The following is a 135015-nucleotide window of genomic DNA, read 5'->3' as shown; positions in this document are numbered from 1 at the left end:
GGGGAGGGTCAGGGTCAGGAGTCTGACCACTGCAATGTGGGGGTCCCTCCCTACAACTTGAGGGACCAGCCCCTTCAAGGGTTCGTGGGCATGACCTGAGTCCATCCCATTGTCTGCCTGGGGGACGAGGCGTAGGGAGAAGGGCCAGCCTAGGGCCCAAGACCTTTGCTTGGGAGGCCGTGCTTCCTGTGGCCAGTGGTTAGGAGCTGATTGCTAGTTCAGCCGGATGCCAAGCAGGCGGTTCCAATGTTTCTGCTGGAAGCACAGGCTGGGCTGACCAACTTGTCTGCCTAGGAGCAGGGCCTCTAAGCTGAAAGGACGGCACAGCCAGCCTTGCAGGGCACTGGTTTCTGCCCCTCTCCCTGCAAAGTCACCCTGAGGGGGTGACTGGCTCCTCCAGGTCAGGTGTCCAGAGCATGGCAGTCCTGGCTCAGGCACGAAGCTGAACAAGTCAGGCCTGCTCGACTTAGGACACTTCCTGTGCCCGAGCCGTGGTCTCTGCTTGAGTGATCTGTGCCCTCATTCAGACTTCACTCAGGGGATGGGGTGTGGAAGCAAGGCCCCCATGGTGCTCTCTGCCGTCTCCTCCTTGCCTGACCTGTTCTGCTCTCTTTCTGCTCTGGACTTTGATGAGGCTTCAGGGACATTTAAGGGCATAGCACTCGCCTCCTACGGGCTGCTGTTACAGCCCCAGCCTTTGGGAAGGTTCAGTGAAATGCCCAAGACCTCCCAGTATGAACCTGGGGGCAGGATGGGGGCTGGGCAGGGGCTGACTGAGTCGAGGGGTTTGTGGGCCTGCCCTTTTGGTGGGTGGTCTTCCCCATGACCTTCCCTTACTGACCTAGAGCCTGGCATGTCTCATGGACCAGAGCCCCGGGGGAGGAGGGTTAGTCTCCTGTCTCGGGGCCTCCTGGGGCTCTCTGCACACAGGGGCCTGTAAGGGTCCCAGCTCTCTGGATGCTCGGAGCTCCTGCCCAGCTCCCTTCTCAGTTGTCTTCCCATCTGTCTGTGCATCAGGGTGGCTCTGAGCACAGGCACGTTAGGCCTCTAAAGGCAGTTGGAAAAGCACTCCCTGAGCTCCTGAGAAAGGGGATATGGAGCCATGTGTGCCCTGGTTCTCCAGAACTTTCTGTGGAGCTGGGGCACTACTCAAGACTCAGGTCCCAGTTGTAGCCTTGGCCACAAGGGGCAGGACCTCCTCAGGCTCACTTCAGCCTCTGCTGGTCTTGCTGGGCCTTCCCTCTCCTCTCTGGGGTGATTCCCTCTGGGTGCTGATGGCCCCGCGCTTCTGCTGAGACTTCTCTCCTGCTTCCCTGGGAGCACCTTGAGTCCCCAAGTTCTACATTTCTCAAGTTGGGGGAATTATACCCCCTAGGGCTCCTCACCCTCACCCTGGGCATCCTTGTGAATCAGTGGTTAAAAGTTAGATTCTGTTACACTCCCCGCCCCAAATCCTGTGGGATAGAGCCCCAAGCCTTCAGTGTACGAGGCGCGTCGATGGTGGGTGACATGGACCCCCGAGCCTGTCCTGAGCAGCCCTGCCTGCCTGGGAACTGCTGCAGGCCCCTGGTGCAGAGGCTCTGGGCTGATACTTCCAGACTTGACTCCCTTCAGCAGCGTGGAGGAGGGGCAGGCAGGAAATGCCAGATCCTCAGGGCCCTGCAGCCACTCCCAGCCGTGGGCTGGGGGCGCTGACCAGACAACCCTGGTTAACAGACCAGCATCACCACCCCCGCCCCCCCCACCCCGCACTTCCTGAAGTTAACGCCTGCCGCCAACCCCTGGCTGCCCCTTCTCACCATCATCTTTGGGGGTGTCTCCTCCCTGGTTCTGGGCTCACCCAGGACTGCCTGCTAGTGCCCCTCAGTGCAGCCCCACGGGGCTTCCACCCTGGGCTTCAGGAAGTGCCTCAGGCAGGGGACTTAGAGGGGAAAGGTTCTGTGGCAGAGGAGAGCCAGCACTGCCTCCGTCATGACCCTACCCCTTCTCGGGCCCTGTCTGAGGCCCAGCTCCTCAGAGGAGAGGGGCTGGGAAAGGCCGTGTCGGGTGGGTGGGCAGAGGGGGTAGGCTTGAGTGCAGGGGCGAAGCGGAGGAGGGGGAAACAGCGCCAGGACAGAGGTCAGGACGCAGGGGGCTGGGGGCGGGGAGGCGGCGGAAAGCAGCGGCTGGGCCTCCAAGCCTGGCTGGTGCCCACTCTGGGACGGGAGAGGGCAGCTGAGTACCCAGGCTGCACCCAGACGATGTGTGTCCTCTGTAAGGTAGTGTGGGGACGGCAGGGAGGGCATGGTGCCACACGGGGGGCGGGGGGGTCGGATGTTGATCTGCCTTCTTTTCATAGAGGGGCTTTCCTGGTGGCTCAGATGGGAAAGAATCCTCCCGCAATGCAGGCCTGGGTTCGATTCCTGGGTCAGGAAGATACCGTGGAGAAGGGAACGGCAACCCACTCCAGCATTCTTGCCTGGAGAATCCCACGGACAGAGGAGCCTGGCAGGGTCGCAAAGAGTCAGACGTGACTGAGCGACTAACACACTTCTTTGCATAGAGATCAAACAATGGAAAACAGATGAACAAGGTGACATTCATTAAAAAGCACACTTTCACAGGGGCTCGTGGAGGCTCTGCCCCTCAGTAGGTCAGACCAGGAACCCAAGAATCCTAGGGTCCTCCCATGGAGGGGCTGCCCACCTCTGCACCTAGCCAGGGTGCAGACTGGCAGTACACATGCCTCGAGGGCCTGCCCTCTGCTCCTCTTGGCAGGGGGACGCTGTGACTGAAGCAACGCTCTTCCTGTCCATAGAAATGTGCCCCTTGGGAGGGCTGCCAATTGGCCCCAAGCACAGTAGCTGCAGGTCTTATTCCAGGCCCCAGGAGATGACCCTGAGGACCCTGTGGGCTACTTTGGGAACCCCTCCCAATCTCCTCACTCCTTGTCCAGGACAGACATGCACTGCAGGGCAGGCACACAGCACTCAGGGCTGGGAGTGAGCTTTGCACAGACCTACTGTGTGCCCAGTAGTTGCCCACAGCTTCTCTGTTGCTCCCTGTCTGATTTCAGCTCAACTGGGGGGCTTGAGGCTGGCGAGGAGGCCAGGAAGCCTCTCCAGGGGCCTGGGCCCCAGAACAACTGACCATGTGAACACAAGCATGGCATGTGCCAAGTGCTGCCCTGGTGCCAGGCCCAGCTCTTAGCGAAGCTTCCTGGACACACATCCACCTCATGCCCGGGCCCTGCATAAGGGGCCCCGGCCTGACACAGAGGTGGTGCAGCTGGGCTGAGAGCAAAAGGCCAGGATGTCAACCTGCAGCCTCTGGGCTGGAGGTGAGAACGCAGCTCTTGCCCCTCTGTCAGGCCTTGCTCAGGCACTGCCAAGAGCAGGGCTCCCGTGGAGCTCTGAACGCCTGACCTGCGTCCCCAGCCCTGAATCGGGTGCTCCTTCTGTGGATGGCTGGCTTTTCTGCCCACCTACAGGGTTCCCTCAGTCCCCACGTGGACCAGAGAAGGCTCAGCCCTGGTCGCAGAGTGAATCCTGAAACCCGCGTGTTGGTAGCAGGGTCTGCGCAAAGTTGAACAGAATTTTCTGCTACGAGATCTCTTGCTCACTCGTCTGTGACATCTGTAGTTCAGGACTGTAACTGGGTTTCTATTTTAAACTCAGATATAAACGGAGTAGTGTGTGTGATGGTACCAAAAGCACTCACGGTCGAACCTTTGAAACACAAGAAACCAGGCCATGAGAGCCACATATGCAAAGCCCTGGAAATCTTTTACTGTCCTTCCCAAGTTCAAAGAAGAATTTGGGATTCGGTGGTCAGTCTGTGAGGTGCCTTAGTAGTTCACCACCCCCACTGTACACACACACACACACACACACACACACACACACACACACACACGCGCGCGCGCACAGCCCTGACATGGAGACAAAAGCACCGAGGAGGAGGATGGGAAGAAGGACTGACACATTGGATGGAAGGGAGCAGGAGGGGAAAGGGGAAGGCGGGAGGGTGGGGGAGGAGAAAGGAAGGGATCAGAACAGGGAGGGGGAGGAGTGGGGTGGGTCAGTCCTTGGAGTTGTAGTTCCGAATCTTGGGGGGCCGCTGGCAGCCTTTATGTTTTGGAGGATGAGCCCTGGGGTGTCTAGTAGGCTTGCCCCTTGTCTGGGCTTCCATCTTCATCCCTTCAACGCCAAAGGCTGCCCACGTCACAGTGGGGCTCCCCTCAGGGTGCTGGAGGCTACAGGCTGTCGGTGCTGGGTGCTCTAGCAGGTGAAGAGAAAAGAGAAAGGAGGGTGAGTCATCACGGGGCAGGAGGATGCGGTGCACATGGAGAGCTGGGTTCAGTGAGTGCTGGCCGAGCTTCTCTCCAGCAGGAACCAGAGATCCCACGTCAGCTTCCTTGTGGGAGCCCACGAAGGCCAGTGTCCTCCAGGGCAATGGCTGTATCTGGAGGTCCTGGCCCTGGTGTCCCGCACAGCGGGTCTGTGTGGACATGTGCTCTCCAGGTGTTCTGGGGGCCTGGACCTGCCCCTCCACTGGGCACACAGGATACTTGGCTGTGAAAACATCTCCTGTCCTGATCATTTCATAATGGGTCCCTCGGAGGTTCCGAGGTTAATGGTTGACTCACGGCACTTCCCAGGCTGTCATCTATCCTGTGCCCTCTGGCCATGCTTGCGAGCATCTCCAGCGGCACAGCAGCCCTGATGCGCGTGGCCAGGCCCAGGCCAAGGACCCTGGAGCTATAGCACATGCTCTAAGTGTGGGCAGCCCTCCCTAAATACTGGCAACAACTGTCTTTGCACGAGGGCACTCTAGGTGATGTTTGAAAAGTCCCTTGAGCTTTTCACTGTTTTCCTAGCTTTTAAAACTAAAAATGTATTTCTTTAAAAAAAAAAATGTACCAGGAAGATGTTATTAAAAAGCAACTGTGAGGCTACAAGACTGTATTGTACAACATGTGGAATGTGGACGGTATTTTGTAATAACTGTAAATGGAGCACAACCTTTTAAAACTGTATACAAATAAATAAAAAATGAAAAAAATAAAAAGCAGTGGTGAGATGATGCAAGCTCAGCGGCTGCTCTCCTTCCTGGGCTGGCCCAGCATGCAGGGTTAAGACGCTGTGCTTCCAATGCAAGGGGCATGAGTTCGATCCCTGGTCGGGGTTGCGATCCTGCATGCCATGTGGCTCAGCCAAAAAAATAAAATATAAAAAATAAAAGAACGCTGACACAGGGCGTCAAGTCAGGATAGGTGGGGCCTGGCTGCCTGGTGCTGGCGTCTCACACATGTGAGACACACTTCAGGGATGCACACCGTCTGCCCAGTGTCACCGAGCCCACCACTGTGGGCCTGGTGGTGTGACACGGAGCAGTCTGGAGGGGTCCGCCCAGCACATGGCCACATGCTGCACAGGTGGACGACAGGGACCAAACTGGCTCAGACTCCAATCTGGGGAAAGGCCAGCAGAGCAGCCGCACAGCCTCTGGAGGGAAAGAACAGGGTTGGCATGGAGATGGGTGACAGGAAAGGCCGGGACTTGGAAAGCACACACAGGGCTGTGAGCCAGGCTTCTTGCAGTGACTCCAGCACCATAAGCTGGGCGCTGGCCAGGCGTACCCAGGCCCTGGTCCCCTCTCTCCTTTTGTGCCCTTTCTACTCCTCTGGCCTCTGGAGATGTCTGGAGCTGCTTCTCCTTTCCTGGGGGCTTCGGGGGTCACACCCAGTGGCCTCTCCTTGTGCCCTCAGACCCAAAGCTGAGCCAGGTCCTGCTCTCCCCTGCCCCCTGCCTGCCAGCGCCAGGTCCTGGAGTAGGGTGAGGATGTGGGTCCCTGGATATCCCCAGGTTTCCCTTTACTTCCTGTGGCCATGGCTGCTCCTCCCTCATTGAGAAAGCGCCCATGTCTTTGGTTCTTCAACCCTGGGTGAATTCTTCCTCTCTACACAGAGACCTTCTCACCCTAGACGTCTTTACAACTGCTTGTAAAGGGATCTCTGGTCAGCCCTGTCCTGCTAACTCGGTTTCCTTCTGGAAGGCCATTGCCATTGGGGAGGGTCAGGGTCAGGAGTCTGACCACTGCAATGTGGGGGTCCCTCCCTACAACTTGAGGGACCAGCCCCTTCAAGGGTTCGTGGGCATGACCTGAGTCCATCCCATTGTCTGCCTGGGGGACGAGGCGTAGGGAGAAGGGCCAGCCTAGGGCCCAAGACCTTTGCTTGGGAGGCCGTGCTTCCTGTGGCCAGTGGTTAGGAGCTGATTGCTAGTTCAGCCGGATGCCAAGCAGGCGGTTCCAATGTTTCTGCTGGAAGCACAGGCTGGGCTGACCAACTTGTCTGCCTAGGAGCAGGGCCTCTAAGCTGAAAGGACGGCACAGCCAGCCTTGCAGGGCACTGGTTTCTGCCCCTCTCCCTGCAAAGTCACCCTGAGGGGGTGACTGGCTCCTCCAGGTCAGGTGTCCAGAGCATGGCAGTCCTGGCTCAGGCACGAAGCTGAACAAGTCAGGCCTGCTCGACTTAGGACACTTCCTGTGCCCGAGCCGTGGTCTCTGCTTGAGTGATCTGTGCCCTCATTCAGACTTCACTCAGGGGATGGGGTGTGGAAGCAAGGCCCCCATGGTGCTCTCTGCCGTCTCCTCCTTGCCTGACCTGTTCTGCTCTCTTTCTGCTCTGGACTTTGATGAGGCTTCAGGGACATTTAAGGGCATAGCACTCGCCTCCTACGGGCTGCTGTTACAGCCCCAGCCTTTGGGAAGGTTCAGTGAAATGCCCAAGACCTCCCAGTATGAACCTGGGGGCAGGATGGGGGCTGGGCAGGGGCTGACTGAGTCGAGGGGTTTGTGGGCCTGCCCTTTTGGTGGGTGGTCTTCCCCATGACCTTCCCTTACTGACCTAGAGCCTGGCATGTCTCATGGACCAGAGCCCCGGGGGAGGAGGGTTAGTCTCCTGTCTCGGGGCCTCCTGGGGCTCTCTGCACACAGGGGCCTGTAAGGGTCCCAGCTCTCTGGATGCTCGGAGCTCCTGCCCAGCTCCCTTCTCAGTTGTCTTCCCATCTGTCTGTGCATCAGGGTGGCTCTGAGCACAGGCACGTTAGGCCTCTAAAGGCAGTTGGAAAAGCACTCCCTGAGCTCCTGAGAAAGGGGATATGGAGCCATGTGTGCCCTGGTTCTCCAGAACTTTCTGTGGAGCTGGGGCACTACTCAAGACTCAGGTCCCAGTTGTAGCCTTGGCCACAAGGGGCAGGACCTCCTCAGGCTCACTTCAGCCTCTGCTGGTCTTGCTGGGCCTTCCCTCTCCTCTCTGGGGTGATTCCCTCTGGGTGCTGATGGCCCCGCGCTTCTGCTGAGACTTCTCTCCTGCTTCCCTGGGAGCACCTTGAGTCCCCAAGTTCTACATTTCTCAAGTTGGGGGAATTATACCCCCTAGGGCTCCTCACCCTCACCCTGGGCATCCTTGTGAATCAGTGGTTAAAAGTTAGATTCTGTTACACTCCCCGCCCCAAATCCTGTGGGATAGAGCCCCAAGCCTTCAGTGTACGAGGCGCGTCGATGGTGGGTGACATGGACCCCCGAGCCTGTCCTGAGCAGCCCTGCCTGCCTGGGAACTGCTGCAGGCCCCTGGTGCAGAGGCTCTGGGCTGATACTTCCAGACTTGACTCCCTTCAGCAGCGTGGAGGAGGGGCAGGCAGGAAATGCCAGATCCTCAGGGCCCTGCAGCCACTCCCAGCCGTGGGCTGGGGGCGCTGACCAGACAACCCTGGTTAACAGACCAGCATCACCACCCCCGCCCCCCCCACCCCGCACTTCCTGAAGTTAACGCCTGCCGCCAACCCCTGGCTGCCCCTTCTCACCATCATCTTTGGGGGTGTCTCCTCCCTGGTTCTGGGCTCACCCAGGACTGCCTGCTAGTGCCCCTCAGTGCAGCCCCACGGGGCTTCCACCCTGGGCTTCAGGAAGTGCCTCAGGCAGGGGACTTAGAGGGGAAAGGTTCTGTGGCAGAGGAGAGCCAGCACTGCCTCCGTCATGACCCTACCCCTTCTCGGGCCCTGTCTGAGGCCCAGCTCCTCAGAGGAGAGGGGCTGGGAAAGGCCGTGTCGGGTGGGTGGGCAGAGGGGGTAGGCTTGAGTGCAGGGGCGAAGCGGAGGAGGGGGAAACAGCGCCAGGACAGAGGTCAGGACGCAGGGGGCTGGGGGCGGGGAGGCGGCGGAAAGCAGCGGCTGGGCCTCCAAGCCTGGCTGGTGCCCACTCTGGGACGGGAGAGGGCAGCTGAGTACCCAGGCTGCACCCAGACGATGTGTGTCCTCTGTAAGGTAGTGTGGGGACGGCAGGGAGGGCATGGTGCCACACGGGGGGCGGGGGGTCGGATGTTGATCTGCCTTCTTTTCATAGAGGGGCTTTCCTGGTGGCTCAGATGGGAAAGAATCCTCCCGCAATGCAGGCCTGGGTTCGATTCCTGGGTCAGGAAGATACCGTGGAGAAGGGAACGGCAACCCACTCCAGCATTCTTGCCTGGAGAATCCCACGGACAGAGGAGCCTGGCAGGGTCGCAAAGAGTCAGACGTGACTGAGCGACTAACACACTTCTTTGCATAGAGATCAAACAATGGAAAACAGATGAACAAGGTGACATTCATTAAAAAGCACACTTTCACAGGGGCTCGTGGAGGCTCTGCCCCTCAGTAGGTCAGACCAGGAACCCAAGAATCCTAGGGTCCTCCCATGGAGGGGCTGCCCACCTCTGCACCTAGCCAGGGTGCAGACTGGCAGTACACATGCCTCGAGGGCCTGCCCTCTGCTCCTCTTGGCAGGGGGGACGCTGTGACTGAAGCAACGCTCTTCCTGTCCATAGAAATGTGCCCCTTGGGAGGGCTGCCAATTGGCCCCAAGCACAGTAGCTGCAGGTCTTATTCCAGGCCCCAGGAGATGACCCTGAGGACCCTGTGGGCTACTTTGGGAACCCCCTCCCAATCTCCTCACTCCTTGTCCAGGACAGACATGCACTGCAGGGCAGGCACACAGCACTCAGGGCTGGGAGTGAGCTTTGCACAGACCTACTGTGTGCCCAGTAGTTGCCCACAGCTTCTCTGTTGCTCCCTGTCTGATTTCAGCTCAACTGGGGGGCTTGAGGCTGGCGAGGAGGCCAGGAAGCCTCTCCAGGGGCCTGGGCCCCAGAACAACTGACCATGTGAACACAAGCATGGCATGTGCCAAGTGCTGCCCTGGTGCCAGGCCCAGCTCTTAGCGAAGCTTCCTGGACACACATCCACCTCATGCCCGGGCCCTGCATAAGGGGCCCCGGCCTGACACAGAGGTGGTGCAGCTGGGCTGAGAGCAAAAGGCCAGGATGTCAACCTGCAGCCTCTGGGCTGGAGGTGAGAACGCAGCTCTTGCCCCTCTGTCAGGCCTTGCTCAGGCACTGCCAAGAGCAGGGCTCCCGTGGAGCTCTGAACGCCTGACCTGCGTCCCCAGCCCTGAATCGGGTGCTCCTTCTGTGGATGGCTGGCTTTTCTGCCCACCTACAGGGTTCCCTCAGTCCCCACGTGGACCAGAGAAGGCTCAGCCCTGGTTGCAGAGTGAATCCTGAAACCCGCGTGTTGGTAGCAGGGTCTGCGCAAAGTTGAACAGAATTTTCTGCTACGAGATCTCTTGCTCACTCGTCTGTGACATCTGTAGTTCAGGACTGTAACTGGGTTTCTATTTTAAACTCAGATATAAACGGAGTAGTGTGTGTGATGGTACCAAAAGCACTCACGGTCGAACCTTTGAAACACAAGAAACCAGGCCATGAGAGCCACATATGCAAAGCCCTGGAAATCTTTTACTGTCCTTCCCAAGTTCAAAGAAGAATTTGGGATTCGGTGGTCAGTCTGTGAGGTGCCTTAGTAGTTCACCACCCCCACTGTACACACACACACACACACACACACACACACACACACACACACACGCGCGCGCGCACAGCCCTGACATGGAGACAAAAGCACCGAGGAGGAGGATGGGAAGAAGGACTGACACATTGGATGGAAGGGAGCAGGAGGGGAAAGGGGAAGGCGGGAGGGTGGGGGAGGAGAAAGGAAGGGATCAGAACAGGGAGGGGGAGGAGTGGGGTGGGTCAGTCCTTGGAGTTGTAGTTCCGAATCTTGGGGGGCCGCTGGCAGCCTTTATGTTTTGGAGGATGAGCCCTGGGGTGTCTAGTAGGCTTGCCCCTTGTCTGGGCTTCCATCTTCATCCCTTCAACGCCAAAGGCTGCCCACGTCACAGTGGGGCTCCCCTCAGGGTGCTGGAGGCTACAGGCTGTCGGTGCTGGGTGCTCTAGCAGGTGAAGAGAAAAGAGAAAGGAGGGTGAGTCATCACGGGGCAGGAGGATGCGGTGCACATGGAGAGCTGGGTTCAGTGAGTGCTGGCCGAGCTTCTCTCCAGCAGGAACCAGAGATCCCACGTCAGCTTCCTTGTGGGAGCCCACGAAGGCCAGTGTCCTCCAGGGCAATGGCTGTATCTGGAGGTCCTGGCCCTGGTGTCCCGCACAGCGGGTCTGTGTGGACATGTGCTCTCCAGGTGTTCTGGGGGCCTGGACCTGCCCCTCCACTGGGCACACAGGATACTTGGCTGTGAAAACATCTCCTGTCCTGATCATTTCATAATGGGTCCCTCGGAGGTTCCGAGGTTAATGGTTGACTCACGGCACTTCCCAGGCTGTCATCTATCCTGTGCCCTCTGGCCATGCTTGCGAGCATCTCCAGCGGCACAGCAGCCCTGATGCGCGTGGCCAGGCCCAGGCCAAGGACCCTGGAGCTATAGCACATGCTCTAAGTGTGGGCAGCCCTCCCTAAATACTGGCAACAACTGTCTTTGCACGAGGGCACTCTAGGTGATGTTTGAAAAGTCCCTTGAGCTTTTCACTGTTTTCCTAGCTTTTAAAACTAAAAATGTATTTCTTTAAAAAAAAAATGTACCAGGAAGATGTTATTAAAAAGCAACTGTGAGGCTACAAGACTGTATTGTACAACATGTGGAATGTGGACGGTATTTTGTAATAACTGTAAATGGAGCACAACCTTTTAAAACTGTATACAAATAAATAAAAAATGAAAAAAATAAAAAGCAGTGGTGAGATGATGCAAGCTCAGCGGCTGCTCTCCTTCCTGGGCTGGCCCAGCATGCAGGGTTAAGACGCTGTGCTTCCAATGCAAGGGGCATGAGTTCGATCCCTGGTCGGGGTTGCGATCCTGCATGCCATGTGGCTCAGCCAAAAAAATAAAATATAAAAAATAAAAGAACGCTGACACAGGGCGTCAAGTCAGGATAGGTGGGGCCTGGCTGCCTGGTGCTGGCGTCTCACACATGTGAGACACACTTCAGGGATGCACACCGTCTGCCCAGTGTCACCGAGCCCACCACTGTGGGCCTGGTGGTGTGACACGGAGCAGTCTGGAGGGGTCCGCCCAGCACATGGCCACATGCTGCACAGGTGGACGACAGGGACCAAACTGGCTCAGACTCCAATCTGGGGAAAGGCCAGCAGAGCAGCCGCACAGCCTCTGGAGGGAAAGAACAGGGTTGGCATGGAGATGGGTGACAGGAAAGGCCGGGACTTGGAAAGCACACACAGGGCTGTGAGCCAGGCTTCTTGCAGTGACTCCAGCACCATAAGCTGGGCGCTGGCCAGGCGTACCCAGGCCCTGGTCCCCTCTCTCCTTTTGTGCCCTTTCTACTCCTCTGGCCTCTGGAGATGTCTGGAGCTGCTTCTCCTTTCCTGGGGGCTTCGGGGGTCACACCCAGTGGCCTCTCCTTGTGCCCTCAGACCCAAAGCTGAGCCAGGTCCTGCTCTCCCCCTGCCCCCTGCCTGCCAGCGCCAGGTCCTGGAGTAGGGTGAGGATGTGGGTCCCTGGATATCCCCAGGTTTCCCTTTACTTCCTGTGGCCATGGCTGCTCCTCCCTCATTGAGAAAGCGCCCATGTCTTTGGTTCTTCAACCCTGGGTGAATTCTTCCTCTCTACACAGAGACCTTCTCACCCTAGACGTCTTTACAACTGCTTGTAAAGGGATCTCTGGTCAGCCCTGTCCTGCTAACTCGGTTTCCTTCTGGAAGGCCATTGCCATTGGGGAGGGTCAGGGTCAGGAGTCTGACCACTGCAATGTGGGGGTCCCTCCCTACAACTTGAGGGACCAGCCCCTTCAAGGGTTCGTGGGCATGACCTGAGTCCATCCCATTGTCTGCCTGGGGGACGAGGCGTAGGGAGAAGGGCCAGCCTAGGGCCCAAGACCTTTGCTTGGGAGGCCGTGCTTCCTGTGGCCAGTGGTTAGGAGCTGATTGCTAGTTCAGCCGGATGCCAAGCAGGCGGTTCCAATGTTTCTGCTGGAAGCACAGGCTGGGCTGACCAACTTGTCTGCCTAGGAGCAGGGCCTCTAAGCTGAAAGGACGGCACAGCCAGCCTTGCAGGGCACTGGTTTCTGCCCCTCTCCCTGCAAAGTCACCCTGAGGGGGTGACTGGCTCCTCCAGGTCAGGTGTCCAGAGCATGGCAGTCCTGGCTCAGGCACGAAGCTGAACAAGTCAGGCCTGCTCGACTTAGGACACTTCCTGTGCCCGAGCCGTGGTCTCTGCTTGAGTGATCTGTGCCCTCATTCAGACTTCACTCAGGGGATGGGGTGTGGAAGCAAGGCCCCCATGGTGCTCTCTGCCGTCTCCTCCTTGCCTGACCTGTTCTGCTCTCTTTCTGCTCTGGACTTTGATGAGGCTTCAGGGACATTTAAGGGCATAGCACTCGCCTCCTACGGGCTGCTGTTACAGCCCCAGCCTTTGGGAAGGTTCAGTGAAATGCCCAAGACCTCCCAGTATGAACCTGGGGGCAGGATGGGGGCTGGGCAGGGGCTGACTGAGTCGAGGGGTTTGTGGGCCTGCCCTTTTGGTGGGTGGTCTTCCCCATGACCTTCCCTTACTGACCTAGAGCCTGGCATGTCTCATGGACCAGAGCCCCGGGGGAGGAGGGTTAGTCTCCTGTCTCGGGGCCTCCTGGGGCTCTCTGCACACAGGGGCCTGTAAGGGTCCCAGCTCTCTGGATGCTCGGAGCTCCTGCCCAGCTCCCTTCTCAGTTGTCTTCCCATCTGTCTGTGCATCAGGGTGGCTCTGAGCACAGGCACGTTAGGCCTCTAAAGGCAGTTGGAAAAGCACTCCCTGAGCTCCTGAGAAAGGGGATATGGAGCCATGTGTGCCCTGGTTCTCCAGAACTTTCTGTGGAGCTGGGGCACTACTCAAGACTCAGGTCCCAGTTGTAGCCTTGGCCACAAGGGGCAGGACCTCCTCAGGCTCACTTCAGCCTCTGCTGGTCTTGCTGGGCCTTCCCTCTCCTCTCTGGGGTGATTCCCTCTGGGTGCTGATGGCCCCGCGCTTCTGCTGAGACTTCTCTCCTGCTTCCCTGGGAGCACCTTGAGTCCCCAAGTTCTACATTTCTCAAGTTGGGGGAATTATACCCCCTAGGGCTCCTCACCCTCACCCTGGGCATCCTTGTGAATCAGTGGTTAAAAGTTAGATTCTGTTACACTCCCCGCCCCAAATCCTGTGGGATAGAGCCCCAAGCCTTCAGTGTACGAGGCGCGTCGATGGTGGGTGACATGGACCCCCGAGCCTGTCCTGAGCAGCCCTGCCTGCCTGGGAACTGCTGCAGGCCCCTGGTGCAGAGGCTCTGGGCTGATACTTCCAGACTTGACTCCCTTCAGCAGCGTGGAGGAGGGGCAGGCAGGAAATGCCAGATCCTCAGGGCCCTGCAGCCACTCCCAGCCGTGGGCTGGGGGCGCTGACCAGACAACCCTGGTTAACAGACCAGCATCACCACCCCCGCCCCCCCCACCCCGCACTTCCTGAAGTTAACGCCTGCCGCCAACCCCTGGCTGCCCCTTCTCACCATCATCTTTGGGGGTGTCTCCTCCCTGGTTCTGGGCTCACCCAGGACTGCCTGCTAGTGCCCCTCAGTGCAGCCCCACGGGGCTTCCACCCTGGGCTTCAGGAAGTGCCTCAGGCAGGGGACTTAGAGGGGAAAGGTTCTGTGGCAGAGGAGAGCCAGCACTGCCTCCGTCATGACCCTACCCCTTCTCGGGCCCTGTCTGAGGCCCAGCTCCTCAGAGGAGAGGGGCTGGGAAAGGCCGTGTCGGGTGGGTGGGCAGAGGGGGTAGGCTTGAGTGCAGGGGCGAAGCGGAGGAGGGGGAAACAGCGCCAGGACAGAGGTCAGGACGCAGGGGGCTGGGGGCGGGGAGGCGGCGGAAAGCAGCGGCTGGGCCTCCAAGCCTGGCTGGTGCCCACTCTGGGACGGGAGAGGGCAGCTGAGTACCCAGGCTGCACCCAGACGATGTGTGTCCTCTGTAAGGTAGTGTGGGGACGGCAGGGAGGGCATGGTGCCACACGGGGGGCGGGGGGGTCGGATGTTGATCTGCCTTCTTTTCATAGAGGGGCTTTCCTGGTGGCTCAGATGGGAAAGAATCCTCCCGCAATGCAGGCCTGGGTTCGATTCCTGGGTCAGGAAGATACCGTGGAGAAGGGAACGGCAACCCACTCCAGCATTCTTGCCTGGAGAATCCCACGGACAGAGGAGCCTGGCAGGGTCGCAAAGAGTCAGACGTGACTGAGCGACTAACACACTTCTTTGCATAGAGATCAAACAATGGAAAACAGATGAACAAGGTGACATTCATTAAAAAGCACACTTTCACAGGGGCTCGTGGAGGCTCTGCCCCTCAGTAGGTCAGACCAGGAACCCAAGAATCCTAGGGTCCTCCCATGGAGGGGCTGCCCACCTCTGCACCTAGCCAGGGTGCAGACTGGCAGTACACATGCCTCGAGGGCCTGCCCTCTGCTCCTCTTGGCAGGGGGGACGCTGTGACTGAAGCAACGCTCTTCCTGTCCATAGAAATGTGCCCCTTGGGAGGGCTGCCAATTGGCCCCAAGCACAGTAGCTGCAGGTCTTATTCCAGGCCCCAGGAGATGACCCTGAGGACCCTGTGGGCTACTTTGGGAACCCCCTCCCAATCTCCTCACTCCTTGTCCAGGACAGACATGCACTGCAGGGCAGGCACACAGCACTCAGGGCTGGGAGTGAGCTTTGCACAGACCTACTGTGTGCCCAGTAGTTGCCCACAGCTTCTCTGTTGCTCCCTGTCTGATTTCAGCTCAACTGGGGGGCTTGAGGCTGGCGAGGAGGCCAGGAAGCCTCTCCAGGGGCCTGGGCCCCAGAACAACTGACCATGTGAACACAAGCATGGCATGTGCCAAGTGCTGCCCTGGTGCCAGGCCCAGCTCTTAGCGAAGCTTCCTGGACACACATCCACCTCATGCCCGGGCCCTGCATAAGGGGCCCCGGCCTGACACAGAGGTGGTGCAGCTGGGCTGAGAGCAAAAGGCCAGGATGTCAACCTGCAGCCTCTGGGCTGGAGGTGAGAACGCAGCTCTTGCCCCTCTGTCAGGCCTTGCTCAGGCACTGCCAAGAGCAGGGCTCCCGTGGAGCTCTGAACGCCTGACCTGCGTCCCCAGCCCTGAATCGGGTGCTCCTTCTGTGGATGGCTGGCTTTTCTGCCCACCTACAGGGTTCCCTCAGTCCCCACGTGGACCAGAGAAGGCTCAGCCCTGGTTGCAGAGTGAATCCTGAAACCCGCGTGTTGGTAGCAGGGTCTGCGCAAAGTTGAACAGAATTTTCTGCTACGAGATCTCTTGCTCACTCGTCTGTGACATCTGTAGTTCAGGACTGTAACTGGGTTTCTATTTTAAACTCAGATATAAACGGAGTAGTGTGTGTGATGGTACCAAAAGCACTCACGGTCGAACCTTTGAAACACAAGAAACCAGGCCATGAGAGCCACATATGCAAAGCCCTGGAAATCTTTTACTGTCCTTCCCAAGTTCAAAGAAGAATTTGGGATTCGGTGGTCAGTCTGTGAGGTGCCTTAGTAGTTCACCACCCCCACTGTACACACACACACACACACACACACACACACACACACACACACACGCGCGCGCGCACAGCCCTGACATGGAGACAAAAGCACCGAGGAGGAGGATGGGAAGAAGGACTGACACATTGGATGGAAGGGAGCAGGAGGGGAAAGGGGAAGGCGGGAGGGTGGGGGAGGAGAAAGGAAGGGATCAGAACAGGGAGGGGGAGGAGTGGGGTGGGTCAGTCCTTGGAGTTGTAGTTCCGAATCTTGGGGGCCGCTGGCAGCCTTTATGTTTTGGAGGATGAGCCCTGGGGTGTCTAGTAGGCTTGCCCCTTGTCTGGGCTTCCATCTTCATCCCTTCAACGCCAAAGGCTGCCCACGTCACAGTGGGGCTCCCCTCAGGGTGCTGGAGGCTACAGGCTGTCGGTGCTGGGTGCTCTAGCAGGTGAAGAGAAAAGAGAAAGGAGGGTGAGTCATCACGGGGCAGGAGGATGCGGTGCACATGGAGAGCTGGGTTCAGTGAGTGCTGGCCGAGCTTCTCTCCAGCAGGAACCAGAGATCCCACGTCAGCTTCCTTGTGGGAGCCCACGAAGGCCAGTGTCCTCCAGGGCAATGGCTGTATCTGGAGGTCCTGGCCCTGGTGTCCCGCACAGCGGGTCTGTGTGGACATGTGCTCTCCAGGTGTTCTGGGGGCCTGGACCTGCCCCTCCACTGGGCACACAGGATACTTGGCTGTGAAAACATCTCCTGTCCTGATCATTTCATAATGGGTCCCTCGGAGGTTCCGAGGTTAATGGTTGACTCACGGCACTTCCCAGGCTGTCATCTATCCTGTGCCCTCTGGCCATGCTTGCGAGCATCTCCAGCGGCACAGCAGCCCTGATGCGCGTGGCCAGGCCCAGGCCAAGGACCCTGGAGCTATAGCACATGCTCTAAGTGTGGGCAGCCCTCCCTAAATACTGGCAACAACTGTCTTTGCACGAGGGCACTCTAGGTGATGTTTGAAAAGTCCCTTGAGCTTTTCACTGTTTTCCTAGCTTTTAAAACTAAAAATGTATTTCTTTAAAAAAAAAAATGTACCAGGAAGATGTTATTAAAAAGCAACTGTGAGGCTACAAGACTGTATTGTACAACATGTGGAATGTGGACGGTATTTTGTAATAACTGTAAATGGAGCACAACCTTTTAAAACTGTATACAAATAAATAAAAAATGAAAAAAATAAAAAGCAGTGGTGAGATGATGCAAGCTCAGCGGCTGCTCTCCTTCCTGGGCTGGCCCAGCATGCAGGGTTAAGACGCTGTGCTTCCAATGCAAGGGGCATGAGTTCGATCCCTGGTCGGGGTTGCGATCCTGCATGCCATGTGGCTCAGCCAAAAAAATAAAATATAAAAAATAAAAGAACGCTGACACAGGGCGTCAAGTCAGGATAGGTGGGGCCTGGCTGCCTGGTGCTGGCGTCTCACACATGTGAGACACACTTCAGGGATGCACACCGTCTGCCCAGTGTCACCGAGCCCACCACTGTGGGCCTGGTGGTGTGACACGGAGCAGTCTGGAGGGGTCCGCCCAGCACATGGCCACATGCTGCACAGGTGGACGACAGGGACCAAACTGGCTCAGACTCCAATCTGGGGAAAGGCCAGCAGAGCAGCCGCACAGCCTCTGGAGGGAAAGAACAGGGTTGGCATGGAGATGGGTGACAGGAAAGGCCGGGACTTGGAAAGCACACACAGGGCTGTGAGCCAGGCTTCTTGCAGTGACTCCAGCACCATAAGCTGGGCGCTGGCCAGGCGTACCCAGGCCCTGGTCCCCTCTCTCCTTTTGTGCCCTTTCTACTCCTCTGGCCTCTGGAGATGTCTGGAGCTGCTTCTCCTTTCCTGGGGGCTTCGGGGGTCACACCCAGTGGCCTCTCCTTGTGCCCTCAGACCCAAAGCTGAGCCAGGTCCTGCTCTCCCCCTGCCCCCTGCCTGCCAGCGCCAGGTCCTGGAGTAGGGTGAGGATGTGGGTCCCTGGATATCCCCAGGTTTCCCTTTACTTCCTGTGGCCATGGCTGCTCCTCCCTCATTGAGAAAGCGCCCATGTCTTTGGTTCTTCAACCCTGGGTGAATTCTTCCTCTCTACACAGAGACCTTCTCACCCTAGACGTCTTTACAACTGCTTGTAAAGGGATCTCTGGTCAGCCCTGTCCTGCTAACTCGGTTTCCTTCTGGAAGGCCATTGCCATTGGGGAGGGTCAGGGTCAGGAGTCTGACCACTGCAATGTGGGGGTCCCTCCCTACAACTTGAGGGACCAGCCCCTTCAAGGGTTCGTGGGCATGACCTGAGTCCATCCCATTGTCTGCCTGGGGGACGAGGCGTAGGGAGAAGGGCCAGCCTAGGGCCCAAGACCTTTGCTTGGGAGGCCGTGCTTCCTGTGGCCAGTGGTTAGGAGCTGATTGCTAGTTCAGCCGGATGCCAAGCAGGCGGTTCCAATGTTTCTGCTGGAAGCACAGGCTGGGCTGACCAACTTGTCTGCCTAGGAGCAGGGCCTCTAAGCTGAAAGGACGGCACAGCCAGCCTTGCAGGGCACTGGTTTCTGCCCCTCTCCCTGCAAAGTCACCCTGAGGGGGTGACTGGCTCCTCCAGGTCAGGTGTCCAGAGCATGGCAGTCCTGGCTCAGGCACGAAGCTGAACAAGTCAGGCCTGCTCGACTTAGGACACTTCCTGTGCCCGAGCCGTGGTCTCTGCTTGAGTGATCTGTGCCCTCATTCAGACTTCACTCAGGGGATGGGGTGTGGAAGCAAGGCCCCCATGGTGCTCTCTGCCGTCTCCTCCTTGCCTGACCTGTTCTGCTCTCTTTCTGCTCTGGACTTTGATGAGGCTTCAGGGACATTTAAGGGCATAGCACTCGCCTCCTACGGGCTGCTGTTACAGCCCCAGCCTTTGGGAAGGTTCAGTGAAATGCCCAAGACCTCCCAGTATGAACCTGGGGGCAGGATGGGGGCTGGGCAGGGGCTGACTGAGTCGAGGGGTTTGTGGGCCTGCCCTTTTGGTGGGTGGTCTTCCCCATGACCTTCCCTTACTGACCTAGAGCCTGGCATGTCTCATGGACCAGAGCCCCGGGGGAGGAGGGTTAGTCTCCTGTCTCGGGGCCTCCTGGGGCTCTCTGCACACAGGGGCCTGTAAGGGTCCCAGCTCTCTGGATGCTCGGAGCTCCTGCCCAGCTCCCTTCTCAGTTGTCTTCCCATCTGTCTGTGCATCAGGGTGGCTCTGAGCACAGGCACGTTAGGCCTCTAAAGGCAGTTGGAAAAGCACTCCCTGAGCTCCTGAGAAAGGGGATATGGAGCCATGTGTGCCCTGGTTCTCCAGAACTTTCTGTGGAGCTGGGGCACTACTCAAGACTCAGGTCCCAGTTGTAGCCTTGGCCACAAGGGGCAGGACCTCCTCAGGCTCACTTCAGCCTCTGCTGGTCTTGCTGGGCCTTCCCTCTCCTCTCTGGGGTGATTCCCTCTGGGTGCTGATGGCCCCGCGCTTCTGCTGAGACTTCTCTCCTGCTTCCCTGGGAGCACCTTGAGTCCCCAAGTTCTACATTTCTCAAGTTGGGGGAATTATACCCCCTAGGGCTCCTCACCCTCACCCTGGGCATCCTTGTGAATCAGTGGTTAAAAGTTAGATTCTGTTACACTCCCCGCCCCAAATCCTGTGGGATAGAGCCCCAAGCCTTCAGTGTACGAGGCGCGTCGATGGTGGGTGACATGGACCCCCGAGCCTGTCCTGAGCAGCCCTGCCTGCCTGGGAACTGCTGCAGGCCCCTGGTGCAGAGGCTCTGGGCTGATACTTCCAGACTTGACTCCCTTCAGCAGCGTGGAGGAGGGGCAGGCAGGAAATGCCAGATCCTCAGGGCCCTGCAGCCACTCCCAGCCGTGGGCTGGGGGCGCTGACCAGACAACCCTGGTTAACAGACCAGCATCACCACCCCCGCCCCCCACCCCGCACTTCCTGAAGTTAACGCCTGCCGCCAACCCCTGGCTGCCCCTTCTCACCATCATCTTTGGGGGTGTCTCCTCCCTGGTTCTGGGCTCACCCAGGACTGCCTGCTAGTGCCCCTCAGTGCAGCCCCACGGGGCTTCCACCCTGGGCTTCAGGAAGTGCCTCAGGCAGGGGACTTAGAGGGGAAAGGTTCTGTGGCAGAGGAGAGCCAGCACTGCCTCCGTCATGACCCTACCCCTTCTCGGGCCCTGTCTGAGGCCCAGCTCCTCAGAGGAGAGGGGCTGGGAAAGGCCGTGTCGGGTGGGTGGGCAGAGGGGGTAGGCTTGAGTGCAGGGGCGAAGCGGAGGAGGGGGAAACAGCGCCAGGACAGAGGTCAGGACGCAGGGGGCTGGGGGCGGGGAGGCGGCGGAAAGCAGCGGCTGGGCCTCCAAGCCTGGCTGGTGCCCACTCTGGGACGGGAGAGGGCAGCTGAGTACCCAGGCTGCACCCAGACGATGTGTGTCCTCTGTAAGGTAGTGTGGGGACGGCAGGGAGGGCATGGTGCCACACGGGGGCGGGGGGGTCGGATGTTGATCTGCCTTCTTTTCATAGAGGGGCTTTCCTGGTGGCTCAGATGGGAAAGAATCCTCCCGCAATGCAGGCCTGGGTTCGATTCCTGGGTCAGGAAGATACCGTGGAGAAGGGAACGGCAACCCACTCCAGCATTCTTGCCTGGAGAATCCCACGGACAGAGGAGCCTGGCAGGGTCGCAAAGAGTCAGACGTGACTGAGCGACTAACACACTTCTTTGCATAGAGATCAAACAATGGAAAACAGATGAACAAGGTGACATTCATTAAAAAGCACACTTTCACAGGGGCTCGTGGAGGCTCTGCCCCTCAGTAGGTCAGACCAGGAACCCAAGAATCCTAGGGTCCTCCCATGGAGGGGCTGCCCACCTCTGCACCTAGCCAGGGTGCAGACTGGCAGTACACATGCCTCGAGGGCCTGCCCTCTGCTCCTCTTGGCAGGGGGGACGCTGTGACTGAAGCAACGCTCTTCCTGTCCATAGAAATGTGCCCCTTGGGAGGGCTGCCAATTGGCCCCAAGCACAGTAGCTGCAGGTCTTATTCCAGGCCCCAGGAGATGACCCTGAGGACCCTGTGGGCTACTTTGGGAACCCCCTCCCAATCTCCTCACTCCTTGTCCAGGACAGACATGCACTGCAGGGCAGGCACACAGCACTCAGGGCTGGGAGTGAGCTTTGCACAGACCTACTGTGTGCCCAGTAGTTGCCCACAGCTTCTCTGTTGCTCCCTGTCTGATTTCAGCTCAAGTCGGGGGCCTGAGGCTGGCGAGGAGGCCAGGAGCCTCTCCAGGGGCCTGGGCCCCAGAACAACTGACCACGTGAACACAAGCATGGCATGTGCCAAGTGCTGCCCTGGTGCCAGGCCCAGCTCTTAGCGAAGCTTCCTGGACACACATCCACCTCATGCCCGGGCCCTGCATAAGGGGCCCCGGCCTGACACAGAGGTGGTGCAGCTGGGCTGAGAGCAAAAGGCCAGGATGTCAACCTGCAGCCTCTGGGCTGGAGGTGAGAACGCAGCTCTTGCCCCTCTGTCAGGCCTTGCTCAGGCACTGCCAAGAGCAGGGCTCCCGTGGAGCTCTGAACACCCGACCTGCGTCCCCAGCCCTGAATTGGGTGCTCCTTCTGTGGTTGGCTGGCTTTTCTGCCCACCTACAGGGTTCCCTCAGTCCCCACGTGGACCAGAGAAGGCTCAGCCCTGGTCGCAGAGTGAATCCTGAAACCCGCATGTTGGTAGCAGGGTCTGCGCAAAGTTGAACAGAATTTTCTGCTACGAGATCTCTTGCTCACTCGTCTGTGACATCTGTAGTTCAGGACTGTAACTGGGTTTCTATTTTAAACTCAGATATAAACGGAGTAGTGTGTGTGATGGTACTAAAAGCACTCACGGTCGAACCTTTGAAACAAGAAACCAGGCCAATGAGAGCCACATATGCAAAGCACAGACAATCTTTCACCATCTTTCCCAAGTTAAAAAGCAAATGCCGGGCTTCCCTGGTGGTCCAGTGGTTAAGAACCTGCCTTGTAATGAAAGGAACACCAGTTCGACCCCTGGTCAGGGAAGATCCCACACACCTCGGGGCAATTAACCTGATACACCACCACAACTGCGGCCTGTGCACCTTCGAGCCCGTGCTCCACAACAAGAGAAGCCACTGCAAAGAGAAGCCCACACTCCGCAACGAGAGAGCAGCGCCCGGTCACCGAGCTGGAGAACGCCCATGCGCAGCAACAAAGACCCAGAAGCCCCAGCGCAGCCAAAGAGAAGAACAGATAAGTAAAACAAATCCCTCATTTCCCAGCATGTTTCACTGTTACTGTGCTTACTTGAAGAATGAATGGTATTCTTATAGGATGTTAATGGAGGACATAATTTGGATCTGCTAAACTTATACATAAACTTCTACATCTTTGTACTGAACTCTGTTAAACACAAAGTTTAAAATCCCTACAGGGATGCAGGCAGGAGGGTTTCTCAAACAAGTGGGATAAAAATTCTGGTTCCGTCTAAGGAGCCACATTGAGAATACTCTTGGGAGAAGTGCTTACATATGGAGAAAAACAAATATAGAAGAAGCTGCCAGACACTTGAGAAATAGGGAAATCAAACCTATACAAACCCACAACAACCCAAAATGAGAATTCCAGACATTGTGGCTGTGATGGGGGTGGGATGGCCAGATGTGGGGAGAAAGGGAGCGAGTAAAGAACATGCCTATGGAGGGGAAACGCAGAAGTGGTAACAAGTGTGAGAAATCAATAGGGCTGTGTAAACACGTGTGAGTGAGTGAGATTATCCTTGGGCAAAAGTAGACTGTGTAACTTATAATGCAGCAGAAGGAAACTTGAATTCTCCGATGAAAGGTAGGAATGTAGAAAAAATAAACAGGAATAAAGTAAACAGATGAGAAATAAATAACATGGAGAATTAAGCCCAATAGATAAATGAGTTAAATTCATCAATGAAGAAAAATTCTCAAGTTGGATTTATTCAAAACAAACAAACAAGATTCAACAAGATGTGTACAGATGTTTTAAACCTATTTAAAACAAAAGACAAGGAGTCCCCTGGTGGTCTAATGGTTAGGAGTCTGTTTGCACTGCAGGGGGCCTCGTCAGGGAATAAGATCTCACATGACTTGTGGTGGTGTGGCCAAAAACAAAACCAAAAAAGATACATAAAAATTGAAAGCAAACAAAAAATAAAATTAGGCACAAACTGTCATAAGGTGTAAAGAAGAACTCTGAGTCCTGGTGAAGGGACAACTTCAAAACACACCAAATAACATCTGAAAGAGAGCTGCAAGGCAAAGTAGATAATCCAAAAACAGGTAGGTGGAGGTTTTAATCACCCCTATTGATCATAAACCCATACAGAGACGGCAAAGACTTAGTCAACGGAATTAATTAGTTTGAGTTATTAGACACAGAGATGTCTAAACTAGTAGGCAGATAGTACACTTTCTTTTTTTTGCCAAACACAGACCATACACAGAATCAGACCACATATACTCTTTGCAGCCCCATGGACTGTAGCCCACCAGGTTCTTCTGTCCATGGGATTCTCCAGGCAAGAATACTGGAGTGGGTTGCCATTTCCTTCTCCAGGGGATCTTTCTGACCCGGGGATCGAACCTCGTCTCTTATGTCTCCTGCACTGGCAGGCAGGTTCTTTATCTCTACTGCCACCTGGAAAGCCCCTCAGGCCACAGGGCAAGTCTCCATTCATTCCAAATAGAATATGAATACAATAAAGTTAGAAACCAACATCAAAATCTCCCCAAATCCCTTCTGCTTGCACACTAACTTATTACTGAATAATCCTTGAGTTATGTAGGAAACCATATGGTGAATTCAAAAAATATTTAGAATTGAATCTCACAATTTGTAGGACATAGCTCAAGCGGCTGCCAATACACTTATCTGGAAATACTAACATCTCATCTACCAGGAGATGAACTAGCCTTCAGGGGGAGAAACTGGAGAGAAAGGAACAGAACGAACTTGGGAACAAGAAAAAGGAAGTCGTAGCATTAAAGGCAAGATTCAGTGAAATGGAAACTCCAAGAAAACAAGCAGCACAGAGCATCAACAGAACCCAAACTGTTGTCTGCAGAGATGAATAAGATTAACCTCTGCCAAGATGGATCCAAAAAAAAAAAAGGGAGAGAAAATGAACATGGTAGGGGAAGACTGGGTAAAAATGAATGTTATAAACACCTGTTCACTAGTAAGTTAATAAAATCTAGATGAAATGGAAAGTTCCAAAACCAGTACCAAAAAAAAAAAAAAAAGCATTTAAATATCCAATAATTAATAAGAAAATTGAAATGATGATCAAAAACTTCCCTCCCCAAAGACTTTTGGCTCAGATGGCTTTACAGGAGGTTCTACTGAATTTTCAAAAGAAGAGATCCAAATTTCAAGGAATAGTCAATTTCTGTCTTATTCCAACTACTCAGAAAAGTAGAAAAAGAGCTCATTTTATGAGGTAATCTACATTTCTAAACCAGATAAATACAAGCCAAAGGAAAAAAAAATCACAGGAATATTTAACTTATAAATGTAGCTATAAAAACTATATATATCAACATTAGCAAGCCAAATTAGTATTAAAAATATATCAAGTATAGTTTATCCCAATAATGCAAGGCGGGTTCCATATCAGAAAATCTACAACCGTATTTCATCACAATAAGAAAAAAATATATATATGATTATCTTAATCAATGCAGGAAAACATCTGATGAGGTTTAACACTTATTCATGACGAAAAATCTTGGTAAATCAAGAACGTAAGGGAAAAATTTTAACTTGACAGAGGTTATATTTAAAAATTCACGGCAAAAAAAAAAAAAAAAATTCATGGCAATCACTTTAGTGTAAAATCAGCCTCAATCTCTTCAAGTCAGAGAATGAGACAAGATGCCCCTGATGACACTCCTGTTAACACGGTTTCAGGGCCCCAACCAGCTCCGTAAGGAAATTAAATGAAACAGGACTACAAGCACTGAAGGAAAGAAACAGTCACTGTCTGAAGACACCAGGATCATCCACTTAGGGAAAAAAGCACCGCAAGACAAAGTGTTGGTGCTTCCCTCATAGCTCAGTTGGTAAAGAATCTGCCTGTAACGCAGGAGACCTCGGTTCCATCCCTGGGTCGGTCAGAAAGATCCCGTGGAGGAGGAAATGGCAACCCACTCCAGTATTCTTGCCTGGAGAATCTCATGGACAGAGGGGCCTGGCGGGCTGCAGTCCATGGGGTCGCAAGAGTCGGACACGACTTAGCGACTAAACCACCACCACCAAGGAAGTTCAGCAAGAAGGACGGGCAGATGAGCCTGCTATGTACTACAGAGCACTTCTCTGGAGAACTGTGACCTTCCAGCAAATAGAATAAGTATTGGAAACCGTAAGAGAACTCTAAGTCAGCCTGCCCTATTTTGAAAATGAAGTCTCGCTGGAACACAGCTTGATATGTCGTGGCTGTCTGTGGCCAGAGGGTGGCTGCTCTTCCCACTGCTGCTTCTGCTACCAGCGCCTCGGGGCCCTCCCTCTCTTGACAAAGTGTGAAATGTGCAGTGTTCTCCAGAGAGCAAATAACCCCTTATGGATAAAAACAAAACAAAAACAGAAGTGGGTGGGTTTGTTCTATACACTGATTCTATACTTTTTTTTTTTTTTTTAAGTTGAGTTACTATTTCTTGAAACAAAGTCTGGAGTGCAGGCTTGCGGGAAAGGACAGCCCTGGCTGGGATGAGCGTAGGATGCCAAAGGCGCTTCCACCCCTCCCACCTTCAGGGCTCTTGAGGCCCTTCCAAGAGGCTCTGGGGCCCCGCTGGGAGGGCACTGTCGACAGTAATGACCTCCCTGAGGAGTCCTGAGTGCCCAGTGGAAGATAATTAAGAGGGCCTGAGTAAATTGATACGAATTACAAGAATTCTGCAAGGATCTGCAGTGGTGTGAAGAGAGTTGACACTGGGTGTCTGTCCTACTTTGGCTCTTCTTGATTTTGCCTGGAACAGACGTAGATAACCCAGCGTAGAAACCAAGATCAGGAGGGGCCATGCAGCGGGAGAGAGACAGAACATCGAGAGCAGAAGGCCAGAGTTCTCCAGAATATGCTGCTCCCAGCTGCTGTCTGGGTGATGCCGAACATAGGAGATCTTTTGCGTTTTTTTTTTTTTTTAATAACTTCCATTGAGCTATAATTTATATACAATAAAACGCACCCATTTTAGGGGTACATTTCAATGGGTTGTATAAAATCTATACATCTATGTCTATGGAACATTTCCTTCAACCCCTAACATCCCTACTCCCAGCCTGAAGCAACCACCGATCTGCTTTTTGTCATCACTGACTATGTAGGTCGTTTCTAGAAGTTCACATAAAAAAGAGTACCCTAGGGGGATTCCCTGGTGGCTCAGAAGATGAAGAATCCACCTGCCAATGTAGGAGTACAGGTTTGATCCCTCATCTGGGATCAGCTAGGCTTGTGCCCCACAACTATTGAGCCAGAGTTCAAGAGCCTCAGAGCTGCAGCTACTGAGCCCATGAGCTGCAGCTGCTGAAGCCTTTGCGCTCTGCAGCCTGTGCTCCACAAGAGAAGCCACTGCAATAAGTTCGTGCACTGCAGCTAGAGAGTGGCCCCCACTGACTGCACCTAGACAAAAGCCCATGCAGCAACAAAGACCCAGCGCAGCCAAAAATAAAAACATTAAAAAAAAAAGTACACTAGGGACTGCTTGATGTCTGGTTCTTCCAGAGATCAAAGCAATGTTTCTGAGGTTCAGTCCTGTTGTCATTATGTACTGGTAGTTCTTTTGCTTGTCGAGCAGGAGTACAGCATACTTGTTTTGTCCCTCAATCGTGTCCGACTCCTGCAAGCCCGTGGACAGTAGCCTGCCAGGTTCCTCTTGTCCATGGGATTTTCCAGGCAAGAATACTGGAGTGGGTTGTCATTCCCTTCTCCAGGGGATTTTCCAGACCCAGGGATCCAACCCACATCTCCTGCATTGGCAGGCGGACTCTCTACCACTGGCCATCAGCAGATAAATGGAGAAGCAGCACATCACACTGCTCCACAGCAATCTGCTTTTCCATTTACCTGCCGATGCACACTTGTGTTGTTTTCATCGGACATTCGTGTTAAGGCCTTTGGGGCGTGAATGTTTCTCTTACATGGTTACCATGGAACTGAATGGCTGAGTCGTGTAGCACGTTTTTTGCTTTTTGATAGGTAAGAAGTGGATTTATTTAGAGAGAAACACACTCTCCAGACACAGTGTGGACCATCTGAGGAGGCGAGAGCAACTGCAAGTTTGTTTTTTTTAAGAAACTGCCAGACTGTTTTCCAAAGCAGTTGACCACCCTGCGTTTTCTCAAGCAGTGTGAGTTCCAGCGGCTCCCTGTGTTTGCTACAACGATTGTACTGATATCACCATATTATTGTAAGGTTTCGGTTGTCTGAGTGACTGTAGTGGCACCTCAGTTCAGTTCAGTTCAGTTGCTCAGTCGTGTCCGACTCCTTGCGACCCCATGAGTCACAGCATGCCATGCCTCCTCACTGTGGTTTAAATTTGCATTTCCCTGATGACTGAGTATCTTTCACGGGCTTGCTGTATCTCTTCTTTTTTGAAGTGTCTTCTGTAGTATTTTGGCTGTTTTAAAAATTGGGCTTATTTATTTACCACTAAGTTGTAAAGTTCTTTGTATATTCTGGATCAGGTCCTTGATATGTGTTCAAATATTTTCTCCCAGCTTATCTTTTCACCTTCTTGAGAGTGTCATTGCAGAAGCAGAACTTTAACATTTTGATGAAGCCCAATCCATCAAATTTTTTTCTTTTAAGGTTGAGACTTTTTTCTATCCTAAGAAATTTTTGTCTATCCCAAAGTCACAAAGATCTCCTATGATTTCTTCTAGACGTTTTATAGCTTTTTAAAATATTTATTTATTTGGTGATGCTGGGTCTTAGTTGTGGCATCCAGGATTTTGGATATTTACTGTGGCGTTCAGGATCTTTTTTTAGTTTCAGCATGTAGGATCTTTAACTGCAGCGTGTGGGATCTAGCGTCCCGATCAGGGATCAGATCTGGGCCCCCTGCATTGGGAGTGCAGAGTCTTAGCCACTAGACCACCAGGGAAGTCTCTTCCTGCCTACTCTTGAATTTGTGTTTTTAAATCCCATTTTATCTCTACTACAACCCTATTAGCTATACATCTTTGTGCTTTTTGTTTGTTTTGTTGTTTTTGAATGTTGCTCTATGGTATATACATTTTTAGTTTGTCACATTCTACCCTGAAGTAGTAGTATACAAGTTCACGAATAAGAGCCCGACAGGAGCGTACTTTCTTTTCCCCTTCCCATCATTTATGCCACCTTGTCGTATGTTTCACTTGTATATGTATCACAAATCCCATCATACACTGTCATCACGTGTGCTTTAAACAGCCAGTGATCTTCCAAAGAAAACCGTAAGCCTATTTCCATTATTTATCCACAAACTCACCTGCTGCCTCTGTATTTCTGATGACCCCAATTTTCATTTGCCATCATTTCCTTTGCCTGAAGGATGTCCTTTACTATTTCTTGTAGTGAAGGTCTGCTGGTGATGGATTCTATCTGGTTTGTCTGTGAACGTCTTTATTTTGCCTCCATTTTTAAAGGATCTTTTTGCTAGATACAGAATTCTACTTTGTGAGCTCCTTTTTCTTTCGGCTTGGAGACAATCGATGATCCCTTGTTGTCTCGTAGCTATAGTTTCTGAAGAGAAGTCTGTCATAATTTTTATCTTCATTCATCTTTAAGTAATGTGTCTTTTCTTTGACTGTTTTTAAGATTTTACTTTATTGCTGATTTTGAGAAACTTGGTTATGATATTCCCTGGATTGAATTTGTGCCTGTGTGTTTATCCTGGTGCTTGGGGTTGACAAATTTTTTGAATCAGTGAATTAGGAGTTTTCATCAAATTTAGGGGGAAAAAAAGGGCATCATTTCTTCAAACATTCTTTCTGCCCCTCCTTCTTCCCTGTTAGACTGGTGGATGCTCTCTTTCAGGTTGCCAGAGCTGTTTTCTGTGCCCTCTGTTTTCTCTCTGTGTGTCACTTCGGGTTGATTCTATTGCTATGTCTTCAAGTTCCTTGTTTTTCCTTCTGCTATCTCTATTCTACTGTCAATCCCATCCGATGTGTTTTCCTTACCAAATACTGTATTCTTCAATCTCTGGAAGTGTTGTTTGGTTCTTTTTTATAGTTTCAGTTCTTATCATTGTTTTCCTTTAAATACCTGAATATAGTCGTAACAGTCATTTCAACATCTTTGCTTGCTTGCTTCCTCATTTCTGTCATTTCTGGACCTCTTTTCATTGAATGCTTTTCCTTTTAGCTTTGGATCACATTTTCCTGCTTCGTCACAAGTCTTGAAATTTTTAACTGGCTATTGTACATTTTAGGTATTGTGTTGGAATTTGTCTTTTTAAGAATGTTGAGCTTTGTTTTACAGGCTGTTAGGTTCTCATTTCGTCATTTCAAAGACTGTTTTTGAGCCTTTCTAGGATAAGTCTAGATGAGTCTGCACTTCAGAGACACATAGCTCTATGACCAAGGTGTGACTTCTCTGGGTCTCCAACGAATGAAGGCTGGAGATTGACTATCTCCCCACCATCTTAGAGGTCTGGAAATGGTTACCCTTACAAGCTGCTTATCTTCCCTTTGCCTGAATTTGTGGAGTTTTATTCTGCACATCAATGAACTAGGACACGGTAAAGAGGTAAAGACTCAAGACAATTCCTACAAGGATTTCTGGAGCTCTCTTCTGTGTACCCCGCCCCCCATCCCCACCCCCTCCCCGCGAATCTTTCCTGCAACTTCCAGCCCCTCTGCCTTCCCAGACACCCATTCCCGCTTCCTCCACCAGAGAAGGCACTGCGCCTTGCTTGGTACTCCCTTCCCTGTGACTGAGCCCAGAAGATGCCTCGGGGCAGAAAGCCAGGGGGCCCGACAGGCGCCTCGTTTGTCTTCCTCCTTCAAGGATCCCGGTCCTCTGCTACCTATTTTCCCACATCTGAAAACAGCTGTTTCACATATTTCGTCTATGCAGAGGTGGATATTAATGTATAGTCCTTAGTCTGGCCAAGAGTAGGAGTGAATGCCAGTCATGCTGTGGCCCCAGAAAAAACAGCACTGAAGTAGACGCCAACTTGGCTACATCAAAGTATTTACTTTGTTTTAAAAGTTATTTCAACACAAGTTTTTTTCCCAAGTGGCAGGAAAAGCTGTTTCATCATAACAACTTCAAAAAAGAGCTAACAAAGATCTATTTGACTGTGTGTGTGTGTGTGTGTGTGTGTGTGTGTGTGTGAGCGAGTGCGCACATGCTCAATTGTCTCTGACTCTTTGCAACCCACTGGACTGTACCTTGCCAGGCTCCTCTGTCCATGGGATTTCCCAGGCAGGAATACTGGAGTGGGTTGCCATTTTCTCCTCTAGGGGATCCTCCCAGACCAAGGTCAAAACCTGCACCTTTTGCATCTCCTGCTTTGGCAGGTGGATTCTTTACCATGGTGCCACCTGGGAAGCTCCTATTTGACCCTATATTTCTCAAAAAGTTTAGAGGATACTTTACGTCCTAAAAAGTCTCAGGTTATAATAAGCAGTAAAGGCGGGAAGCTGGAGTTGCTCACCTAATTCAAGATACTGCACGGCTCCCTTCTTGGACCAGAACCCTGGTTCTTAGATTTCTCTGGCTGCAATTATAGAAGATGCTAAAGGGTGGTGCACACTGGTAGACCTGGCTCTCTCATTCAGTCCCATCCTAAGAGTAGTAATGTGCAGAGCCAAAAGGACAAATGTGATGCTGGCAAACAGGGCAGGGCCCTTGTGATCCCCCCGCTCCCCGGTGGATGCTGGAAGAGTCCTGGTCACGCTGCTCAGTGGGCGCGCCTGGGGTGCCTGAAACTGCTCTCCTCACTCAGCCCCTGGGTTTACTGAGAAACATAAAGTTTCTGTGGGGAGGCCAGATCGTGATGCTCCTGGTCTTGAGAGCGTGCAGGCAAGGCGACTCAAAGGTCCTGTGTTCAGAGTGTGTTTGTATGTCCTCAGAGCACGGCTGAGCTGGCAGACCCATGGCTGAATCAGTCTGCCTTCAGAGAAAGGCCCCAAACGCTGCTTCTGAGTCCAAGCATCCTTCAGGGGAGGCCTGGAACAGTCTCCACTCAAAAATACACAATGCCAGGGTAAGCTGGTATCCTCAGGGCCCACTCAGCCCTATTCAGTGACTGGTGACACCCTGAAGAACGGCTCCTAACCACAAAGATGAGACCAAAGGGACCCGTACGTTGGTTCTGCAGTCAATCACGACTCTCAGAGCAGGAGTATCTCAGTTTACCTGGCAGTCACTTTATTCTGGGTCTGGGAAGGCGCTTTGCTGGAGGCTGTCCCCTGGAGCTGGAGGCCACACAGACCATGTACCACTGGGCATGGCTGGATCTGGCTCCCAGGGTTTTCTGTAGCTTACAGACTGAGCTGCAATTTGGCCTGTATGTTTTAACTAGTTGCCAATATTAAAAAACTGAAACATTCCATATAAAAAAATGGGGCTTCCCAGGTGGCTCAGCGGTAAAGAATCTGCCTGCCAATACAGGAGACATGGGTTTGATCCCTGGATCGGGAAGATCCCCTGCAGGAGGAAATGGCAACCCACTCCAGTATTCTTGCTTGGAAAATTCCATGGACAGAGGAGCCTGGGGGGCCATAGTTCAGTGAGTCACAAAAGAGTCAGATACGACTAAGTGACTGAGCACCATATAAAAAAACCAGACTTCTAACACCTCTTAAAAAATGGGAAGATCTGGCTTATTGAACCCGCACTGCTGTGCAGGGATTGCCATGGAGTAGCATCATCAACTGCTTCTGCTGGACAGGCTGGCTGGTCAGGCCCCCACCACCCGCTGGCCAAGTACTGCCCAGCGGCTGGTCAGGCCCCTCCGACCTGCTGGCCAAGTACTGCCCAGCAGTCAACATGGTCCTGCCTCCCTTCACTCAGCCACTTGTTGCCTGGCACCCAGGGCACTATCATCTGGGACCTTCTTCAGTTCTGTGGGCTCACGGGCAGCAGTTGGACAGTTTGGATTCTGATCCTGATTCATGAACGGGGGGCTGTGTGACCTTGAGCAAGCAGCGTTAACATCTCTGGGTCTCGTCATCTGAATGTCAAGCCTTGGCCTCCAGGAGCTGTTGGAAAAGGATCCGCGGTGGCGGGCAGAGTGATGTCTGGGCTGATGGCAGCACTGGGCCCTATGTGAGCAGACACTGAGTTGAGAACAGGAAGTGGTTGGTTACTTGCTTCCTGGATCCTCAGAACAGCCTGGCAACTAGGATTTAGGTGCTATCTCTACGGTGAGATCTGCACAGAAATGTTCTTATTACACAGGGTTTAAAAATAACTTTGGATTAGCAGCAGTTAACAGGCTCATGCGTGCTTCATCTTAAAATTTTGTGCAACCCTTGTTAAAGGAAAAAAAAAATTAATTTCAGGAGAAACTAATATGATTTTCAAAAGAACAAACATTTAAAGAGAAAAAAAACCCCAACCCTTTAAAAGCTTTGTCCCCTTTCGTTCATCCTCAGTGAGTGGGGAGCACCCAGGGGGAAGAGCCTCTACCCAAGAGAATGTAGGGCTCACAGCCGGACTGCTCAGGACCATCTAAGACCCCATGGTAGAAACTTGAGGAGTGCCGCAGGGGGCCGGTGCTCAGAATGCTGGAATGGGGGAAGGTGTGTCCGGCCCCCAGGGCAGGGAAAGGCAGCTCCTCTCTTTCTGAAGGAATATTTGCATTCCTTAGGAGCTTCTGCCCATTATCTGTGTGACCCCAGGGATAACCTTGGCCCCTGTGGACCATCTGCCTGAGGATAAGGTCAGGCGTCTCTGCTCTGGAATTCCAGGGGGTGGGGAGAGGGTTTGGACTTGAGAACTCTGGCCTGGGCGGTGACTCACTGCCAGAGGTCTTGGAGTCCTCCTTTGGAAAGGGGACCCACTGACTAGATGGCATGGGTTTATGGTGGGAGTGGCTGCCTTAGCACAGGTGGGCACCTGGCAGGCACTCAACAAACATTTGCTTCTAGCTGGACTCTTTAAAAAAAAAAAACATTCGGACTGCATTTATTTGTAAAAATCATGTCCCGCTCCTCCCCGCATCCTGCACCCAATGCCCTCCCCAGAGCAGGGGCCACAGCCTCTTCTAAGGCACTTTTCTACCCTTGGTGTTCTGACTTCAAGACCACAATGAATATGCATTTTCTTCTGTTGCCACCTTTCATGGTCACCTTAAAAAAGGGTACAAAACTGAACAACACACAAACCACACATAAAATGCCCAATCTTACCCATAATTTAAAAACTGCAACTAAAACCCATCAGATCAGATCAGACCAGATCAGTCGCTCAGTCGTGTCCGACTCTTTGTGACCCCATGAATTGCAGCACGCCAGGCCTCCCTGTCCATCACCAACTCCTGGAGTTCACTCAGATTCATGTCCATCGAAAAAACCCATACAGAAACACTATTTTTTTAACCTATGAAACTGGCAAAAAAAAAAAAAAAAGCTTGAGAAAAATCTACCAGTACAGGTGTGAGGAGACGGGATTTACACCCTGTGGCCACGAACATGAATTACACCAACTCTCTGAGGGTGATTTGGTAATACCTCCCAGAGCTCAGACCACTCACATCTTTGACCCAGAGATTTCACTCCTAGACACTCACCTGTCTACACATTCCCATAAGCAACCACCCACACCAGCAGACTCATGGCAGTACTGAAAACTAGAAGCAACCCAAGTGTCCGTGAATGTCAGACAGGTAAAAGGAAGTACTCACACACAGGACCACTGAACTACTTACTGTAAAGATCTGTGAGCTCAGTGTCAACCAAAATGGAGAAACACTACAGACAGAAACTTAAACAGCAGCAAGAGGATATACACACACACATTTAAATATAAGCTTCCATAGCCACAGAGTACAGAGCACATCTGGAGAAGAGCAAGGGAACCAGACAGAAGGCCAGGTGGGCAGGGGAGGAGTGGTGGAGAGGACTGATGTCCACTGAAAACCCTCTACGCTATTTTGGTTTATTTCTTAGCCAATGGAGTGTCACTCATGCTGGAGGAGGTCTGGAGCCCCTCTGCTTCAGCGGACACGCCACGGCGTCGTGCTGAGCTGGGCTGCCTGCACACACAGCACGGACACGAGGGAGGCCACTGACTCCAACAGCCCCTGGGACAGAGTCACCAACAAACGCCCTCCAAGAAGGCCAGGCGGCGGGGCCTCCCCCCAGGCCTGCTCTGCTGGCAGGTCAGACGCCCGTACTTTCTGGTGCTGCCTTGGCTGAGTGTTTTTGCCACTTTGCGTATATCTGGTCAACTTGGATGAGTTATTTATATGTGGCTGACCCTTGTCATGTTGCTTAAAAATGTCCTTCTAGTTGGGTTATTTTTGAAAAGGTTAAAAAAGAAACATCTTAGAAATCTGTGATTTTTAAGTTACATCTAAGATGATATAACCTTTACAACTGATATAGTCATTTGTAAGTAGTTCTAATTCAGTGTAGTTTTAGGTTTGATTTAAGGCATTTAGCTGGGCCTGGGCTGCATTTTAGTGTGTGGTCTGGAGGCAGGCAGTGAGGACAGAAGCATGCTGCATCCCCACCCTGCTGGGTCTGGGGCTCTGATCTGTAGACTCTGGAAGGAAGGGCTTCTGCTCTGTGCCTGCCCCCCAGCCATCATCAGGCTGGGTCTCCCTACTCCCTCTTCCCCATGCATTTTATTGCTCTCAAACTTGAAAACCCACTTCTTTAGCTTCAAGCAAAATTCTGTCCCTATTTCATTGAATTACACTAACTGTTTACTTCAATTAGGAGAAAACAGCTGTCTTTATAATATTTAATACTCCATCCAGGAAGAGTCTGTCTTTCAAATCTGATACTTCTTAGACAATGCATGGTGGTTTCTCTAATCACACACACTTCCTGAGCCTCTGGATCCTTGCGCTGTGGACACGAGGCCTTGCTGGACTCCCATTCTTTGCAGTTATCTCTCTGCACATCCTGACTGAGCACCTATTGTGTACCTACCTGTCTGTGCTGGCCAGGGGACAAGGATCAAGGAAGCTGCCCCCACCTCCACATTCTTCCAGCAGAGAGGAGGACAGAGTCAAGCTAAATGAGAAAAACAGCAAGTGATCTGGAGACTAGCATTAAGTGGGAAGAAGACAGGAGACAAGCAGGGGGTGAATTTTGGAGGAGGTGGTGAGGGAGGGCTTTAGAGAAGAGGCGGTTGCTAGGGAGAGGAAGGTGGAGCATGCCCACCCACGTGCACAAGGGGCTGCATGCCTGTACAAGGTGGGGTGGGAGGGGGTGCAGCACGGAGCTGGGCTGCTTGTGTCTGGGGACAAGGGGTGATGGGATCAGAGTCCCAGAGCCACAGTGGGCAGGAAATGGTGGGGGGCAGGAGGGACAGAGGAGGGAGTGAAGTGGGGGGAGAGGGGTGGGGAAGGTGAGAGGAGGCTAGGCATGGAGAGACTACACCCATCAGATCAAAGATCCAGGAGGATGGAGGAGGGGTTATAGTGGCCCTGGGGTCTGGGGTGTGGCAAGGCCCAGGGTGTCAGGCTGCAGCCTTGCCTTGAGACCAGGCTGCAGCAGGACTCGGCCAGGCCAGACCTGCAAAGCGGCAGTTCTGTGTGCTTGTGGCGGGATAGGGAGTGGGGCAGGGGCGGGGCAAAGCGGGGGGCGGGGGGGGGGGGTGGCAGGATGGGGGTGGGTGGCAGGGACAGGTGGGGCAGGTAGGGGCAGGGCAGAGGTGGGAGGGTCAGCTCTGGTCTCACTTCAAAACCAAGAGGAGTGTGGCTTTTCAGCACAAAAACCTCCCTCCGTCCTGAGAAATACCATATAGTTCTTCATGTTATTAATGCAGATGCCACAACTTGGCAAACTATTTCATTATCACTTTTAACTCTGTTCATGACTGCTAGGTCTCACAGTCTGCTATTTAATGTGCTGAAAATGTTAAAAAAAAAAAAAAAAAAAGCAGAGGGCAAGACATTCCACTTTCCAGAATGGAGCTTCCAGACTGCTTGACTGCGGACCAATACCCACACCATCCTTTATCATAAATGCTAACATGCTTACATCTTAAACCAAGTTGTGGTTATCATTTGAGTCACCAATAAGGTTTTAAAAAGTACTCTTATACAAAGTAGACATATCAGGTAGTTAAATTATGCATGCTCAAACATTCAAGATTACAAGGAGAGCATAAAGAAGCTTTGTGGGAGCTTAAAACAGCTAAACTGCATTAATTTCAATCTTTCTTCCAAACCAAACCAAACCTTTCACAGGGTGAACCAAAAGCCTAGGCAGCAATCATTCTTACTTTTTTACTGCAAAGAAAAAGAAGTAGCAGCTTCAACCGCTATAGGCAGGTGTCAACACCTTCCCCTGCACAGACTCAGCTGCAGCGCACTTATAGCCCTTTCTCAGCTTTCTTGCCAAGGAATCCCAATGCCGTTTAGTTTCACGCAGTAAGTTCTCAGGGTCTAAGACAGTCTCCCGTGACTGGTCAAGAGAGGCCACATGACCCGGGCAGCCAGTGAGATGGAAGAGCGAGTCCAGGAGCTCTAGGGAAACTTTCCAACTAAAAGAAAGAAAAGCAGGAAGACAGAAGTAGGTCTTCTGATGTGATGCTTGGAGCTGCTGCAGCCATCTTGAAACCATTAGGAGAAAAGAGCCTCAGAGAAGTCAGCTTTTGAAAAAGAGGAGCCATTTACTTTGGCCTTGACATCCCGCTGCTGTGCATGCACACTGTGTGTCAGAAAGGTTATGAAGATGCTGGCCGCTTTGGCTCCCTCCTCCTCATTCAATGACCATGTGTGCTTATCAATGGGTGCCATGATCAGATAACGGTTGGGGAGATGCCTAATGCCACTTTCATCAGGTTGTGCTGTAACTTGTAGCCAAAAGCATTTAAACTAATACACACAACCCCTGCCTCCTTCCCAGGCCAATTCCACTGCTCCAGGGCGGTGCTGGCGGGGATACTCCTCTCATCCCATCACGGTCATCACTTTCACCTCCAGCCACAAGTGGGCTGTTCTTGCCCTGATCCAGGCCCTGCTGTCCACGAGGTCCTGCTAGGCTGATGGCGCCACCCTTACTTGTCCCTGCTTCACTTGTCACATGAGACCATTCTTTTTTTTTTGCTAATATTTATTACTTTATTGATTTGGCTGTGCTGGGTCTTAGTTGCAGCATGCGGGATCTTCAGTTGTGGCATGCGAACTCTCAGTTGCAGCACGTGGGATCTAGCTCCCTGATCAGGGATGGAACTTGGGCCCCTGGCATTGGGAGCTCGGAGTCTTAGCCACTGGGCCACCAGGGAAGGCCCTGTCAGATGATAGTTTTGCACTTCTCTTTCTACCTCCTCCTCCACCTCCTCCTCCACCTCCTCCTCCACTCAGAGTCTGTGGCTTTGCCCTGTACTTGAAAGGAGGACCTGCCTCTTGAGAAATCTGTATGTAGGTCAGGAAGCAACAGTTAGAACTGGACATGGAACAAGAGACTGGTTCCATATTGGGAAAGGAGTACGTCAAGGCTGTACTTATTATCTCCTTGCTTATTTAACTTATATGCAGAGTACATCATGAGAATCGCTGGGCTGGAAGAAGCCCAAGCTGGAATCAAGATTGCCAAGAGAAATATCAAAAACCTCAGATATGCAGATGATACCACCCTTATGGCAGAAAGTGAAGAGGAACTAAAAAGCCTCTGGATGAAAGTAAAAGCGGAGAGTGAAAAAGTTGGCTTAAAGCTCAACATTCAGAAAACTAAGATCATGGCATCTGGTCCCATCACTTCATGGCAAATAGATGAGGAAACAGTGGCTGACTTCATTTTTTTGGGCTCCAAAATCACTGCAGATGGTGACTGCAGCCATGAAATTAAAAGACGCTTACTTCTTGGAAGGAAAGTTATGACCAACCTAGACAGCATATTAAAAAGCAGAGACGTTACTTTGCCAACAAAGGTCCGTCTAGTCAAGGCTATGGTTTTTCCAGTGGTCATGTATAGATGTGAGAGTTGGACTGTAAAGAAAGCTGAGCACTGATGAATTGATGCTTTTGAACTGTGGTGTTGGAGAAAACTCTTGAGAGTCCCTTGGACTGCAAGGAGATCCAACCAGTCCATTCTAAAGTAGATCAGTCCTAGGTGTTCATTGGAAGGACTGATGTTGAAGCTGAAACTCCAATACTTTGGCCACCTGATGCGAAGAGCTGACTCATTTGAAAAGACCCTGATGCTGGGAAAGATTGAAGGCAGGAGAAGGGGATGACAGAGGATGAGATGGTTGGATGGCATTACCGACTCAATGGACATGAATTTGGGTAGACTCCGGGAGTTGGTGATGGACAGGGAGGCGTGGTGTGCTGCATGCTGTCCATGGGGTCGCAAAGAGTCGGACACGACTGAGCAACTGAACTGAACTGAACTGAACTGAAAGCAGGAAATAAAAGCAACCCGTGGGGACCTGTTTTTCCCACCACTGGACCTGCTGTCAGGATGGTTCTCCTCCAGCCCCTGCAGGCTTCTGCTCTGGACTCTCTCACTGGGTATCTCTGCATGGCTGACAGCTTCAGAAGATGAGAATACCACTCTCTTGGGGGCAAAGGGCAGATGTGCCTATAGCCCACTAGGAAAGATTCGGGTTCTGCCCATTTGGGGCCACTCAGCTGAGACTCCTGACCTGGCCCGTGGGACAGGGGTTGAGGAGACCCTTTGGCTGTCTGCTGTGCTGCAAGTGACGAGTCCTCCTTGCCTTCTGCAGGCGTCTGTGAAGCTGTGGAGACTTGCTTGTCAGGTGTGGTCAGTAAAGTTCCCAGTCTGGGTGTCCATCGCCTTCCCGCCTCTGGCCTGTCCTATTAAATCCAAGCCCCTCAGCACACCTCGCTTCTCTCCTGAGTTCGCCCTCCTCCCCAGCCACAAGCATCGGTGTATCTCTCCCATCTTCCCCACCTGCATATAGGCAGGCTGCGTCTTCACAGTTTCCTCCAATGTTGCTTTTTAAAAACTATATATGTTCATTTACTTTTAGCTGAGCTGGGTTTTCATTGCTGTGGGGGCTTTTCTCCAGTTGCAGCGAGTCGGGGCTACTCTTTGCTGTAGCGTGGAGGCGGGGCTCTAGGCTGAGAGGCCTTCAGCAGTTGCGGCACGTGGGCTCAGCAGTCGCAGCTCCTGGCTGCACAGGCTTGATAGTGGTGGCGCACGGGCTTAGTTGCTTTGTGGCATGTGGGATCTTCCCAGATCAGGGATTGAACCCTTGTCTGCTGCATTGGCAGGAGGATTCTTTACCACTGAGCCACCAGGGAATCCCCAATGTTGCTTTTTAAATGCTGCTTTTCAGAGCAAGACCTCTTCAGTAAGCACTCCACCTGTTCTTCCCCAGCCTGTTCAGCCGGGAAGAGGATGGATGACCATTCCACTACTCCACTAAGACCGCCACAGTGACATGGAACACTTTTCTGCCCTGACCTTCCCTGACCTCTCTGCCCAGTTGACCACCCCCTCCCTCTTAAAACTTTTCTTTATAAAAGATATCCAAACTATATCAAGCACATATAATATACATGTATTGTTTAAAGAATTTTTTTAAAATAAAGAACTAAACAAAAACCTGTGTACTCAGCTTGAGAAACAGCATTACTATCACTTGTGTTTGTCAATGAAGTTTTATTGGTACACAGCCATGCCCATCCCGTACATATTGTCTGCAACTGCTTTTGAGCTGCAGGTGGAGACTGCAAGAGAGATCACTGGGTCACAAAGCCAAAAATATTCACCATTCGGCCCTCCTTCACAAAAAAGTTTCCTGATGTCTACTCTGGAATTTTTTTTTTAGTGAGGGATGTGTGGGCAAAGTTGCTCAGTTTTTACTGCCTGAAAAGTCTTTGTTTTGCCCTCCTTAGTGGGATTCTAGGGTGACAGCTGTCTTCCCTCAGCTCAGACAGATACTGTCTCCCTGTTTCAGGCTCCCCACTGTGGCTGGTGAGAAGTCCAGTATTCCCCAGGCACGTCTCTTTGAGGGTAACTTGTCTACTCCCTCTGCCGGTTTTGAAAACAATCTCATCACCTCTGGTGCTTTGTTAGGACCGATCCAGGTGTGGATTTCCTTTAATTATTTGGATTAGGATTTGATAGACTTCCTAGGGTTGAAATTAGGATCTTGCCATACTGCTTCAGCCCCCTCCCTTCAAATGTGGCCCCTGCCCATCTTCTCTCTCCCGCTAAAGCTCTGACCAACATGGGTCAGACCTTCTTACTCTAGTCTCCAGGCTCCTGATCTGTTTTTCTTTTTTTTCTATTTCTTTTTTTTTTTTTTTAATCTGTGTGTCTCTGGGTAATTTATTCATATATAACATCATTTCATGAATTCTGTAGTATATCAGTTCAGTTCAGTCGATCAGTCGTGTCCCACTCTTTGTGACCCCATGAATCGCAGCACGCCAGGCCTCCCTGTCCATCACCAACTCCTGGAGTTCACTCAGACTCACGTCCAACGAGTCAGTGATGCCATCCAGCCATCTCATCCTCTGTCATCCCCTTCTCCTCCTGCCCCCAATCCCTCCCAGCATCAGAGTCTTTTCCAACGAGTCAACTCTTCGCATGAGGTGGCCAAAGTACTGGAGTTTCAGCTTTAGCATCATTCTTTCCAAAGAACACCCAGGACTGATCTCCTTTAGAATGGACTGGTTGGATCTCCTTACACTCCAAGGGACTCTCAAGAGTCTTCTCCAACACCACAGTTCAGAAGCATCAATTCTTCGGTGTTCAGCTTTCTTCACAGTCCAACTCTCACATCCATACATGACCACTGGAAAAACCATAGCCTTGACTAGACGGACCTTTGTTGGCAAAGTAATGTACCCTGCTGTTAAGCTCATCCACTGAGTTTTTAATTTCAGTAATTACAATTTTTCATTTATTAGACCTCTATTTGGTTCTTTTTTTAAGTCTGCTTGGTCTTTCTTTATATTTCCTTGCTTCTTGAATGTATTTTCTTGCTGGTATTTTACTTCATTATGAAACACAGTTACTTATACCCTGATATCCCAGGTCTGGTTCTGCTGGCCTCATTTCCCGTGCCTTGCACCTTGTGTTTGGGATCTTTTTTTTCACAGGAGTCTGATCTGAGCAAATTTTCTACAGCCTGGGATAAAGGTGATTCCCCCTGAAGTGAGCCGCCACTTGCTGTTGCTAGTTCTTGGGGATGCCACCAGCTCACAATCACTTGAAATGAAGGTTCTAGGCACCCAAGGGTTAAGTGGGACAAAACCATGAGGACTGACTCTTGGTGGCAAATTATTAACATATGTAACAATCTTCCCTTTGTCACTCAGTGCCAGATCACATCCTCAGTTCTCACGTCCCTGGCCCCTGATGGCGGTGGGGGTCTACCTGTCCAGCTGCACACGGAGACTATGGTCCTTGGAGTTTCAGCTTTGGGAGGTGGGGGGATTGCGCCATCACATTCCTGCCCTGGGTGGGCCTGGCTTTCATCACCATCACCTGTTTTCTGAAGCCAGAGAGGTGACAACACCAGATTTCAAGCCCACCCAGGCTGGCGAAGTCCCTGGTCAAAGGCAGTCTCAGGTTGCTCCTGTTAGCCTTTGCTTGAGGCTTCTTTACCTTCTTGCTATTTACCGATGCCTCATAAGCGTGTCTTTACTTTTTATTCAGCAGTTTTAGCTGCTCTCAGTGACAGTGTTAATCCAGCTACCCAGCCTGCTACATTATGAGAAATGGAAGTCTGGGGTTTTATACTCAACTAAAATATGTAAATATGAGACAAATAAAAATACTCTGTCATACAGAGGCCTCAAAGTTTCCTATATAAAAATTCTCTTTTATAATTACCTTGGAAGAAGAAAATACATCTAAGAGGATACTATGAGAGAGCTGGAAAGCAAATATGGATAAATTATAAAGGACTTAGTCAAATTCACTTTTGTTTAAAAGACAATCACCTCCTGCCCGACAGCTAATGCTTTCATTGATATCAGTAGAAAATTAGAAAAATACAGAGGTTGATAAATTTAAGAAATGGATGGGTAAAATGAAAATAAGTGGAATCTTAGTCACTGAGGAAGAATAAGCATAGAGAATGTAACTTAAAAACAGGCAGAAGGCAATGGAAATGTGATCTCCCTGATGAGACTGGAGGAAATAAAAACTTCTAAAAGCACGCTAAAGACAAAGCACAAACTAAGCTGCTGGAGGGCAGCGCTGGTACAGGAGCGCGGTAAGGGAAGGGCAGGAGACACTGAGCAGGAACAGGCTCTCAGACCCGGGGAAAGGAATACCAAAAGGGCACCGCGCTTTCTACAAGAGGGTGCCACTGGCAGAAGCAGGCACGTCAGTTACTGTAGCTAGAGCAAAACTATACTCTCAGAAGAGCTGACACCATGGTGATCTTATTCTCTAACCAAAATGTAAATATGTTAGGAATCACTAACTAGGACTTCCCTGTTGGTCCAGTGGTTAGAATCCGCCTCCCATGCAGGGGACACTGGTTCAATACCTGGTCTGGGAAGATTTCACATGCCTCAGGGCAACTAAGCCTGTGTGCCGCCGCTACTGAGCCTGTGTGTGACTACTGGAGTCAGCATGTCCAGGGCGGAGGGGAAAGGAGCTGAGCTTCATGAAAATGGGCAAAGATAAATCAAGGCTAAACTTACTTAAAAACCACCAACAAGAAAACTGCTAGACAGGACAATGTTCCTGGTCTCTTTTCCTGCACATATTTCCTACAAATACTTGGTAGAGGAAAAATTACCTCTTTTAAAGATGAGGGGGAATAAGGTACAAAAGTGCTATGAGGAAAAAGGAGGAAGGAAACCAGCAAAATGGCAATGAACATTTACCAAAAACTTCCAACAGAGTCGATGAAAAGTACAGCAAAAAGTTTCCTGAATTTAAAATGTACTGAATGGCTTCCCTGATAGCTCAGTGGTAAAGAATCTGCCTGCCAATGCAGGAGACACAGGTTCCAACCTTGATCCAGGAAGATCTCACATGCCTTGGAGCAACAAAGCCCATGTGCCACTTCTATCAAGCCTGTGCTCTAGAACCCAGGAGCTCAACTACTGAAGCCTGTGAGCCCTGGAGCCTGTGCTCTGCAATAAGAGTGTGTGTGCAATGAGGAGCAACCCTAAAAAGAAGTCCAGGCTCCTCAACTAGAGAACAGTCCTGGCTTGCTGCAACTAAGAGAAAAGCCCATGCAGCAACGAAGACCCAGCATGGCCAAAAAAAAAAAAAAAAAAAAAATTATATATATATATATATATATAAAATATATACATACACATGTATATATATATTTATATATATAATATAGATACATACATATGTATATATTATATATAGACATACATATATGTATGTGTATATATAATATATACATACATACATACATATATATATATATATGTATGTATGTATAAAAGACAGTATGGCTTTAAAAATATATATACTGAAGCAGCAGCTTCTCAGATTCACGAGCTTGGGCAGAAGATGTGAGGAGAACAGACCAGTCTGCATCGGAGGAGACTACTTGAAGGCATCACAGGGGTGACTGCTGCCCCAGGGAGCAGAACTCAGACTAATAGGAGGACTTGGCTTCTTCCGGACGCAGGACCCAAGGTTAACAAATCCTGAGAAGAATCACAACAGAGTTTTGGGGCTGGGACTAAGGTCTGTACAGGAAAAGTAAAAAATAAATAAGTGAGAATTACCAGGAGAACTCTAAGAAGCATAATTGGAGAGTCAAAGTCAGCAGACATTATGAGGGACCAGGAAGTGGTAACAATTCAAACAGCACTGCATGTGCATGGACTGAGACCAATGAACCACAGGACAGAACAAGAGCCCAGTGACTCAAGTACACACAAAACATTTAATATTATAGTGAAAGTAGGATTTCCAACAAATGGGGAAATGTGAGTTACTCAGTAACTGGTGGGGGTGGGAGGATATCTGAATTGCCACCTGGGGTTAAAAAATAAAGTTTGGTTCCTATTTCATAACCTACAAGTGTGATAAAACTCCAAATGGATCATGGATTTAGATATGAAAAAAGGAAACCATAACTGTGTTAGAAGAAATCATGGCAGAATAATCTTTCATCTTGGAGTGGAAAAGACCTAGGTATAGCAAAAATCCGAGAAAGGATTAAAAACAAGAACATAAGTTAGACTACATTTTTAAAAATGTGCATGACAAAAAGCCACCATAGGCAAAATAAAAGAACAAATGAAAAACTGTAGGAAAATATTTGCAATTTATGTCTCAGAAAAGGTCTAACTTCCATTATATATAATGAGCTCATACAAATCAATAAGAAAAAGATTATAAACCCAATAGACCAATGAGCAGAGAGCTGAAGAAAAGGAAAAGACATAATTCAAACATGTGAAAAGATGCACAACCTCCTAACAGGTAAAATGCGAAATAAAACGACACCTATCAGACTGGCGAAGACGACAGCTCGACGGCACTGCTGGACAGGAGTCTCAGCCTCTGCTGGGTGGCTGGGAGCTGCTGCTGTCTGATGGAGCCCAACTAACGATATCTTCCCGAACTAGACAGGCACATGTGGTGGTGGTGGTTTAGTTGCTAAGTTGTGTCTGACTCTTGTGACCCCATGGGCTGCAGCCTGCCAGGCTCCTCTGTCCATGGGATTTCCCAGGCAAGAATACTGGAGCGGGTAGTCATTCCCTTCTCCAGGGGATCTTCCCAACCCAGGGATCGAACCTGTGTCTTCCGCATTGGCAGGCGGATTCTTTACTGCTGAGCCACCAGGGAAGCCAGAAATGCACATACCTTTGGACAGAACAATCCCCTCTCTGCTGCTGCTAAGTCACTTCAGTCATGTCCGACTCTGTGTGACCCCATAGACGGCAGCTAACCCTAACCCTAACCCTCTCTGGGAATTTACATTTATACTTTAATTCATGCACTATAGCATGTACAAGCTAATTCACTGTAACATTATTTGTAGTGGCAAAAGATCGGGAATAACCTAAAATGCCCATTGGCACACTGGGCACAGTGGGAGGCAGTCAGGCATTAAGGCTGAGAATGAGGATGCTAGCTGCATACTGATCTGCAAGGGGCTCCAAGCTCACTCCCCCCACCCTGGTCTTCACACAGCCTCCCCTTCACCCACCATGCTTGCTACACCTCGGTCTCATGCAGTTCCCCCAAAGGTTGTGGCCCCTCAAATGAATTTTCCTGATTACCTCACAGTGACATTATCGGGAGCAAGTTTTCCAGGGGGCTGAAGACACACTCTTCATGGGCTGTCCCGGCCTCCTGTGGCTGAGCAGAACACAGAATGCTTGCCACCCCTAGAGTCACAGACTGACCACGCTGCATTCACCCCTTGTGGGCTGAGGGTCCTTGTGACCTGTGGTCTCCACTCTCAGTAAATGTGGTAATGTGGTCAGCTGGACGTGGGCCTGGGAGACACACTCCTTCCCTGGGGGACGCTCAGGCACCAGGTAAAAGAGGACAGGACTGCTGTTCTCATGGCCAGTATCCTGACTGACAGAGTAGCGGCCTACCTGGAGGTGAGTCATCCTGGGAAGTGAGGCCAGAAGGGCTGGATCCCAGGTCCAACAACTTCCACGTGTCCTGGAGGGAACTGCTGGCAAGTGACGAGGACCTTCGGGTGTGGTGGCCAGTTTCCTCCTGGAATTCTTGAGCCAGGCGTGGCTTTGGGGACCGATTTTCTTTCTGAGGAGCTGATCTGCAAGTCACTGTGGAGCTCCTGTGCTGTCTCTGTGAAAGAGAGTAAAGAGAATTATCCTTGAAAGCCACCCTCTCTCCCTGCCCTCCCGGGGTGATAAGACAGTCAACCTGGCCTGAGGAGCTCTGGACATTCAAACATGGAACATGGGGAATTCCCTAGTGGTCCAGTGGTTAGGATTCCTTACGTTCACTGCCAAGAGCCTGGGTTCAATCTCTGGTCAGGGAACTAAGACCCCACGAGCCATGTAGTGCGGCCAACCTCCCCGCCAAAGAAACAGGATTGTGAGGGAGGTGAGCCTGGAAATCAGGGCCAAGGCCCTGAGGGGAAGACACTCAGGCAGTGGTCACTCTCCGCGACACTAAGTGGTCCAGTACTGGGTGCTTCCCGAGCGAGGATGTGGGCCGCATGAAGAGCTGGCCCTGGTGGGTCCTGTGTACCAGTCCTGGTCCCGCTGTGCAGCCTGGCCGAGCATCCTTTCTGCAGACTGTCTGTGCCAGGCGGGCTTGGCTCTTTCCTGAGCATTCGGAGAAACATTCTTTCTTGGCTTTCCTAGGGTCCTGTTGTGGAGATTTTAGTACAAGAAACTCAGTGTTTGTGGGTCTTTGATGGGCTGTGTTACTGAGTTTTCAGTGTTTGTGTGGCTTTGATGGGGCATGTTCTCAGTGTTTGTAGGGCTTTGACAGGGTGTGTTACTGGGTTCTCAGTGTTTGTGGGGCTTTGATGGGATGTGTTACTGGGTTTTCCCTCAGGATTAGGAAGAAACACCTTCCCCACATTTCTGATATTAGGGAGTCAGCTCTGTGATGAGCCAAAAGTGGAGAACGTGTTTGTGCTTCCACCAGCCAGTACGAACTTAACAGGCCTCGAGACAGTGATCCAAGTACCTTTCCAAGTACCTGACAGTCACATAACCTTCCTGCGGTGCCCAACGAGGGCACCCTGCACCTCGCCAGGCACAGGGTGAGGGGCCTGCAGCTCTCCTTTGTGGCACATCTTCAATGCACAGCTGAGGCCACTCTGGCCCCCTGCGGCCTGAACACTCACATCTGCCCTCTGAGGGGAGGCCTGTGGAAAAGCACTTGGGAGGGGGAGCCGAGGAGAACCGAAGCCCCGGACTGTGCAGAGGGCCCGGTGTAGAGGGCCGCCTACGGCTGCTGCTTCTCCTGATCAAGCTTACGTTTGTATTGTGAGCAGAGTAATGCACGCATATCTTTCGATTTTAACTTTCAGTGTCCAGGTGGCAGTGATAATGAGCAACTTCTCATGTTTGTTGACTGACGAAATGAGTTTCTTCTTCAATGGCTTCTGAATGTTGCATGTGTGCGTGCTCAGTTGCTTAGTCATGTCCAACTCTTTGTGACCTGACCCTATGGACTGCAGCCCGCCAGGCTCCTCTGTCCATGAGATTCTCCAGGCAAGAATACTGGAGTGGGTTGCCATTTCCTCCTTCAGGGGATCTTCCCGACCCAGGGATTGAACCAGCGTCTCCTGTGTCTCCTGCATTTGCAGGTGGATTCTTTACCACTGAGCTGCCTGGGAAGCCCCTTCTGATTGTTATCCTTTGCTTATTTTTCTACTGGTTATCTGTCTTTTTCTTCTTGAACTATAGGCATTCTTTTCTGTATGTTCTTCTTGTTTCTTCCTACACAGCACCATTAACTAGTGGAAGTAAAGAGGAACCAAAAAAAGAGGACCTCAAAGAGTCTTCCTTTCTCGAATTTTAAGATGAGTTATTTCACTGGATGTAATGGATAGCTTTGTAGTTTGAGAGAGATTGATAAAGTTTAATAAACTACTTAATTTACTAGAAAGAAATGGAGGTCTAGATAAGAGTATATGTGTTTCACCACAGAAGTTAGCAGGCACATTTATTTGATGATCTGGGAGAGATTTTTTCTAATAACACACATTTAGAGACTTAAATGATTAATGCAGATGACTTGAAAGGTACAAGCAGCTCAGACAGGCAGCCACTTCGATGCTTTAATACCACTTTCCACGAATGGCGAAGAGGGAAGGACTCTGAGTGTCTGTGTGCACACGCACACACGAGAGGAGTCTGGAACAAAGCCTATCGGGTTCCAGCAGACCCGCCCAGGTGAGGCCCAGCCCAGGGTGCCTAGGCCTCAGTGATCCTGCATTTCTTCTTTCTATGCTCTTTCCTTCTTCCCAAATACATCCTCCACAGGCTTTTTGTCAGTGGAAGAGTCTGTTGGTGGAAAACACTGTGCCTCCTGGGCCCCTCTCAGAGCCAGCCTTTCTGTTTCTCAGGCCAGTGTCTCCTGGTCTGGCACACTGCCTCCCTAGGCTTCTCTGTCCCCCTGACCCATTCCTGGCTGACCTTGTGCTGGTGACTCAGAACCCCTGCACTTTGCTGAAGACTTCCCTTTGCTGAAGACTTCTTCCTCAAACTCCACATCTAGATGTGCAAGCTCAGACTGAATGTAGGTGTGGGAATGGTAAAGGATCATCTCGGATCTAAGCCCATCCATCAAATCTCTACCCCCAGCTGCTCCCCAGGCCTCAAACTCTTTAGAGAATCCTGACTCACACTGCGCCCTCCCAACTCCCACCCATTATGATCCAGCCACCATCCCAGCCTTACTCCTCCTTACCAGCCCCTCCTCCCACCCTCACCCACCTGCGCCTCTTACCCAGGATGGAGCTTGTCACTAAGAGCCACATGTCATCTCATGGTGTAACAGGCCAGCTATCTGTTACTTGACTTGCTATTTATTTTAAATAAACTGAAAAGACAAACTACACAGTGTACAAGTCATCCAACAGATAAGGATTAGTATATATAAAGAAAAGTACAAACACTCAAGTAGAAAATCAGCATAAAACATGCATAAATAACCCACAAAAGAAGAAATACATATGGCTGATGAACAGATTTAAAATTTGAACACTCTCAGGATATAAGAAATGTTTAGAAGATGCATTTTAAACCTGTTATATTGGTAAAGATTTAGAAAACAATACCTAGGTAGGTAAAGCTATATAATAAAATACATATACGATATACTTTATAACTTTGAAAAACTAAGATCATGGCATCTGGTCCCATCACTTCATGGCAAATAGATGGGGAAACAGTGGAAACAGTGACAGACTTCATTTTGGGGGGCTCCAAATCACTGCAGATGGTGACTGCAGCCATGAAATTAAAAGATGTTTGCTCCTTGGAAGAAAAGTTATGAACAACTTAGACAGCATATTAAAAAGCAGAGACATTACTTTGCCAACAAAGGTCTAGTCAAAGCTAGGGCTTTTCCTAGGTCATGTATGGATGTGAGAACTGGACTATAAAGAAAGCTGAGAGCCAAAGAATGGATGCTTTTGAACTGTGGTGTTGGAGAAGACTCTTGAGAGTCCCTTGGACTGCAAGGAGATCCAATCAGTCCATCCTAAAGGAAATCAGCCCTGAATATTCATTGGAAGGACTGATGCTGAAGCTGAAACTCCAATACTTTGGCCACCTGATTCGAAGAACTGACTCATTTGATAAGACCCTGATGCTGGGAAAGATCGAAGGCGGGAGGAGAAGGGGACAGAGGATAAGATGGTTGGATGGCACCACCAACTTGATGGACATGAGTTTGAGTAAACTCTGGGAGTTGGTGATGGACAGGGAGGCCTGGCATGTTACAGTCCATGGGGTCGCAAAGAGTTGGACACGACTGAGTGACTGAACTGAACTAAACTGAATACACTGATAAGTTACTGCTAACTATGCTGAAGTGCTGAAAACTGGAAGCTTTTAAAATTGTGTTCACCGTATTCTAAAGTTTCTGTTATGAAAATGCAGTATTTGAGCAATCAGTAAAAAGTTTATTAAAAAAAAGTTTCTTAGATAAAGGACTGTTACCTGAGTTGTGAGGCAGGGTTGCCACTGTCCCAAGCATACGTCAGGAGCCTCACCTGAGCCCTGCGCCTCAGGGGTGTGGAAGGGGTGATGAGGCGGCTTCCCTGTAAACGAAATGAGGGAAAGGGAGTTTATTCCTTGTGTGCATATCACTTGGGTTCCTCCCATGCTGAAAACAAATACTCAAGAAGAACAGCATGTGCATCTTTAAAACCAAAGTCACTTCTCTTTTAAGAGAATTTGGGTGGGGGTGGTGCATGGACACGTGTGAACTGTGCAACACACGCCAGCATTTCAGCAGACTTCAGAACACACAGAAACATTCCACAAAGTCACATACCCTTGACACAGCTTCTCAGAGTGGCAGACATGAGCACATCCATTAACAGACCCAAAGACATACCCTCTCTGCAGCATAGAAAAATAGAAGCAAAAGTTTACGTATGTATGCTTGAGGATTATTCTTGTAATCAATGCTTCAGCAGTCTGCCTTAATCAGGTATGATCTAGGCATCAAATGAACATTCATTTGTTAACTCAGTTTGGGTTATGTTACCTGAAAACCTTAGAAATTGACCTTTAAGCTGACATACTACAAGAGAGAAATTACCATTGAGGTAAGTTTTTCAGAATAACAAATTTGGTTAAATACAAGGTTATTGAGGACCCCGAGTTGTTGTTGTTGTTTTTTTTTTCGGTGTGTGTGTGTGTGTGATTTATGTGAAAATTAATCATGGGATCCTCACTAAAATGGAGTTGGGAGGCCAGAAGGGGAGCTCTCACAGAAGAGACCACCTTGCATCTCTGGAAGGAAGTAACACTGCTGGCAGCTGGAGAAGGATTTTATCTCTGCCTGGCAATGGCCCAGCCAATAAAAGCCACTGTACTTTGAAGTTCCAATTTGTTCCAATGGACTCTGTTTTTAACAGCTCCTCCCAACTTCCCCTTCTCTATAAAAGAGGTTCCCCTCCTTTGCCTCAACATACTTGCATGTGGTTCATTGTAGTCGCAGGTCCCAAACTGCAATTCTTTGCTGCTCCTGAATAAATTCATTTGGCGGGTAAAATTACTGGTTGTTTTACTGTTTTTGGTTAATAACTATTGCTATTTACAATGTTGGAAACTGAAGCAGATAAATTTTTCAAAAGCTTATTTCTCCATTCATTTAAAAATAATGATGATGGACATGTTGCGTGTTATTAACATCTGAGTAGTTATGACAGTAGTTTTGCCACCATGGTCCTTCTGAGATGAGGCCTAAAGTAATGTATGTTTTTTCCAGGTGATAAAAAGACGTATGAAGAACAATATTTGGAAATGAATATACTTTCCTTAGTTTATAATACCTTAAAGTTTAAAGGCTATCAATTCTGAAGTTACAGAAATGGGTAACAAGCCAATGAAAAGATGCTCAACATCATTAGTCATTAGGACATGCAAAATCAAAATCACAATGAGATACTACTTTGCACTTACTAGGATGGCTAAAATAAAAAAGACAGAGGACCTTCTCTGGTGGTCCAGTGGTTAAGAATCTGGGCTTCCACTGTAGAGGGCATGGGATCAATCCCTGGTCAGGGAAGTTCCATATGCTACAGGTACAGCCAAAAAAACCACAAAAACAAAAAGATAGGAAGTAAGTGTTGTTGAGGATGTGGAAAATCAGAACCTCAGAGATTACTGGTGGGAAAGCAAAATGCAGCTATAGTCAAAAACAGTTTGGTGGCTTCTCAATGAGTTAAACATTGAATTACCATGTCACTGCAGCAATTCCATTTCTGGGTATATATCTAAAGAACTGAGAACAAGTTTAAACAAAAACTTGTACAAGAATTTTCATAGCAGTATTATTCACAATAACCAAAAGACAGAAAAAAAAAAAACACCCCAAATGTCTATTACTAATGAGTGGATAAACAGTGTAGCCTGTCTATACAAGGGAACATTATTCAGCCATAAAAAGGAATGAAGCACCAACACACACTACAATGTAATCAAACCTCAAAAACATTATGTTTGGTGAAAAAAGCCAGACACAAAAGGCCACAGGATGCATGCTTCCATTTACATAAAATGTCCAGACGACCAGAACAGTTTTCTTTGCTTTATGTTGACTTTATTACGCTTCATGATTAAAAACAAATAAACAAAGCTACTTCCCTATGGGAGAGCTAACGTTCTTTACAATGACGTTGACTTCTGTGTTTATTTTTAAATGTTTATTGTCACTTTGACCTGAGGAGACAAATACTGTTGTTTCCCGGGCGTCCATGATCCTATTTTAGTGTTCAAATCTCCTGACAGCCTTTGGTAATTTTCCTTTTCAAACTGAATCCTAGGGGTAAAAAGGAGATAAAACTTCCAGGGTACTCTTTTCACCTAAAATTATCTTTGTGCCTTGGGAAAATCACAGATTTGTTCTTATAATAGAAGTGTTAGAAATAATTAGGTTTATTTGAGGTATTATTATCCATGAGTTTCATGAGAAGAGTTGCTGAGTCCGAAGAAATGTTCAGCCAATCCCATTTTATATATTTGTTGGTAAAATATTGTTCATATCATGTGTTTGAGGAACTTTCTAGAGATCTGTTAGGGTCCTGGGTGCCTGTCAGGTTTTTCTTCATCAGAGTCCTAAAGTGTCTGCCCAGTGCCATGAGGGAACAGGGGTATAGAGCTTAAAAGTTGGTGGACTCAGTCACTGTTTTAAATATTTACTTGGTCACAACCTTACTTCTTTAACTTGAATCCAGCGTTTGGGAGGCCAGGAGTTTGCAGCTGTGCCTTCACATCTCATAGTTAATATGCGGATGGTCAGGACCTGCCCCACAACTCCTCACTCTGCTTGATATTCTTGGTATATTCATGGTACATTATGTTTCAGGATTATTTTGTGTTATATCGCAGGAATTTTCCCTCTATAAAAATTATGTTCACTGATTTTTAGAAATCAGATACAGTGTTCACAGTCTTCTTTAAAAACAGGCATAACTTCTTAGACTAACTTTATCTAAAACTTTTTTCAGGGAGCAGCTTTTTTGCTCTGCACGGCACAGAAACAACCAAATATAACTTCTCAGTGGCACTTTTATTGTTACGCACTCCCTTCAGATCTTTCACTTTTGAAAATTATCAGTAGTATAAGTTAACCATGGCCATATTACATCTTCATCATCCATGTGGACAAAAAAAAATGTGGTGTACCATTTCAATAAACAGAGAATATTGCCTGCCACCAAGCAATCAGCCGCTGCAGCTGTCCCAACTGTGCACCCTAATGGGATTCAGAATGGACAAAAACAGGATATTGGCCCTAGATAGTTCAGATGCATATCAGAAGAACGGTTTCAACGGGCCCAGACTCTTGCATCTTCCCATATATAAAAAGGCACTAAAATCCTCGAGATGTCTGTTTTTTTGATGATTAATAGTAATCTTTTGATGTTTGGCTACATATATATTGTTTTAACAAAAACTCCTTCATATCCTGTTCTCTTTGACCTCTCTGGAACAGTCTCTCAGAGCCGTCAGATAGGCTGCCTTCCTGGACTGTTGTTGTGGTTCAGCTGCCAAGTCGTGTCCGACTCTTTGCAATCCAATGGACTGTAGCACATCAGGCTTCCCTATCCCTCACCATCTCCTGGAGTTTGCTCAAGTTCATGTCCATTGCATCAGTGATGCTGTTCAACCATCTTATCCTCTGTCATTCTTCTCTCTTCCTGCTTTCAATCTTTCCCAGCATCAGGGTCTTTTCCAATGAGCTGGCTGTTTGCATCAGGTGCCCAAAGTACTGAAGCTTCAGCTTCAGCAACAGTGGACTGTAGTCCTCAGGAATATTCTCGAATAAAACCGAATTCTCCACTTTTAGATTGTGCATTTTCTCTTCAGTGAACAGCTACAAAGAGTTTGTTTTACTTTAATGAAAAGAAAAAAAAGAAGAAAAAAAAGAGTCAGGCCAGCACAGTGGGAAAACACTGTGTCATGGGCATTGCTTAGACCACCGTGAGGCCATCCAGTGGCCTGACTCAGGATGTCCAGAACACTAGTAAAGAAGCAGATGGATTGTTGAGATTTCAGAACCAAGATGGAGTGGAATAAGGATTAATCACCTAGGACTGAAGGGACCCACGAGGGACAATGCAGCTGCTGATGGGAATACTGTACATGTGACTTTAATGCTCCTTCTAGATACACAAGGAACCCTTTCTCTTTCCCCTTAAGCTGTCTGTGGTGGTGGTTTTAGTCGCTAAGTCGTGTCTGACTCTTTGTAACCCCATGGACTGTAGCCCGCCAGGCTCCTCTGTCCATGGAATTTCCCAGGCAAGAATACTGGAGTGGGTTGCCATTTCCCTTTCCAGGGGATCTTCCTGACCCAGGGATTGAACTCACGTATCCTGTATCTCCTGAACTGGCAGGTAGATTCTTTACCACTGAGCCACCTGGGAAACCCTTAAGCAGTCTGTAGTCCATACAAATTTAGTGGCCTCTGGTTTTGTAAACTGAAATGAAACATTTCTAAGTGGTATCTTGGTCTCTTAAGTCTGAGTCCTCCAGAACTTGTTAACTCTTGTTGAGTATTCTTCCTTTCCTGGCAATATAATAATTTGCGTAGGTTCAAAGGGTATCTTCTTGTTTCTACTTAGATTTGACTGGCAACATGGATTGCACAGCCAAGGCCTTGCCTGGGTGGCCACAGGGGAGAATGATACTCAATCACCAGGACCCAGCAAGTGTAAGGATCTGCAGTTCAGGGATCAAGGCTCATAAGGCCCTCCCAGGAAAACTGCCAGGTGCCAGCCTCATGAGGGGATAAGGAAGTTCATCTCCTGGCAGGTCCAGGAGCCTCAGGATATTCTGGAAACCTCAAGAAAAAAGGAATTTGCTTGAAATAATCCATCAGGTGAAACATGGTGGGTTCTCGGCTTCCTGGACTCAGGACAACAAATAAGACGCTTTCAAAAGTCCAACCTGAAATCCTGACGGGAACTTCCAGCAAAGCAAACTCAAAAGGGCCAACATGATGGATTAACACTCTGATTGCACATACGGAAACAATCAGGCCAAATGGGACCAGCCTTGTTTCATGATCAAGAATAATCTTTCACATGAATTGTATCAAAAGCTGAGAAACTAAAGGGAAAAAAAAAACAACTATGGAAACTGCATTGCCTACCGCACATCCTGAGGAGCTGTCAGGGTATTGCCTCTCACAGTGCCTGAGTTACAACTCTGGAAGCTGCTGGACATGCAGACTATGCCTTGTCCCTTGGCTTTTTCATGGGCTCCCACTCCTCCCTTTAGAGAAACTGGTTCTGCCTCTATTTGCAATTCAATTCCTTTACTCCATATACATTTGCTCTTTTGATTTTTCCTTGAATTGGTTATAACATTTGACTGGTTTCCTCACTGTTCAATGAACAGGGGAAAATTCTAAACATGTGCTGGCTTTCATATCTGTTTGAGAATCATATCTTCTCCCTGAAAATTATCTTTTAACACTTATTAAAGAAATATTATTAAAATGTTATCAGATATCAGAAAGGACACTGAATAATATGAACCTTGATGAGCTATAACTGGCATGAGCACTTCTGCTCTAAGTAACATGGCATGAAAACTGACACAACACAGTGGTAAGGAACAGAAGGAGAAATGGACAGAAATAAAAGAACAGTGCAAGATTTTAATGCAAAAATCATAGTTCTTGGCATTTCAAGTTGACGAGTATACAGAAGTTTAGAAAGAGTGTTAATCATTGTATTTAGGCTGAGGCGTCCCAGCACTGGAGCCTACCTGCTGTTGGGTGGGGCTGGGTCTTGGTGCTGGGGTGGTGGCTGGCCTCCAGGAGAGCTCACCCTGGTGAGTACCTCTGCCACCAGTGTCCTTGTCCCCACAGAGCCACGGCAGCCTCCCACCTCCCCAGAGACCCTCCAAGACCAGCAGGGTCACCTTTGGTGTTCTGCTCGTTTGTTCATCCACATGAACCTAAAATCCAGTTTGTCCAGCTCCACCAAAAAATGTGTTAGAATTTTCATCTATTTGAGAACTGGATGTCCTCAAAAAAGTGAACTCTAGTAGACACACTAGAGTACGGATATCATTATCAGTGGAACTACTATACCTCTGTTTATCTAGGTCTTCTTCAGCATCTTTAATAAAACTGTATTTTTTTTTCCAAAAGGCTGCTTAATAGAACACAATCAAAAGTAGACTTCAATTCTCTCTTCAATTTTGAAACTCTCTCTTGTGAATTCAACCAGTCCATTCTAAAGGAGATCAGTCCTGGGTGTTCTTTGGAAGGAATGATGCTAAAGCTGAAACTCCAGTACTTTGGCCACCTCATGCCAAGAGTTGACTCGTTGGAAAAGACTCATGCTGGGAGGGATTGGGGGCAGGAGGAGAAGGGGACGACAGAGGATGAGATGGCTGGATGGCATCACTGACTCAATAGACGTTGAGTCTGAGTGAACTCCGGGAGTTTGTGATGGACAGGGAGGCCTGGTGTACTGCGATTCATGGTGTCGCAAAGACTCGGACATGACTGAGTGACTAAACTGAACTGAACTCACCAAGACAGGAGTCAGGAGGCCAGAAGCGGAGCCCTTATGCATACCTTACTCATGTAAATACAGATCCTAACAGAAGAGACTACTTTGGATCTCCAGACACAAGTGACATTGCCTTACTGCCACAAGGAGGAGGAAGATACTCTCTTTTCCTGGTAGCAGCCCAGACAATGAGAGATCATTACAGTTCAGCCAATGAAAAATCACTACACTTTGAACTCCCAGTTTCCTCCAAAGGACTCTGTTTGTAACAGCTCCCCACAATGTCCCCTACTCCTCTATAAAAAGGTTTCCTCTCTTTTGCTTTATCTGACTTGCATGTCAAGAGGCAACAGGAGCGGACTTGGACTATTTGCTTTACAGGACTATGCAGGTCAAGAAGCAACAGTTAGAACTGGACATGGAACAACTGACTGGTTCCAAATTGGGAAAGGTTCCAGCCGGGAAAGGAGTACGTCAAAGCTGTATATTTTCACCTTGCTTATTTAACCTATATGCAGAGTACATCACGTGAAATGCTGGACTATATGAAGCACAAACTGGAATCATGATTGCAGGGAGAAATATCAATAACCTCAGATATGCAGATGACACCATCCTTATGGCAGAAAGTGAAGAGAAACTAAAGAACCTCTTGATGAAAGTGAAAGAAGAGAGTGAAAAAGCTGGCTTAAAACTCAACAGTCAAAAAACAAAGATCATGGCATTCAGTCACATCACTTCATGGCAAATAGACAGGGAAACAATGAGAACAGTGACAGACATTATTTTCTTGGGCCCCAGAATCACTGCAGACGGTGACTGCAGCCATGAAATTAAAAGACACTTACTCCTTGGAAGAAAAGCTATGACCAACCTAGATGGCACATTAAAAAGCACAGACATTACTTTGCCAACATAGGTCCGTTTAGTCAAAGCTAGGGCTTTTCCAGTGGTCATGTATGGATGTGAGAGTTGGACTATAAAGAAAGTTGACTGCCAAAGAATTGATGCTTTTGAACTGTGGTGTTGGAGAAGACCCTTGAGAGTCCCTTGGACTGCAAGGAGATCCAACCAATCCGTCCTAAAGGAAATCAGTCCGGAATATTCATTGGAAGGACTGATGCCGTAGCTGAAGCTCCAGTACTTTGGCCACCTGATGCAAAGAACTGACTCACTGGAAAAGACCCTGATGCTGGGAAAGATTGGAGGCTGGAGGAGAAGGGGACAACAGAGGATGAGATGGTTGGATGGCATCACCGACTCGATGGACAAAAGTTTGAGGAAGCTCTGGGAGTTGGTGATGGACAGGGAAGCCTGGCGTGCTGCAGTCCATGGGGTCACAAAGAGTTGGACACGACTGAGACTGAACTCACTGACTTGCATGTGGTTCACCACAGTTGTATGTCCCAAATTGGAATTCTTTGTTGCTCCTGAATAAACTCATTTTGCTGACAAAAAATAAATTTTAGGTTAACACTGGAGGTCCCACCAAGATCCAGAGCAGACTCCTGACAACCCTGGGACTGGTGAGCAAAAGGGTGGGGTACTCACCAAGTCTACAGGGCTCACCATTTTCCTAGTCACCCCTGGAGTTTAAGGGGAAGGTTTTCTCCTGGATTGGAGCTCCGCTCTTAGTGCATTTAGAACTCTCAAAGGCTTTATCTGGGATATGTTTAAAGGCTTTACCCTTTTTGTTAAGGCTTTGCTTTGTCTGTGAGCACTCATTTGGGACTTCAGCCTTACTTGAAATCAGGCTGTCCCAACTGGAACTGTGCCGGCCTTCGGTCCAATTCCTTTTGGAATTGGGCTGTTCCTATTTCGAACTGTGCCATTCAGCCTTTAACCCGATTCTTTTGGGATCAGGCTGTCCCAAGTGGAACTGTGCTGCTATTTGGCGTGCAGGCTGTTTAAGAATTGCCCCCTTTGCTTTAGAGAAAAAAGAAAGAAAGAAACCTCCAGAAAATGGGATCCCAGTTATCTAAAATGTCTTGAGGGTGCCCCACATTTAAAGACCCTGTCTGATTTTATGTTTAAAAACCACAGTCCCTTCTCACGCATGTTTCTAAAGAAATGGACAAATTTTAACCCAAAGTAATTTGGAACATCACTGGCCATTATGGAGAACTTTCAGACTCACCAAGCTTACCTTTCTTAAAACTATTAGACAGCCATGACTCTGAAATTATCAAAATTAAAATTGATTGCTATTTTGATTGCTGTTGATTGCTATTTTGAGGCTTCCAAATATTATCAGGAATTTAAAATTGTCTCTCTGCAAATACAATAATTATACCGTCCAAGGCAAACAAAGACAAAATGGCTCTGAAGCCTCATGCTCATCCCCCCCACTTCTTTGTCCCTGGTATCAGCTCATTTATCCCCCCACTCTCCCTCCCCTTGCTTCTTTGTCTCAGTCTGCCACGCTCTATCAGAAACTGGCCTTTAAAGGGAAAACTTCTGAGACTTCCCAGGTGGTCCAGTGGTAAGACCCCACACTCCCAATGCAGGGGGCCCAGGCACAATGCCTGCTCAGGGAACTAGATTCCACACTCTGCAACTAAGAATTTGCATGCAGCAACTAAGAGTCTGAATAACACAACTAAACTCTCACATACTACAATGAAAATCAAAGACCTTTGAGTGCTGCAACTGAGATCTGGCACAAATAAATAAATAAAATAATCAACAACAAAAAAATAGAGAAATCTTCTGAGGGTCCAAATAGACCCATTACTTATGTAAGTAAGTAAGACCCATTAGTTATGTTCCCTTGACAAAGGCTGAATTGCCACACACAGTTAAAAGTTTCCAAAAGTAACTGAGGACCTTGGTAGATTTGCTGAAGAATTTAGCATAGTTATTCAAACCTACCAGTCTGGTTTCTCAGATTTATATCAGTTAGTTCACAAGCTTTTTGAGAGGCAAGCCAAACACTGAATGAAATTAGACTGAAGGAATCACCCTGGGCAGGGGGTGGGGGGGTGGGGGGGTGGCTTTAGAAAAACAAACGCCTAGCTTCTAGTAAAAGAATCTGCCTGCAGTGCAGGAGACACAGGTTCCATCCCTGGTTCAGGAAGATCCCTGAAGAAGGAGATGGCAACCCTCTCCAATATTCTTGCCTGGGAAACCCCATGGACAAAGGAACCTGGAGGGCTACAGTCCATGGGGTCACACAAATCAGACATGACTTAATGACTAAACCACCACAGCTTCTGTTAAGAGGTCAGAACGTTTGCTGAAAACCCCCACCAGCAGTTACAACTGCCTTTCCCAAGCCTGTTGATGGGAACTAAATTCAGGTTTGCACACAAAAATCTGATGAACCCGTTCGTGACTATTTAATTGACTCCAAATTGTCTTTAAAGAAAATACTGGTCTTCCTTCAGATGTTGAAGTCACTCGGATAGCCCTTATCGCCTCACTTACTAATGGCTGAACCAGGATCATTCTCTTTTAGTTAGAAGGACAAGGGTGGAATGGGAGATTATGTTCACTTTAGATTTAGTTAACTTGGCAAATCAGCTGACTCGAATCCTAGGTGAGTCAAGACCACTAAATTCTTAATCTTTAATTTCTGAAAATGAAGGCGCCTTAACAAAACCCTTCTAGTCTCTGCTATTACTGTAAAGAGCCAGGACACGGGAAAAAGATTGCTAAAAGTGTAAGTGTTTTGGGCATCTTTAGCCCTCTAACCAGCCTCTCAAACATCCTCTTAAGCCCCTCCCTGTGAGGGGCTCTGAGGAATGACTGGGGCTCTCTCAATCCTCTCCTTGAATCAGCTTGGAGAAACCACTCTCCAGATTGCGAACGAATCTCTGTCTTTACAGACCCCAGATCACACTCTCAGTGCTCAGCCCCATCACTAAAGAAAAATACTAAGATGGTCCAAATAGTGAGGGTCTCTAATGAACCTCAACAGGGTCCGGTTTCTGAACCTCTTCCCTTTTGCTTAGACCATTTAAGAGGTACACACCCTTTTTTCCTTAGCTCCTCCACCCCTATTAATTTATAAGGCCAGGGCTTCTTGGAAAAGTATCATGCTGGAATTTCTTTCTCCCAAAAAGGGAGAAACAGTTCTAAAATTTGACAGTTGCCATCAAAATAACCAATCAGGTGAATTAAACCACCCTTTGACTTCTTTTATTTGCTCTGTCTCTGATAGTACTGCTTCTGGAAACACTGATCATTTGTCTCTATTGAATCAGGTACCACCCTCCTTATGGGCAAACTGTCCAATTGATATTGGCAAAATCCTCCCATCAAGATTCAAATAGATTCCCTCAAATGCCCTCCCCAGGTAAATAAGCACTTCAACATATAAAGTCTGTAACAGAAGAGGCTACTGGGGCTCAGGGCCTCATTATCCCCTACAGTAGTTCTTGTATTACTTCTATTTCACTTGAGAGAAAACTTAAGTTCTGTCTGGTTTTTTTACTGGATTTGCATATGGTTCACCATAATTGCATGTCCCAAACTGCAGTTCTTTGTTATTTCCAAATAAACTCATTCTTCTGGGAAAATAGCCTTTTGTTTTTAGGTGAATACTCTTAATCAACTTGAGTGATATAGAAAACCTGAGTCTATAGTGGTAGAAAATCTAGCAACTAATCATCCTGATAATATTATCCCTCAAAACCTCTGGGGTGGGACTTCCCTGGTCATTCAGTGGTTAAGACTCTGTGTTCCCAATGCAGGGGCCCAGGTTAGATCCCTCACGCAGCAACTATCCCTTGTGCCACAACTAAGCCCCAGTGCAGCCAAGTTTAAAAGAAAAAAAAAAGCAAAACCCTGGGACATGGCAAAATTGATACTCAGAAAGGATATTCACATCTTAAAACTATGCAATTACTAAACAAGAAAGGATAAAATAAATGCTTAAGAAATCAGGGAAAGAACAATAAAATAAACCCAAGGAAAGGAACGAATAAAAATAAAATGGAAACTTCTGATAAAGACATAGAAAACCACCCATTGACCCCAAGCAGTCGTCTTTGAGGAAACCCCCTGGAAGGTAGCAAAGAAATCCTAAAACACACAGGTTAATAAACACATTTAACGTGCTCTAGGAGAGATTACCAAGAAACGGGAAGACGTGGTATTTAAAAAAGCAATGACTGGGCTTCCCCGGTGGCTCAGTGATAAAGAATCTGCTTGCCAATGCAGGAGACACGTGTCCTTTCCTGATTTGGGAAGAACCCACATGCTGCGAACAACTAAGTCCGTGTGTGTGCCCTTAGTTGCTCAGTCGTGTCTGACTCTCTGTGACCCCATGAACTGTAGACCGCCAGGCTCCTCTGTCCATGGGATTTTCCATGGCAAGAATACTGGAGTGGGTTGCCATTTCCTACTCCAGGGGAGCTTCCCAACCCAGGGATCGAACCCGTGTCTCTCGTGTCTTCTGCATCTGCACTGGCAGACAGATTCTATACTACTGCGTCACTTGGGAAGCCCAACTAAGCTAAGTCCCACAACTACTGAGCCTGTGCTCCAGAGCCTGGGAGTCGCAACTGCTGAGCCTGCCTGCTGCAACTACTGAATGAAGCCCGAGAGCCCGTGCGTCGCAATGCGAAGAGCCGCCGCAAATGAGAAGCCCGTCTACTTTAATTAGAGAAAAGCCTGCACAACAACGAAGACCCAGCACAGCCATAAATAAACAGAATTTTTAAAAAAAAAAAGACAAATAGTTGAGAAATTTAAAGAACGGAAAAACCCAGAAAACCCAACCAACCATAAGTTTAAGATATTAAAAATAAAAAAATACTGATTCCAGAGCAGGTTAAATTAAAGCAGAACAACCCTCATGTAGACACAGGATGATAGACCAGGAGCACAAATGGGTTGGGAGCAGCCATAGAGGAAAGGCAGACCACTGGCGAGGGAGAGGCTCACACTGACGCTGGCTTCTCACAGGACAGCGGGGCCCTGCCTGACAAAAAAGCTGTAAGAAAATGCCAATCAGAAGTCTCCTTCCAGCCATGCCATCGTTCCAGGAAGTGGTCAAAATGAAATCATTTTATGAAGACAAAGTTTACTGCCCACAGGCCCTTCTTGAAGCAAAGAACAGATCCCTGAATGTCAGATCCTTTCCCTCCAAGGCCCTCAGAACACACGAGCGAAGCTGTGCATGACCCAGGGCTTCCAGGGGTTTGGAGGCGCAGAGTGTGGCAGGGCGCTGATAGCGAGGGGCAAACACACCAAGAATTCATGAAATGTGACCAAAAATCACTGCTTCTCAATTAATATTGTTTATAGGACTGGAGATGCACATGTGGAATCATAATTAATAAACTAAAGCAGTATTTTCCTATTTATGCCCAATAAACAGTACTGGGTCAACCAGCTAACCACCTAGGGAAAAATAAAATAAAGCTAGATCCCTAACCTGTTTCTATTTTACCAAATCATTTCTAGATGAATCAAAGATTCAGCAAGAAGAAAGCTGGGGGAGAGCACAAAAGAAATTCAGCAGAAAAATTACATAATGATATACAAATGGCCAACACACACACACCCACATCCACACACAGAAATGTAAAGAAATACAAATTAAAACAATGAACTAATTTTACCTAACTAAACTGGCAAAAACCAATTCCTAATGAATTTTTAGCTTCTGTGAAGCTGTGGTCAAATAGGCGCTTCACTGTCGTAAAAAAACACCCAAATGCACTTTCCCTGGGGGCGGGGTGGGGGTAGGGGGAGGTGAGGAACGGTTCACACTCCCCTGAGAGGCTGGTTGGAGCATGTCTGCTGGAGCCCAGTGAACAGACATGTGATAGAAGCAGCCCAGTGCATGGAGTCTCCCCTGGGGCCAGCTCGGTGACGGCCCCAAGGGAGGGTGTGCAGAGCTAGGCAGGAGTCACTGTTTCAACATTCGGGTGCATGTGACACCATGAAGAGACAATCCAACAGACAGGCAGCAAAGTGCAGACGAGACCTAGTTGGCAGTTTGTGCTTTACAGTATAAATTAACTATCTCTCAGCATTCATTGAAATTTTTATAGTGAGCAAATAGCATTTTCAACATCAGGGGAAAAAAAAAAAGAGCCTTTAAGAAATGTTAGGTATCAGAGAATACATATTGTGTGATCCCCACTCTATGACATGCTGCTGCTGCTGCTGCTAAGTCGAGTCAGTCGTGTCCGACTCTGTGCGACCCCATAGACGGCAGCCCACCAGGTTCCCCCGTCCCTGGGATTCTCCAGGCAAGAACACTGGAGTGGGTTGCCATTTCGTTCTCCAATGCATGAAAGTGAAAAGTGAAAGTCAAGTCGCTCAGTCGTGTCTGACTCTTCGAGACCCCAAGGACTGCAGCCCACCAGGCTCCTCCGCCCATGGGATTTTCCAGGCAACTACGACATGCTGGAAAAGGCTAAACTACAGAGACAGGGAAAAGATGAGTGGTTGTCAGAGGTCAGGAGGGAGGGAAGGTGACCAGGTGGAGCGCACAAGGTTTAAACCCACAGAACATACACCATGAAAGTGAGCCCTGATGTAAAACTGCAGGAGTCTGGGTGATGCTGTGTCAAAGCAGTTTCACTGATTGCAATGAATCTACCATCTAGAGTGGATGTGGGCTCAGCAGGAAAGAATATGTTTGCAGTGCAGGAGACCGCCTGCAATGCAGCAGACTTGGGTTCCATCTGTGGGTGGGGAAGATCCCCTGGAGGAGGAAATGGCAATCTACTGCAGTAGTCTTGCCTGGGAAATCCCAAGGAGAGAGGAGTCTGGCGGGCTACAGTCTGGGGTTGCAAAGAGTCGGACATGACTCAGAAACTAAACCGCACCAAGTAAATGTGGGTGACAGGAGCTGTGCATGTGCAGGCAGGGAGTGTATGGGAAGTCTGTTGTCTTCTGCTCAGTTTTGCTGTGAATCTAAAATTACTTGCCCTCCAAAATAAAGTCTTCCAAAATGGTCAGATGTTAAGATCCTGATAACCGACACTCTAAAGAATCCCAGCTGTGTACTGGATTAAGAAAACATCACAGGCTCCAATTTTGGGGAAAAGGAGAACTGGCAGCAGGAGGAAGAACAAAGTAGGGGAGAGGTAGGTTGAGTTGAAGTCCGCTTGGTCTGGCCTCATGGCCTGCCCTTTTCTGGTCCTTCATTGTGCAGGCCGGCTCAGCTGCACTGGCATCTGCCGTGGTCTTGGCCTTAGCCCCAGCAGATGGTCTGATGGCCACTGTCTCAGAGGTGAGGGGTGAGCACTTGCAGCTGGGCTGATGGGAGAGCAAATGGGGCTGGGACACCTGAGGACAGGTGACGCTCCAGCATTGCCACCTACCCACTCAAGAGAAGAGGTAGGAGAGTGAAATTCTGAGTCAGGGCCACATGCCCAATCACATGAGTCTGCCTGTCTGAAAGTGCAGATCTGAACCACATGAGCCTGCCTGTCCATAAATGCAGATCTGAAAGCCTGGAACTGGAGAAGGGGGCATGTGGCTGGGACAGGAGCCTGATCCCAGGCCGTGGGGGATGCAGGACGAAACCAGGGCCAGTGAAGGTGCGGCTCTGCTAGCTCCCTGGGAGATGAAGTCCCTTCCCAGAGGTGGACACGTGAGGACAAGCCCTGGGGTTGACCCTGCCTGGTGGTGCTGGAACCAGAGGGAGCCCAAGTGGGCGTGGCTCTGCCTTGGCTGGATGGTCTCACATTTTCAATATTGTCAAGCGATGAAAACATACTTCTGTCATGGTTGGTCACTCTGTACCACTTAATGACCACAGTCACATGATTGATGACCTGGATAAATCAGCTTTGTTAAAAAACATGCAGACAGACCAGCCTTGGTCACAACCTTTGCTGTCTCCCTATGTGGGAGAGCAGAAACCTACCGCCACACAATATTGGGGGAGGGTAGCCTTCCCAAAAGGGAACTAATGGAGTGTGCTGGGCATTCTTAAAATAGTTTTTTCTCTTTTAAATTAATTGATTTGGCTGCTCCGGGTCTTCCTGGCTTCATGCGGGCTTTTTCTAGTTGCAGAGAGTTTGGGGCTACTCTCTAGTTGCCACACTCGGTCTTCTCACTGCGGTGGCTTCTCCCGTTGTGGAACATGGGCTCCAGAGCATGTGGGCTCAGTAGCTGTGGCTCCAGAGCACAGGCTCAGAAGTTGCAGCACAGGGGCTTAGTTGCCCCGGGGCATGTGGGATCCTCCCAGACTGGGATCAAACCTTGCAAAGCGGATTCTTAACCACTGGACCACCAGGGAAGCCCTGTGCTGGGCATTCTTTACAAACCACTATGATGCACAAGTTCACAGAGCAAACCGCTCACCCCTCTCCTCTCATCTACTGTCCTCCTCAAAGTGTTAGGATGGAGGTGCTTCCTGCCAGCCTGCCCTCTGTGTGCATGGGTGCACACGCTCTGTGTATGTTCACCTGGGCCTCAGAGCACACTGTTCTGCGGGCTGCTCTTCTCATAGGCTGACGTGTCTGGGCTGGCACACACATCATGTAGTCAGCATGCTGAGCCTGGTCCAAAGAGTGTCCAAGCCCACGAGGAAACAACACAAAGTGAGGAGTTTTGAAGTCGTTTGGAAAGGCCACATTTTATTGTACTTGACAAAATAATTATCCACAGTGGACTGGAGCTGAAGGGGGAAAACGGGCTGTCTCTCTCGTTTGAGAAGTGCCGTGCAGAGATGGTGCCCGATGGGGATGCAGGAGACCCGTGGGCATGCAAGCGGCCCACACGCTCTCTTTTTAAAAATTTGCTTCCTTATTTTTGGCTGTGCTGGGTCTTTGTAGCTGTGAGTGGACTTTCTCTTTTTGCAAGGTGCAGGCTTACTGCAGTGGTTCTCCTGCTGCGCACACAGGCTCTAGGATGCACGGGCTTCAGCAGTTACGGTGTATGGGCTCAGAAGTTGCAGTTCATGGGCTCCAGAGTATGGGTTCAAGAGTTGTGTGGCAGGGGCTTAGATGCCTCGTGGCATGTGAAGTCTTCCCGGACCAGGGATTGAATCCATGCCCCCCATATCGGCAGGGGGATGGGACCAGCAGGGAAGTCCACCCCACATGCCCTTGAGGGTTAAAGTAGCATCCACGGTCCGATTTCAATGTCCCAAAGATGGACCCCTAGACCTTCCTAATTGCTTTCTTACTGTAACAAAAAACACTGCCAAACATCCTTGCATTCGCATCTTTTTCAGATTTGTGAGAAAATGTTTTTAAAAGATCTCTAGGGGAAGATTTGCGTATTCAAAGGGTATGCTAATTTAAAAAGTTGTGAGATGCAGGCAAACTGCCCTTAGAGAGGCTTCACCAACGACAGCTCCTGAGATGGGACTTTTTAGTCTGGGCGTGAACTCAACGCTGACTTACTTGCCCTCTTCAGACTCCTGCAGAGGCAAGTGGCATCCATACCCTTGTCACATCTGGGGATTTCTCCTGGACGCTCCGTCCGGCACTTCGCCTGTCATCAGTGAATGCCCATGTTGGGTACTGGTTCTTTTTCATCTGTCAGGTATGCTGCAAATATTTCTCCCATCTGTTATTTGTCTTTTATCTTTGTGTACGATGTCTTTTCCTTACAGATGTTTTAGGATGTGACGACATCAACTCTGTTGATTTTTGCCTTTCCCACCTCTAGGTGGTTTTAGACTTTTTTTTTTTTAACCATTATTTAGGGAAGACTTCCTCATACAAAGGTGAACTGAGCCAGTGTGTGCATGGCCAATGGGGGAAAGGGCAGGTGGAGCAGAATCCCACATCCCTGCACATACTGAAGTCTTAGGAAATGAAAGAGCGATAACCAGAGATGCAGACAAAAACAGTTACAGGCCACTATGTACTGCTCTATGGTAGTACTTGGAAGACTAGGGACTTTGGAGAGATTTCCAGCAAAATGCACATGTCCAGAATTGATCCAAGAAGAGGCAGAAAATCCATACAGACAGATCACCAGAGAAGAAAAACAGAAGATATTACGAAAAGTCTACCACTAATGAAAACACCAGGCATGGAAGGCTCTACTGCTGAGGTCTCTCTAACTTTCACAGAAGGCTGCAAACTTGGCCACGAGGAACGTGTAGCTTTCTCTGACACTGGGAGGCACAGGAAGGCAGGCCCGGCAATGGAGGATCTGCTCCTTTGTTGGATGGATGGCCGGATGGATGGATGCGGGGTAGATGGGTTGAGAGATGTGTGAGTGTGTCGGTGAGTGGATGCTGGATAGAGAGGTAGGTGGATGACTCACTCACATACTTGATGGCTGTGAGGCCAGCTGATTAGGCTAGGAATTCACCATGAGGAGAAAGACAGGTTAGGTCGGAGGGGGAGGGAGGCATGGCTGTGCCTCCCTCTGGAAGCCTCGGGGGCTGAGAGGGCAACTGAGCAGTGGCAGGGCTTGGCACAGAGGCCAAGGTGAAGGAGAAGCAAGGTTCAGATGTGGGAGGGAATGCAGTGGAATTAAGAAATGGAGCCGTAAGTGAATGAAGGCCATGAAATGACAGGAATGTGGGGCGAGAAGCACATACACGACATGACCCTTAAAAGTAAAAATAGGGTTTTTAGTGAACTTGGCAGAAGATGGCCCAGAAGTGCCCCTAAGGAACAAGCAAAGCCAAACCTTCCCCTTCAACTTGTGGAACAGAAGGAGGACTGAACGAAAGGAGGGCTTTGTCAAACGGGTCCCAAGGGAAGGAGCCAGCTCCCGTGAAAGACGCCCTCGGTTGCTGCTCGCACACTGATGACATCTAGAAATACACTGAGCGCTGCTCACCCTTCTTCTTTCAGGGGTGGGTTCTTAGAAGGACAAAGCCTCTGAGCAAAGTCTCGCCCAGGTCCCATGCACACAAAAGGTGGATGTGTACAGCGGTCTCCAAGTACAAGTGGGGATCATTTTACACGGATGGTTTGGTTGACCTCTGTGTCTCGGGCGCCTGGCACATAGCAGCCACTCAAAAAGATGTCTGCTGAAAACACAAGTGACTTGTCTGTTCCTCCTTAGATTTTCCAGGGTCTTCCACACCCTCTCCCCTCAGTTCCGCAGTCCCCTTTGTGCTCTCGAGTCCCACTTTCAATCGCTTGGTAATTTCAGGAGTCAACATATTAAGGCTAAATATTAATGTATTCAAAACAACTATTCTCGTTCATGCAGGTATGTGCTGGGGAGAGACCAGGGTGGATGTTCTGTCCCATCTCCTCCCCTTCAGTGGGAAGTGCTTTCTGGACACTGCAGTGGTTGGGGGTGAGAAGGACCTGGGAGGGAAGCCGGGGCTCTCGTTAGCCGAGAGAAGCATTTTGTGGATACCCTGTTGCTCTGAGCTCTTTACAGCCACACTGGAGCACTCTGCCTCCAAGAGGAAATGCAAGTCAGAGACCTTGCTCCTAAAGTAGGTGAGCTGTCATGGAGAGAGGGGTGGCTTAGTTCCATATCCACAAGGTGAAATCCCAAAGACCGGAGATTTGGAGATCATCACAGTTACTCAAAGCTGTAGCTGGAAAAGGACAGAGGCAGGAGCCACAGAAGGTGAGGGGGAGGCTGCGAGAAAGGGGCCGGCGCCTTGGCTGCAGGAAAACCAAGGGGTTTAAAAGCAGGGAGGCTGGTGCGCTGAGACACTGGGAGAGGCTCAATGTCTAGTAGCTCTAGTGGGTTAATCGTGGGACCTCAGGCCCAGTCCATGGGTCCCTTTCTCAGGAACCAGCACCACGACGGGCAGCCTGGGCATCTGCAGCCCACGGTCCAGGCTTTGGCCACACCGCACACACTGCCGCCTTTATCCTGAGGAGGCTAAGGCTGTGGCTGGCCTGGGAACACGGCAGCCTTTGCTGCCACCACAAAGCCGCATAGAAATGCCAGCTGCTTCGCTAACCTGTGGCATTTTTCTCACAAAATGCTGCCAGAAGGGTGGGTTCACAGGACTCCCACGGCAGAGATCAAGCAGAGTCCTGTCTGTCCTTCCTTCTGTCCCCACCCCCAGCCTGGGCTGGGCCTCCCCACTCCGCCCAGCCCTCCTCGGGCCAGCCCTGCCCTGCACCCTGCACCTCCATCCCCAGAGCAGAGGCGGAGTAGGGGGGAATGACCCACCGGTAAGGTGCCCCAGCTCCGCTCGCAGCCGGTTTCCCAGCTCCAGGAGCTGCTCCTTCTCCAGGCGCAGCTGCAGGATCTTCCTGGCAGCCTCCTTGAGCTTCCTCTGGAGTCGGGGCACAGACAGGACCTGCAGGGGCTGCGTCCCATGGTCCTCTGTCCCCGCGGGTCCCCCGTCTGCAGGAACCTGTGAACAAACCCACATGGCAGAGACCATCAGATGAGCCTGGGGTTGTGGGGCGGGGAGGAGGAAGTGGGAGTTGGGGTGCGGACGGCGGGACACTGCCTGACCAACTGTCCCAGAAGCCACACCACTGGGTGATGTCCCTCCAGCCTAACAGACAAACGGGCGTCCCTGCAATATGACGCATCCACAGCAGCCTTCGCTCTCACTGTGGGGGGGCGGGGGGAGAGAAGTATGTGATGAAGGTCGTCAAAGCTCCTAGGCCAAGGCCTGCCTGCCCTTGCTTACTCTGTGGCTCCCCCACCCCCTCACCACCAACGCTTTTGTGTCTTTCCAGTGAAGACAATGAGGAAGCAGCCCAGGCCCGGGACCCATGAGGGCTACACGTGTGATCACCACCTCCTCTGCTGGCCCCTCTGTCATAGGCTGGGTGCCTGCTGTCTGTCTGGTATGGAAGGGGGCCGGCGGAGACCCGAAGTGAGGCCCTGATGGGAACCCAGCCTCGGTTACTCTTTCTCCAGCCCTGGACATTTGCGCGGCTGGGCCCCTCTCCAGTGCCCCCTCTGCCCTCACTCGCTCAGCACGTTGCTTCCCCTGCCTCCTCTCTGACTTCATCTGTCCAGACTCCTAACTCAGACACTTACTCCACCTGTCCTTCAGACTTCCCTCAACCATCACAGGCTGGCCCAGGTTTCCCACCATCCTGACCCTGACGAGAGTGCAGAAATCAAAGGAGGCCAAAGGCAGGAGCAGTGGCTGCTTGGGGTCTCAGCTTGTGGGCCAGGAGGTAGTCCCGGGAAAAACACCCAGGCTCTGAGCCCCCTTGCCCGGGCGGTACCATGCGGCCCTTCACTCTACCACTGAGCCAGCTGTCCCATTTCCCGCTATCCCATGGTCCAACCGTGTGGCTCTTACACACACATGCTGTCCTACCTAGAGGGGTTTTTGGAACGGGGTGGGGTGTGGGGAAAAGAGAAAGGGAAAAAGGAGAATGTGTGTGGCTGCCTTTGTGCCGGGCAGGGGCCCAGGAAGAGCCAGTGGTGTCCAAGGCCCCGAGGGAAGCAGGTGGCCTACTTAGGCATGGCTATGGCTGACACCTATGAAAAGCGCGCTGCTGACCCAGCCAAGCGAACTGGCGCCAGAACGAGGAACCTGCTCTGTGTCCCTGGAACAGGAGCACACCCTGTCCTGGCCCAGTTTCCTGGTGTGTCTTTTCAGGGCTGGCATACACCTGTGCCCTCCTATGGCCTTGGAGCCACGCTGACTGCACAGCAGTGCCTCCAGCACATGCCTGGCATGTGGCGTGAAGGGGGCATATGGAGGTGAGATGGCAAAGGGAACATCAGAGAAAGGCCTTGGCTCAGGGTCTCTCAAGGGCACAGGACCAGGACTGGTGGGAGACCTGGAGTGGGAATTCGCACATGGGGCTGCACAGGCCTCAGGCGGCTGACGTGACGACCCCTTTGGAAAGTCGCACAGCCTCCAGGGGTGCAGCCCAGTCAATTCTCCAGGCTTGGTCCCTCTCTACAGGGATATGCTGTAGGATTATCTTGTGTTATCTGAAGTAAAATCCTGAAAACAGAGACTTTCCAAACCTCAGGACACTTAGAAATCTAAAAATCTCTTCAAAAGCAGCACCCCTGCACCACCACTCCACCCCACCCCCCATCCCCCGCCCAGCAGATGGCCCCTGGCCTGGGCCGAGGAACCAACGCTGCCCAGGAAGTGGCAGCTCTCAGGGCTGGGGAGTCCTGATCTTAAACGGTCCGTGTTCTTTCATACCATGATCGCACGTGATGAGTGGGGGACTGCAGCTGGGCCCCCCGCTCTTAAGCTCAGTTCCTGGTAAGATGAAGCTTATTTTGATGACTCTACAGCCTCAGCCCACAGTGACACAATGCTAATAATGACCTGAAACACCTAGGAGCTTCTGCACTGCTACATTCAGGGGCCAAGGTCCCACCCTGTGACGGCCACATCCCCCTGCCCCCACCTTGCTCGGGTGCCAGTCCCAGCATCTTGGCCAGAATGCACGCAGCAGAGGGGAAGCTTGAGGCGTCCTAATGACTCTGTTCCCCAGGGAAGGGAGTGCCTGGGCTCCCCCCACCCCCCCCACCCCCCGCCCCCACCCCATGAGAAGCCCTGTGGGGAGGCTGAGGACCAGGGAGAAGCAGTGCGGGCTCCAGTGGGAGGGAGAGCAGCGCCGGCAGCCAGCACTGTCCCCTGGCGGTCAAAGCCGGGAGAAGTACAGTAGGCGTCTTGGGCTCTTTGCAGAGGGGCCCGTGGGAGGGAGGGGCCTGGGTGAGCAGAGAAACACCCAGTGTTCCCAAGTGTGACCATGCAGCCTGAGGGGTGCTCCGCGGTCTGCAGGTCCCTTCCGGGTTGGGGGTCTGGACTTGATGTGGCAGAATCTCATCCCCAGGGAGAAGCTGCAGGGGTGGCCTGAGGCCCCACGCCCCTCTCACTGCTGGTGCTTCCTCCCCTCTCCACATACATCTCTCTCTGAACCACCTGAGGGTGAGTTGGAGACAATGCACCCCTTTCTGCCCCGATACTTCAGTTTGTACTTTCTAAAAATAGGGACATTCTCTTAGTAATCAGTTAAGAAAGCTGCCCAGATGGCTGACCCAACCCATCTTGAAAGCTGCACAGCCTCTAGGGGTGCAAAGGTTGAGGGGGTAGGGGAGCGGCTAGGCCATCCTTTCTCTAGGCTTGGTCCTCCTCTACAGGAACACGGCAGAAGTTTCACAGGGCCATGGCATTATGACCTAACGCACAGTCCACAGGCACCTCCATCAGCTGCCCAGAGGACATCCTTTATGGCCTATTTCTCCTGCCTGGGGTCCACGATCTCACACGTCTTCCATGTCCCAGGCGCCTCAGTCCTCAGAATGCTCTCAACAGGACAGGCTGCATGTTTAGTGTCCCTCGCTCAGGATCTGTCCAAAATCTCATACTTGGGAGTCAGGAGTGAGGCTATCCCTCTCCTGTCCATTGGCTCACGATGTCCCTCTGTCCCAATGTTGGCAAAGGAAGCTAGCTGATCCCTTGGAAGTGGTGTCCACAAGCTGCTGCACTGGAAAGTTACTGAAGAACTTGTAGGGAGATTCCTTATAAACAGCTTGTCCAGAATTTCAGCATCCATTGACGACATTCCCATGGTATCATTCCTTTCACATCCTTGGCTGATGTTCTAAGTAAGAAAGAGTTTCCCTCTCTCCTTCCTTTCCTTGTCAGCTTATGTGCATCAGCATGAATGCAAATTTTGGTAGACAAATTATAACAGTGACTTCATGAGTGACTAGTCTGGATCTGGTCAGTGGGAGCCCTTTATGCTGGCTCCTGCCTCCTTGTCATGTCTCTGTGGCGGTGGAATCGGCCTCTTACCCTGGTTCTTCTCTGCAGAGCATCAAGTTCAGGAATGCGATCTAGGTACTGGCTATGTGCTCACCCACCCTGGGGAGCCACTGTTCCTTGGCTCCCAGTGGATGGAGCCAGGATGTGTGAACACCCCTCTCTTCAAAGTAACTCACGAGTTTAACCTGGTGACTCCAACCCCAATTTGTGCCCCAGAGGTACCTCAGCCCTCTCCACCACCGTTTCCCCCAGTCTGGGAAGCCTGATGCCCACAACCTCTTCTCTGGGCACCCAACACACAGCTGGGCAATTACGAGTGGAGCCTGGATTGGGTGGGCCTGGTCTGGGCCAAGGGTTTCCTATGCCTCCAATTTTTCACCCTAGGAGTGACCTCACCAAGGTCATGGGACACCTAGACCTGGAAGGAGGTGGGACCCTGATAGCTGTGCAGAAACTACAAGACCCAGAGAGCTCACTCAACACCCACCCTGGGAGAACAGCCGTGGGCCTCAAGTTGCTTCAGATCCCAGGCTGTCTGCCAAGGGATAAGTACCTCAACTTTAATTTCCACTCATTTGCAGAGTTTCTTCCTCTTTCACTCAAAACAGGTGGGGTTAGTGAGTTATGTGAGGGCTGCTAACAAGGGAGCTATGAGGGCCACTGGGGCTGCAGCAAGCCCCTGGCAGCACCCGGAGCAACTGTGGCCATGGCAGGAGAGCAGACACATCACCGCTGGCAACTGCTGCCCAGCCGGGCCTGGAGCTTCTGGACTTGACTCCTGAGATACAGGACTGTGGAGATGTCTGAGGCTCCTGGGGACAGCATCCACCTACCGATGGCACAGAGGGTTCACTTTACACTTCCAGTGTCCCCACAGCTCAGACTCCCTCAGCCTCCCCCTCACCAGCCCCTAAAGACACTCCTCACATGTTTGCCTCCGCCAAGGCACAGTGGCCCCCCTCGTGTTCACTGGGCCAGACAGCGTCCTGGGCTGCGTATTCTCCCTTCGAGGCCCTTCACAGCCCCCGATAGTGGGTCCTGGAGTCGGGTCCCTCCTGTGTCCCTAAGTCACTCTCATAGCTTGGTCTGTGGGATGAGAGCCACTCAGCAGGGAGTGAGGTCGGTAGGGAATACAGTCAATGCTGTTTCTGCCCAAGGACTCTCAGCACCTTCCAGACGTCATCTTATTGTCCCTAAAACCTTCAGCTTATCACTATCACCATCTGCAAACATAGGTAACACAGGTAACTGCAGGTCACTGCAGCAATTACAGGTAATTACACATAATTACAGGTAACTGCAGGTCACCATCTGTGGTTGCAGGTAACTGACAGGTCTCAGGAGGTGTGTCACATGATGTCCTGTGACAAAAGCCATTCTTTGCAGCATTTCTATAACGGCATTCAGGAAGCAGGAAAGTAGCCTGTCTGGTACGTACGTAGGGAAAACGTGCTGCGGTAGCACTCATGCCCTGGCCTGGGACCTTGGCCTAAACCCAACCATGGAACTTGAGGGGACTGGGTGCCAAGGGCCTGACCAGGACCAGGACACTAGGTGGCCTGGTGGCCAGTGCTCCAGGCAGGATCTCACACACTGAGAAGCTCATGAGACCCACAGGGTCCACCCCTGGGGGTCCTCTGGAAGGAAAAGTCACCTTGTTACATCCATTTCAGGGCTTCCCAGGCCCTTGAAGCACATGGTCAAGGCCTCCTGTTCTAGAGGACACGGAATGGCCCCCTTCATGTGTGCAGGCTCCCTATAGTTTTAAATGAGGGATCTCAGCGACCTGCACGACAAGGGTGGGGTGGCAGCCCTTTACGGCGTCTGCAGAGAACAGCCCAGACAAAGCCAGCCCAGCCAGGGAAGAAGAGGGAGGGAGGGGAGGCTCCCCACTGGCCAAGACTGCACCCCAGACAAATCCCGGCACAGGATGCAGAGCACCAGAGGGCACCCACCTCTCCTCCAACAGCTGCAGTATCTGAGGCCTTTGGTTGCTGCCTGCTGGCAGTGCCCCCACTTTCCTTCCGAGCTGACCCGAGATGCTTCCCCAGCTCGGCCACCTGCTTCTGCAGCTGCAGAGCCTCCAGGTGCACCTGGTCCAGCTCGTGGGGAAGCTCTCGCTGGATGGTGTCCACGTCCAGGGCTTCCTGCAGCACCTGGGAGGCCATTTTAGAGGCAATGTTAGGAAGGAGGCAGGCTCTGGGAGGGGGTCTGGAACAGATCAGCAGGGAGGACTGGGAAGCAAGAGAAGGGAGGTACTAGGTGGCAGAAAGTCCAGAAAGATCAGAAGGACACATGCCAGTCAGCCTCCCCTCTCTGGCTTAATTCCAACCTCCATAAGACAGCACCCCCACAACCAAGCCACTGCACTTCTGCATGAGCAGCCTGGGTTAGCTGCGGGGTGGCTGGGAGGTACGTGAGCAGAGTCCAGGCCAGAGCTCTGGGGCCACCCTGTCCTTCAGCTGCCTCTCTGGATGTCTGCTCTCCCGGCATAAAGAGGGGAAAGACAGGCAAAAAGAAAGACACACTTCTCTACACCCTCAACTTTCCCATTTTACTCTCAGGAAGATAAGATACCATCTTCCTATTCCGGAGGCTTCCACCAGGCTTCCACCTGGTGGCTCAGCTGGTAAAGAGTCTGCCTTAATGCAGGAGACCTGGGTTTAAACCCTGAGTCAGGAAGATCCCCTGGAAAAGGGAACAGTAACCCACTCCAGTATTTTTGTCTGGAGAATTCCATGGAAAGAGGAGCCTGGCAGGTCACAGTTCATGGGATCACAAAGAGTCGGACGTGACTGAGTGACTAACACTTTCCTGTTCCAGGGATTTCTATAACGAGTTTGTAATGAATATTTTATTCTTTGTCACATACACCAAAAAAGGTGATCATCTGATAAACAAACATTGTTAAGTAAAAACAAATAGAAAACACCTTTTAGGGTAGACTTTTTCCCTCAGGATAATCAAATAATCTGTGATTACCAAGACAAAATTAAAAGTTCTTATTTACATATTTATTTCCTGTTTGTAGCTTGTGGGGTGTGTGAAATCCTCATGGTGGGGCAGAACTGGGAAAGGGCACAGATCTGAAGGACCCCTGCCCTCATATGTGACACAGGTCTGCAACCCCAGAAAGAGAAAAGCAGTCAAGTTCATCCCCACTGCAACAGCACAACTGCTCTTCAGTCAAGATAAGGCATCTGATTTCCAGGCACTGCCTGCTCCCCACAGAAGACAGAAAACTCTGAGCAATGTCTGTCACTAGCTAGGAGTTCTGTTCCACAGAAGATGCAGAGTCTGTAGGATGGTGTAACCTACATACTTATGGACTTGAAAGGACACGGGAAAATGGCCCCATGGGAAAGAAATACCACAAGGCAACACGGAGGTGTGACACCGCCAACACCAGCAGTAAGAGCTGTGCTCCCAGGGACATCATCAAGACCACGGAAAGATAAGGCAGGGAATGGCAGGAAAAGTCTGCAAATCACGTATCTGACCAGAGACTTGAACCCAGAAAATACAAAGAACTCTGATAATTCAACAATGAGACGACAGACAGCCCAATTAAAAATGGGCAGAGGATACTCATGGACATGTCTTCAAAAAAGACATACAAATGGCTGATAAGCACACGAAAACATACTCAACGTCATTTTTTATCAGTTCAGTTCAGTTGTTCGGTCATGTCCGACTCTTTGCCACCCCATTTCTTTTATCAAGAAAATGCAAATGGGCCACAGTGAGATCCACCTCAAACCTGCTAGGACGGCTAGAGTCAAAAAGACAGAAAGCAGTTGCTGCTGGTGAGGACGTGAGACACGGGGGCCCTCGTGCACCTTCTGGGAGTGGAAAGTGCTCAGCCACTGTGGAAATGTTTAGTGGTTCTCCAAAAGTTAAATGTAGAATTACCCTGAGACCAGGGATTCCACTCCTTTACGTCTACCTGGAAGAACTGAACCACGCGCTTGGACAGACAGGAGTCCACCACACTGACAGCAGCCAAATGGCAGAAGCGACCCAAGTGTCCGGCAGATGAGCGGGTACACTGAATGTGGGGTTCTTAAGAGGAAGTTCCGACCCCTGCTACAATACGGATGAACCCTGAGGACGTTATGCTGAGTGAAAGCAGCCAGTCACAGAAGAACAAATACTGAGTGATGTCACTCATAGGAGGCTCCCAGAGGAGCCGGCTTCACAGAGACCAGAAGAGTAGAGTTTACCAGGGGCTGGGGGCAGGAAACAGGGAGTTAGTGTTCAATGGGGACAGAGTTTCTGTTCAAATGATAAAAATGTCCTATTCGGAATAGACCCTGGTGATGGGTACACAATACTGTGAATATACTTAACGTTACTGAATTGTACACACAAAAATGCCAAATTTTGTTATGTATATTTTACCAGAATTTAAAAAAACACTAAATAAAAGAGGTATCAAAAGAGTTATCACGAGATGACAGCAATAAAGCACAGGCTGGGTCACCAGCCCCAGGTGCCAGGGTGGTGCCGCGCTGGAGTTGTCCAGTTGTCCCACCTCCACAGGGACGAGTGGGTCAGCCCAGCACCTGGTTACAACCTGTCCCCCAGAAGGCCGGGCCGAGGGGACTGCAAGGGCCGGCACTGGGTGAAGCATCTGGAGTCACAGACAGTGGTGACGAGCACACGCTCTTGCCGCAGCTCGGTGTCTGGGCTTGACGTGGGTCCCTGGACTCGCCCAGCACACCCTGGGTGGGTGTCAACGGCCAGCACTGTCCCCCCGCCCTGGACTCCCCTCTGTCGTCTACCCCGTCCTCACTGTGTGCCTCCCAGGGACACATGACAGGTGAGCCAGCTGTTCCCAGTAATAACCCCGTCCTCACAGGGCACGGGAGGCACAAAGAGGCCACAGCAGATTCCTGGAGTTCACTGCCACCCCAGCAGTGCCTTCAGTTGGGAGACCTACGCAGTCGAGCATCAGAGGGTGGCCATACCTTCTGTCTCAGTCGTGCCACCAGGAAGCTCAGGAGATGCGCTCTGTCTCCAAGCCTTCTGAGTGCCAGTCCCATGGATGCTCTATCGACTGGCACAGCTCCTCCTGCAGAAAGAGCGATTTTGTCAGAATAACATTCCTACCGTCCTGGGGGCGCTTCCAATTGCCCGCTGTTCCCTTGGGGAGAAGGACATCTGTGGCGTCCAGGGCAGAGGTGCGTGGGTGTGTTCTCTGCCCTCCTCCGAGGATGGCTACTTGTCACTGCTGGTCCACTGGGACACTGAAGACAGTCTAAGGCTAAGTGGGTGCAGCTGGGTGCCCACAAGGACTGAGACGAGATGCACGTGAAGAACAACCTTTATGCCAAGAAAGGAGGAGTCTTTGCAGAAGAAAAATCCAGCTTTACCAGCTAGTGTCTGTTAGAGGCTGGCCTGTGTTGACTCCTAGTCATTTGGCCAGGAATAACGAGAATGTCCACACAATCCACAGGTCAAAGAAGAAACCACAGTGGCTATTAGAAATTACTTTGAGCCGAATTACCATAAAAGCATGGCTTATCAGAACGTAAGGAGTGCATCTAAAGCTGTCCTTTCAAAAGTATTTATAGCCACAGAAGATTGTTTTTAGAAAAGAAGGATGAAAGATAAATGGGCTGAATGTCCATTTCAAAAATGAGGAAAAAAGCAAACAAGGTAGAAGAAAGGACAGAATAAGCCAGTATTAGATGCACTGGAGAAGGCAATGGCAACCCACTCCAGTGTTCTTGCCTGGAGAATCCCAGGGATGGGGGAGCCTTGTGGGCTGCCGTCTACGGGGTCACACAGAGTCGGACACGACTGAAGCAACTTAGCAGCAGTAGCAGCAGCAGATGCTGAGCAAACACAAAACAGTGTGTAACAGAGGATGACACAATACTCAAAACATCCATGACAGAATCCAAAATCACTCGTTATACTAACAACAAGGAAAATTGTACCTTGGATGATAAAAGACCTATCAAGAAGACAGATTAAAGCAATTCCAACAGGCAATATAATACAGTCTCAAAACAAATGGAATACTGGAAGTTTCAGCAAAGGTATGAAAAAAAAATTTTTTTTAATATAAATTTTAGAACCGAAACCATAATAAAAATCTCACTGGATGGGCTCAACAGAAGAACGAATTGGTGAACTTGAAGAAAAAAACAGAAAATTTCCAATCTGAACAATAGAGAAAACAGATTGGAAACAGACAGACAGAGCCTCAGTGACCCAGGGGAGAAAAACAAAAGTTCTAATACTCTTGCATTGGAGTCCAAAAAGGAAGGACAGTGTGGAGCTAAAAAAATACTTGAAGAAGTAATGGTTGGAAACTTCTCAAATTTGGTTCAGTTTCAATGCCAAAAGGATAAGCCAAAGAAATCTATGCCCAGACCATCATAATCAGATTTCTGAAACTAAAGACAAACTTTGAAAGCAGGCAGAGAGAAATGATTGAAAGGCAATAGACTTCTCATCAGAAACAATCATGTGATTTCTCCCCAGAAGAAAATGGTTTAATGCTGAAAGCAAAGAACTTTAAACTCATAATTTTATACCAGTGAGTATACTCTTCAGGGATGAAGGTGAAACAAAGACGTCTCGGATGTAGGAAAACCTTGTGAGTCTGTCACCAGCAGCCTTGCTGAAAAGGATCTGCTGAAACAAGTGCTTCAGACAGAAGGAACCTAGAATCAAGAAAGTCACAGGAAGGATAAGGATTCAAGGAAAGAATGGACCATTCCTCTACTCCTGAGTTTTTAAAATTATGTTTGGCAGTTGAAAGCAAAAATGAGAATCCTGTCTGATGTGGTTCTTGATGTACAGAGGGGTGGTATTTGCAAAAAGAAATGGGGTGTTGAGGCCTGACTGGTGCTAAGATCCCCACATTCCACTTGAAATTGCAAAGTGCTGACATTAGTTGACCGTGATAAGTAAGTATACTGTAATTCTTGGGGAAAACACTAGAAAAAGTACCTAAAGAGACCGACTGAAAAACCAGATTAAAATAGAACACTAAAAAATGTTCAAGTGACCCAGTGGAGGCAGAATCATGACAAAAAACACAGATTTGTATTACAATAGGAATAGGAAGAAATTTCCTTAATCTGATACAAAAAAGTAATGATTAAACTTAAAAGTAAAGTGTTGAAAATTCTTCTCCGGGATCGGGAAGAAAGTCAGCTATGATCAACATCATAATAAAGAGTTCAGTCAGGGGAAATAATACAAGGAAAAAAAAGTAAAAGATATCAGCACTGGAAAAGCCAAAAGTAAGACTTCCACTACCTGGGACAAGATGACCAGCTGTGTAGGCAGAGTGTCCTGCCTGCCTTTTCCTCTCCTTCCTGAACAATCGAGCCCATAAATCATCAGATGGGCAGCTGGAAGTTACCCTGAGGGGGCTGATCTGCCTGAGAGCTGCAACCCAGCTGGAGAGGGAATCAGGATGGAGGGCAGCCTGGCTCGGCTGTCAGAGCCAGGGTGGGCCTGGGTCAAAGAGTGGGACCTCTATGTGGGAAAAGGCCTCTGTCCGTGCAAGGGAGGGTGCTCACACCCAAGAATTGGATGGAAGAAGTAACGTACGGAGGACAAGGAGTCAGGCTTCTCGTTGGAAAAGGAAGTTAAGAGAAATGGAAGTGGAGACCAGAACAAGCCTGTAAAGCTGATCAACCATAGAGGAACAGACTGATGAATAAGTTTGTCTTAAACACTATGAATTTCTGTTGCCTTAGGAAATGGACCCCCAAAAAATACTGCTAAGGTTTATGCAGAGGGTTCTGCCTATAAGTTTTCTTCTAGGAGTTTTATGATTTGTGGCCTCACATTTCTGGTCTTTAATCCATTTTGAGTTTATTTTTATATGTGGTGTTAGAGAATGTTCTAATTTTGCTATTTTACATGAAGCTAGCTGTCCAGTCTTCCCAGCACCACTTATTGAAGAGACTTTCTTTTCCCCATTGCATATTCTTGACTCCTTGATCACAGAATGAAATGTGGCCATTTGCAACAACATGGATGAACCAGAAGGGCATTATGCTAAGTGAAATAAGTCAGAGAAAGATAAACACAGTATAATGTCTATGTGTGAAATCTAAAAAATACAAGTAGTGAATATAACAAAAAAGAAATAGACTCACAGACACAGAGAATAAACTAACGCTTAATGTGGGGAAAGGGAAGCGGGGAGGGGTGACATAATGGTAGAGAATTTAGAAGTACAAACCATTATGTATAAAGTAAGTAAGATACAAGGACGTACTGCACAGGATATGGCTCACTGTGCAGTGTTGGCAGTAACCAGAGCAATGGCTCTCTCAGCCGCTAGTTCAGTTTTCAGTCGCTCAGTCGTGTCTGACTCTTTGCGACCCCATGAACCTCAGCACGCCAGGCCTCCCTGTCCATCACCAACTCCCAAGTTCACTCAAACTCATGTCCATCGAGTCAGTGATGCCATCCAGCCGTCTCATCCTCTGTTGTCCCCTTCTCTTCCTGCCCCCAATCCCTCCCAGCATCAGGGTCTTTTCCAAGGAGTCAACTCTTCGCATGAGGTGGCTGAAGTACTGGAGTTTCAGCTTCAGCATCAGTCCTTCCAATGAACACCCAGGACTGATCTCCTTTAGGATGGACTGGTTGGATCTCCTTGCAGTCCAAGGGACTCTCAAGAGTCTTCTCCAACACCACAGTTCAAAAGCTGCTAATGGGGGAGGAAATGATGTGAACAGTCTAGTCTGACCATCAACCAAAACATACTGCTGCTCAAAAGAAGTCAGACAAGAATACACACTTGTAATTCCACTTATATGAAAATTCAGCCATAGGGTGAGGAGTCAGGAAAGTGGCTGGCTCGGCAGGAGGAGGTGGGGCTCCTGGGGTGGCACCTTTGTAACATCTCCTTGGGCTGCGTTACTGGGAAGTCATTAGACAGAGCACACCACACGAGACGAGGACTCTCACCGGTGGTATCTGTGGAGGCCAGGACACTGGGTTGAGCGCAAGCACAGGACAAGGATGTCTTCGAAGGATCTAACACATCTAGCTGTTCCTCCAGTGTTTTAAATTTATGCTTTAGATTTTGCATTTCTGCTTCAAGGGCCAGAACGTAACCTTCCAAAAAACACAGTAAACACACAGGCAGAGGTGTTTACACTCACCCTTTATCTACCGCCCGCGCCCTCCCCTGTCCAACCCTCAAGACTGTCCCACACTGTCTGTGTGTCTCCCCTCCAGAGACCAGCTTGCCATGCTCTCCGAGTGGGCCCCACGATCAGGAGCCCTCAGTCTTGTGATCCTTGATGCAGACTTGACAATCCCATCTTGAGCGCAGCTGTCAAAGGTGCTGCCCCTCCACTCACCATCCTGAGTCCCTGCCCTGAACAGTAGGAGGCGGGGCCACCTTTGTGGCTCGGGACGCTCCCCGGAGGAAAGGCCTGGTCCCCCAGGCCCACTGCCTACTCCAGGAGAGTGCAGTGCCAACTAGCCCTTGGTCCAAGTCTGTCTCTGGTTTTTAGATGTGCCACATGTGTATCCTTCCCTTTTTCCCTCCACGAACCAATACAAAGTTTTTATTGTACATAAAAAATATGACTTAAGATCCTTTCTCTTGGAGGGAAAGCAGCTGTCATACTTTGACATAATCTATAATGGGGATGCTCATTTTTAAGACTCCAAGTGAAGCCTATTTACAGACCCAGTAGAGAAGACTCCTCATCTTCCCTCTTTCCCTTGCTCACCAGGAACCGCAGAATCTGCTGCTGCCTTTGGGTCAGGCTGGTTTGTTTGTGAGGTCTCCCCTCCTAACCGGGCAGAAGGAAGAATTTGGTCACTTAGAGCTTCCATTTCTTTCCTCATTTGTGCAATAACATTTCGCAAACTTGTGTTCTGCTCTTTTAGCTGCTGGATCTCACTAGATGGAAAACTTTTATTGATTTCTTCTCCTTGATAGCTTAGAGGCCTCTGTAAAATACAGAAAAATAAAAGGAAAAGAAAATGGTTAGAGCCAAGAACCAGCGATTCCCTTGTGCATCTGAGGCCGGCTGTGTCGGTGTCTGTCAGCACCCTCCAGGCCCCCTGTCCCTGCGGCTCCTCATCTGTCCTGGAAGTGGGTAATGTTGACAGAACTATGAAAATGCTTTTTCTTTTATGTTTCATAAAGACAAGACCACTGTTTTTCAAAGATAATTTTTATTGAGAGATTTGGGGACTCTTCCTTTTTAGTCAAAAACCCATCATTCACCCGTTAGAGGGGCAGTTATTTAAAAAAAAAAAAAAGAGAGAGAGAGAGAGACTTCCCTGGGGGTCTGGTGGCTAAGACTGTGCTCCTGATGGAGCAGGCCTGGGTGCGATCCCTGGTCAGGGAACTAGATCCCACATGGTGCAACTAAGACCAAGTGCAGCCACATAAAATAAATAAATATCAAAAGAGATGGACAATAACAAGTGTTGGTGAGGATGTGGAGAAAATGGAGCCCTTGTACACTGAAAAAGGTAAAAGTACTCGGTGGTTTGTAATGTAAGTATAACATAGTGCAGCTGCTGTGGAAAACAATCTGTGCTCCTCAACAAAGTAAACACAGAGCTATTACGTGACCCAGCAAGTCCACTCTTGGGTACAGACCTGAGAGAAGTGCAAACACAGATCCACACAGAAACCTGCAGACATGTTTGGAGCATTAATCATAGTAGCCAAAATGGAAATATCCACCAACAGATGATGGATAAACAAAAGTTAACACCATGAAATACTATATAGCCATAAAAGGAATGCCGTTCTGATACACACTACCACATGGATGGAACATGAAAACATCATGCTGAGTGACAGTCAAGGACTTTAAAGCAGTTTGCATAAATATACTCCAGGATTTAAAGAAAAATATGAAAAAACAAATAGAAGATATCAAAAAGAACAAAATAGCATCTACAGAGATGAAAAATACATTGTCTGAAGGAAAAGTTCACTGGATAGGATGGGATTAAGAGCAGATAAGATACTACAGGAGGAAAGGTTAAGTCAACACAAACACAGAGCAGCAGAAAGTATCCAAACTCAAGAACAGGGTGAAAGGCAAAAGAACAAGTAACAGCAGAGCCCTAGTGACTACAGAACACTGTGAAGCAGACATACACTAACCCAATCAATGAGGGGATGGAAAAGGATTCAGAACGTGTTGGCAAAAAAATTTCATTGGCAAAACTAATACAATTATGTAAAGTTTAAAAATAAAATAAAATTGGAAGAATAAAAAAAAATAAATAAATAAAATAATTTTAACTCACCTTTAAAAAAAAAAAAAAAAAAAAAATTTCAAATTTGATGAAAACCTAAGTCCACAGATCCAAGAAGTTCAACAAACCCAAAGCAAGATAAACACAAAGAAAGTCACACCAAAGAGCACATCATGGTCAAACTACTTAAAAACAGTGATGAAGGAAATCTCTTAAAAACCACCAGAGGAAAAAAGGCACATTACCTTCCTGCAGAAGGACAAATAAAAGAAACTACCAACTTCTCAAAAGAACCAGTGAAACCAAGAAGACTTCCCACTAGGATACCATGCCGAGAGGTCCGGCCATGGAGTTGAGCTGGGGTGAACGTTGGGCCAGCTTTATTCCAGAGAGCACTACAGTGAACTAAAACTGTAAAATTTCTGCAGTGGTATATATTACTTTTGTTTCCAAAGTGAAACTATTTCTTCTGTTACCGCTAGTACCCAGCTTTTCAAGCCACCTCTGGCTTGGCTATGCACCTGCCTGCCTCCTTCCAGCCACCGCTCTGGCCCCACTGCTCCTCCTGCAAACATCCAACCTCCCTCTCTGCCCACTGGGCCATTTGCCACCTTCTCTGCAGCAGAGCCTTAGGCTGCTCCCGCTCAGGCAGACAGCAGAGTGGTCAGGTCTGTGCACCTGGCCGGCACTGCTTACATTCTCCCTCTGCCACCTGTGGGGAAGGGACCACCCCTCTTAGGGCCTTAGCTTCCTTGTCCTGAACAACAGGATCCACCTCAAAGTTGCAGTGTAGCCCACTCCCAAGGTGAATCTTCTGTCCCTGTGGCTGTGGCTGCGTTTGCCCTAGCAGCCTGCCTGGCGGTACTGCCTTGGTCTCTGTGGGGTGATCACTCAGGCCCTGCCGAGGCGCCATCATCGAAACTAGTGCCGAGCAAAGAGGAAGCTGTGGCCACAGCCAAGAGGCTGCCTGTCTGTGCAGTGCAATCTGTGGTGGGCTCAGCGCGTCCCAGGAAGCACCACGTCTTCCTCCCTGAGCAGCCTCTGTCTCGGCTTCAGAGCGTGACAGATCCCCTGCTGCCCCTACTTAGTTTGCCAAGGGCCCACCTCTATAGAACTCAGCACCAACTGCCGCCTGCCAGCCGACATCTGCTGCTTTACCAGGTGGTCACATCTTTAACCTGGTCACAGTATCAAGGCCCTGAAGGGGGAACACAGGTGTTTTGCTATTATCTGGAGGATTCAAGACTTCATTCCTCTGGGTCAACCGAAACTTGCACAGCATCCTCCACCACCCTGGGTCCCTGCTTGGTAAGGAAGCCACATCTCTGTGTTAAGACCACCAGGCCAGCTCACCTTCACTGGTGTCTGAGGTGCTGCTCTGCCACGCCCCCTCATCTTGCCTCCAGGGCCCCCTGTACAGAACAGAGGTGCACACCCCCCCACTCTGCACGCAGCACTTGTTTCTGACCCCCCGGCCACTTCTAAGGTTCCTGTTCACTTAACAAGGCAACAAGCCACTGACAGGCCTCCCTGACCAGCTGAGCTGGTGCTTGGAGACAAATGTCTTCTTGTAATTGCCAGCCTGGCAGTAAAATACAAAAAGAAAAATTTGCGTAGGGAGGCTCATTAATAAAAACAACAAAAAAGAGGCATTTGTTTTCTCTCTATGCCCTAGAGAAGGCACCCATGCAAAAACCACCAGCGATGAGTCCCCAGGACCATAGGTGACCCTGGAGACTGGGTTGGCCCCTCCTCTCCTCCTGGGAACACCAGTGCTCCCAAGCCTGACCACTGGCTGAATGTGAATCTTCCCAGAGGTCTGTTAACAGACACACCTTCTGGAGCTTGACCCCTAGGGCATCAGGCCTAGTATGTCCTGCTGGGATGTGCTCATGTGACCTTAATTAATCATCCATCTTAACTAATCACATCCATAAAGACCCTATTTCCAAGGAAGGTTGCATCCTGAGGCACCGGGACAAGAATACGTCTTTCGGGGCCACCATTCAACCTGGGGTCGTCCCGTAGTCAGTGTCAGGCTCTGGCTGGCACACAGCAGCACGGGAGTCTGTGCCTTTTGAGAGGAACGGCCATCGTCACATATCGAATGGCTCAGTCACCACATGTGAAGAAGTGTGTTTTGGGATAAAGCCCTAACCTTTTGGTTCTCTGTGTTACCGTCTGCCATGGTACAATATCTGAATTTGAGGTTTTGTGATATTTCAGATACTAAAGACACAAAGAAGACTGAGTGCAGATTCCCATTAGCTGGTTGAGCCTTGGTCTCACCTTGTGTGAACAGTCATCTTAAAAGAAACATGGCTGAAAACATCTACCTCAACAGTGCTGATTCTATTTGACGTGTTTTCCCTCTGGCCGGGGGAACAGATATCTCCAAGGGGCCAGGGAGGAAGAGCTGCAAGGGAGACTCAGGAGGAGGGCGGCCCCTCACCTGAGCCTCCTCCTCAGGGAGCAGCCCACGTGTCCGCAGAGCCTGCAGGGCCTGGTCTCTCTCTCGGGTCACAGCCTTCAGCACCACCTCTCGGTCACACAGTCGCCGCTCCGTCTCCTGGAGCTTGGCAACAACCTGGGGAAAACACAGGCTCAGTTCATCTTGGGAGGATCAGAAGGGAGCAGTGCCACTTTCAAGGTCCAGACCAGCTCCCTACCCTGCTGGGAAGCAGAGAGCAGACACGAGGGTGAGGAACCCCAGGAAATATGTGGCCATCGGAGCCAGAGGAGCACAGCAAATGCTGGGGCCACCTATGCATCCAGCCCCACAGGCAGCTGCCTGGCCATTAGAGAAAGGCTGCGGGCAGGGACTCATCACTGCGAGTCCTGCTGTTATAAACCAAACTGCTCAGTGAGGCCAAGTGCTTTCAAGTGCAAAGGATAACTTGGTGAGGGCCCAAGCCGGCTCCATGCTGCAGCGGACACTCCCAGCCCTTCCTTCTGCAGAAAGAAGTCAGACAGCCCAGGGGAGTGCAGACCTGGTCTCTGGCCGTGGTCAGGCCCTGAATCAAGTCCTCGGCCTGCTGGTACTGCTCCCGCTCGACGCCTTCGCAGCGGCGCTGCCAGTCCAGCTCTAGCTGCACCTTGTCACGCTCCAGGCTCCGCTCCCTCTCTACCGCTAGAGACAGCTGCTGTTTGTACCTGTGGGGGTAAAAAGTGCCAACACTAACATTGTCCTGAGGTTCCTTCAGGCTGTGATGTAGCTGAGATGGGAGGCGTCCCTCCTGGGCCCCCTGGCCAGCCATGGTCACGGGCTCAGCCGACACCTTCACACAGGCCCAGGTTCAGAGGGGAGCAGGCGGCCAGGCCCCCCAGTCCTGAGAAACTCAGCACCATAGGAGATGAGGTCAAACTCAGTAAGAGACAGGAAGAAAGCCAGCAAACTCAGACAAACAAGAAAACAGCCGCACTAGAGAAGTGCAGGAGGGTTCCTAGCAGAGCACACAGAGCTGGAGGGTCAACAATAAGCTGAAAGGTCAAACATAACTCAGTGTCCATCTACTGGGGGTTGGGAGAGATCAGAATGGAAGAAGGAAAGAACCACGCAAGTAGGAGGAACTGGTAGGCTCTGCCAGTCAGCACAGTGTCCTTAGGAATCATCAGAGGATGTCCAGGGCGCCCAGTGGAGACCCTGGGGTGCATGTGGCAACAGGGCTAGACTGGCCCTCATGGGGAGATCTTATGTGCATGTGGTGCTCAGTCATGCCTGACTCGTTGTGGCCCCATGGACAGCAGCCTGCCAGGCTCCTCTGTCCATGGGATTATGGTATTCTCCAGGCAAGAATCCTGGAGTGGGCTGCCATTTCCTCGTCCAAGGATCTGACTGGAGGGACCAGATCTCCATGTCTCCTGCATTGGCAGGTGGATTCTCTACCACTGAGTCACAAAGAGACCCTAGAGCCACTATAACAAAGATTTAAAGCAACCCTTAAACAATCAAGCTGCTCTGCCGCTGCTGCTGCTGCTGCTGCTAAGTCACTTCAGTCGTGTCCAACTCTTAGTGAACCCATGGACTGCAGCCTACCAGGCTCCTCCATCCATGGGGTTTTCCAGGCAAGAGTACTGGAGTGGGGTGCCATTGCCTTCTCTGAGCTGCTCAGCGGGACTATAATTAACCAACTACCTACAGCTGAGCAGCAGGGGCCTGTGAAAGGAAGATGACCAACCTAGAGGCCTGCTGACACAGTGGCCACATATCTGACAGCCATGGACAGCTGTGACATGTACAAGGAAGCAGGATACTGGCCTCTGTGCCACAGAAACAGACTCTCAACAGAGGTGGCAGGAAAATACGTAAAGCAGCTCCTGTAAATATGTTCAGAGATTAAAAGCAACCACACACACAGTGAGGAGATTAATGAAAAGTAAAATGTGTGAAATAAAAACTTCACCAGCCTTGGGACTTCCTTAATGGTTCATGTGGCTAAGACTCCTTGCTCCCAAGGCAGGGTGCCTGGGTTTGATCCCTGCTCAGGGAACTAGATCCCACATGCCGCAACTGAAGATCCTGCACGCTGCATCTAGGAACCGGTGTAGCCAAATAAATAAATAAAAATACCAACCCCCTGCAAAAAAACCCTCACCAGTCTTTCCAGCAGATGAGGCCTTGTGGGGAAAGTCTCAGAAGCTAGCAAAAGAACATTAGATTAAAGCAAAGAAAACAGAAGACAGACAATAATAAGGATAAGAATAGATATTGAAATTGAAAACAGAAAAACCATTGAAAAAAGTCAAAGAAACCAAACGCTGGCTGTTTGGAAAGATGTGTAAAATGGATAAATCTCTAGCTAGACTGATGAGAAGAAAAGAGAAAATACGTATCATCAGTATCAAGAAGGGGAGAGGACCTTGTTACAGACTTTACACATATTAGAGAGACAGTAAAGAAATACTATAAACAATTTCATGTCAGTAAAATCAACAATTAGATGAAATGAACAAACTCACTGAAAGACACAAATTACCAAGTGACACGTGCACAAAATAGAAAATCTGAAAATTCAAATAAATATCCAAAGAAACCAGACACAAAAGAGTATAAACTGTAGGATTCTACGCAGATGAAATTCCAGAACAGGAGAAGCCCACAGTGGCAGAGAGCAGTCCACAGGGTGCCAGGGAGGGAGGGGACTTTGGGCGATGGAAGGGTTTTACATGATGATGGCACTGGTGGTTGTACCACATACTTAAGTGTATATTTGTCAAGATTCATCAACTGTACAGTTAAAATGGGTACATTTATTATAGTTCAATGATTCCTTAGGAGAGAGAATACTACCTTTACTCAAGTCTTTATTCTGGCTGATAGGAAAAGACACCAAGACATTAGAACAAATCAGAACTCAGAGATGATTCCTGACACGGGACGAAATAGCACACACCCTTTTACAGCCCTGGTGCAGACTGGGAACTGTGCTCTGTGGGAAAGACCGCCTCTGACCACCCGCCCTGCCGCCCCCATCTTCGCCCCCTTCCTCCATCACACACACCTTCCAATATCCTGCTGGCATCTGGTCAGCTGTGCCTTCAGCTTCATCTCCTCTTCCTGCAGTGACTGAACCTGAAGGTCTTTGGAGATCATCTCCTTAGATAGCTGAGCAATCTGGGCATCCCAGCTAGACTTGAGAGCTGATGCATCTTCCCGAAGTCTAAACCAAGAAGGGAAGCGACGTGAATGTGGGTGTGGTTCTCACCCAAGCTCTCTTTTACAACACACACACACACACACACACACACACAGTCCTCAGAGGAAATGCTGCAGATCAAGGTCTCTTCTACACACATCAGGGCACAGACTTTCCTGCCTAGATTAAGAAGTAGTCCTACCCAAGAAGAAATATCTACCCATCCCTCCCACCAGCCCAGGTACAACACCTGTAGCACGCCAAGCCAACACCAAGTGTGTGAGGAAGTAGGGGCCAGGACATGTCTCTTGGAGCCAGAGATCCTGAGACAGCACCATCTGACACACCTGGGCACCCCTTGCCATGCCTAGCACAGTCCCTCCACATAGAGACTTTCAACACGTATCTCCAAACTGAATAGTAAGATAAGGTTCTACATTCATTGGTAGAATCTCGACAAATCTGATAAATCTCCCAAGAAGCAAAACTTGAGAAAAACATCTAGAGATATTGACTAGAGTAGCTATGGTATTAACCACGCAAAGCTTGCAGGGTAGTCACCCTATTTGCAGCTCTGGCCTGTTTCCCTCCTAAGCTGCATTCAGCATGCTGTGGGGTAAATACCATGGTCACGCACTGGCCACTGCCCAGAGCCACAGGCCCAAGGGTGGGCCATGGACTGCGGCACAGAGGTAGACAAGCCACGGGAAGGCAAATGGCCATCAGTCTACAAGGTCTTAGAGCAAAGTCCTGACTGCAGTTGCCTTGAGACTTAGAAAAGCTCCATCCAAACAGTGGCAGAGACAGAAAGGAGAAAGGAGCAGCTGCCCTAATGGGAAACTTCTTTCAACATTTCAGCTTAAACAGGCCTCAACATTGAGGCTGGTGTGCTGGTTAAAATGCCCTTGGCAAAGGGTCAGCCAACCTCACAGGAACGAGATGGCTCTGCTCTGCTCTTCCTACCCTGGCCCTGTGACCCCCAGGCCTATGAGTCCCTGCCTGAGGAGCCCTGTGCTCTCCACTCTCTTGGGCATCCCAGTGCCCTCGCACGCCTGGCACAGACATGTGGTGGCTGGGTAGGGCTTTCTGCTCACAGGCAAAGCCCACTGCAGTGGGCAGAGGCTGGTGTGGGGGGGTTCCACAACCTCAGTCCTGGTCAAGCCAGGATTATCAACACTCTGAGTAGCAGAGTTCTCTGTTCATAAAGGACTGCAGTGAAGCTCATTTAGGAAAACCCTTTAAAGACCAAGGTGGGAATGAAGAAGGGGAATGAGTATGGGGAAATGTACAAAACCCCACAGCCCAGAGGAAAGCCATGCTGCTCGGTAAAGCATTAGGATTCTTCAGCTCTATTACTAACTTAGGAAAAGGCACCCTCTTTGAAACTGCCTAGATACAGTATGTAATAAAAGTGTCACATTCTCAAAGGATTAAGACCTTTCAAGTGTGAGATTTCCAGTGTTATTCTTAGCTATTGGAAAAAGTCATTTTTCTTAGTATGATTTAAACAAATTACTTCTAGTACGTCCAGATTCATACTGACCTCTTACCTAAAATAAACCAGCTCATCCTAGTAATACAGGGGGCTGCAAAACATTGGAAACTTGAGAACACGTCCAGCTCAGACACAGTGCTGGTGTCAGAACAGGGGCTGCAGCTGTTCCTCTCCAGGTCCACCCAGTACCCCTTCGCTGGGGTACTTCGCTCTGGTCCCATGTAGTTGTTGGGGTGATAAAAGTAGCATGTGGGGGCCCAGGTGAAGTGAAAGTCACTCAGCCGTGTCCAACTCTTTGCAACCCCATGTGCTATTCAGTCCATGGAATTCTCCAGCCCAGAAAACTGGAGTGGGTAGCCCATCCCTTTTCCACGGGATCTTCCCAACCCAGGAATCGAACTGGAGTCTCCAGCATTGCAGGTGGATTCTTTACCAACTGAGCTATCAGGGGGCCCAAGAGCCTGTAACAAAGCTGCCCCCCACCCCATGAGCCAACCTAGAGCCAAGACCACATGGGGCAGTATGTATAGGCAGGCAGGGTGCTCATGGGATCCGGGCTTCACCCTGGCTGTGTCCCAGCAGGCACTTAGCCCCGGAGCCTAGAGTGACAAGACAGAGGGAAATGAGAGGTTCTTCTTTGTTCTGTGTGTCACTAAAAGACAAAAGGACATGAGATGCCTAGCCTGCCCTGGAATTCCAAAGCACTCCTTCCCCTCTACCTACTCACTGGCAACTCTCTCCAAGGCCCAAGGAAAGGGAAGCAGCTGACAGCCCTGGGAAGTCGACTGCCCGGGCCCCACGCATCAAGCAGGATGTCTGTTCTGAGCTTCCCATTATAGTCCCTGACCTGATCCTTCATGATTCCATATGTGTTGGGCTTCCACAACTATAAGAGAAGTTGCTGGAGCTTGAGAGCCATATTTTTATTTCTTCTTAATTTCTAATTCTCACGAGATGATTTGTACACAGCAGGGGCTTTGTATGTGGCCATGAATGGGATCCTGGTTCCCGCTCCACTTTGCCAAGACCAAGACAGCACAAGCAGGCCTGTGTTCTGGAGAGCAGAGAACTTGCCCTCATTGAGTCCTGGGCTCTGCCCAGCATTTGGACCAGCGCTGCCCAGCACTGAGCCAAGGGCCATTCAGGGCTCCCAGGCATGCGGCCAGTCTGAATTGAGATCTGACTTTAAAATTTAGCATCAAAAAATGCAAAATACCTCAATAACAATTTGCTCAGGCAAGTTTAGGCATCCATCTTCATTAATATTTTTTAATTGATTACTTATTTTTTTCTCAAACTTAAACTTTTTATTTTGTATTGTGGTATAGCTGATTAACCAATTACTTTCCCATGTGGCAGCAGTGGTAAAGAACTGGCCTACCAATGCAGGAGATGCGGGTTCAGTCCCTGGGTCTGGAAGATTCCCTGGCGCAGAGCACGGCAACCCAGTCCAGTATTCTTGACTGGAGAATCCCATGAACAGGAGCTGGCAGGCTACAGTCCATAGTGTCACAAAGAGTTGGATGCGACTAAAGTGACTTGAGCACACAAGCACACAATGAGATGGTATTTTGGACATACTGGGTTAAAACATGTTATTGAAGTTAATTTCATCTACTTCTTTTTTGCGTCTGGGCTGTGAATATTAGGAGGTTAAAGTGCCCTCTGGCCCCATCATATTCCTTTTGATAGGTTATATGTCTGCATGGTTACATGCACACAAGGTTCTCACAATGCGGTCTCAGCTCATCATTTCTCTACCCTACTATCCACAAACTAATGGTCACAAGAAAACCAGCACAAATAGGCCCAAAGAGACCACAAAATCATAATATGGGCCATTTTGTCGCTGACTTGTAAAGAGTACGTCTCGGTAGGAAAAGACGCTGATACAGACACTAAGGCTTCTCCTGGGAACCCACTGATGCTGCTCGTCATGGCCTCTCGACTGTCCAGTGGGGAAGCGGGAAGGAACATGACGGTGGACCCGCCGAGAGAGCAGAGGCAGGAGGCCTCCCCTCAGGAAGGCCTGTGCACCCGGACCCTGGGCTCTGAGTTACTGTCTGTGAGAAGGACCCTGGGAGAATCTGTCCGAACCAAACAAGGAGTGGCTGGGAGACACACACCCTTGAGATTGAGCCACCTCACCCCTCCAGCTATTGCCTCTTAGGTTTAACAGATCAAACAATAAAACGCATGACTCTAAAGAAGCTATCCTGAATAAGCTTTGACTTCCTGGTATTTTATAGTTTAAGAGCTATTTTCCCCTTCAGTAGAAATATAACTTGGCAGAGAATTCTCTGTAAGAAAGAGAGACAGAAATATTTCCCAAACAAAGGGGAAAAGCCAGTTGCTAAACAGCAGGATTTGCAAATGACTTATTTGTCTTAATCATCTTCCGTAAACACAGCTTCTCTGAAGATCACTTCCTTACTGGCTGCCAAGAGGCTGAGTTCAGTTACTGCTTCAGTTACAATGATCCTTCAGAGACACCGAGCACAGTGGGATAGAGTGGTTGTGTATGGCCTGGCTTAGATGTCAAAAAGAAAACTGGGTTTGAAAAGAAGTTAGTTTGGAATTCCCCGGCAGTCTGGTGGTTAGGACTCTGTGTTTTCACTGCCAAGGGCCTGGATTCAATCTCTGGTTGGGGAACTAAGATCCTGCAAGCCATATGGCATGGCCAAAAAAATAAATAGTTAAAAAAATTTTTTTTTTAATTCTGTTTTTGGTTGTGCTGGGTCTTCATCGCTGTGCTTGGGTTTCCCCCAGCTGTGGAGGGTGGGGCCGCTCTCCAGTTGCGGTGCACGGGCCTCTTGCTGCAGTGGCTTCTCTTGTTGTGAGCGAGGTCTCGAGGTGCACAGGCTTCAGCAGTTGCAGCAGGCAGGCTCAGTAATTGTGGCTCGAGGGTTCTAGAGCGAGGGCTCAGCGGTTGTGGCATGGGGGCTTAGTTGCTCCTCGGCACGTGAAATCTCCCTGGACCAGATATCAGACCCGAGTCCCCTGTATTGGCAGGCGGATTCTTATCCACTGTACCACCAGGGAAGTCCAAAAAGAATTTTTAATTAAAAAAAACAATAAAAAGCAGCTAGTTTATGGAGAAACTGGAACCCTTGTGGAGAATGTGCAATTACTGTGGAACACAGTTCCTCAAAAAGTCACACCTAGCACCTCCACTTCCGGGTACACATCCAAAAGAACTGAAAAGAGACCTGAGCAGAAATCTGCTCACCCACAGTCACAGCTGCTAAAAGGCGGAAACACCCAAGATCGCCATCAACGGAGGAAATGATAAACAAAAGGTAGCTGTATGCAAGCAATGTGATGTTACTCAGCCTTAAAGAGGAAGAGCATTTCTGATGCCTGCTGCAGCAACGTGGATGAACCTTGAAGCCATCACGCTGAGTGGAATCAGTCAGTCAGAGAAGGGCAGACAGAGGGATTCCACTTGTGTGAGGCCCTTAGGGCACTCAGATTCACAGAGACTGGAGGTGGGGTGGTGGGTGCCAGGGGCTGGGAGAGGGGGATGGGGAATCATTACTGAAGAGGCACAGTTATAGTTTCACAAAGAAAAGGGTTCTGAAGACGAACGGAGTGACGGTTGCTCAACAGCGTGAATGTGCTTAATGCCACTGAATTTAAAAGTGGCCAAGATGGTAAATTTCCTGCTATGTGTATTTTACCATAAATAAATAAATGCACACATTCATACATACGTCCACACACACTTTCAAATGAAACAAAAGGAAAGAGAATGGTTAAGAAAGTGACGGGAGAGCTGCAGGGGTGACTCCCAACACCCGGTGCCCACTTCCCTTCATCTGAAACAGGTAACTAGGCAGCCAGGCCCTTGGCCCGGGCTCACTTGTCAATGGCAGCATCCTTCTCCTTGGCGGCATCCACCTGCTTCCACTCGGCCCTGCGGAGCTGTACTTCGAGGTTCTCACAACGCGCCTGCAGCTCCAGGGCCCTGGCCTCCGCTGCCTGCAGTTGCTCCACGTGGGCGCTCTTTGCTGCCATCAGCACAGCGTCCCTTTCCCTGGCCAGATGGTCCAGCTCCTCATGCCTGAAACACAGGGAGGTCCCCAACAGCCCCGTTCTGGACCCCCTAGCCCAGAACCTCCCTCGTCCTGCTAGGGCTACATACGTGTCCTTTTAGAGGGCATTTCTGCCCACTTCCTCTGCTCCTCATTCCTCACGAGGAACCACTGACTGAGAGATTTTCAGACTGGGCCCCCTCCCTTCCAAGCTCACAGTCCTTGGGAAAAAGAGACTTGAGCAGATATTTGTGCTTTAGGAAAAAGAACCCAGAACAGGTGCTTCAGCAAAGCATCACCAGCAGAACCCTCACAGACTAGGGAAGAAGAGTGCAGGTGCAAACTGCCCTCCCTTCACAGCTACCCCAACTGCTGAGCTGCTTTCAACCCAGGACTGGAGACTTCCAAGAACTGGGGGCCTTGGGAGGCAGGCTGCACGTCCGTCTCGGTGAGAGATGTCAAACCTATCGAAACTCTGTCAATGGAACAGATATTTGTCTCGAAAATACAGGTGTTGCTAACAGGCAACACCATGCTGACATGACTTTTTATGCTTTTATTCTATTTGGCTTCAGTGAAAAGTAAAAAGCCCTAAAAAACATAATTCTACAGCATTCTCTTCAGATTTCATCAGCGTTGTTTGATGAGATGGTTAAGCCTTATTTAATCAAGTCATGTGATGCACTTTTCATTCCAATTATGATCAGTTCTCATCTTACTCATCTTGCAAACTGTTCAGTATTTTCCACCTTCTAATAGCAAAAAAATATACACATAACAGCTGCTGTACTTGTTAAGTTTCTTGTAAGATATACCTTTCTTTTTCACCAAATCACAAAAAGTGTTTGATCATGACAACTAGTGAAGGGAAGGAGTTATCTCTGAACGCATCATCCTGTGATCATTGGTTAGTTATTTTTGAGAGGCAAACACCAAGACTCCAGGGCACAGACACCACTGCCTACGCCAGGGAACACAGGTTCCTTGTCACCTTGGCCAAATAAATAATGCCACCTGGGCTGCACATGACTCTGCAGGGCCATGCAGTGTGATGACACAGAACATGTGCGTGCACCCTGCTCCTGTGACTGTGTCAACGGGTCAAGTATATTAGCACTAAGGTGTCAACCTGGATGGCTTTCAGCAAGTCGTTTCACCACACGTGTCCTGTAATTCTCAGGGTTTTGATATTCCTCCAAACACACACAAATACGCTCATTAGAACTGAGAAGTGAGGGGCGATCCTGGAAGAGCAGGCCTGACCCTCCTGACGTCCCACAGAAGGGGGCTTTGCTTCCAAGGTGGTCGGGGGACGTTACCCCACACTGACACTGGAGCCAGAAAACACTCACTTCCTCCGAAATGTCTCCTCTTCTCTTTTCCTGGTGAGCTGCACAGAGTGAAGTTTACCCTCTAAATCTTTTATCCTGAAAAGAAGCAAATGTTAGTGGAAAAAGCACATAAGAGGCTACTGCAAAGCCAACCTGGAATAACCCGGGACAGGCAGACGCCTCGGGGCTAGAGCCCAGACAGCTCGTTGGCCATGCCCACCCACGGGGAGGTGGGGAGGCTCCGCACCGGGCGTCCTTCACAGCCACCAGGTCTCGGAGCTCCCAGTCTCTTCGCTGCAGCCTGTCTTCCAGCTCCGCGTTCGCCACCTCGGCACCCTGCAGGGACTCCGCAGCCTTCGCCCCAGCCTCTCTCAGGGCCGCAAGCTCTTTGTTCAGCAGTTTAATCTTCGAAAAGAGAATTCAAAATGAGGATGTAAGTGGAACAGACAGAGGTGTTAAGAGTTAAGTGTTACCATCGTATCAGAACAGGGAGAGAAGAAAGACTGGAATTTGAGAAGCAACAAAACAGTGAGAATCTCCTCACATGCTCTCACAGCATCGAGAGCAGACCCCCGGGTGAATCCAAGTCGTACTCCAGCACCCCAACCAGGCCATGATCTGGATCCTGGAATCACAGAGGAGGTGGAGGTTGTAAGAATCTGGGTCCCTGCTGAGTGACCCCACTCAAATCCCAGCCACATGCTCAATTTTTAAATAGCTTCTCTGGGGCCTTGGCTTCCTTGACTATAACATAGGGGTGATGGTACTGCTGCTCCCAAATTTGTGTATAACCTGTGTACAAGCTGTGATGCCCTCCAGGGATAGGTGTTCAGGGGACCAGAACCATCTCATGGCAGAGGTGGGAGTGGGGCATGCCCTGGCCCACCTTTCCCCACTCTTTTCCACAGGAGTGCCCACTCCACTGTGAGGCATAGGTTAGCTTCACATGTCCCGCTTGTCTTCTGTTCCCTGGTGCTCAGAAGTCCCCAAAGAGGCCTCATGGGGGTCACCTTGTGGCAGCCCCAGCCTCAAAGTCCTGCTGGCCCTGGGCGACAGGGACAGCATTCTTCCAGGGGGAAGTCAGAGAGACTCTTGTTCAAGGGTCAGGCAGGGCCCAGTGCTGCCCCTTGGACTGTGGCCCTGTGGGAGGCTGACAGCCTGGAGGAGGCACCTTGGTATCACTAGGGCAAGCATCCATCCACCTGGCTGGATGCTGCCCAGGTGTGACCAGCTAGGGTGGCAGGACTGGGCCAGACGTCAGCCCTGCTTCTTTGTCCCACACACACCTCCCCCTCCTCTCCCAGCTGGTCCCTGTCTTGGTGCTAAAGGCCAGGTGTGTGTGCTCCTCACGTGTCCCCTGGCCAGGTCAGTGCTTTAGAGAAGCCATGCCTTGTGGATGGCAGCCAGCACCACAGCTGGGAGCACCAACAGCAGACAGGCCTCCTTCTGAAAATAGGGGGCGAGTGACACCTCCTCACAGGCCCCTCCTGAGCTGTCACGGGATTTCACAGGCCAAGGACAGAGTTTGCGGGATGGCGGTTTCTCCTGGGGGAGGCCCTTCCTCAAAGTCAGAGTAACCAGACCCAGACTAGTGGCACCGGTGCTCCTCCTGGTGGGCAGAGTGGCCATCACTCCGGGCTAGAGCCCTAGCGGGCATGGTGGCAAGCATGTCACCTGCATGGTAAAGACCCCAGCCCACGTACAAAGAGAGAGGGAGGCCTTGGTGTGAACCCTAACTGGCCAGGGCCTTCCCACTTATGCCGAGGACACAGTCACAGTCCGAGGGGCCCGCTACCTTGAGTTCGTGCGCCAGGACAACACTGCTCATGCTATCGGCCCGCAGGCGGAACTCGTGCTCCCGCTTCTGCATTTCAGACTCAAACTCCTGGAGCAGCTCCTGGAACAGAAAAGGGCTGCTGGCAAAAGGAGCACAGTGGGGCTGGCAGAGGTCCACAGGCTCGCTGAGGGTGGGAGGGATACAGAGGGCCTCATGGAGGATGCGGTCAACGGTGGGACCGAGGCTGAAGGGCATCAGAGAGCCTGTGTTTTCACCCCGGGCGTGGGTTTGTCTGTTTTCTCTGTGATCCTGTGGGGTTTTGCTCTGCCCAGACAGAGCAGCTAGCAAACCCACAAGGAAAGGTTAGCAGAGGCCGGTGAACCCAGAACCACCCCTCCGAGCAGTTAAGCTGTTGGTTCCGTCTATGTCTCTAAAAAAATGCCATTCTTCCCCATCAGTCCTCCATGCTGCCTGCCGGGTTCCTGAGCAGTCCCACCCCACTCCCCAACCCAGGGTCATGGCTCCACCCCCTGGCTCTGTGAATGCCTCACTCACGGGCTGAATCCAAAAGTCCCTAAATTATTATACTAGTGATTCACTGCACACCCAACAGTGAACAATTATGATGGTTCCCACATCATTGTTTTTCTGAGTTTTCATTTCCCCTCCTCCCCTTCTCCCGCCACTCCTCTGGTGCTCTCCTGTTTCCCGAGTGGTGTCTGCTTCCCAGGACACACCCCACGGTATGATTCTTTCCCCTCCTGGCGTTCCTCTCCCTGGGGTGCCCCACAGCCGGTATCCAGGCCTGCCCTTCACAGCTTCCCAGGCGATCCCCAGGATCCCTTGATGCCCTCTTCCCCTCTCTCCGTGTACTCTTGCAGGAAAGGAGCCTCCTCCCTGCCTCAAGAGCTCGCATCAGGGTGAGAGTCCCAGGATCCCCGGCCCCAGTAGGCCTTCTCCCAGTTATGGGAGCAGGAGCCACCCCCTGCTCCACCTCACTCAGGCTCATGGGTTCCATGTGAGGCTGCCAGCTGGGCCCTGTGACTGGAGCCACCCTGTCCTGGGGATCCAGGGAGCCCGCCCAGCTCAGTCCCTCCTCCCGGCAGCCTTCTCCACTCCCTCCATCTCTTGGTTCTCAAAGTTCTAAACTCAGAAGGGAAACAGAGGCAGCTACAGGTTGACCCCTCAGCCCTGACCCACAGGTGCTGCTCAGAGCTCGCTCAGTAGTTACACTCCAGTAACCTCCTGAGAGGCAGCCGCCTAGTCTGAGGCATCCACACCCTCACACTCCAGGGCTCTGGCCTGACATCTGGCCCCACAGCGCTGAAGGCCTTTTCAAGCCTATCCCAAGCTGCGGCAGAGGAGCTGGGGCCAGGCTTTGCCTTATAGGTTTTGTGGATGTTTGTAGCATCTCCTCTTTGTTTCTCTGACACACTTTCGTTCATGGCTCTGGTGGGGCAGGGGTTTCAGTCTGAAGTCCCCACCCCAAGAAGCAACTGCACCGTTCACTTGACAATCTGATCCCTTCCCGTTCTTTGCTGTATGTTTCTGGAATTTATATTGTTAGATGAATTCTGGACTTATCTTCCATGTCTCTTATCTTCTGTTGGACTTTATGTGTCTTTTTTCTATCTTCTGTATTTATTCCTTTATATGTACTTGTAATTGTCAAAATTCTTTCTTGTTCTGATTGGCCCTTCCTCCTAGCATCTGAGTTATGGATGAAAAATACATTCCTGGGGGTACTGACCTCCCCACCCCACCACCCCCTGCAGGCTCGAACTCTCACCTCAGGGGAGGGACAAAGGAAGAGCCCTGTGGGGAGGAGGGAAATAGGCAGCCTCTGCCCCAGAAGCAGGAAGGCAGCTATTCTCCGGACCCATCCTCCGGGACCAGGCTGATGAGAGTTGCAGTATCACTGGCACCGCCTGTGGGGCCTGGGAGGCTTCGGCACCAGAGCCACCCGTGCAGAAAACTAGCCCAACTCGGACAACCAGATGCCACGCACGGGCAAGCCTAGCACGGGTGGCCCACGGGGCCCACCCTGCTGCCCCGCTGATCACACAATGGTGGGCTTCAGGAATCACCTTCCCTGTTCCTCTGGGCCTCTTCTTGGGTTGCTGGCATTTCTCTGTCTTGTAATCCTGCCTCAGTTACACACTCCTTTATTTATTGCCAGGAATGAGGCAATAAATAGTTCACTGCTGCTGCTAAGTCACTTCAGTCGTGTCCGACTCTGTGCAACCCCATAGGCGGCATCCACCAGGCTCTCCCGTCCCTGGGATTCTCCAGGCAAGAACACTGGAGTGGGTTGCCATTTCCTTCTCCAATGCATGAAAGTGAAAAGTGAAAGTGAAGTCGCTCAGTTGTGTCTGACTCTCAGCGACCCCATGGACTGCATGCAGCCTACCAGGCTCCTCCATCCATGGGATTTTCCAGGCAAGAGTACTGGAGTGGGGTGCCATCGCCTTCTCCGAAATAGTTCACTAGGATGTTGAAATTAAGACTTACAAAAAGGAAAAGGTAAGGCACAGAACGGGAGAAAATATTCAAAAAAATATATACGTAAGGACTTATTTCTGGAGTACACATGAAGAACTCACAAATCAATACTAGGAAGACAACCCAATTTATTTTTTAAGTACAAAAAAGCTGAACAGACACTTCATAAGGATATATGAATGGCCAATAAGCACGTTAATAGATGCTTAAACTCTGATCATCAAGGATAATCGCATTCAATCCCCAGGTACACACCCACTAGACTACTAAAAAGGGAAAGACTAACAACACTAAGTGCGAGCAAGGACGGGAAGTGACCAGAACTCTAGTCTGCAGCTGGTGGGATGTGACCCTATAACCATCCTAAAGGACAGCTCAGCAGTTTCTCAAAAGTTACGTAGTACGCGTCCCAGAAGTTGCACTCCTGGTCGTGGAGCCTGTGTCCATTCAAAGACAGCCAAGAATGCTCACAGCAGCCTTATTCAAACTGGCTCCAAACTGAAAAGACCCAAGCGTCCAAAGAATGAGCTGACAGAGAATGGAAACATACTGGCACCTCCATGCAACACACAGCACCAGCAGGCACCGAGAAGGAACAGCCGCCAACCACACGACGTCCATGCGCCTCAGACACGGCACGGCGAGAGGGAAGCCAGACAAAAAGGGGAAACAGCTCGAGGCTCTGTTCTCACAGGACTCTGAAAAGCCAGTTCTCACTGCAAGTGGAAGGCAGCAGGCTGGTGGGACCAGGGCCGGGGGCGCTGCTCCCTGATCGCAGAGAGGCACACAGAACTTTGGGTGGCAGTAAAGTTCTGTCTTGGCTGTTACCCTGTTACCTTGGCTGTGTTAAACCTGTCGAACTGCACACAATATGGTTGCGTGGACTGTAGGAAATGACTGCTTAATGAAGCCAATCTTGGCAGAGCTGACTGAGGGTGCTGTCTCCCTAAGCTTAGACCTACGCAGCAGGCACTTGGGCCCACACAGCTGCCTTCCTTCTCCCCATGAGTGATTCGATTTATTTCAGGAAATTTGTGCTGAGCTTCTGCCTGGGGAAGGGCACTTCCCCGGCTGCTGGGCCGTCCATCTGCATGTGAGCGGGGGTTCATGGCCCCAGATAGACTTCCACCTGCACATGCATGGCCCTCAACATCCTGGGGCCTAAGATCTGAGTCTGTAGGTCCACGGGGTGTGTCTCCCACAGGTCCCCTCCCCCTGCTATGCCGCCCCGGGGAAGGCGCAGGCCCATCCGGGTGCTGAGGCCCTTCTCCTGCTCCTGCCACTGCTATGGGTTCTCACTGTCCTTAATCCTTTACAGTCCTGTCTCCAGCAGTGTCAGGAGAGCAGACATGCGTGGCTGATGTGGCCTTTGAATAGGAGGTCTGGATATAGATGCACAAATCACAGTGAGGGACAGAGTCAAACTGAAATGCATGTCCTGGAGTTAGTCTGAATCTAACCACCTCTCCTGGCCTAAAACCTCACAGTGACTTTACCTGACACCCGTCGTTAGGGTGAGCACAGGTTAACACGGAGCGGGAAGACAGGAGGCCCAGCCCATGGAGGAGCTGTGAGGACAGGCTGAGCCCGGCCAGCACAGCACGTGCAAAGCACAGTGCGTGAAAAGCACAGCACACTAGCAGGATTCCAGGTTTCTGACCGAGTAACAAGGGCTCTGCTTTTGAAGAGAGCTGGACAGACTCAGTTACCTAAAGGAAAGGGTCAAGGGAGGCTGAGCCCAGCCAGAGCGTGCAGGCAAGAACGGGTGTGTCTCTGCCTCTTCCTGAGATAAATGCGTGGCAGGCTCCCTCCCCTCCTCTGAAAGTCGAGGCTGGGGGCCTCAGAGACACTGCGTGGTACAATTGAAAATATACATTTTTTTAATCCCTTGAGAAGCCAGATGAAGTTTAAGGGGGTCACACAAGTAACCCTTGTTGGGATCAGAATATGAAAATCATTGAGACTGAATGCTCAGTTCAGTTCAGTAGCTCAGTCACGTCCGACTTTTTGTGACCATATGGGCTGCAGCACACCAGGCCTCCCTATCCATTACCTACTCCCAGAACTTGCTCAAATTCATGTCCATCAAGTCAGTGATGCCATCGAACCATTTCATCCTCTGTTGTCCCCATCTCCTCCCGCCTTCAATCTTTCCCAGCATCAGTGTCTTTTCAAATGAGTCAGTTCTTCACCTCAGGTGGCCACAGTATTGGAGTATGAGCTTCAGCATCAGTCCTTTCAATGAATATTTAGGACTGATTTCCTTTAGGATCGACTGGCTCAATCTCCTTGAAGTCCAAGGGACTCTCAAGAGTCTTCTCCAACACCACAGTTCGAAAACACCAATTCTTTGGCGGTCAGCCTTCTTTATAGTCCAACTCTCACATCCATACATGACTACTGGAAAAACCATAGCTTTGACTAAATGGACCTTGTTCGCCAAAGTAATGTCTCTGCTTTTTAATAAGCTGTCTAGGTTGATCATAACTTTTCTTCCAAGGAGCAAATGTCTTTTAATTTCATGGCTGCAGTCACCATCTGCAGTGATTTTGGAGCCCCCAAAAATGAAGTCACTATTTCCATTGTTTCCCCATCTATTTGCCATGAAGTGATGGGACCAGATGCCATGATCTTAGTTTTCTGAATGTTGAGTTTTAAGCCAACTTTTTCACTCTCCTCTTTCACTTTCATCAAGAGGCTTTTGAGTTCCTTTTCGTTTTCTGCCATAAGGGTGGTGTCATCTGCATATCTGAGGTTATTGATATTTCTCCCGGCAGTCTTGATTCCAGCTTGTGCTTCATCCAGCCCAGTATTTCGCATGATGTACTCTGCATATAAGTTAAATAAGCAGGGTAACAATATACAGCCTGACATACCCCTTTCCCAATTTGGAACCAGTCTCTTGTTCCATGTCCAGTTCTAACTGTTGCTTCTTGACCTGCATACAGATTTCTCAGGAGGCAGGTAAGGTGATCTGGTATTCCCATCTCTTTAAGAATTTTCACAATTTGTTGTGATCCACAAAGTCAAAGGCTTTGGCGTAGTCAATAAAGCAGAAGTAAATGTTTTTCTGGAACTCTCTTGCTTTTTCAATGATCCAACGGATGTTGGCAATTTGATCTCTGGTTCCTCTGCCTTTTCTAAATTCAGCTTGAACATCTGGAAGTTCACGGTTCACGTTCTGTTGAAGCCTGGCTTGGAGAAGTTTGAGCATTACTTTGACTGCTAACTCTACAAAATACTGAAGCCTTTGGTTTCAGCTCAAAGTTGTGCAGGCTATGGCCACCAGGGGGCAGGAAGCCCACACACAGGCAGAACCTGGCCCAGACCAGTAGGTAAGCACTTAGGGTCCTTGGTGAGGAAACAAGAAACCCATTGCACTCCCCATCCCCACTTCAACCCAGAGGTAAGGGGCTCAGGCCTGCCTTCTGACCACCTTCCTCTCTTGTTCCTGGGGGCCCCTCTCCTGCTAGTCCCCAAGCCATACCCCTGCCCTGTGACGATGTCCCCTAAACTTCTCTGTTCTTGAATTCAAGGTTCAGCCTGGACAGCTGGCTCCTCTGTCTACAGCCACCCTCTGGGGAAGCCCCAAGCTTCCAGCTCTGTACCTTGTGACCACCCCCCTCTGCCCTGACCTCCCAGTGTGTCTTCCTGGGAGCCCAGGAGCCACCTCCTTGTACACAGCCCAACCAAGCGCCCTCCCCATCCTTCCTGTGCAGTTCCCCCATCTCAATACATGGCAAGTCGTCCCGCCAGGCACTCAGCCCCAAAGCAGGCATGTCCTTGGTGCCCGCCTCTCACCCCATCTGATCTATCAGCGTGTCCGCTGGCTCTGCTGTCTAGGTGTATCCAGAACCTGTCAGTGGCTCGAGTCCCCCACCTCTCACCTAGGGCTGCAGCAGCCCTCTTGTGTCTCCCTGCCTCCCCAGCTCCACAGTCTGTCCTCAACCCCACAGCAGAGGCTCTTTTAAAGACTTGACTTGGCTCACAAGCCCCCAAGAGTTTCTCACCTCACCTGGAGCAAAGGTCATTCTCATGAAGGCCTGGGAGGCCATCATAGCCCTCACCTCAGTCTCCTTGAACCTGAATTCTGTTGCTACCTGCAGACTTGGGCTCACAAGTCCTCTTCTCAGGGTGCCCTGACTTGCCTATTAAAAGACAGTTCCACCCCACCCTGCCCGTGTCACACAGGTGATGACCCCAGGATGCTAAAGCCAGAGACTATACTGTTCAGGTGCTCACTGCATCCCCGACGAGGGCCAGCTCACTCCCAGGGCAGGTGGGGCTAGTGCTCAGCCCTAACCCCAGAGCCCAGGAACGTGCCTGGTGAAATCTCTTTGTTAAATGAATGAATACATCAATAAGTCATTGTTTCTCCTCTAGAGGCTTCTAATCCTGGGACTGCTAACCAATAATGAAAAAACAAGTCCACAGTCTACAACTTGCAGACATAATAAACATTAAACAGACTAACTCAGCTCCCGTCGTCTTACATTTCTTTCCTCAAGGTAATAATCAACATTACCATTGAATCAATTCTTTTTTTTTTTTTACCATTGAATCAATGCTATCTTTGACAAGTCAGTAAAGAGCACAAAGATCTTCAGAAAAAGGAGACAAAAACCAGTCCAAAGGAAGCCACAAAGCCGATAAGCACATAATACCCTTCCTTCAGTCACAGGGTCGGGCACGGGCAATAGAGCCCCAAGGCTGGCATGGGCCCCAGCTGGCCCTGAACTACACTAGACAGCAAAGGCTGCCCAGGTTCCCAGCAGCAGCCCTGGACAAAGCCTACAGCTGGAGAGTCCAGACGTCAAGTTTCCTTCCTGCAAGAGACAGGGCTGGTATGAAAACGCACATCTGAAGGGGCTTTCCTTGTGGACAAGGGGTTTCAAAGCCTGAACAAGCCTGACTCACAGTAAGGACTTCTTTGAGTGTGGACAAGCTGGAAAGTCATCCAGAGACCCAGCCCAGTGACCACAACACCCACCAGGGCCACTGCCGCCTCCATGTGCCACTGACTGCCCTGCTAATAGGGATGATTCCACCGCCACCTGGAGCCCTTCTGAAACTCCTCTCTGGAGGAGACTCTGACACCACCTGAGGAAACCTCATGACCTAGATGAGTCACAGCTGGTCTCTTGATCGCCCAGCTCAGCCCCCAGTGACCTCGGATGTTTCCCAAAGTCAAACCCACACATAAGAGACAAAGTTCTTAGGTCCTCAAGGACTCCAAAGGAAAGTCCTCTGCAGGAAATGTCAAAAGCTCTACAGAATGTTTTGAGTGATGGCATCATTGTGGACAATGAAATTCAAGCTTCCAGAGGGGAAGGAAAGGACAGGGGCTCCTCCTGCGCCAGCGGTGGTTAATAGATGCGGCCAGGCCCGAAAGCTCGGTCATAAGGACATTTGCGTCCACAGGTATCTTCCATTCCGATGGGCACAGCTCATCAGGATGCTGTCCTATCTCAGGGTACTGACGCCATGCTATGGGATGGAGGGCCCGACACTCAGGTCTCAGTCCACCAGCTGATCGGTCTGCCCTCCTTGAGAACTGCTGACCCCAGTGCCAAGAAAGGATAGGCCAGCACAGGCAGGCACAAAGTTCATATCTGCCCCGTGGCACATCCACCGGGAGACCAGGGTCCAAGGTCGGATCACCCCAGATCACTCAGTCACTATCACTCCAAGGAGGGCAGAGGTGGGGACACAGCCAGGCTGGCTTCCAGCTCCAGCTCCTCTCCAAAATCGCAGACACAAGTCTAAAAATAAGTCGTGAGTCGCTAACCCAGGGCAGGAGGACAGTGCCTAAGACTTCACACGCTGGAAGTGTCTTCGACTCAAATTACGGCTCCTCGATTTACTGAGGGGGATCTTGGGCAGGTTACTTAATGTCTCGACCTTGGTTCCCTATTTGCAAAATGCAGAACAAAATGGTGTCTCTGTTGTATTGAGCAGATAAATTCACACACGTGCACGAGGAGCTACATGTGGCAGTTTCCATAAACACCTGCCACTGCTGCGACAACACAAGCTCGGTACATCCTGGAAGGCGAAAAAGGGGACCCATGTCACTGCACACACACAGCCCTGCCGGACTCAGCCCCAAGTGTGAAGGATGTCCTTCACCCAAACTCCAGCAAAGCGAAGTCTCTCGGATGTGGAGGCTGAGCTTCAGGGACAACGAGGAGAAATTTCGGAGACAGGTTTAAGTATCTCCTGTCAGTTGACACAGCTATATTTAAACTTAGGGTCATTTATTGCTTGTTGAAAGAAATACAATTATCACAATCTGAGTTCCCAGCTCTCTTCCACAGTAAATAACTCTGACTTCATAATACTTCTTTCTCAAACAAATAAAGGATGAAATGTTTATTCATTCCCAAGGAAAGAGAATTCTGGGGGAGTTACCACAGAGGAAGATTTAGATACCCTGACACATTTCGCCACAGATCACCACAAAGTGGAAACTTGTGACCCCAGGCTGATACTATAGAACCAAGAAAACAACGGTCCTGAGGAAGAAGCGGATCCCCCACCCTACCTGCCGCTGCAGGCCAAGTTCGCCGTCCAGCTCCTTGAGCCTCCTCTCCAGCTTCCACTTCAGGGTCCCATACTGCTCCCGCTGCTGATCCAGCTCATTGTTCCTGTCACTATGTAAAAAAAAACAAAAAAAGCTCAGCGTTAAGAAAAGTCACACTGAACAGTCTCCAAACTACACATTTGCAGGGCTTCCTTTGCAAACGTGAGGTGACAGGTAATGCTGCTTCTTTGCAAGAGTGGCTTTGGCAGGATCCAGACAGGATCTGCAGAGGAGAACATAACGTGGGATCCAGGCTCTCAGGACAATCCACAAGTGTTCATGATACAGTCAAAAGTCAACGGTCATACCAGGACTCCCTGGAAGTCCAGCCACTAGGACTCTCTGCTTCCACTGTAGGGGGCACAGGTTTTTATTCTTTGTTTGAGGAATGAAGATCCCACATGCCGAGCAGTGTGGCCAAAAAGGAAAAAAGGAGCACAAAAGTCACTGATCATACCAACAAACAGGAACTCTCCACTTGAATGAGAACACACAATCCATAGATGCTAACACCAAGATGACACAGATGCTGATATGATCTAACAAGGATTTTAAAGCAGCCATCATAAAAACGCTCTGACAAGCAATTTCACACAGCCTTGGGACAAACGGAAAACAGAAACTCTCAGAAAAGAAAAAGAAAATATAACAAAGAAGCAAATGGAAACTTGAGAACTAAGAAGTACAATAACTGAAACAAAGGACATTCTAGTTGGGCTCAAAGGCAGAATGAGCAACAACAACAAAAAAAGGCAGAATGAACATGTTACAGAAAAGAACCAGAGAATGACGAAAGTTACCTGACCTGATAACAGAAAGAAATATGCTGAAAAAAATGAGCGGAGCCTCAGAGCCCTGTGGGATGGTAACAGAAGATGCAGCGTTCACACTGTTCTTCTGCAGTCCCAGGATGGAGGAAAAAGAGGGTGGAGCCAACAATGTACTTGAAGAAATAATGGTTGAAAATGTCCCAAATTTGGTAAAAAAAGAATGAGCAGAAGTTCTGGGGAGACACTTCACAAAACAATATAAAGCTCGTCAAGGCTGCAGCAGAGCATGCAGCTGAGGCCTGTCCTTTCTCGTCGTGAGCGGAGCCCATGGGCCTGACAACAGCTTCAGGGTCTCAGTCGACCCGCCTCAAGTCAGCTCTTAGTTTCAGATTTAATATATATTTCACATCATTAAAACAGTAAGTCCCCTACATACAAACCTTCTGGAGGCGAACTTTCCAAGATGAGACAGGTAGCAAGTCCAACCACAGAAGCTGGTCCATGTGCCTGGCATACTCTGTCACATGTGTGCATCCTCTACATGTGGCTGCGCTTTCGGGTACTTTACGGTACTGTATAGAGCACAGCAGTACAGTATCTTTATTTCAAGCCCAGGATGTCCAGAATCGAACGTAAAAGCAGCAGTGATGATGTGGCTGGTACTGTACTGTAAGATTAAAAATGTTTTCTGGGACTTCCCTGATGATCCAGTGGTTAAGAATCTGTCTTGCAATGCAGGAGATGTGGGTTCAATCCCTGGTAAGGGAACTACGATCCCACATGCCTTGAAGCATGTGTGCCCAGGTGTCACAACTATTGAGCCTGTGCTCTAGGCCTGAGAGCTGCAACTATATTGAAGCCCTCGGGTCTAAGATCTCATGCTCTTCAACAAGAGAAGCTACCAGAATGAGAAGCCTGAGCACCGCAACTAGAGAATAGCCCCTGCTCACAACTAGACAAAAGCCCTCGCAGAAAAGAAGACCTAGCTCAGACAAAATTAAATAAATAAATATTTTTAAAAAAGAGATCATGGCAATTTATGTCAGAGTGTTCTGCCTATGTTTCCTGTAAGAGTTTTATAGTGTCTGGCCTTACATTTAGGTCTTTAATCCATTTTCAGTTTATTTTTGTGTATGGTATTATGGAGTGTTTTAATTTCATTCTTTTACATGTAGCTGTCCAGTTTTCCCAGCACCACTTATTGAAGAGGTTATCTTTTCTCCATTGTATCAGATCAGATCAGTCGCTCAGTCGTGTCCAACTCTTTGCGACCCCATGAATCGCAGCACGCCAGGCCTCCCTGTCCATCACCAACTCCCGGAGTTCACTTAGACTCACGTCCATCGAGTCAGTGATACCATCCAGCCATCTCATCCTCTGTCGTCCCCTTCTCCTCCTGCCCCCAATCCCTCCCAGCATCAGAGTCTTTTCCAATGAGTCAACTCTTCACATAAGGTGGCCAAGTACTGGAGTTTCAGCTTTAGTATCATTCCTTCCAAAGAAATCCCAGGGCTGATCTTCTTCAGAATGGACTGGTTGGATCTCCTTGCAGTCCAAGGGACTCTCAAGATGCTCAAAATCACTAATTATCAGAAAAACGCATATGAAAACTATAATGAGGTATCATCTCACACTGGTCAGAATGGCTACCATCAAAAATCTTGACTCCTTTGTCATAGGTTAGGTGACCATAGGTGCATGGGTTTATCTCTGGCCTTTTGATCCTACTCCACAGATCTATATTTCTGTTTTTGTGCTAGCACTATAGATTCTTCATTATTGTAGCTTTGCAGTACAGTCTGAAGTCAGACAGCTTGATTCAGCTTTATTTCTCTTTCTCAAGACTGCTTTGACTATCCAGGGCCTTTTATGCTTCTATACAAATTGTCATTTTTTTTTTGTTGCTGTTGCTATTCTAGTTCTGTGAAAAATGCCATTGGTAATTTTACAGGGATTGCATTGAATCTGTAGATAGCTTTGAGTGGTATAGTCATTTTCATAATATTGACTCTTCCAATCCAAGAACATGGTATATCTCTCCATCTGTTTGTGTCATCTTTGAATTCTTTAATCACTATCTTGTAGTTTAGTACATATGGGTCTTTTGCCTCCTTAGGTAGGTTGATTCTGAGATATTTTCTTCTTTTTGTTGCAACAGTAAATGGGATTATTTCCTTGATTTTTCTTTCTGATCTTTTGTTGTTAGTGTATAAGAATGCAAAAGGTTATAGAGTATTAATTTTGTATTCTGCAACTTTATTAAATTCATTGATTAGATATTAGTAGTTTCCTGGTGGCATCTTTAGGATTTTCTATGTAGAGTATTGGGTTTCACTCGTAGCTCAGTTGGTAAAGAATCTGCTTGCAGTGCAGGAGACCCCGGTTCAATTCCTGGGTCGGGAAGATCCCCTGGAGAAGGAAATGGCAATCCACTCCAGTATTCTTGCCTGGAGAATCCCATGGACAGAAAAGCCTGGCGGGCTACAGTCCATGGGGTCGCAAGAGTTGGACACGACTTAGCGACTAAACTGCTGCTACTACTATGTAGAGTATCATGTCATCTGCAGACAGTGACAGTTTAATTTCTTCTTTTCCAATTTGGATTCCTTTTATTTCTTTTTCTTCTCTGATTACCATGGCCAGGACTTTCAAAACTATTTTGAATAATAGTGGCAAGAGAAACCATAAACAAGATGAAAAGACTACCCTCAGAATGGGAGCCAGTATTTACAAACAAAGCAACTGACAAAATATTAGTCTCCAAAATACACAAATAGTTCATGCAGCTCAGAAATCAAAAATAAATGGCAGAAGACTTAAATAGACATTTCCCCAAAGAAGACACACACACAAGTGACCAACAAACACATGAAGAAAAGATGTTAAAAAATCTCTAATTATTAGAAAAATGCAAATCAAAACTACGATGAGGTATCACTTCACACTGGTCAGAAGACCATCATCAAAAATCCATGACAATAAATGCTGGAGAGGGTATGAAGAAAAAGGAACCTTCCTGAACTGTTGGGGGAAATGTAAATTAATATAGCCACTACGGAGAACAATATGGAGATTCCTTAAGAAACTAAAAATAGAACTACCATATGGCCCAGCAATCTCACTACTGGGCATATACCCAGAGAAAAACATAATTCAAAAAAGACACATGCACCCCAATGTTCATTGCAATACTATTTACAATAGTCAGGACACAGAAGCAACCTAAATGTCCTTCAACAGAGGAAGAGGCAGAGACTTCGCTGGTGGTCCAGTGATGAAGACTCTACGCTTCCAATGCAGGGGGTGCGGGTTCAATCCCTGATTGGGGAACTAAAGTTCCACAATGCTGCATGGTGCAGCTAAAAAGTAAAAAAGTTTTAAAACGACAAAAACCAACCAAGCAAAAAAACGCCAGAGAAACAGATAAAGAAGTGGTACGTATATACAGTGTAATATTACTCAGCCATAAAAATGAATGACATTGGGTCATTTGTAGAGACGTGGATGGACCTAGGGACTGTAACACAGAGTGAAATAAGTCAGAAACGGGAAGGCAAGTAACATATATTAACATTATATGTGGAATCTAGAAAAATGGTAAAAATGATTTTATTTGCAAAGCTGAAATAGAGACACAGACGTAGAGAACAAACATATGAATGCCAAGGAGGAAAGCTGAGGGAGCAGGGTGAATTGGGAGACTGGGATTGCTGTATATACACTACTGATACTACATATAAGATATCTAGTGAGAGCCTACTGTATAACACAGGGAACCCTACTCAGAGCTCTGTGGTACCCTAAACGGGAAGGAAATTTAAAAAATTATATGTATATACACACACACACACGTATTCACTTTGCTGTACAGTAGAAACTAACACTGTAAAACAACTATACTACAATAAAATTTTTTTAATGTTTTATTTTTGTTTTTTATGTATTATTTGTGTGGAAAGTACTATAAACCAATTACAGTACTCAGAGCCCACCTCAGATCCCCACCTAAGTGCCTGCTGCCACCAAGGCAGGAGGATGCTCTGACGAGTTACCAGCTGTACCTGGACTAACTTTGTCGGACTTACAAACAGGCCCTCAGAACAGAGTATCATTCATATGTAGGGGACTTACTGTAATTATAAGCTCAAATATGTTTTATTACAATAATTCAGATTTGTAACTCATGGAAAAAATTTCAAATAGTTAAACCAATCTCCACTAATTTCAGCTGCACTGGGACCCAGAAAAAAACATCCAGGTATGGCCTTGCCTGCCTTCCTGTGACAAACACTGAGCAGGTGGGAGCCGGGCAGCCCTGTGGGGAAGGAGGCCCATGGAGGGCAGGGGCGTGGGGTCCGCTGGCCCTCACCTGTGGACCCGCTCCAGCTCCAGGCGGTGTTCCTGCAGCCTCTGCTGGTACTGCTGCTGCAGGTCCTCCAGCCGCTGGGCCTCACTGGCCAGCGCTTGCTTCAGCTTGGCCACCTCGATCTTGAGCTCGCTCACCTCGGCCTGCCTGGCCTCCTCCAGCCCTCGGGCCTGGGCGAACGCGGCATCGTAACGCTCCAGCTCCCGGTCCCGCTCCTCCAGCACCTGCAGGTTGTAGATGAAGTCCTCCCGCAGGCGCCGCAGCTTCCCCTGAGCCTCCTCCAGTCGGCGCTGTGTGTCCTGCAGGGCCACCTCCTGCATTTGGGTGCGCTGGGCCTGCAGCGCTCGCCACTCCTCCTCCTTGCGAGCCAGCAGGGCGTTCAGGTCCTGCTCTGAGGGTGGGGGCATCATGTCAGCAACTGCAGCAAAGAGAAGGCGGGCACTGGGTTCACTGCTAGGAAACCTGTGCTCCACAACGCCCACCTCAGATCCCCACCTTAGTGCCTGCTGCCACTAAGGCAGGAGGATGCTCTGACTAGCTACCAGCCGTCTGGTCACACCCTGAATTCTGGAGAGCCAAAGGCAGCTCCCTTAGGGTCCAGCAGGGCAAGGGCACACAGACCCAGACTCCAAAGGCTCTTTCTACCCTCTCCTCACCCTGCAGCAGAGGGAACACACAGGAAGTGCAGGATCACAGAGGGAAGAGAAGGAAAGACGGGGAATGTTGTTTGCTCACTTAGAGGTGCTACTGCTGCTGCTGCTACTGCTAAGTCACTTCAGTCGTGTCCAACTCTGTGCGACCCCATAGACTCTGCCGTCCCTGGGATTCTCCAGGCAAGAACACTGGAGTGGGTTGCCATTTCCAGTTTCATGAAGTGCTCTGTTTTGCAAATGAAAACCCAAGGCTGCTCCAGCCAGTCCCATGTGGCTCCGGAAAGCCAGTGCCCCATTCCCACCCCCATGCTCTACTCCTGGAGCTGGAATGAAGCTCTGGAGATCCACCATCCAGGAGCATACTCTTCTGCTCTTGGGTCCAATCTATCGTGCACAGACACGTTTTTAAAAACACAATGAAGTGCTAGGAAAAAAAGGGAAAAAAATACATAATACACCACTCCAATTTTTTAATAGATTCAACAGCATAAAACCACTCTGTCAAATTTCCAACAAGTGTCTGGAGATCTGTTGCTTCCCATGTCCACTGAGGATGCCCACACGTGGGGCAGGGCTGCCGAGAGTTGCTCCCCACCCGGGCACCTCCATGACTGTCCTGGTCCCAGCACCGGCGGAGATGGGGTGGATTGTCACGTGCAAAACCGCTTGTGGGGGCGTGGAGTGGGGATGGAGTGGGAGTGATATCTCCCTGGTTGATTTATGCAGCGAGTCTGAGGCCATGGGTCACGCTCCACCAGCTACACAGCAGGCCCAGAGGGATGCAGGCTGGCCCAGGTGCCATGAGCATCTTCTGGGACAGAGGGTGGAATGTGAGTGATGCCTGGCTCTGTGAGGGCTTTTCCAGGAAGGCCAGGTGGGGTCTGAGACAGGCATCTTGGCCATAACATCTGTGTATCACTGTCCTCAAAGCATCTGAAATGTCTGATTCACTTTGAGAGGGTCTTTTTTTAAGATGAAAACACATACGGTCCCAGGCCATCTCAACCCACAGGGTCAATACACATTCACAGAACTCCTCCTGACAGAGGGAAATTTCTAACAGGAACAGGATTTCAGGGGCCTGTGAAGACACCCTGTGGGTTGTGAAGGTTCCATGTAGCCCCTCCCCTGAGGGGTACCAGCAGCATCAATATTGGTCTCCCTTGGTCAAAGTAAAGTAAATATCCACGGGCAAACTCAGAAACAAGAACAAGAGAACCTGAGGGTCTTTTTTTGTTTGTTTTTTTTAAGCATTACATTGACAGTAAACACTCCCTGAACCAGAAAGAACACTACTTTTTTCAGAGACATGAAGTTCATTTCACTCCTGAAATTACTAACAAAAACCAACAACAGTTCTACCATGAACCCTTACTTTCCAAAACTCAGTGGAGGTAAGAAATGGACAAACTTTTCATGTTGTTCAAGGCTTTGATGGCATCGGGTTTCTTGTGATGGAGTGCTTTGAGGGGCCTCAACTCAGACCCCTGCAGAGCTGCTGCCCCCAGCACCGCAGAAGCAGACAGTCCTGTATCCTCAGACAGCCCTGTGTCCTCAGACAGCCCAAGCCTTGCCTAGTTGATGAGTTGGGAACTCTTTGCCCTGTGAAAGGTGATCACTAATGGTACAACACATAAAACTCTAGAGGAAGACAACAAAAAAACAAAAAACAAGTCCATACATACCCCACCAAAAAATTATCTATTGTAATCAAAATTATTACTATAACATCCTGGTAGCAATATGAAAAAACAAAGTAGAGGAGAAATTGTCAGAATGGTCTGGGTTTCTATTTGCAGACTCCCAAAATATTCCGTCAGGACTAAACAAACTGTAAGGGTGTGTTTTCTGGAAGATGTGTGCTGTGTGCTGGGCTACCCCAGCGGACAGTGGGAAAATGAAACAAGCTTTCTAGACATTTGTTTCTCTGAGCTGAGCACAGCAGTGGTCAGAACACAGAAAAATAAAATAAGAAAACACAACATGAAGCACATTGGATTGGGCAATAACAGCCGGGTAATTACTAAGTACTAAGGGCGGCTTGTTAGAAGGCAAAGCACAAAGGAAGACAGGACCCATCATGGGATTTGCATCTTCCATGTGGAAAAAGTACGGCGATCTCCCGGGCGAAGCCACTGGCATTTACAGATCTAGGCAAATTCCTTATGTAGTTCTTCCTGTAAGGGCAACGAACTGTGCAGGGCAGGGCCTGGCAAGCTTTGTTCCTTTTCGGGCCGGTAAGTAAATATTTGGGTCTTTGTGGGGCACAGGGTCTCTATGGAAATGCCTTAACTCTGCATGAAAGCAGCCAAAGAAGAAAGAAAATGGTAGGCTGAGTTTGGCCCACAGGCCTGCTGTGCTGACCCCCTGAACCTTACACAGGAGATGCTCTCATCAGCAACTGTGTGACAAATACCATCATTTCTTAAGACTGGTCATTGCACCCCTAAATCCTCAGGGGTCCGAGATGAGCTCAATTCGGACACAAATATCCATCCACAACTCTTGCCTGGTGTCCACTGGGGGTGTGGGCCAGGCTCACGGAGGGGAAGAGATGCATGCACTTCCAGCCCAGCCAGTCTCAGGGTTACTCCACCAGAGAGGAGGCACAGAGGGGAGTCCCCGCCCCACCCCACAGGGAGAGGGCACAGGCACAAGAGTAACAGATGCAAACACTGGTCTTCATCCACGGTTCCTGGCATCAGGCTCCTAAAACCCTTATTTCCTAAATGACAGGAGCTAAACAGGTGTCTTTAGTTATACTGAGTTTTTGTTCCTAGTTTCTAAAAAAAACTCTGGGTGAAACGATGTCTCCCATTATTTATAACAAACCTCTTTCAACCACACCTGAGTCAGTTAATGATGTGAGTTTGGAAAGCCCTTGGATAACCAATGAATGAGGGCTGGTTGCCAGCGGAACTAACCACAGGATTAGAGGGTTGAAACTTGCAGTTCCACCTCCCAACCTTCAGGGAGCTGAGAGGAGCTGGAGGCTGAAATCAATTACCAATGGCTAATGGTTTAATCAGCCTGTATAATCTAGTCAGGATTGTCAAAATCCTGCCAGGTGGGCCTCCAACCCATGATTTGCACAAGACTGCCAAACAATCCGGAGAAGGTGATGGCACCCCACTCCAGTACTCTTGCCTGGAAAATCACATGGACCGAGGAGCCTGGTAGGCTGCAGTCCATGCGGTCGCTAGGAGTCAGACATGACTGAGCGACTTCACTTTCACTTTTCATTTTCATGCACTGGAGAAGGAAATGGCAACCCACTCCAGTGTTCTTGCCTGGAGAATCCCAGGGACGGGGGAGCCTGATGGGCTGCCGTCTATGGGGTCACATAGACGCGGACACGACTGAAGCGACTTAGCAGCAGCAGCAACCAAACAATCTAGGCACAAGTGCGTTTCCTTAAAGGAGGTTACTCAACCAAAAGACATTTTCCAAACCCAAATACTCAAAACCCAAAACCTGTCTCTCTGCTGCAAAACAAAACTAAGCACCAAATCTCAGCAGCACCTTCCTGGGGAGATTCAGGGGCCAGTCCCTGGAAAAAAACAGACCAGGCAGCTGCTCAGACTTGTCCACAGTCTTTCAGGACCGGCAAGGGGCCGACTGCTGCTGCTGCCACTAAGTCACTTCAGTCGTGTCCGACTCTGTGTGACCCCAGAGATGGCAGCCCACCAGGCTCCACCATCCCTGGGATTCTCCAGGCAAGAACACTGGAGTGGGTTGCCATTTCCTTCTCCAATGCATGAAAGTGAAAAGTGAAAGTGAAGTCGCTCAGTTGTGTCCGACTCTCAGCGACCCCATGGAGCCTACCAGGCTCCTCCGTCCATGGGATTTTCCAGGCAAGAGTACTGGAGTGGGGTGCCACTGCCTTCTCCGAAGGGGGGATGCCGACTAGCCACAGGTAAAAAGTCCCTCTGGACTTAACCTCCTGGCTGGCAACTATATTCATTTTGCCCCCATACAACAAAACTCCCTTAGACAAAAAGGTTTGCAGTTTTTATTTGTAAGACAGTCAAGTGACCGATGGATTTCAAATCCACCCCCCCAGAGGCAAGCAGCCTGGGGTATTTATGAGATCAGGAATAAAGAAGCAGGGGAGTCAGAGGTGTGGGGAGCATGAGGAAAGGGGAAATGGGACTTCCCTGGTGGCCCAGTGGCTAAGACTCTGCACTCCCAATGTAGGGCGCCTGGGTTCAATCCTTGGTCAGGGAACTAGATTCTGCAATCAATGACTAAGACTCAGTGCAGTCAAGTAAGTCAATATTAAAAAGAAGACCGGTAATCAATCTTCACAGTTATCCTAGTTATTATTATCCACAGTATCCTAGTTACACACTAGGATGTTCTCATAAGTTTATTTTAAATTCATTAACTCACGCGGCCGCATCAGGCTTAGTTGCGACACGCAGGGTACTTTACTGAGGGGTATGGGCATCTCTTGCGTTGTGGTGCGCGGGCTCCAGAGCATGTGGGCTCAGCAGTTCCAGGGACCAGGGCCCAGACCCTCAGGGAAGTCCCCCTCTGCACGTGTTGAGGGTGGGGTTTTTGACTCTACGATGTCAAAAAGTCACCAAACGGACATTCCTACTTGTCCTTTTGGAGGGTCAGCGATCTTATCCAGTCTTAACTGGCTCAGCTCAAACTAGATGCAGCTGGCTCCAAGTCCCGGAAAACAACTCAGGCAAACATTGTTTAGGTTACATGTTGCTGGCAGGATATCCAAGTCTTAAAACCACCTTGATCAGTGAAGGCAGGTGAACGGGCTTGACTAATTATTACGCATGTGTTCAAAAGCACCCATAAAAATCCCTGAACTACCAGATTCGGAGAGTCTCTAGGCTGGTGAAGGTGTGGAAACACGGAGGACAGTGTGCTGGGGGAGAGGGGGTGCGAGCTCCCAGCCCCTCCCGCCTACCTTGTCCTGTACGGCTCTTCCATCTGGCCGCTCAGAATTGTGTCCACTTACAATAAACTGGTGATCTAGTAAGTGAACACTTCCCAGAGTTCTGTGAGCTGCTCTGGGACATTACTGAACCTGAGGAGAGGGGTCCTGCCCTGATTCAGAGCAGCCGGGAGAAGCACAGACGACACCCTGGACTTGCCAGGGGCATCCTGTGGGGCCGGCACTAATCCCTGGCAGTCCGTGTGGAAACTGAATAAGAAGTCCACTAGGAGTGTGCTGATAACTGCGTGGCGGAGGAAGCACCCCTGACAAGGGGCATCAGGGAGGAAGCAGGCCTCTGAGAGCAGGGAGGGAGGAGGAAGCAAGTGTCCTGATAGCGCTATCCTAACCAGGGACGGGTGGCGGCCTCCCCCCAGGGCTCTGGAGCAGAGGGGAGCTCCGCTGGGCCGACCTTGGGCAGAGCTCCGGCCTCCACGCCCGCTCCTGCTAAGCAGTCTCAGCCTGCCCACAGGCACCTGACGGAGACCCCGGGGCCTGCCACCCTTGATTCTGTGTGCCCCTGCCCCCATGGCCCTCAGCTTGTCAATGGCACGCCCCCATCCAGCTGCCCAAGCCAAACGCCTGGAACTAGCCTGTATTCCTGCTCTCTCACCCAGGCCGCCCTTCAGCCGCCCTCGTCTCTCACCTGGAGCCTCGCTGACTCCAGACCCTGAACTGGCGCCTCTGCTACACACCTGCCCTTTTACGGCCACCAAAGGGATGGGTTAAAAAAAAAAAGCCTTCCCTCGCCACCACACCCACAAGGGCTTCCTGTTCCTCAGTCCCTGGATCACCACCCTTGGGGCTGGGAGGTGCCTAATCTTTGTCAGTCAGCTGCCCCTCTGCCTGGAAACCAACATGTCGGCTCCTTCCTGTCACTGAGACCAACTCAAGTGTCGCTCCAGGAAGTCCTCCAAAACTGGTGCAAGGACGGAGCCCCATTCACATTCAAATTCTCCACTTGGCGCTTGTAAGGAGCCGGCGGTTTACTGCTTACGTGTCATTCTTTCCTACACGTTCCACCTGGTATTCCATACTTGGAACTCCAGCACACAGGAGGCGCTCAAAAGTATGTACTAAATAACTAAATAGAAAAAAAAATATCCCAGGACAATCATAAACGTGGGGCTCTGGGGCTAGAGCAGAGGAACTGGGGGAAGGTAGATATCTCTGCTCCCTGGGGCCCTTCCAGACCCTTCTTCCTCCTCCTCCAAAGGCTTGGCTTCCTTAAAGTGCCCACAGCCCTGTGTGCTCCGCCACAGAGGACAGCCCTGCACCCACTGAGTTCGCCTGGCCCACCTCTGCCACCCCGTCCGCGGCTTCCCCCACTCCAACATACCCTAGCCCCCCACACTCTGATTGCCAGCCCTTCAGCTCCAGTCACTCTAGATCGACAATAACTTTAGCTTTACAGGTGTTACTGGAGGTATCAATGAACTACAGGAAAACCGACATTCACTTTAACAAGTTTTGAATTCAGTAAAAAACTGGAGTTACTGGCTTCAAATTCAGTCAGGTGCCAAGTATTTCTCCCACGCAGACAGCTGAGGGGATTCCCCGAGTATGTCCTGCCGTATGTCCTGGGTACACTGTTCTGTTCCCCAATGCCTGGCACACTGAAGCAGAGAACAAATGCTTGCTTCTATTCCATGCAGGATGTGTATCGCTGTAGCCAGAGAAACATGATATTAAGTACTGTAAAATTCGCACAGACATAGCAAACTTTCTTAAATCCATTCATTTATTCATTTAACAAGTATTTATTCAGCACTCACTACATGTCAGGAGCTGTTTCACCTGCTGGAGAAATAGGGGCCAGGTCCCCACCCCAAAGAGTTGTCATCCTTGCTGGGACAAGACAGAGATGCACAGAAACAAAGGGAGGAGGAGGTAACTTCTGGGAGTGGTTGGAGGCCCCAGCCTGCAGCAGGAAATGGCAGAAGTGGCTCTGCTTAGCCTTCAGGAGGTTCACATCCTGCTCAGCTGTGGCCCCTGCCCTGGTGCAGGGTGCCCAGGACCACTGGGAAACCAGGGTTCCGGCAGGTCAGGCTGGCCACCAAGCTCAGGCAAAGTTCAGTGAGATAACAAGGTGACTCGGTGACCTCTAAAATTTCAGGTTCACCCACACTAATTGGACATCTAATGGCTGGGCCCCCACAAACCCCAACATATGCACAAACCTGACTGCCTATGGTGGGGCTGTGTGAGTGCGAGCTGGTGGGTGGCCTAGCAAGTTCTGGGGTCTGGCACAGGACTCACTTTTCAACAGAAATCATGCATTCACAGGCCACCCACATACCTATGCACAATCACAGGCAAAGAATCAGTCTTTAAGCAAATATACAACTTTAAATGATACTGATGCTACTGTGATCATTGATGAAGTGCCCGTGAGTCATCACTATGGTTCTTTATGGAGACAGCAGGCCAAGGTCTGTGAGGTCAAAAGGGCTCCCTCTTCTAAGGACGCCCGTAGGCTTGCCTCTTATATGCACCGATCGCACAGCCACCCATGGGAATTATGCTTCCAGTATAAAAATCTGATCATGTGATACTGTGCCCACGGCACATGGCCTTGTTGAAAAAAGAGTTCAACCTGTTTGGCACAGTATATGAAGACATCTAGGGGGCGTCTCTGGTGGCTGAGTGGTAAAGAATCCGCCTGCCAGTGCAAGAGACACGGGTACGATCCCTGATCTGGGAAGATCCCACATGCCTCTGAGCAACTAAGCCCGTGTGCCACAACTATCGAGTCTGTGCTCTAGAGCCAGCAAGTCACAACGGCTGAGCCCACATGCCGCAACTGATGAAGCCAGCATGTCCTAGAGCCCATCCTCCACAAGAGAAGCCACCGAAATGAGAAGCTCGCACACTGCAACTAGAGAGTTGCCCTGGCTCTCTGCAACCAGAGAAAAGCCCGCACAGCAGTGAAAACCCAGCACTGCCAAAAAATAAATAAAATCCCCAGAAAGAAACCAGCTTCTACTGTGCGCGCTCCACTGCACCCTGACATGCCCGGCGCTCGCGCTCCTTTCCTTCCCACTCCAACACAGACAGCCTGCCCTGCTTCCGTTATAAATCCTAAAAGTGCCGAGGCTGAGATTAACAGCTTTTATTAAACACCAGATTCAAAATCTGGACCCAATCTGTCTGTCAGCCAGCAGGCATCCCCAGCAAGCATCCAGTTTCCGGGAGGGACCAAACAAAACTGGGGAAACTGGTAGGTGGTAGGTGGGGAGCCCGCTGTCAACTCAGCTTGGCCCATAGCACTCACGGTCTTCAAAGAGAACCAGTGGGCTCAGCGGGACTATACTAGGTCGTCTCATCACTCTGATGTTCTCATCTGTAAAATGCTGAGCTTTCTAAACTTTGTTTTTGTTTTTTTTAAATCTAAAGAAGAGTAATCTGTCAGTTCTAAAAGGCCCTTGGAAACCCCTGGGTTTTAGGAAGAGGGAAATTACTCCTCACGAAAGCCTTGGTTTCCCAAACATGGAAAATTTGCAGGCTGCAAACAGACACAAGCAGCAGAAGCCCCATCTGGAAGAACACCTCAGTCCTGAGTGAGCTGGAAGGCACCCCTGGTGCACTGACGCCGCCAGACTACACAGTAGATAGTGGACAGTGCGGAAGAGCTTGGGCACTCACTCACTCTCTTACCCCAAACCCAGCAGTGGTCTGCAGCGGTTGACCCTGACCGTGCAGGACCATCCTTGTCAGATCAAAGGGACCAGGAAGAAAAAGGCTCAGAAGTCGGCCTGCCCAGGCAGTGAGAGACTCCAAGGTGTCTCTTCACGGATAACAACAGGGAAAGGGCTGCGAGGAGGAAAGGCCAAGCATCTCCTGACAGCCAGTATCATACTTAAAAAGAGTTTGGGGCAAAGGATGAGTCCTAAGGAATTATGAAAAGGAGCTCCATGGAAGAGAAAAGGCTTTCCAAACCAAGTGGGCTCTGCAGAGGGGCCTGCCCTGCCCTGCTCTGCCCTGGCAGGGCCCCACCTCTCTGGCATGCTGTCTCTTGGGACTGCAAGCCAGATATATAGGGCAGGAGCCTGGGAAAATGATTCTGTCCTTGCCAATCTCAGCCCTTGCCAAGATGACCAAATCATTAGAGCAACGCATGTCCAAGTCAGAGAGGAACTCACAGGCTACCTGATTGCAGATATGACAATGGAACTGATCATACTTTTGTTCACCTGACCAAAAACTCAGAGCAACTGTTTTAGAATAAACACTGACAAGTACTTAACTGAAAATACATTGCATGACCTCAATAAAACCTAAGCAGTTACCCAAAACGCCGTTTGTAAAGGCTCAAAGTCAGATACAGAATGTTGTCTTACTGGTGCTCTGTAAATATATTTAATAAGCTCAATCTATGAAACATGTTTGTGGGACTTGAAAGAAAGTCCAGAGACGGCTCATCTCTGTATTCGGGACAAAGAACTCAAGGCTGGCACCCTCTGGAACCCCTGAGTGAACGAAGCTCAGTACAGGTGATCATTAAGGGGATCCAGAGGGTGAAAATTATGGGCCTGTGACTCCTGTCCTTCACGGACTGCCAAATAGTACCCACAACCATTTGTAAAACCTGAGGTGAGAGAAGAGCAGCAGATGGATCTTAATTCCATCACTGGAACTTGCTGGGGATGAGGGATACTGTTCAAGTGAGGAGAATATAGCGCTTTTTTTAATCCAAATTTACAGCTGCCAAATTCCCATGCCTCCCCCACCCCACCCAAAAAAGCAAATAAATGATAGGAGATAAGCGGAACAGTCTTGTAGTTAAGAGCTGATAATCTGCTCATACTTTTAGAACCACATAAATGTTTCATATACCAAGACTTAAAATCAATAAGGACTTGGGAATTCCCTGGCAGTCCAGTAGTCAGGACTCCGTGCTTTCACCAAGGGCCCAGGTTCAATCCCTGGTTGGGGAACTAAGATCCCACAAACTGCACAGCATGGGGGGTGGGGGTGGGGGGTGGAATCAATAAGGACTCAAAGTGAAATATAACCAGAAACAAATGAACCTAACTTGATTACAAATTAATAACATAAATACACTAAGGCAACTTTGTAAAATAGATTTTGACTATATATTTAAAGAAAAAATAAAAAACAATCACATGCAAATATCATACTCTACTTAAGTAGGTTTGTTTTTCACAGAAATATGGCTTGGCAATACTGAAACTAGTCTAGGACTGAGCAAAAAGGCAAACACGCTGAGGACAATAGGGCTTCCCTGTGGCTCAGCAGTAAAGAATCCACCTGCCAGTGCAGGAGATGTAGGTTCGATCCCTGGGTCGAGAAGATCCCCTGGAGAAGGAAATGGCAACTCACTCTAGTATTCTTGCCTGGAGAACTCCATGGACAGAGCAGCCTGGTGGGCTATAGTCTCTGGGGTTGCAAAGAGTCAGACATGACTGGGGGACAAAGACCAGACCAGACTGAGACAACGGGAGCCAGAGTTAGAGAGCAAAAAGGAATGTATTAATAGAAAGAACCCTGTGGTGACTGATTGAAATTGGAGGTATAACCTCAGTTTTTAATATATATACAGATATAGAAATAGATACAGATGTATAGGGTATACACAAATTTATGTTTCCTAGTACTACCCATTGAGAAAGCCAAGAAGTAATAATCCTCCAGTAGCAATGAGCATACCTCCAAAGATCTTGGTTTCTAAAAAAAAAAATCTTCTAAATTAAAAGGAACCAACACTCAGAGAAATTTCTGATTCCAGGTTAGGTCAAGGAAAGCACAAGATTGAGTCCAGAATATCCTATGGTACCAGAAAATAAGGAAGTGCTCAAAATGTTGGGCATAGGCTAAAAAGGACACGGAAGCCAACCTGAATGGGCCCAATCTGCACAACAGAGCAACAGAATAAATGACAGTAATGGATTTCTGTGTGTGCACACTCAGTCTTGTGTGATTCTTTGCAACCCCATCGACTGTAGCTGGCCAGGGTCCTCTGTCCATGGAATTTTCCGGGCAAGAATACTGGAGTGGGTTGCCATTTCCTGCTCCAGGCAATCTTCCTGACCCAGGATTGAACCCCCATCTCTCGAGTCTCATGCATTGGCAGGCAGATTCTTTACCAGAGTCACCTTGGAAGCCCTTAGTAATGGTCTACAACCTATGAAATAAAATTAAAATGTCCACGCCAAGATAAATAACTGAATAAATTAAAATATGGAAGGTTCTTCCTTACAGTAGAATTCCAACTTAAAAGTAAAAATAATGGAAATGAAAAAATCACTCTGTGGCAAAAGCAACACTTACAATTGTTTCAGAAAATGCTCACTTCTGTATGCTAAAATTAGTGATTTTAAACAATATATTTACACATTTTCAAAGTAACTAACTCCCCACGGGAAAAATGGTAATTCAATGATGGAAACACCTTGTAGATATCTCCTAACACAAACGACCGAAGTTAGTATCAGCAGTAATGGGACAAATCGACACTATACCACTCCTGATGCAGAGAAAAACACAATTTCACAGGTAAGGTTCTTCTTACCAAAAATGCACAACTTGAAAGTAATCATAAGGGAACATCAGATAAACCCAAACTGAGGGGCATTCTACAAAATAATTGACTCATAAAAGTCAAGGAATGACTGAGGAAGTGCTCCAGATTAAAGAATAAGAAAGAAAACACGGACGGTCCTGGATTGGATCTTGTAAAAGAGAAAAGTCATCCGTGGGATAATTGCTGAGTCTGAATAAATCCTGTACATTAGATCATGGTTTTGTATGAGTTAAGTTTCCTCAGTTTGCTAAAAAGAACTATTTCTGCTTTATTGACTATGCCAAAGCCTCTTTGACTGTGTGGATCACAATAAACTGTGGAAAATTCTGAAAGAGATGGGAATACCAGACCACTTGATCTGCCTCTTGAGAAATCTGTATGCAGGTCAGGAAGCAACAGTTAGAACTGGACATAGAACAAAAGACTGGTTCCAAATAGGAAAAGGAGCACGCCAAGGCTGTATATTATTACCCTGTTTATTTAACTTACATGCAGAGTACATCATGAGAAACACTGGACTGGAAGAAACACAAGCTGGAATCAAGATTGCCAGGAGAAACATCAATAACCTCAGATATGCAGATGACACCACCCTTATGGCAGAAAGTGAAGAGGAACTCAAAAGCCTCTTGATGAAAGTGAAAGTGGAGAGTGAAAAAGTTGGCTTAAAGCTCAACATTCAGAAAACGAAGATCATGGCATCCGGTCCCACCACTTCATGGGAAATAGATGGGGAAACAGTGGAAACAGTGTCAGACTTTTATTTTGGGGGGCTCCAAAATCACTGCAGATAGTGACTGCAGCCATGAAATTAAAAGATGCTTACTCCTTGGAAGGAAAGTTATGACCAACCTAGATAGCACATTCAAAAGCAGAGACATTACTTTGCCAACAAAGGTCCGTTTAGTCAAGGCTATGGTTTTTCCTGTGGTCATGTATGGATGTGAGAGTTGGACTGCAAAGAAGGCTGGGCGCCGAAGATTGATGCTTTTGAACTGTGGTGTTGGAGAAGACTCTTGAGAGTCCCTTGGACTGCAAGGAGATCCAACCAGTCCATTCTGAAGGAGATCAGCCCTGGGATTTCTTTGGAAGGAATGATACTAAAGCTGAAACTCCAGTACTTTGGCCACCTACTGCTAAGAGTCGACTCACTGGAAAAGACTCTGATGCTGGGAGGGATTGGGGGCAGGAGGAGAAGGAGACGACAGAGGATGAGATGGCTGGATGGCATCACTGACTCGATGGACTTGAGTCTGAGTGAACTCCGGGAGTTCGTGATGCGTGCTGCGATTCATGGGGTTGCAAAGCGTCGGACATGACTGAGCGACTGAACTGAACTGAACTGAACATACGAGATTAACATTTGGGGACACCTCGGTAAAAGTACCGAGGCAATCTTTATCCTTCTTCTGTAACTCTTTTGTAAATCTCAATTTTTTTTCTTTAGTTTTTCTGGACCAGGCTGCCTGGGTCTGAACCTGTCCTCACTGGCTGTGGAACCGGTAAACTCTCCCATCTCTGCAGCGCCCACCACTTCAGATTCCTGAAGGGGTCGAGTAACAACGCAGAGCACTCAAAGTGTGGCGCCAGCGAACGCCCAGCCTTCCCACCCCGCCTGCGACACGGGCTCTGCAGAGAAGAGCCCGGGCGGGCTCTGTGTACCGGGCTCCGCGGGCCCGGCACCGCTCTCGTGCCCACAGCCCTGCAGGGTGGCCCCAAGGGAGTGCGCGGCGTCTGGCAGGACTTGGACGTCTCGGGTTTTTCCAAGAAAAGAGTCGACGCCCGTGAAAAACGACCCAAAGGGCCACACCTTCTGGCATCGCGGGCCCCTGGGGCCCCTCGGCGCCCCGCCGCGTCGCCCCCGCGCCCGCGCCTCACCTGGAACGCTGGCCCCGAGCAGCCTTTTGTCCCTCCGCGATGCCATGGTAACCTGAGTCTGTCAGCCGCCGTCCGGGCGCTCTCGGTCCAGCGCTCGGGTTCCGCCGGTCGGAAACGGGAACCCTGACATCTGGTTCCGGATTCTTCGCGCCCCGCCGGCGCGCAGGTAGGTACACCAGAGCGAGGAAGACTCGACCATTGGATGGCAGGTGGCCGGGTTTCGAGATCCTGCCGGTCTCGTAGCCCCGAGGCTTTGGCGGCTCTGACGGGTCGGGGTGGGGCCTATAGGGAGCTGTACCTGGGAGGGGAGGGGCCCAGGCTGCACGTGGGCGTGGAGCGGAGTGAAAGTCCGAGACCACGAGAACTGCGTCTTCACTCGTGGATCCTCCGGCAGTGAAACAGGCAGACACTGCGAGGGGGCCCCGGGAGAGGCGGGCAAGCAGTGAGCTCTGCGTGTCCGGGAAGAGCGGGGCTCAGCATAGCAGGATGGCCTTTCTGGCCAGCGCCCTTGTTCTGGGCGCTGTTGCACCGTGTGCTTGGCTTATGAAAATTCGTGTTTGTGTGCACTCATAACTTGTGTGCTTTGGTGCTTGTGTGTCCAGTTACGAGTTAAAAAAAAAAATACCACCTCACAGAGGCAACGAGCAAACCATTATGTCAAAGCCCCCATACTTAGAGACCCTCTTCCCCAGTATCTGAAGGTCTACTAGAGCTGAAGAGGACCAGCTGTCCGAACAAATGGAGACACCCATGTTCAGCCTGCCTGGCCAATCGCACTGTGGAGCTCCAGGAAGTAATGGGCGCAGAGGCAGTGGTGGCAGCAGAGAGGGGGACATAGTCTTTGGTCCAGCCTCTCCTCTCCATCTGTGTTTTCTCCACCTTGATGGCATTCTAGCTGCACAGGGCCAGTCCTCAAGCTGTTCCTGCCAGACATCTCAACACAGTTAATAGTAAGAAAGGCTCTGCTTTAAGAGGCAGCTCTTAGAGGGAGGTCTGGGGTTATTAAACATCAGGCAGATCAATAATTCAAGCCTCCTGGAAAATGGAAGATGTGATCCTATCAGTGCACAGAAACCATGTGAAAATAGCCCTGCCTTCCTGCCTGGGGAAGCCATAGAGGATCTGCATGACTTTTAACCTATATCCCATAGGCCCTGGGCAGCATCACTGCCCCCAGCCCAGCTTCAAAGGGCAGTCCGGCTTTAAACCCCAGGCCCACTCCTCTTGTTACAGTTTTCTGGGACTCTGTTTGCTCTTCTCCATAACGTAGAAATAATGCCTTCCATTCCCCGTGGATTTGAGGATCAGAAACAACATATGAACTACATGGGTGCTGGGTCAGCCCCAGTGAAGGGCCCCTGGGGTGTGTGTGTATGTGTAAACCAAAAAGGCCAAGAGGATACACACTCTGAATAAAAATAAATCCTAACAACAAATAGGAGCTCTGCACCTCACCATCCACGTTCTGAAACCTGACCAACCCCACCATGACCCTCTCCCTCCAATTACCCCGACACTAACCCTAACCTGAGCCCTGACCTTGACCTTAACTCTGTGACTTCACCAACACGAATTCTACCCCCTAACCCTGACCCACCCAACCATAACCCTGTCCCTGCAATAAACCCCACCCTGACCCTGACCCTGGTCACTAACCCTAAGGGTAGCCCTCGATTCCTATGGTGGGGCCAGCTCCTACCACTTCAATCGCCCAATATCCCAGAACCTCTGATTCCCTCACTTGAGCCCCAGATAAGGCTTCTGGGGTGCTGGGCCCAGAGAGGGATGGTACTCCCCTGCTCCTGCACATCACGCCACCCCAAGAATGATGGAGGCCGGCGGTGGGCCCTCACCACCCTGGAAAGGGCCTTGTCACTCCTGGTGGGTCCACAGCCCCACTAGGGTCTGCAACTTTGTCCACCTGGGCTCTGGAGCTCGGCCCCTTAACTGTGCCCCGTGTCCAGGAGCTCAGTAGACACTCATGGAAGGGGAGAAGGGACATACTGGTCACTCTCTACCCAGCTCCCTGCCCGATCTTCCCACAGGTCAGGCCAGACCCAACATCCTCCAAGTCTGTCTCCCCCGACCTGCTCACCATCCTGCCGGTCAGACCAGACCCCCTCTTCCACCCAGAATGCCCTCTGCCCACCCTGTAAGGCAGGTGACTCTTCAGCCAGCCTGCTGCGTCCACACTGTAGCCAGTGTGACAGACCGTGTGTCTGTCCTGGGGCCGCATAGTGACCACAAACTGAGGGCGTGAGACAACAGTTCTGGAGGCCACAAGCCCAAATCAAGGTGTCCGCACGGCTTTTCTCCCTCCAAAGGCCCTGGATAGAATCCTGACCCACCCTTTCCAGCTTCAGGTATCTAGTGGCGATCTCCTTGGTGCCCCTCAGCCCATTGGTACATCACTCCACTCTTCCGCCTTCATCACGTGGCCTTCTCCCAGGTCTGTCTTCACAGGTTCTTTTCCAAAGACACCAGCCCTATTGGGCTAGACCCACCCCGCTCCCATGTGACTTCATCTTAACTAATTACATCTATAAAGATCCTATTTCCAGTGACTTCCCTGATTGTCCAGTGGCTAAGACTCCACAACTCCCGATGCAGGGAGCACAGGTTTGATACCCAATCAGGGAACTAGATCCCACGTGCTGCAACTAAAGATCTCTCATGCCACAATAAAGACTGAAGATCCTGTGTGCAACAACTAAAAGCTGGAACAGCCAGATGTATAAATACATTTTTAAAAGTCCCTATTTCCAAGGAAGGTCACATGCTGAAGTTCTGGGACCAGAACACATCTTTTCCGGGCCACCATTCAACCCGCTACAGACTGCTTCCCCTGGGATGATAGTTATCCAGGGCCAGTTCCCCACAGGCCACCCTATACTCACAGATGTGGTAACAGAACAGTGGGAGTTTAGGTTAACTCCCTGCCCAGCACCTCCGTGACTAGCATAGCCAGGATCAAACTCCCCCTGCACCCCAAGCATACAGTGGGAGCCTATGAGGGTACAATGCCTGTGGGATAATAAGAACACTGCAGGGCCATGGAAGGGCTGGCAAAGAGCTAGTGCTGGACCTTCCTGAGAAGCCAGTGGGCTCTGAGGGGCTCTGCTTCCCAGTATGTCATCTGGGATGGCGCCCATATCGCATGGAGCCCTCATAGCCACACTCGAGTGATTCTAGAACTCTCCACACTTTACAGATGAGGAAACTGAGGCCAGACGGCCTCAGGAGTGGGCCAAGGCTGCCAGCCTAGGGGGGGTGGTCAGCCATCCTGCTCCCATTGGCGCTCTCCCCCGCCCCGCCAACACACACACCTAAGCTCAGAGCAGATGTCAACACTGGGTGGCAGGCTAGCTCATTGTGGGGGGGGCGGTCAACCAGGATGGCCACCCATCAAAGGGCTGGACTTGGGCTCTGGCCCCCAGATCCTGGAATGTTGTCTGTCCTGGGTAATCATTGAGTGACCCCTGTGTGGGTGAAACTCCAGTACTTTGGCCACCTCATGCAAAGAGTTGACTCCTTGGAAAAGACTCTGATGCTGGGAGGGATTGGGGGCAAGAGGAGAAGGGGACGACAGAGGATGAGATGGCTGGATGGCATCACTGACTCGATGGACATGAGTCTGAGTGAACTCCGGGAGTTGGTGATGGACAGGGAGGCCTGGCGTGCTGTGATTCATGGGGTCGCAAAGAGTCGGACACGACTGAGAGACTGATCTGATCTGATCTGATCTGTGTGGGCAGACTGGCCTGGCAGCTGGATGTCCTCCCAGGACAGTGCCCCCCTAGTGGTGGCAGAGAGAACAAAGAGCTGCCTGTCGAGGCCCCCGTTCTGACTGCTCCATGACTCCGGGTCCTTCCTCCAATTTTTCGCCACGGCACTCATGTTGCTGGGAGCTGACCTCACAGTGGGAGCCCTATTTCAGGCCTCTCATGGGGTCCCCAAAATCACAGGGATCTGGATGGGGCCAGCTTGGGCACATGCCTTGAGCAAGTCACTTTCCCCTAGGATTAGGAAGGTGCTGTGCTGGGCTGCAATGACCTACCCACTTGCTCACAGGCCCCAGGGCAGGAAAGGCCAGGCTGCTACCTGCTGCCTGGGCCTCTGAGTGCCCCAGTGGACTTCCAGAAGGGGCTGGGCCAATCCTTGGGGTCCCAAGGAAATAGGGACCAGTGGGGGCTTTGTGGGAGATGTCCTTCACCCCTCCCCCAAGTATGTGCCAGGCCATGGTCAGCCAGCTGGATGGTCCCTGCACGTGTCCCCAAACAAGCAATGCCCTGTGAACTGGGCAGCAAACTGGGGCAGGGGAGGGCATCTTCATGGCCCACAACCAGGAAGGGCCTCTGGTGGCAAGCACAGTGCTCCTGGAAGAGATGAGTGGAGAGGGGGCCCAAGATAGCCATTTCCTAGAGGTCAAGGCCTGGAGGCAGAAGCCGGGCTCTGGACGTGGGCAGGACAGAGGAGGGTATTCCTTGTGAGACCGATGTCAAAGGGACGAGCTGCCCAATGAGTGGAAACCAAGAGGGGGTGTGCCTCACCAGGTCAACTGACCCCCACAGCTTCCTTGCCCAGGGGGCTGGTGTCCACCTCACTTTGCTGTCCATTCCAGCCCGTGGGGCGGTTCTGGGCTGGTGGGGTTCTGGGCTGCGGAATTCCAGTCACCAGAGACCATAAGGTCCACACTCTGGGGTGAAAGTGAGGAGTCCAAAGGAGAGGGAGGCCAGGGGCTGGACTGGCCAAGCAGAGCGGGGACAGGACCCACTTGCATGCCTCCCTGGAAACCACCCGCGAGCTGGCGCTCAAGGGGCAAGGGACTGGCTGTGTCCTGCCCACCCCTGAGCGCCCCCAGGCATTCCACCAAGCTGTGCTGAGTCACCGGGAGGAGGAGGGCTGCGGTCAGTGCAGGAAGGTTGAGCAAGGCCTTTCCTCTCCGTGGCTGTACCGACGCTCAGCCTGGCATGAAGCCCAGTCCACCCTCTTGGCCCCTCAGTGGCTCCTGGCCTGGCTCCTTACCAACACCTGGCCGTGTCCTCTAGCTGTCCATGCCAGCCTGGTGAAAGCCAAGCACAGGGTGGGCTGAGACATCCATCCCCCACCTCAGGAGGACTTTCCCAGGCCTCCAGGGGCCAGGCAGGGGCTGAGGCATGACCTCTGTCCCCTGGGGCTGAGATGCTCCAAGTTGAGATTAGGGGGTGAGTGGGGAGCTATAAATCTGGATACCACCTCAGAGAAGGCAGCCCAGGTGAGCCAAGTTGGAGCCCTAGACAGCAAAACCAATTATCAAAAAACCCACACCCAGCTCACCCCTAATCAAGTAGGCAGATCCCCGTCGAGGGTAAGATTGAGAGAGTTGGCCAAAGCAAGGTCAGGGGCTGAGTGCATGGCCAGGACTAAGTTGTCTGGGCCACCAGGCAGCCCATCTGAGTAAGTGAGACCTGAATGGTGGCCGATGAAGAGAGATAAGGGGCCTGGGCCCCGGGGGTGGGTGGGGGGCAGAGGCGGGGGGCGGTTGGGAGGCTCCCTCTGGCCGCTGCATGGGAAATGGGCTACGGGGGTGGAGAGGAGGCTGGACGGTGTGTGAAGGTGCCCTTCCTCAAATGTCCTCACTCACCTGCATTCATGAAGTGCCTGCTCTGTTCCGGGCACCGTTCCAGACCCCAGAGCAGGCAAAGCTCTCCATGGCCCGGGCCTGAGGCGCTGCAGGACTTATCCGGGCCCAGGTATGGGAGTGGGGGAAAGCGGGACTCCACGGGAAGGCCCACTGTGCAAGGGGCCCAGGGCATTGAGGGTCCTCAGGGAGCCTGGGATGCAGGGGTGCCTTGGGGTCACGAACAGGAGGATTGTCTCGGGGGCCCTGAGCGGGGACAGAGCTACCCCAAGATGGCCAGAGAAAGAAGATGGGGTCTAAGAAAGCACCACTGCACTTGGGGGTCAGGGACCTGGACAAAGAGTTTGGAGTATAAGCATTTGCAAGGTGCCCCCTAGCCAAGGTGCCCCCTAGGCAAGGTACCCAAGTGACTGGGAGTGTGTGCTGTGTTGGGCTCAGCCAGCCTCCTCGGCTGCCCCAACCTGGGAAGGGGCATCGTGCCTCACCTGGAGAGCAGGTGCAGCTGCAGGTCTAGCCTGGCCATGTGAGCAGCCGCTGCCAGCACAGGTTGTGTGGTTGCCAGCTCTGTTCCAAGCCCCTGGCTGAGATGGCCGTGCCAGACCCACCAGCAGAGGGATGCCTTCTGCCAGCCCCCAGTGGTCTTCCAGCCCCCAGTCCTTCCCTGGCTGGCCACTGCACTGCTCTTAGCCACGCCTCACTCAGGCCCCGGGTTGGGGCAAATAGCAACAGGTTGGGGGGAGGGGGCGGGGGCACAGGGAGGCGATGTCCCATAGCAGCAACCTCTGAGCCTGCAGGACCGGAGGGAGTCTGCGAGCAGCAGATAGAGGAGCTGTCCATCGGGCCCCTGGACTGGGTGGCCTCCAGGAGGAAAGGAGGAAGGAATGGGTAGCAGGGACTGAGGTTGGAAGGGCTGCCTGTGGGGCCTGGAGGGCACAGGTCTGGGAGGACCCAGGGAGAGGGCGGTGTGTGGATACAAGGAGCAAATAGGGAGATGGGGGGGCTCCAGCCAGAAGGAAGCACAAAGTGACAGTTCTGACCCCTAGGACCTAGATTGGCTCCAAGAAGGGCCACAGGGAGCCCTGCCCCCCTTCCTGCTCCCAGCCCACAGCCCAGGATGGGGCAGAGATGGCAGAGCCCCAGTGGCTACCTGTGGGACAGGTGGAATGAAGCAAGTGGGAGGAAAAGTGGGGGCGGTGGTGACTGGATCCAAAGGGCTTGGGGCAGCAGGTGGGGGCAGGGACAGCCCAAACCCTAGGAGCCATGCCCTACCCAGCCTCCAGACCAAAAGGCTGAACTAAGAGGGGAAGGTTGTACCCCCATCCACTGGTTCCCTGATCCCAGGGAGAGATGGGTCTCTCTGATGGCCTTGCCTGACCTGGTCTAGCTTCCCCAGGCTGGATCAGCCCTGCAGAGCCAGTGGCCTTTGCTGTGGCCAAGCCTGCAGACAATCCATGCCCTTTATGCCAGGGTGGGCTGCTCCTCCCGCAGCACCCAGGCGAGCCTGCCTCCTGCTCCATGCCCATCACTAAGGCCTCCGGCTTGAGGCTGATGATCTGCCCACTGAGGTGCAAGTGCTGGAAGGGACAAAGGACTGGGGCAGGGCTCTACTGCCCCAGGAGTAGGAAGGGGAGACCAGGACAGCCTCTAGACCCAAAGGGATGTCCTTGTTCAGCAATATCTACTCCAGTTTAAACCCAAGAGCAGGCTTATTTTTTTAAATCTATTTTTGTAGTTATGAAAGTAATAGATCAACAAGTGGTGCTGGGACAACTGGATCTTCGTGTACAAAATAATAAAGTCTAATCCCCATCTCACATCATACACAAAAATCCACTCAGCACTCAATAGCCAACACCTAAGAGCTAAAACCATAAAATTCTTGGAAGAAAACATAGGGGTACATCTTCATAGCAGATGTTATTAGCTGCTTATTATTAGCTGTTATTATTAGCTATGACACCAAAAACACAACAACCCAAGAAACAAATATAAGACTTCTCTATATCAAAAGACTATATAAGAGAGTGAAGAGTCAAACCAGGAAATAGGAGAAGCATATATATGATAAGGCTCTAGAACATATAAAGAATTCTTACGACTCAACCAAAAGAGACAATCACTTTAAAAAATGGTACAAGACTTGAATAGATATTTCTCCAAAGAAGATATACAAATGGCCAATAAACTCATGAGAAGATGTTCACTGCCATTAGTCATTGTTGTTAGGTGGCTCAGTTGGGTCTGACTCTGCAACTCCATGGACTGCAGCCCGCCAGGCTTCCCTGTCCTTCACCATCTCCCGGAGTTTGCTCAAACTCATGTCCATTGAGTCAATGATGCCATCCAACCATCTCATCCTCTGTCACCCCCTTCTCATCCTGCCCTCAATCTTTCCCAGCATCAGGGTCTTTTCCAATGAGTTGGCTCTTCAAATCAGAGGGCCAAAGTACTGGACATTCAGTTTCAGCGTCAGTCCTTCCAATGAATATTCAGGGTTGATTTCCTTTAGGACTGACTGGTTTGATCACCTTGCTGTCTAAAGGACTCTTAAGAGTCTTCTCCACCCCCACAGTTCAAAAGCATCAATTCTTTGGCCCTCAACCTTCTTTATGGTCCAGCTGTCCCATCTGTACATGACTACTGGAAAAACCATAGCTTTGACTCTATGAACCTTTGTCCGCAAAGTGATGTCTCTGCTTTGTAATATGCTGTCTAGGTTTGTCATAGCTTTTCTTCCAAGGAGCAAGCATCTTTTAATTTCATGGCTGCAGTCACAATCCATAGTGATTTTGGAGCCCCCCAAAATAAAATCTCTCACTGTTTCCATTTTCCCTCCCATCTATCTCCTGT

The 135015-nt window shown here is 50.0% G+C and overlaps 1 protein-coding gene across 14 annotated transcripts; it reads right to left on the bottom strand.

Annotated features, from left to right (window-relative positions):
• Positions 1 to 15844: 15844 nt before the first annotated feature.
• CCDC57 (coiled-coil domain containing 57) lies at positions 15845 to 126633 on the bottom strand. Of its 14 annotated transcripts, none has more exons than XM_061392490.1 (19): positions 126546 to 126633; positions 112517 to 112931; positions 107339 to 107447; positions 98311 to 98412; positions 96763 to 96920; positions 96537 to 96611; positions 95013 to 95213; positions 89521 to 89679; positions 87010 to 87172; positions 86472 to 86606; positions 82525 to 82747; positions 81749 to 81898; positions 77773 to 77876; positions 74758 to 74958; positions 69262 to 69448; positions 49694 to 49794; positions 46260 to 46379; positions 45635 to 45851; positions 15845 to 16357 (listed from the first exon to the last, which is right to left on the bottom strand). In XM_061392490.1, exons 1-19 carry the CDS (start codon positions 126589 to 126591, stop codon positions 16128 to 16130), a joined length of 3096 nt encoding a protein of 1031 aa, XP_061248474.1. In that variant the 5' UTR covers positions 126592 to 126633; the 3' UTR covers positions 15845 to 16127. The 14 variants fall into 14 exon arrangements, with proteins under 14 accessions (XP_061248474.1, XP_061248475.1, XP_061248476.1 ...); XM_061392491.1 differs by having other exon boundaries at positions 112517 to 112904; positions 126546 to 126630; XM_061392493.1 differs by lacking the exon at positions 15845 to 16357 and adding an exon at positions 22920 to 32255.
• Positions 126634 to 135015: the final 8382 nt, after the last annotated feature.

This window comes from Bos javanicus, chromosome 19 (assembly GCF_032452875.1).
Source record: "Bos javanicus breed banteng chromosome 19, ARS-OSU_banteng_1.0, whole genome shotgun sequence".
In the NCBI taxonomy this organism is placed as follows: domain Eukaryota; kingdom Metazoa; phylum Chordata; class Mammalia; order Artiodactyla; family Bovidae; genus Bos; species Bos javanicus.
This window is presented reverse-complemented; position numbering and strand designations above follow the sequence as displayed.

What these genes read in the sequence shown, in the direction of transcription:
- CCDC57 (XM_061392490.1), bottom strand. Translation starts at nt 126,591, where the DNA reads ATGGCATCGCGGAGGGACAAAAGGCTGCTCGGGGCCAGCGTTCCAG. An exon ending in GAGCTGGAGCGGGTCCACAG is followed by an intron (nt 107,448 to 112,516) that starts GTGAGGGCCAGC and finishes TTTTTTACATAG; the next exon opens with TGACAGGAACAATGAGCTGG. An exon ending in GCACAGCGGGACCAGGACTG is followed by an intron (nt 45,852 to 46,259) that starts GTACACAGGACC and finishes TCTCTTTCACAG; the next exon opens with AGACAGCACAGGAGCTCCAC.